Genomic DNA, 144,179 nt, shown 5'->3' with positions numbered 1-144,179 from the left:
TATGTACGTGTTTTAAATGTCAAAAATACAGAGGAGACTTTGCCGGATTTTATAAAAAAAAATAATGATTTATCATTGATTTTAACTAATTAAAATTGAATGTAGTCATATTAACGCCTTGTAATCTTTCTTTAATCCTGAAGCATTACAACCAGTGTAGTCATTTGTGTGACTTTTTAAATATTTGAAATTTCGAATATGACTTTATAACGACATATAACCATCCTAAATATGTACAAATAAATTAGTTAGTATTTTTGAGCATTAGAGAGTAGTTCATATTAAAAGTATGATCACATGCAAAGAAAATATAGATGATTTGTGAATATTTTTTGCGATATTTGTCGATATATCGCGAAATATCTACGATATTTGTAGTTACCAATACCCTTGCTTAATATAAGTCATGGGGACCGGGTTGGGGGAGACTAGTAGAGACATAACTTAAGTTACTCCTGTGTCCTTTTTATTTCCTCTATTAGCGAAAAATAGTAGGTAAAGATAGCTTATCTTCTTTCTTCCTCTTTCTTTCCTATTTTCGGTAAAATCCTCCATTGGAAAACAATGGGAGTTCGAAAAGGAAAGGAAGTCTCTCTGTTTCTTTTGTTTGTTGAGTTTGTTTCTTTTAATGGCTTCTCCTCCGTCTACTTCTACCATTAATGGGCCCCAGGTGCTGGGTGGATAGGGCTCCTGGAGGTCTTTGTTCTCAGGTGATTCTAGCTCAAGTAACACTTCATTGAGAAGATTTGAAACACATCAGGTGGATGGGATAGCAGAAATTCCAGCAAGCATATTAGAGAAAGGAGTCTCTATGTGGAGCGATTATGTGGTTGGTTTCTTTGTAGAGAAACGATTACCATTTCCACTAGTTAAAGCTGCTCTGGCTCGACTTTGGAAGATTAAAGGCAGTTATACTATATCCACTAATAGAGAGCTTTACTACGTCAAGTTTAACCTTGATGAAGATAGAAAACAAGTGTTGGATGCAGATCCAATTTTTATAGCAGGTAGACTCTTTGTGGTTCATCAATGGACTCGAGAAGTCAAAGCTCAGAAGAACAAGATAACTAGTATCCCAATCTAGGTAAAACTTATGGATTTGCCAAAGGAACTGTAGACTGATGAAGGGTTGGGATATATTGCAAGTTTAATTGGCAATCCCTTGCAAACTGATGAGGCAACCATAGAAAGAACCAGGCTGACGTTTGTGAAGATCTGTGTAGTTGTACCAATAGACTACGACTACAAGAGTTTGATTCCAGTTAAAATGGGGGATGATATTATTGATATAACCCTTGAATATCCCTGGGTGCCTATGTCATGCACTAGGTGTAAAATGTTTGGGCATAAGTTTTCAAGTTGCCCCTCTCGTCCTAAACAAGTTTGGAGAGCAAAGACGGTTAACCGTATAGTGAACCCACCTGAGGAAGCTCAAGGGCAAGATGATACTACTGATGGTGGATCAAATTACGCAGAATGTGAGGAAGAAGGGGCAGTGGAGGTGCAAGGAAATGGATTAGAAATGATTAACTTTGTTCCATCTTCTGAAGAACGGACTGGATGTACTACTCAAGTGGCCCTGCAAAGTTTTATGTTTGATGCTCCTAGTAAGGACATTTTGTTGACAGTATAGAGGGGATTAGATATTGAGATTCATCAAGATTCACCAACTTCTTCTGATCAGTTACATTAGACAAACTTGGGAAAGAGTCACAAGGAACAATTTCTGAAGGAACAAAACGCTTTTTAGGTATTGGCAGATAGTGAAGAAGAGATTGAGGATGACATCTCTGAAGGAACTCATGTATAATTTTTCACTGGCCACGAGCCGGTTAAGAAAAAGGTGGTGAAAGCTAAAACAAGGGCACATAAAAAAGCAGAAAACAATGAGATAAATAACGAGGCTGGATGTATAGTTCAGAGTAAGCAAGCTCAGGTCTCTGAGAAGAAGAAGAAAGGTATACCTAAGGGTCAGGCAGTAAGAAACATTAATTTTAATGATTAAGATTGGTACATGGAATATCAGGGGTCTTAATGACTTAAAAAAAGTGAAGGAAATAAATAAATTCATTTTGAAGAATAATCTTTGCTTGTTGGGTCTTCTGGAAACGAAAGTAAAGGAGGTTAAGAGGAAAAGCATTAGTGATATATGTGCTCCGAATTGGAATTTTGAAAGTAAATATAGTAGTAATCTTGGGGCTAGAATATGGATCCTTTGGAACCCAAATTTTGTGGATGTGAGTAAGATTCAGGAAACAGCTCAGCTTATACATTACAGGGTGATGATACTTCTTAACTCAGCAAGTTTTTTATCTACGATTATCTATGCAAGTAATAATAGCCAGGAGAGATTGGGGCTTTGGCAGGATTTGCGGCATCTTCACCGTAGTATTACAGGACCATGGTGTGTGCATGGAGACTTCAATAATGTTCTTTACTCTCATGAAAGGATAGGGGAGCCGGTCCACCCTAGAGAAACAGTTCCTTTTAGTGATTACCTAGCTGATACAGGGTTGTTTGATCTAAAAGCTTCTAGGTGTTATTTTACGTGGACAAATTATGGAGTAAGAGCTAATAGGAAATGGTCAAAGATTGATAGAGTTCTTATAAATATCCTCTGGTCGTCTTTGTTTGTTCATGCTTTAGCTGAATTCCTTCTGCAAGGAATTTCTAATCATTCTCCCATGCTAGTTTGTTTGGTTGATGCTGAAAAAGGAAGAGTTCCCTTTCGCTTTTGTAATTCCTGGGCCCTTCACAATAATTTCAAAGAGGTGGTTCAACAAGTGTGGGCAACAGAGGTGACGGGCAGTTGTCTCTATATTCTGGTCCAAAAGTTGAAGATTCTTAAGGATAAACTGAGAGGTTGGGCAAGGGTACATATGTCTAATATCCATATTAAAACCGAGGCAGCTAGGGAAGATCTTCACAATCTACAAATTGAGCTGCAAAATAACCCTACAGATTCCTAGTTATGTGATAAGGAAAGAGAAGCAAGAAATCTCCTGTGTAAACTGATCGAGATGGAGTTTATGGAACTCAAGGCTAAAGCTGAAAATGATTGGCTTGACTATGGTGACAAAGGAAATGCATTCTTTCATCAAGTAATAAAAGAAAGGAGGAACCGTAATTTTGTGTGGTATGTATCAGATTTGAATGAAGTTAAAGATGAAGGTGTAACACAAGTTTCAAATGCTTTCATTAGTTTCTTTCAAGAGCTTCTGGGAGCTGAGTCTCAGACGACGAGTACTGAGTTGTTGTTCGAGGAGATCTCAGTAAGGGGTGATGTGGACTCTGACTTAGCAGTAAAACTTTCTGAAGAGGTCACAAATGTGGAAATTACACAAGCATTGTTTGCTATGGATGACTTTAAATCCCCAGGCCCTAATGGCAATACAGCTTTCTTCTTCAAAAATTCATGGGACATTGTTGGAAGCGATTTCCTAAGAGCTGTAAAGGATGTTTTCTGTCACAACAAAATTCATAAAGATACAAATGCAACATTTCTATGTCTAGTTCCTAAAAAGCCTGTTGTGTCCCAGGTTGATGAATTTCGTCCGATTGCTTGTTCTAATATTACTTACAAATGTATTGCCCAGATTCTAAGTAACAGGATGAAACCTTACATGGACCAGTTGATCGCACTAAACCAATCAACATTCATTCCTGGAAGATGTATACATGATAATCTTCTACTAGCTCATGAATTGCTCAGAGGGTACAACAGAAAGCATGGGCCACAGAGATGTACTATCAAAGTTGATATCCAAAAAGCTTATAACACTGTCAGCTGGGACTCTCTCCTGCTGGTGCTCAAGAGATTCAGGTTCCCCAACAAGTTTATCAGTTGGCTATCTATGTGCTTCACTTCTCCTTGTTATTCAGTCCTCATTAATGGTAGTCCGTATGGCTTTTTTTAAGGGAAAAGAGGGTTAAGGCAAGGTGATCCTCTGTCTCCATATCTGTTTGTGCTGGTAATGGAACTGTTAGGTGGTTTGCTAATGCAAGGACTCCAAATGAAAAGCATCCGGCCTCATTCCAGATGTAAAAGACTTGCAATTACTCACTTGAGTTTCGCTGATAATGTCTTACTTTTCTGTAAAAGGGAGTCTGGCTCCATTTTGGCTGTTAAGGCGGTCATTGATAATTTCTCTTCTCTCACGAGGCTGAAGATAAATACCCTGAAGACGAAAATCCTCACTGGTAGTATGACTAAAGATGATGAGATTGCTCTTGCAGGCTTATTGGGGGTGCAGCTAGCCTCCCCTCCCATTAAATATTTGGGGCTACCTCTCATTGCAGCTATAATAAGTTCCAAGGACTGCCTACCATTGATTGAAAAAATCACCATGAGAATGTCAAACTAGAAGAACAGGTCATTATCTTATGCGGGTAGGTTACAGCTCATACAGTCTATTCTCTCGTCTTTTCATATTTATTGGGCGAAGACTTTTATCCTTCCAGTAGGAGTATTGGACAAGGTGATAAACGTAAAATGAATAGTTTTACCTACGAATAAAAATTTGAACTCTAAACGCAAGTAAAACTAAAACTGAACTTGTACTATATTTATCAAAGATTATTTTACTCTCGATTCTATCGAAATAGAGATGGAGTAAAAGATTCGTTCCACTCCTAGTTCTTTAGCATTCACATTTTCTAAGATTATCAATCTATCCAAAGTTAATGAGAGTATGGTGGAATTTATACTACGATTCAAATTATACTAACAAGATATGAATTTATACGACTACCGAATACTAAATTGATACTAGATAAAGAATTGGGGGGATTGATTCGCCTAAACTCGACTTAATTTACTAACGAATAATCGTTGTAATCCGAATTGAAATGCTTTCGCATAACATTTGGTTCTTCCTAATCCCTAGTTGTTCATGGTAATCTCTACCAACTAACATCTAGCATGTGAAACAATCAAACCCATTCTCATGGTGAACTAATTGTTTTCTAGAATGGAATGGAAATTACGACTATTCTATGCTAATCGAAATCAAGTTTTCATCAAGGCTTCATCAATCCCCTCTAATTGAGGTTTAGCCCAGAGTCATTAAACTATCATTTCCCAATAAATTTAAACTAGACATCATATAAAGATTCTAACTTTACTAATATAAACTACATTAGTAATGATTTCAATCAAATTTAACAATACTAAAACTAAATAAGAATTTAATTGATAAACTAAATTAAGATGAAAATGAATACTTTATTATGAAACTAATATTCGATTCTAAAATAACAATCTACTTGTTCTAACTAATCTATTACAAAGTAAAAAACTAAATCTAAAACAACAATTGAAAACTAATTAGTGGAATGTAAATCTAGAACTAGAACTATGCTCTAATGGCTACCTTCTACCTAACCTAATTGATGCTTAAGAGTTAAGTCTTGTGTGTGGAAATGGAGGAGACCAGATCCATATTTTCGTGCATGGGCTGAGGAGCCATATTTTGGGCCGGAAAATCGAGCCCAAAGCTCAATTTCTTCTTTCCACAGAGCCCTTTTCAGCTGCCTTTGACTTCAATTAACTTTTCGTCTACTTTTGCTCCTCTGATTGGGTCAAGACTTAGACCATTTGAAATCTCTTTCCGAGCCGGTCGTTTTGACATATGGTAGGCCCAATTCCAAGGCCTGAGTCCAAAGATATGATTTTGGAAGTTCTGTTGACTTTTGTGTGTTGTTTCTGCCCACGTTGACTTTGACTTTTCAGTTTTTGACCGAGCTTTACAAAGGGTTTTTCTCCTTGAATCTTGGCCTTTAATCACAGAACTTCTTAGCAACCAACCCTTGCTCCTTTATCTCACCAAAGTGGCACATTTCTGCACATAATTGACTTCAATGCCTGAAATACATAAAAGCACGTAATCAGCATTAACTATTATTTATTACTCGCATAATTGGTCTAAAGGTATTATTGTTAAGGGGTTAAAACTACAGTTTTGGGCTCTTATCAAACCACCCCCAAACAGTATTTTGCTTGTCCTCAAGCAAATATGAGAAATTAACTTAAGTGACCAAAAATGGAGTTCTAACTAATCTCATTTCGCCGAGTGCAATCGCATTGACTATATGCAACAAGGCCTTAAACCACTAGGAATTCCCTAGTGGACGAGGTATAGCCTCGTGAGAGTTTTCCAGTGAAGGTACTCACAAACTTCATCTATACTACAACGACTAAGAAATAAAACTATTGTTTCCTTATTTATGCTCCCAATTATCTATATATCTCACTAGCAATGAATAAAGAATAATCAAGTCGAAACCTAAGCTAATATACTCATAATAATCAATCATCTATGAATAAACATATATACAATGAGTAATACTATGAAATGCACTAGCAGGTCCGTTTCTGAAAACTTGGAATAACGTCCTTAAGTAGGTCCTTATAGAAATGTCAAGACAAAAACCACTCTGATTTTTCCGCTCAAGTTTCGCTACTTCAGTGTGCAGTGGACACACTTTACCTTACAATCTCAATGACACACAAGGAAGCCGGAGTCAATCGAACACATCTGCCACTTACTATCACACTAACCTATTCCTAATTGAGATAGAGGTCTTTATTAGGTGTTGCGGGGATTAGGATATGGTTTAAGAAGGAAGGAAATGGATATTCAAAAAAGACAAGTCTGAGATAATAGAGTCTTCATATGATGTAACTAGAGAAAACCTTGTTCTTTACTTTTGCTTTTACACATTGTTTCCATCCTTAGCCATATTTTTTTCTTTTTCTTTTTTTTTATCTTTGGCTTTTGACTCCTTTGATTCTATTTTTTTGGAGTTCTAACTCTTTATTTTCTTTTTTTTTATTTTTTTTTTTATTTTTTTTAATTGAATGGAACTTTCTTTTCTTATCTGAAGCGACTAACAAATTCTTGATTTCAATGGTCTTTCTCTTTTCTATTCTTCATCTTTATTCTCAAACTCATTCTACAATGGGTAGGTTGATTTTTTTTTATTTTATTTTTTTGTTTTTGTAACAGGGTAAAGGATTTACGGTTTATGAAAGGCTAAAGAAAGGCTTAGAGGGGCGACTAGCGAAAAATAATTCATAGGTTTGAATTTCTGGCTATATCAATCCAAAGAGGGCCTAAATTCTCGCTTAGGATATGGTATAGTGATCAAGCAAGTGGACGTGTGATTTCTCTATCCGGATTTTACTTCTCCCTTGTGTCATTTCTCTAATGTTTCACTCATAGAAGGCTTTAGGCTATATTCTCACAGGATTTGTAGAATAAATACTCTAGCCTAGATTTCAGAAATTTAATGCCAAACAATCATAGATACTCATGCAATATATTTATAGAAAAATGCAAAGATTATTATCTACATATTAATCTAAGTTTCTAAAAACTATTCTAATGCAAAAGCTACGTGAGATTTCTAGATTATCAAGGGCCTAGAGATGCCTTAATTACACTTGTTTCTATGCCCCCAAAACAAGAAGCATGCTTTGGCCTCAAAGTATTTAAATAAATAGGGTAGAGAAATACCATGGAAACGCGTGAAATTCTGGAACATCTACAAAACAAGGTTAAAACATAATAATATAGAAAATAAAAACTGACGCAACTTTATAGGAGTTCCGCCCGTTATGGGATTAATAAGAATTAGATTTCTTGGGACATAAGCAGACACTAACTAGACTAAAAACTTACTTTAATTCCCATTTAATCCTCATCTTCCTTAATAAAGAAATGTGGTTCATGTAGGAACCGTTATTTTCAGAACGAATATTTTTACAAACCGCGAGAACCTATGCGTAGCGGAATTAATTATGAATAGAAAACATACCTTTGATAACTCTGAGAATCCAATTTAGATAACTCTGATAATCCGGTTTTGGATAGAAAACATACCTTTGAATCCGATTTAGATAACTCTGAGAATCCAAGATTTATGAATCTGAATCAACAATCAACCCCTTGATCTTCTGTTGTATTCCTTTAGAATAGATTGGACGTTGTGTGGGCAACAATCTACCAATCCCCTTCTTTCTCACAAAGCTAGATCCAATTTTGGATCTATCTTTCCTTGCCTCTTTTTCTAATACAGTGAATAGTCAATTTTGGCTAGAGAGATAGTATTCTATTTATAGGCTACAACAGGGACCATGAGGAGATATTAGGGTTGGGCCTCCTAACGGGCTTGGGCTTCCCATTTTCGCCCAAACCACACGGCCCAAGTTCGTCAACAAATGGCTTATTCCACTAAAGGCCATTGTTGCACTACCGCCCTAATCCCAAATTACGTGTTAGCGTTTATGGGCTCCATATTATATGCTAGTTGATCTCCCTGTGTTTAAGATATCGAATGTCCGTTGATTAAGTCAAGTTACTGACAACTACATTAATCAACTTCTTATGTCCTTGAGTAGTACCACTCAACCTCATTGTCATGTCGGAATAAATCCACCTGCAGGGTTTACATGACAATTTTTTTGAGCTCCTTAAGGGGACATCATCAACCCGACTTCATGTGGGTCACGGATTCCTTCTATAATTAACAGCACACCTTACATACAATGTCATTACCCAATCCATCGAGTTTGTTGATTCACAAATAAATCTCACTCATTGATGATTTAAAGCAATGTACAATGCACGTAAGTGCCCGTTATTATATCTGGATTAAGAAAACAAGCATCCATAATAACAGAGGCGTTTGTTCTCTTACATAGTCAGTATAAAGAGAAACAACCTCACTTGGTCCTGTTCAATACACACAAAGTGTACTAGTGTAATCATATAGTCGAGATAGACTAATACCAGATTATACTACAACCGTACTAATGGTTTGTCCAAATCCATCTAGGTTGTGAACGATTACTTATACTTTATAAGGTACTAATGATATGATATTTTGTGTGTTCACACCATATCATCTACAACATAAAGTATTAGACACATGCATATAACTAATAACATATATAATATGCATAACATTTGCCCATATGATTCTCATTCAAAATATAAAGAATTAGAGTGAATACAAAAGTAATGCTTTTAGTATATAACCCTATCAGTTCATTCGCATCCTGCCATGCCATGATGATTTGTCATGCTTCATGTCACTTATCATCTATTATAGCTAACCTGTCAAGCGCCACTTGGTCGGATGGGGTGTAAGGTGCAACCTGATGAGGTTGTATCCTCCACCTTTGCCAAGTCATTGCACGGAACGATCGAAAATACAATTGGTGGGTCTCACAATGTCGACCCCAACCCAATCTGTGAAGGGGGCACAAAAAATAAGAAAGAAACATAGCATAATATCGCAAATTAAATCAGGCATAAGAAGGTACTTATGCCTCTTGCTATGGGCTCGGGCTAAACTAGACATTAGGGTCTGGGGAATATCATAGAGTGTACGTCCCCCATCTAAAGCAAGGAAAATATCACAAGTTTCATCATTCACAGAAGAATAACATCATTCCCCTCTAATGTTTAGCATGATCCAAAACATAACAGTGCCCACGTTCATAGACAGGCTACCAAGGGCGACGTTATAATCCCCTTAGTCCTCTATCGTAAAGATTCATGCCCCATAATGCTCATGCAAATTCTTATAGTTATATATGTACATATTATCTACCAAATAGGCCCATGAGTCTTGTATTTCAGCGGGCATAGCAAGTCAAGAACAAAGGCTAGCAAGAACCTGGAAATTTCCATTGGTTCATCCCCGATGGTGATGGAAAACACTTGTTCTCCATCTGGTCTATCAAAGAACTTACAATTATCATAAAAATAAGATGTAAGTGCGGTAGAATAAAGTTCATCAGGTCTTACCATTAGCGGTTCCCAACCTACGTGTATGATAACCTCGCGAAACCAAGCACTATAAGTGTCACTTTGTAACAAGTCTTCAAAAGATTGTTCCGGTATGATATGAGGTGATGTCATCCCAAAATTACTCTCTAGAATAGTTGGAACGATCCTGGAACAACCCACAAAAAATTGGAATTTTTCGTGCCTACAAATGTCGGAGCGCAGGGGGCGTTCAAGCTATGCCCGGGTAGGGCGCCGGTTGCGCCTTGGTGAATTTCGAGTTCCAGGCACTTAGGCGCAGGGCGCGCTCACTTTTTGCTTGGGATGGGCGCGGGTCGCGCTCAAGAGAAAAACTGGAATTCCAGTGTTTTGGGCGCAGGTCACACTCAAGTTTGGCTTGGTAGGGCACGGGTCGCGCTTAGGGTAAAATTTGACTGACAGTGTCTAGGGCGCAGGTGGTGCTCCACTGGGGTACAGGTGCACTCCGAGGTGCTGAAATGCAAAAGTGAGAAGGAAAAAGAGGGAAAATGTTTGAGTGAAAGGTGAGGGATGAATGTGAGAGATGTGAGTTATGTGTGGAGAATGAATGAAGTTTATATAGGTTTGAGTTTCCAAAATGAATCGGGAAGTTTCCAAAAAGTTTTAAAGCAATTGCCGGAAACAAAACTTTCCAAAACCGGAAATGGAAACAACCCATATTCTTGATTCTATTACAAACCTAATATCTCTTAGACTGAATCTAGAATAGTAACTTCTAAACTCTTATAGATTTCATCCTACTACCACATCTAATTCTAGACATGCCAATATCAGCAATATTCTCAACCATTACTCCAAAACAACTTCTAAAATGGAGGATCATATAACAAATTATGGTATAGTAAATAATACCACCCCCAAACAATTCGAGAAGGTGGGATTAACAATAAAAACAACACACAATTTGAAAAGAACCACATTATATTAAAATTGAAATTCGTACAACATTTAACTACCAAATTCAAATTTAACTACGGAATCCAAAAATTAACATCCGAACAAAATAAAAACAAATACAAAATAACATCAACGCATAATATCCCTAAAGAACGCGTTGTTGGTTGTGGATGGCACATGGGAAGGAGATTGCTCCTGAGCTCCCAATGGGCCAGAGCCATCCGTCCTTCGATGATGACGATCGTGCCTCACAGACGCCTCCTTAGAAGAAGAACCCCCGTGGGGTGGGTAGTGGTCAAGCATATCTGCTCGGAACTTTCGTTGAGATTCCATCTGGGTCTTCATCTCTTCCCAACGCTCATCCTCGCATTGGGCTCAAGTCTCAAAGTTACGATTGATGGTAGCTTGCCGAGTCCGGAGATCTTCACAAATAGTATTGAGGGAATGCATGCCATGGTGAAGCACCGATATGCGTTCTGCATCCGACCTACACCTCTCCAAGGCATTGGCATCAAAACATGTCATGTCCTCCTCATCCTCCGAGTCAGTCTTTTCCCATACCTTGTCTTCAGGCAACCTCCAAATCTTCTGAACACAATCCGTATGTGCTACGACATTCGTATGCATCTTAATCATAGAATGCTCAGTTGTCGGAGTTGCTCTCAAATTCATCATGATCTTTGTTATCAATACAGGGAGAGATGCAATACTCTTCCCAACTCCCCTAATCATATTAATAAAAAACTCCAGAATACAGAATTCGTACTTTTGCTCCTGGAGTATCCAAAGAACGTGAAGACAGTTTAAACAGATGTCACTTACATTCTCTTTTCCCGTGACATTTCTACCAATCCATCGAGCTCTGACCGGTTGGTTCAAGATGGACGATCGGCCGAACACAATGCGAGCTCGCATTGTAGTTCCCTTCCATAACCGTCGCATTCATCAAAGGCTCGATCCCACCAAATTGGGATTCCTGTAATGTTGCGTCGAGATGGTGTTTAGGCGGAATGCCTAAAATCTAAACCAGCAACCTCCTAGATAACTCTCCTCGTCCCAGCCACTTTAACAAAAACTCGATTCCCATCCAACTTTCTCTGTTTATAAAACTGTTCCACCAAATCAGAGTGATAGAAATCCTCTGTCGAGTACCATAACCAACTCCAATCCCTCCTAATCATCTCGTCACCGTAAAATGGCGCGAAGCGGTCTGCCGTAAACGCTTGTTCCGGCAAAATTCTCCGTCTTTGAGCCATTAGAAGTTTTGGACTGATTTGAAGGTTTGTATAAGGTGTAGGAAACAATGTGAAACAACCTCACTGAAAAAACAATGGTGGTGGCACGGCAGTTCAAAATTTTTTGGATATTTCGAATGTTTGGGTGGTTCAAATTGATGGAAAGGTGGGAGAGGTTTGGAGAATATTTGGGGTGGGAATGAACTTGGGCGTGGGTTAAGTTAGGTTTTTCTTTTTTTTTTTTTCTTTGGTTAGGGTTTGAAGGTTTGTTAGTAGCGGTGGTGAAATGGGAAACGCAAACTGTTGGTTTGAAGATGGAGACGCACGTGCATGGCACATGCGCACGAGATTGGGCCCAAGCCCAATTTGATTTTTCGAATTTTTTAGATTTTTCGCGCAACTTCAAACTAAAATTGCCGCTTCGTTACCGGTCCGATTTTTGCAAATGAGATATGGAAATGATTAGGAGAGAATTTCCAATCCAATGATCCATAAAACACTCTATTCCAATCGTGGGTAACATATAAGAATATGGGAAATGCCTCGAAGTGCATGCATGACATAAGTTATGCGAACGAATGAAATCTAAATTCATAGATAATGTCAACCCGAATCGAAATACGATTAAATGGCCTAAGCAACACAAATGGAAAGTTTACCAATCATGGATAGAAAACCCAACACCCCACCCCCAAACATATTTTTGGCAACGAAGTTTGAAATTTTGTTTTAAAACGTTGGTCTTTTAAAGTCATATTCTCGAGACTTCCTAGATTACTATTTTTATGGTTTTGATATTTTTTACTTTTTTCTGAATAAGATTTAATATAAAAAAATGAAAAGTAATAAAGACATAATTCACACCATATAGAAATATGACTCAAAAATCGAGAAAACATGCTAGAGTGGAATATGTGAATTATGTTAAACGTGAACTTAGGATCTGGTACTTATAGCCACACACTCCATAGGGAGGGCCCGGTTACCTTAATGGTGCACTTACCAATATATGGAAATGGAATGTAGCACACCAAAGAATAAAATAAGTCTTTTATAGTCTGATACTCAAGACTTAATCTAACACATATGTATATAATGAACATGTAGTTTACCATATATCAATAACCAAAATAGTTGTGGATCGTTCCATAAATAATGGTCATAGGAAACACACCCAGACAAAATCAAGCACCATGATTGCCCAAAACGTGGGCTAGCGGGATGAGAGTGAATACTGATGAATCTAGAACCTAACCTAGCATGCAAAGCCTTCTTTTTCCTCCAACGAAACGGTGGCCAAATGAATGAGTGTGAAAAATTAGATGGTTGTGGAAGATATGGTGGATATAGATGAATTTTAGAAGTAAGGAATTGAAAAAATGAGAATGTGGGTTTAACATAAAACTCATTTGTGGCCTGGGTTGGTATTATCACACAACTGAAAATGAAAGTGTTAGGTGGCTCTTTAGGTAGTATTTTCTTAACAGGAGAGTTTAGAAAATCATGAAGCACAGGAGAAATAAGAGAATCAAGTGCAAACTCTAGGTTCCTTTGAAAGGGTGGAAGGAGGGGAATGGTGGTGGATGGTGTGCAAGGTAGTTATTGATCGGGTGATTCATCACCACCTCTAAGAAACTCGTCAAATTCCTCATCTAGCTTGGTCACATCCACATAACTATGGTATTCCTCTATATCTTTGAGAAAGTCATGAATCTCATCCTCATCCATAAGATAGGTATCGACTAGTGTAAGGACGAAAACGTCGGAGTCTGAACTTCCAAAGGAAAAAAATTTGGGCATCAAATTATCAGGAAATGTGTTGTCGAAATAATCTCGAGCGAAGCTCTTGATCATGCTAACCTCTCCATCGACAGTCGAATCTGGGTACTGTTGAATCATCTTAAAAACATTTACCTCAACATAAAGATGGCCAAAGGATAAGGACATCGAACCATCGCAGCAGTTTATGAGCGCGTTGGCAGTAGCCAAGAAGGGACGCCCTAAAATGATAGGAATAGAGTCGTTAGCGACTTAAATGTCGAGGATAACGAAGTCGGCTGGGTAGTAAAAATTTTGAACTTTAACTAGCACGTTTTCAACCACACCCTTAGGATACTTAATAGAATGATCCACTAATTGCAACGTCATTTTCGTTGGTTGCATCTCTTGTAAACCGATTTGTTTATATAAATAATGAGAGAGTAAGTTAACACTCGCCCCCAGGTCTAATAAAGCAGTGGTCGTGTGATTATCTCCCAAGGTGCATTATACAGTAGGACGACCAGGGTCCTTGTACTTAATGATTCCATTATTTTTAGATAGAGTTGGAAACTGTTCAGTTAAAAAGGCGTCTTTAGGAATATTTGTCTTACGCCTAGTAGTGCATAACTTTTTAAGAAACTTAGCATGGTGAGGTAACTTTTTTATTGCTTCAAGAAAAGGAAGGTTTATCGTTAGATTTTTGAAAACTTCCCTAATCTCATCGAAATTTGTATCTTTGGTTAACATTGCTAATCTCTGGGGAAACGGTGGTTTCTCTCTATATTTAGCATAAGGGTCAACAGGATGTTTAACCTTGGCTTTTTGTTTCTTAGGTTGTGGTTTAACTAGTACCTCTACAGGGGTATGCTCTTCAATTTCTATTTCAGTATCTAGTTCAATCTCTGGTGTAGGGACTACTTGTGGGGTAACTATAAGCATAGTTACGTTGTTATCAACCACTCTCCCAGAACGGAGAGTGGTGATGGCATTTAGCTCACCTATGTTTTCATTGTCATTACTAGTATTATCGATTACCTCAAAGGCTGTGTTTAGTGTTTTAGGATTAGGTAACGCTTGACCAAAAAACACGCCTTTTGGTTGGGCTTTCTCTTGGGCTAACTGTTGAGTTAAATAATTAATGGATTGTAAAACCTATTGGTTAGATTGAGCTATGGATTGGAAAAGTTGTTGGCTAACTTGTATGAACGCGTCAAGACAATCCGGTTGTGTAGGTGTAGTGGTCACAGGTGGTGTGACTGAACTATATCACATTGATTAATAACAGGTGAGTTGTGATAGTTATTATTATTAACCAGAATGATACCTCTATTAGTATTATAATTATTATTGTTATAATTATTATAATTACCTTGACCTTGTCCTTGTCGTGGTGGAGCTTGGTTATAATTGTTTGATTGCCTAATATTTTGATTATTATACCCTGGAGGTGTAACTTGTTGATTATTTCGCCAATCGAAATTGAGGTTTTGTCTCCAAAAGTGCGTTGGGTTTGCTATTAATGGAATAAACATTGTCTGGCTGTGCGGATGGATGTTCATAGACTAGAGGACATTAAGAGTCAGGATGCCCAAGACTAAAACATAAATTACAGGGAATAGAATTGACATTCATAACAGGGGTAAGCTTTTGTTGAATAGCAATAGCCTCTACCTTTTTAGTGAGAGATTCAATTAAATTTTTAAGCTCAAAATCAGGTTTCATCTCAAATATACCGGCAGCCTTAACTATTGAAGAAGAACTAGCGGAATGGGGGATATCGTCACTACCCCCCCCCCCCCTAGTTATTATTATGCTTTATTTGATCTTCTATAAATTTATAAGCCTCTGAGGCTCCTTTACTGAGGAAACTACCCCCGTTCATTATGTCAAGCACCACTTTGTGGTGGTATAACAGTCCCTTAAAAAAGGCACGAACTACCGTGTCTTTCGCGAGGTTATGGTGTGGACACTCTATAAGAAGATCGGTGAAACGATTCAAAGCCTCTGAAAATGATTCATGAGGATTCTGTCGAAAGAAATAAATCTTGGAAAACATTTCAGCGGTCTTAAGTGGTGGGTAAAAATGTTCTATAAATAGTTGAACAAGTTTTGCCCACGAGTCCACAGAATTAGGCGCTTGGGCAGTTAACCAAGACGCCGCCTTATCGGCTAAAGTGAATGGAAACATCCTTAGTTTAATTTGTTCAGCACCAACCGTAGGATGGTGGAATGTAGTAAGGACTTGGTCAATCCTACGCATGTGTTGATAAGGTTTTCCATGATCTAACCCATGAAAAATAGGTAACAAATTAAATATATTTGGGGGGATTCAAAAATCCCCCACTGGGTCTGATAGAACGATGCAAGATTTTGGGCCATCGTTCAAGGCTTTGTAAAAGTCAGAGAAAGGAGACTCTCTTTCTTTAGCCATTATATTAGGTGTGGTGTGTGGTATGCTAGCTAGAGGTGTAGTGAGTGGTATACTAGAAAGGCGTATTTGTTGACGTTTCCGGTTGATTACGTTAGGCATTTTTCTTCGGCCTGACCTTAATCTCATGCAAGGCTAAGACCAATCTTAACTAAACACGACAACACTCCAAACAATCCTGATATGCTAGTATGAACCTCTAATAGGAGATGCAAGGTGTGGAAGAAAGAAGTACCTGAATGCCTCCTTGCTTCGCTTATGAATAGCGTCTTGTTTACGCGAGCTCAGTGTATATAACAAGTTAGAACACTGAAAACCTTGAAGAAATGTAAGTTTGAAACAAACCTGTGGAAATCAAGCAGTTTCAACAGAGGGCGCGGGTCGCGCTCAGGTCAAACTGGAGTTCCTGGCGTTTGGGCGTGTGGCGCGCTCAGTTTATGCCTTGGCAAGGCGCGGGTCGCGCTCAGGTAAAACTCAAGTTCCAGACGCTTAGGCGCGGGGGGCGCTCAAGTTTTGCCTTGGCAAGGCGCGGGTCACGCTCAGGTAAAACTCAAGTTCCAGCTTTAGCGCTGTTTTCGAAGTTTTGCCTTTAGGGAATGCTGCAAGGCCGTGTATTCCTGCGAGGAAAAATTCAGTTCTGAAACAAAGAACCACAGTTATAATCAAGCAAGTGTGGGTAGCTTATGGGATTTTGGAAAACTAACAATACTAAAGAAAACAATACTAAAGGGAACTAAGATGGCAACGGCGCCATTTGATAAACGCAAAATGAATAGTTTTACCTATGAATAAAAGATTGAACTCTAAATGTAAGTAAAACTAAAATTGAACTTGTACTATATTTATCAAAGATTATTCTACTCTCGATTCTATCGAAATAAAGATGGAGTAAAAGATTCGTTCCACTCCTAGTTCTTTAGCATTCACGTTTTCTAAGATTATCAATCTATCCAAAGTTAATGAGAGTATGGTGGAATTTATACTACGATGCAAATTATACTAACAAGATATGAATTTATACGACTACGGACTACTAAATTGATACTAGATAAAGTATTAGGGGGGACTGATTCCGCCTAAACTCGACTTAATTTACTAACAATGAATCGTCGTAATCTGAATTGAAATGCTTTCACATAACAATTGGTTCTTCCTAATCCCTAGTTGTTCATGGTAATCTCTACCAACTAACATCTAGCATGTGAAACAATCAAACCCATTCTCATGGTGAACTAATTGTTTTCTAGAATGGAATGGAAATTATGACTATTCTACGCTAATCAAAATCAAGTTTTCATCAAGGCTTCTTCAATCCACTCTAATGGAGGTTTAGCCTAGAGTCATTAAACTATCACTTCCCAATGAATTTAAACTAGACATCATATAAAGATTCTAACTTTACTAATATAAACTACAATAGTAATGATTTCAATCAAATTTAACAATACTAAAACTAAATAAGAATTTAATTGATAAACTAAATTAAGATGAAAATGAATACTTTATTATGAAACTAATATTTGATTCTAAAATAACAATCTACTTGTTCTAACTAATCTATTGCAAAGTAAAAAACTAGATCTAAAACAACAATTGAAAACTAATTAATGGAATGTAAATCTAGATCTAGAACTATACTCTAATAGCTACCTTCTACCTAACCTAATTGATGCTTAAGAGTTAAGTCTTGTGTGTGGAAATGGAGAAGACCAGATCCACATTTTTATGCATAGGCTGAGGAGCCATGTTTTGGGCAGGAAAATCGAGCCCAAAGCCCAATTTCATCAGTCCATAGAGCCTTTTTCAGCTAGTTTTGACTTCAACAGAATTTTCATCTTCTTCTGCTCCTCTGATTTGGTCAAGGCTTAGACCATTAGAAAACTCTTTCTGAGCCGATCGTTTTGATATATGGTAGGCCCAATTCCGAGGCCTAAGTCCAAAGATACGGTCTTCGAAAATTTTGCTGACTTTTGTGTGATGTTTCTGCCCGCATTAACTTTGACTTTTCAGTTTTTGACCGGCTTTACAAAGGCTTTTTCTCCTTGAATTTTGGCCTTTAATCATATAACTTTTTAGCAACCAACCCTTGCTCCTTTATCTCGCCAAAATGACATATTTCTGCACATAATTGACTTCAATGCCTGAAATACATAAAAGCATGTAATCAGTATTAACTCTTATTTATTACTCGCATAATTGGTCTAAATGTATTATTATTAAGGGGTTAAAACTACAGTTTTGGGATCTTATCACAAGGTTGCTAAACTCTATAACAGATTTCTCTATGCTGGTGATTCTCTGCAAGTGAAGATGTATAAAGCTAGTCATGAAACTTTGAGGTTGCACAAAGAGGAAGGTGGGCTGAGTATAATTGACCCTAGGGTATGGAACAAAGCAGCTTACTGCGGGTTGGTGTTCAAGGTTGCAACTAAGGATGAAACTCTTTGGACATAATGGACTTGGGAGTACCACACTCGACAGAAACATTTCTGGACTATGAAGATTCCTTCGGATTGTTCGTGGATTTGGAGAAGTATCCTGAAACATAAGAAGATTTCTCAGACGTATATTAGATGCTTGATTGCGAATGGGGAAGGTACAAGTTTATGGCATGATCCTTAGATATCCTCTATTTTACTTCTTCATAATGCACAGGCTAGAAATCTCCTTCGTGTTCTCGATGATGCCAAAGTTAGTGCTTTGATCACTAACGGATCATGGAATGATATGGTTCTTAATTTGCTAGACGGTGAGTTAAAAACTAAAATCCTACATACTTCCATAAATGTCAACTTGGCCCAGGACTTGGTAGTGTGGACTGCTACAAGCTCAGGTAGGTTCTCCACAAAGTCAGCTTATATGTCCATCAAAAAGATGAGAGAAAATGTTGTATGGTACAAATTGGTGTGGGGTAAGTACAATGTTCCAAAACATTCTTTCATCACCTAGCAACTGTTTTCGGGCTGCCTTGCTACCCAAGATCAATTGATTCACAGGAAGGTTATTTCTTATTCAGAGTGTTGTTTGTGTGACGATCATCATCCAGAAAACTCAAAGCATCTCTTCTTCAACTGTGCATTCACAAAAAAGATATGGGCTGTAGTAAAAGACAGATTGGGGCTGGGAGTGGTGCGTGAGTCCTCTGCTGAGTGGCAATTTCTTCTGCACTTAACTAGATCAAACTCGATATCAAGTGAGATAGTCAGAACTATGATTTGTGCAACTGTGTATGGGATTTGGAGCAAGCGGAATAGTAGGAGGTTCATGAACAGAGCTCACAATGCTAAGTCGATAAGCAGGTATGTCATAGAGAAGATGAGAATTTATCTGCAGCGAGTTATCAAGGTCACTGATGATTCCTCTCCTGCGCCTAGTAGAATGATTGCGAGACTCGATATTGAAATCAAGTTTAAGCAGAGAGTGCACGAACTAGTTCAGTGGACTAAGCCACCACTTGGGTTCGTCAAAATAAATGTTGATGGGTCGGTGACTGATGATTGTGTTGGATATGGCTGATGATTGTGTTGGATATGGCGGTATATTGAGGAACCATGAGGGTTTTCCCATTCTCTTATACATGGGTAATGCTAATCTATGATCGGTGATTATCCAAGAATTAAAAGGTATAGAGGCACTGGCAGCCCTCAGTGTGAATTGTAATATGATTTTGGTTGAGTCCAATTCCATGAGAGATGTCCAAGTGATTAACAGAAAGGAGATAAGTCCTTGGTACTGTCTCGATACAGTTGAAGCCATCTGGAGGCTCATGAGCCATTTTGGTTCGATTAGTGTGTCCCATGTTTATAGGGAAAAGAATAGAGCGGCAGATTTGTTGGCTAAGTCTAGTACTACTCTGGATAGAATTATAAATCCAGGAGTTACCTTGGTTAGCGTTCCCCCACTCACGTATGAGCTTAATGTAATAGTGGAGGAAGATGTTATTGGTAAGTTGTACCAAAGAGTTTGATCAATACAGGTTGGAGTCCGCCTAACCCCAAATAATCGTTTCAACAAAAAAAAAAAAAACCCACACACAGTCGGGCAATATTTTGTGATATTTGTCGATATATCTACGATATTTGTAGATGCCCCAATGTAATATATCTCTATATAGGAGAATATATCCCCAATACATATCTATAAATCACGAGTCGATATTTTGCCATATCATGATATTTTATACTATGCTATAGACCATGGACCTTTAACCTGATCATTCGTGAGTTTTGGCATAATCAAACTGTAGTGGGGTAGCATAGTTAGCATTACAGATTTTGGGTTTAATCTCCCTGGTTGATACATAACTAGCATAAAAACCCCCTCTAACCGAACACATGCATAAAACCTCCCTATTATTTAAAACATAACATTAAAGCCAAAACAGACCAAAATACCCCTGTAAAAACCGGGCTGACGTCATCAATCTTTACTTATAATTTCGACTTAAGGACAAACCGGGATGACGTCATCCTATGTAAATTTGTATTTACATATGACAATATAAAATTTACATATGACGGCATCATATGTAAATTTATATTTACATATGAAACTTCATATTTACATAACCTCGTGGTCACCCGCCGATGTCGAAAAAATGTCTATGAAATTTCATATTTGCATATGTAAATTTGTATGCACATATGTAACTTCATATTTCCATAACCCGCGTCACCTGGTTAGAACTCAAATGTCAAAAAAACGTCTATAAAAATTCAGTCACTGTAAATATAATTTTATAAAATGTGTCTATATAACATCAAAATGAGCAATCAAATATACTATGCATTGCTTCTTGAACGAGCCCAGCACCAAAATAGAGATTTGCCATGCACCAATAGTGGGCAAACTTGGGCTTCAAATTATACACAGATGACATTTGGTTGAAGTAACTTCTTCCATCCGACAACAATCCTCCACGAGCACAAGCACATAAAACACCGATGAAAGTAATCTCATCTGGGATAACAAGTTGCTCTGCTGCCTTCGATCTTTTCCTTTCCTTCCTACCACCACCATAATCATCATCACAATGCATTATTCTAGTCATTTCATGAAACAGACTTATGCCATCGTCTGGACAGCCATGAATGTAATACCCCAATATCATTGCATTCCAAGAAATAATATTTCTCACTAACATACTGTCGAAAACTCTTCTCGTAGCATCCACCCTCCTACATTTACTATACATGTCTATCAAAGCTGTTTTAATAACATCCACCCTCCTATGTAAATATATATTTACATATATTTTGTCAAGACATCAGACAATTTCAACTCTCCAATTTTGTCTCTGCATTTGCTTTGGTTTCTCCTTACCCATCACTTTTGAGTAGATTAAAACAATCGTTCTCTCCCATGCAAGATCTCCTATTTCACTAACCTTTTCAGATCAAATAAACACTAACTTATTTCCTACAAACATTTCATCAAACAAATTCCACTCAATCTACTGATCTCTCATCAATCATCGAGTACTAATAACGCCCTGGTTCAAACTCCCTAAAATGTCTCATTGGCTTATAAATATCATTATGAACATGTATGTGGTAAAGAGTATTTTCACATAAGAATCAAATACCAATGACTCTCTTCAATGACGAAAGAAACGAAGTTAAAATCAGTGTTTTCGTTGGCTTCTTCGTTAGAGCGAACTCAACAAAAAAAGAACATACGGTGGTTATTTATTAAGAAGGGCAAAAAAGGAAACAGATAAATGTGGAGATAAAAATTAGACCGAGATTTGCGTCCATTATAGAAAGCAGGGAGGTTAATTGGTTGGATTTGAATAATAGGGAGGTTTTATGAGTATGTCCGTAAGCAGGGAGTTTACATATAACTGAACCAAAATGAGGGGGCTGAGGCCCATTTCTTGGTTAGCATTAACCGAGTTTTTTTCCGATAATTCGCATTAACCTACTGACATCATTACATGACTTAAACTGAGCTATTTCAAAAGGCAAAAGGTCAAACTGCATAAACCCGTAAGCGTGCAAACATAGTTGGGTCCAGAAAAAAAAAGATTCCAGATGTCCATGCAAGTCGGATAAGCTTTATTGCTCAATTAGACGGTGAAAAATGCAGTCCGTACTCTGTAGTGTAGCTAAAGAAAATCTGTAGTCGGATAAGCTTTATCGCTATTCAAATGAGGTGGGCCCATCTATCATTCTAAAATGGCTAAAGGCCGCCTGTTATTCACGTCGTGGCCAACTGCCCATCACATAAGTAAGGATTAAGGACACAGGAATACAGGATACGATGACTATAGGGAAATTAATGAGTTTCTCATCTCTTTTCCCTTTTCTTAGTGTTTAGTGTGATTTCGTGAGTGCATAACTAAACCATTTGTTTTTGGTACGTAAATCACTCAAAACAGATGTTTATTTAATCGATCGTGTTTATTGGGTTCGGGTCGGTAAGTATTCCAGTATGAAAATAGCAAATATTATGCGTAAAAGCTAATTAAACATTGTATTTATTAACCATTTAAAAAAAAAAACTTTTTCAGGGTTTAATATAAGTAGTAGCTAGGGGTGGGCAATGGGCGGGTCGGGCTAGCCCGACCCTAAACATTTAAAATCTTTCAAATATTAGGGCCGGGTCAGCCCGGCCCTAAAGTCAGCATAGAGCCGAGTCGAGCCGGGTCACAAGTCTAAACCTCAAGCCCTTATCCTACCCTAAGCCCTCTTTAAAGGCTTTTAGGGCGGGCTTTAGGGCGGGCCTATATATTTTCTTTTTTTTACTACATGGGTTTTAAAACTCATTTATATTACAAAATGTACAATAATCTACAAACTCAAAGTCCAACCAATCTAGTAATAATCTTGTATAAATCCAAAATTTAAAATGCACATCCACAATCTAATGAACTCAAGTACATCGAGAGTTCGAATTTGTTCTTCCTTGTACTCAAACCTCACTAAAATTACATTTTAAATTGAAATACATAGACAAATAATTATATTATCATTTTAAAGGAAGAAGTAATAGATATAAAGAAGAAACATAATAGTTTTGGTTAATGGTCATGGAAGTTGTTAAACTATTTGTAATATCATAAATTATTTCTATAATAGATTCAAACAAATATAATATTACCTTTCTTCTAATTTAAAAGTGATTCAAGCTTTGTATATGGAAATGAAAATATTGGCTTTTGAACAAGTGATGGAGAAAGGTTTGAGATTACAAATGTCATTTTTCTGACAAAGGTGTTTTTTGGTTTCTATGTTACAAATGTCCGCTCTTGTATTTTGCTTTAATGGTGTGGAAGGAAATCTTTAGTTTTAGACTTGGCTTGGATGTGAATAAAAATATAATTTATAAGAAATAAGTGAGAAAAGAAATTGAGAATAATAAGTTATGGACTTTGACTTAATGATCAAAGGAATAAAGTCTTATTTTTTATTAGGCTAGTGCTCATTGTTCTTCATGGCTGTTAAGTTGACAAGTTTTTATTATATAAGACAAGTTATTGGAAGTACCCTTGGGTGTAAGTGATAAATTACAAAGGACAATGTTATTTTAATTGAAAATATTTAACAAAGAGTTGGACAATTATGGTATGTGTATTTATAGTGAAAGTGTGAAACAGGGCCGGTTAGGGCTTGGTTAGGGTCGGGCTAATGAGGGCTGAATTAGGGTCGGGCCTATGTTTTAGAATCTTAGCCCTAGCCCTGCCCTAGAAGGCATTAGGGCCGGCCCGGCCCAGCCCTAAACTCTGTGAGGGCTTTAGTTGTGAGGGCTTTATAGGGCTTAGGGTCGGGTCGGTCAGGGCCGGGTTAGGGTCGTTAGGGCCAAATTCCCACCCCTAGTAGTAGCTCAAGACAATAGGTGATCAAACGCATCTACTGTTCTACATTAATAGCTTCTTAGCTGCTTGAGTAAAAATAATCTGGATACGTGGCAGACATATCCGAGCCTTTGCAATCTGCTTGTATATATTTAATTTAAAATTTGGATAAGGATTCTTGCCGAGTCTTAGAGAGATGATTTCTTGCCCAATGCTCCTATCATATATTGTCTTTCTTTTTTTCATTTTCTTTCTTTTGTTCCTTTTATAAAGTTAATTAAAAACATGTCACTCATGAGATGATTTATTGGCTACAATTTGTTGATTTCTATGTTAGTAGTGATGCTAAGAGAGTTGTGACATTGATATATTAGAGATACCAAGAAGAAGACCAAAGAAGACTAGAGATTGATTAGGGTTAAAGAGTTCTTAGGTTGAGAGATTGTTCTCTACCCAGAGTTACATACTTATACTAAAACTAAAGCATGATAATAGAAACTATTAGATATGGATGTCCACACTTATAGAAACATGGGACTATCCATATTGGACATGTTCTAATACTGACATATTCTAATACTCCTCCTCAAGCTGTAATTACGCATACTATGCAAATTACAACTTGGATTACAAAAAAAACAAAAGATAAGAATACTGCTCCCCTTTTCGCATAGAATTGTCTTTAGTTGAAGAACTCGAACAACTGTTGAGACGTTCTGGAGCTGAAACTGTCGGTGTAGGCAATGGCCTAACCTGAATACTGAAGGTGTACCACAGTCACAAACTGAAACTATAACACCGGTTTGATGGCACGCTACTTGGCTGCTACTCACTTCATTCGTTGCTATGGCTTTTATAATCTAAATTGCAACTGATAACACTGATTTGATGTGCGTTTCTTGGCTGCTACTATCAATATCACTGAATACTGATGAATGCAATTTAGGCTTGACTGCTACCTGAAACATACTAGCAGTTTAGGCTTGACTGCTACCTGAAACATACGTCAGTTTTGGCGTGACTGCAACCTGAAACATATGTGCAGTTTAGGCTTGACTGCTACCTGAAACATACTGGCAGTTGAGGCTTGACTGCTACCTGAAACATACTTGCAGTTGAGGCTTGACTGCTATCTGAATTCTGAAGACTGAATAGTGGATATGCCTTGTCATGAGTGGATAGCCTTGTCATGAAGAAGGCAAGGCTTTTGGAATATGGAGACATGAGTACTCTTTCTAATACGTCTCCATATTCTCCTTCCCTCATATACTACTAAATGTCTTCATATCTCCCTATTCCCCATCTCAAGTTGGAATATACAAGGCTATTGAAAAATACAAAGGCTTGTCTATTCCGACTTGAACTTGAAACTGAGAAAACTAAATACCAACTTATACAACCAACCAATGCCCACTCCAAAAAAAAACAATACTTCATACTCCAACTATACTTTATACTTCAAAAACAATACTTCATACTTCAAAAATTCTAATAGAACATGCATCAAACAATACTCACTATAGAGGGTGGAGGGTGAGTCACACCTTTTTATGACTGCGAACTTCTAGAACAGTAAAAGATGGAAAGAATAATTTCTCGTGAGATAGAGGTCGGGTGCCCCTATAATACTTCAAACAATCAACTTAATCATGTTCTAGAAACTGAGATAGAATATGACATCAATACCAACTGCGCGGAAGCTAGAAACCCAAACATCCATAACGACATACAAACAATACTACCCTTCCAATCCTGGACGAGAGTGTAAACTACCTTCCAAAGGCTTGATACTTCAAAAATCTCAAAACCTGATGAGTGGAAGCTAGAGCACGGGCACGCCTTTGTCAAGGCATATTGGAGCGTGCCCTGCGCCCAACTGTCTGGAAGTCGAGTCAAGCAAGAGCGCACCCCACGCTTATCTCATACAATTCTGGAGCGTCCCCCACGTCCTCTTCTCTAAATACAATAGGAACAATACTGAAAACAATTTTTGGTGTACGGACTAAGCGTGTGCGCGCTTGTCCAATACTAACTTCAAAGACTATGGGATATAGAGAGGTTGTGCCCCTATTATCAATACTAAGACAGAGAGATTGCGGAAGACGTAGATTACGGAAGTGAAACAATACTAAGAAACCAATACTGAGAAACTTTGGATCTCTCTCCTAACATTCTTCAAACAAACTTTAAACATTAGCGGAATCTTGAAAACTTACTTTCACATGACCGTGAGCGATTACCGTGAATAGTCTTGCGTGAGCGATTAATGAATGAATAGTAACGTGAACAATGCCGATTGAACGAGAAACCCCTTGAGAGAAAAAATTGAAACTTGAATTGAGATATAAGAACTTCTTCTTGTGAGAAATCCTTCTTCTTCTTGAAACTTGACTTGAATACTATACTGAAAATTAAAACAAACTGATTTTGATTTTTTTCTTGGTGAGGGTTTCCTCTCCTAACATACCACTGAACCTCGCTCCAATACCATGTTGATTTCTATGTTAATGGTGGTGCTAAGAGAGTTGTGACATTGATATATTAAAGACACCAAGAAGAAGACCAAAGAAGACTAGAGATTAATTAGGGTTAAAGAGTTCTTAGGTTGAGAGATTGTTCTCTACCCAGAGTTACATACTTATACTAAAAGTAAAGCATTATAATAGAAACTATTAGATATGGATGTCCACACTTATAGAAACATGGGACTATCCATATTGGACATATTCTAATACTGACATATTCTAATACAATTCTATACCTTCCACACAAACCCAAAAAATGATGATCATCAGTTCAGCATGAGTTATCTTTGTTGATTGTAGAATTGAACGTACTTATAGTGAGTAAAATGGCTTCATAACTAGGGTGTTCATGTGTCGGTTCCAGTTCAATTTTTACCGGTTTCGGTTCTATTTATAATGGTTTCAGCTTATCGGGTTCGGTTCTTTCGAGTTTTTTTATTATATTTAGGAAACCGGATCAATACCCATTAATTAAGTCGGTTCGATTTGGGCTTCCAATCTTTATGGGGTTATATATTATTATTAGAATATGTCAGTATTAGAATATGTCCAATATGAAAAGTCCCACGCTTCTATAAGTGTGGACATTCATATCTAGTAGTTTCTATTATCATGTTTTACTTTAGTATAAGTATGTAACTTGATAACCCGTAAAAATACAATTAGATTACTCTAACCTTATTCTTACGGTATCAATAATTTATTTCCTACTCTCACATGTATATTCATGCAATATATAGAGTACGGAATCGTTCCACTCTTAAACCTCAAGACTTAAACAAATTCAATTGAACAAACCCAAAGAACAATGGTGAGAGTGATGTGTTATGTGAAATATCTATTCTATGATTATACTACAGATTCAATTTATACTAACAAGATATAATAATTCAACTACTGAAAATACTAGCTGGACTCTATGATAAGGAATTAGGGGATTGATTCCACCTCGAATCCAACTTAACAACCTAGCGTAGAATGTTGTATCTCAATTCTCACGTTCTACAACGAATTTCGAAGTTCTAATCCCTAGTGTTCGTGGCATTTCTACGAATACTAACTAGCATGTGAGGTCGTCCACCCATTCTCATGGCGAAACCACGACCTTCTAGAGTGGAATAGAATCTACAACCAATTCCATACTAACCACTAAGTTTTCATCAAGGCTTCATCAACCCCTCTAATAGAGGGTTTTAGCCTTGAGTCATCAAACTAACATTTCCCATTGAATCTAAACTAAACATAATATAAAGATTGAAACTTGCTAAATTTAAACCTTAATAGCAATTACTCATGCAAGAATTATTTCAATCTAATAAAGACAACTATTGAATCTAAGAATTAAACTAATTTAAGTAAAGAAATTGAACAAGATTATCAAGAACACTAATTTATTTATCTAATGAAATCAACAACAATAATTTAATACTGAATTTAAGGCAAGAATAAAACTAGTTAATTAATCTAAAACTAGATTTAGAACTAAGGTTTAATGGCTACTTTTCTTATTCTAACCTAATTTATTTTCTAACCTAACTATCTACCATTAACAAAGAGCTAAGCTTTTGTTTTATACATCAGATCTAAAAATCGTTCATGGGCTTGGAGCCGGGGTTTGGGCAGAGAATGGGCCCAAAACCTAATTCTTTCGATCCAAAAGGCCTCTTCAGCTGCAGTTGGCTTCCACAGACTTTTCGTCCACTTCTGCTCCTCTGATTGGGTCAAGGCTTGGACCATTGGAAAGCTCTTTCCGAGCGGTCGTTTTGACATAAGGTAGGCCCAATTCGAGGTCTGAGTCCAAAGATATGGCATTAGGAAGTTAGCTGACTTTTGCTCCTTTAAGCTAAAAGTGGCGCATTTTCGCACATAATGAACTTTGAAGCTGAAATGCATAAAAACACGTAATCGGTATTAACTCTTACTTATTATTCACATAATTGGTCTATGGTATGATGATTAAGGGGTTAAAACTACAGTTTTGGGCTCTTATCATAACTTCTAGGTAGAGAACAATCTAAATACAATGACTCTAACCCTATTAAAAATAAAAATAAAAAAACATGTAGAATTCCATATTAGTGGTGATGCTAGGAGAGTTGTGATATTATTCTAATGAGAGAAAAACCAAGAAGAATAAAAATTTATAAGAGAGTAGGCTAGAATAATAGGGTTAGAGTCATTGTATTTAGATTGTTCTCTACCTAGAGTTACATACTTATACTAAACTAAAACGTGATAATAGAAACTACTAGATATGGATGTCCACACTTATAGAAACATGGGACTTTCCATATTGGACATATTCTAATACTCCCCCTCAAGCTGTAATGTCGCAAACTTGCAAATTGCAGCTTGAATGTCAGAAAAAAAAAGATAAGAATATAGCTCCCCTTTTCGCATAGAATTGTCTTTAGTTGAAGAACTCGAACAATTGTTGAAACGTTCTGGAAGTGAAACTGTCGGTTTAGGCAATGGCAAACAATAACACTGATTTGATGTGAGCTTCTTGGCTGCTACTACCAATATCACTGTTGAAGTCTTACACAATATAAATTGCAAACAATAACACTGGTTTGATGTGAGATTATTGGCTGCTACTAATAATATCACTGTTGAAGTCTTGCATAACATAAATTGCAAACAATAACACTGATTTGATGTGAGCTTCTTGGCTATTACTATCAATATCATTGTTAAACTCTTGCAAAAACTGTTCTGGGTACTCCTGAATACTGAAACATGAGTGTAGTTTAGGCTTAACTGCTACCTGGAAACATGAGTGTTGAATAGTGGGGATGTCATATTGTTGAGATGCAAATAAGTGAGTTCACCAAGACATGATGGAATATGGAGACATGAGTACTCTTCCACATACGTTTCCATATTCTCCTTGCCTTATATACTACTCAATGTCCTCATATCTCCATATTCTCCTCCTCAAGTTGGAATATACAAGACGGAGTTGGAACATACAAAGGCTTGTCTATTCCGACTTGAATTGAGCACCGAGCACCACTGCGGCATAAAAGGAATAAAAAAAATGATAAACGAACTGGATAACTCCAAACATGATGAGGATAACAAAAAAATGCGAACATAATAACCCCAAACATGATGAGGATAACAAACAAACGCGGACAGGATAACCCCAAACATGATGAGGATAACCAAAAAGATGCAGACTGGATCGAATCTGGCCCAATTTGACTGGCTAGGTGTTCTTCGAGTGAGTTAAATCAGCAACACAAACAGGATAACCCACATAGGAAATAGCTCAATGTGGCCCAATTTGACCTTCTTCTCTACCCATTTACTCACAATACAAGATCACAACACCCAACAAACCTATAATCAAACTCCATATAGAAACGAGCTGATAATATGTAACTGTTGGCAAGGACGAACCTCAATTTTTTTTTTATCGGTGGAGAACCTCAAAAACAGTACTGGAAATAGAGAGAATAATTTTTCGTGAGATAGAGGTTGTGTGCCCCTATAATACTTCAAACAAACAACTTGATCATGTTCTAGTAACCGAGATAGAAGACGGTATCAATACCAACTACGCGGAAGCTAGAACCCCAAACATCCATAATGACATACAAACGATACTACCCCTCCAATCCTGGACGAGAGTGTAAACTACCTTCCAAAGGATTGATACTTCCAAAAATCTCGGAACCTAATGTGTGGAGGCTAGAGCGCGAGCGCACCTTCATCAAGGCATATTGGAACACGCGCGCACCCTCTACTCTTCCAACTTCCAGTACTCAGGGCGCGTGTGCCCCTTGGGCCTGGCTATACTTGAGCGCGTGCACTCCCTCTTCTATGAATAAAAAACGACGAACAGTACTGAAACCAACCTTTGGCGTGCGCACCTAGCAGAAGGCTTAGACTAAGCGTATGCGTGCCTCGTCCAATACTAACTTCAGAGACTCTAAGATACAGAGAGGTTGTGCCCCTCTTATCAATACTAAGACAGAGAGATTGTGGAGACGTAGAGTGCGGAAGCGAAACAATACTAAAAAACCAATACAAAGAAACTTTAGATCTCTCTCCTAGCATTCTTTAAACAAATTTTAAACATCAACGGAATCTTAAAAACTTACTTCGAACAATAGAGAATAATAAGACAAAAGATTCCAGAACTCATAATACTTAAACATGACGATGAACAGTACGATGAATAGTACTACCGGTGAACAGTGCGGTGAATAGTATCGCCGGTGAACAGTGAATGATTGAAACTTCAATTGAGATATAAGACCTTCTTCTTGTGAGAAAGCTTGAATCTTAACTTGAATACTAAAAAACTGAAAAAGAATTGATTTTTTTCTTCTTCTTGTATACTAATTTTGGGAGATACCTCTCCTAGCATACCACAAAACTTATATTTGAACCTAATGCTCTGATACTATGAAGAATTCTATATTAGTGGTGATGCTAGGAGAGTTGTGATATTGTTCTAATGAGAGAAAAACCAATAAGAAGAAAAATTTAGAAGAGAGTAGGTTAGAATAATATGGTTAGAGTCATTGTATTTAGATTGTTCTCTACCCAGAGTTACATGCTTATAATAAACTAAAACATGATAATATAAACTACTAGATATGAATGTCCACACTTATAGAAACGTGGAACTTTCCATATTGGACATATTCTAATACTGACATATTCTAATAATAATTATTATTAAAATATCTTTTTTAATTATATAATCGATATAAAAGTTGATGTTTAGTGCGACAATAACACTTGTCATCGATATTTTTGCCAGCATAAAAAGTAATAGTCCTAAATTTTGGCATGTGAAACACCATACACCATCTTGAGTTATTTTTCTGTTGAGAAGCATCATTTGCATATGCTTTGCATTTATTGATAACTGGGTATGGAATGATGGATATGATTACGACATAGATGGTTGCTTCATTTTATAGTAATTATTGTGTTGAAGATATTATAAGAGAATTAGATGTCCTTTCTTGCTAGCTTTTATGCTTGTAGGAAATGGGTAATCTGAATCCTGCATTTGCCCTTAGTACTTAGTAATAGAATGGAGTTACAATTCTGTAATTTAATCTAGAAGAGTCAAAGAGTCTAGAAGGTCAAGGTTGTTTTAAGTTTTGCTAATGCTGGTTTGTTATAAGTTTGTTACAATAACCATTTCTAAATCTGGTGCCTATAATAAGCTTATACATTAGAGTATGTCTTATAAATCTGGTTCCTATAATAGGCTTATACATTAGAGTATGTCTTGTGCTGCTCGTCTTTATTTTCCTACATGGTTAAAAATAGTGAGTTGTTTCCATCTTGGTCAGCCTGGTGAGGTTCACTGTAGTGTTTCTTTATTCTTGGAAATTCTTCTTTGGTTGGGTATCTTGTATGTCTTTCTAGGCTGCTTTGATATTCTGAAGGCAGAGATTTGGCTTGTGGTTTTGTCTATTGTTTAGGTAGCCCTCAGTCGTTCTATGTGTTAGATGTACGACTTTTGAATAGAGGTAGAAACCCTTAGTTAGCTTTGGTTCGGGATTTTTGACAGGGGGCTGGGATGGTTAGAGGTATTTGTATGATGGTGCCAGATCATGGCTCTATCTAGTATACTTAGTTTGCTGGCCTGACATTTTGCGTTCAACGTTATACCGCCTGAGAGTATAGGTCGTCTTCAGAAGTGCGGTCAAGGTGTGGCCTGACACTTTGTTAAACTTACCCGTTTAATGGGTTTAATGCTCCTCCAAGTACACTCAGGTCGATGGCATGATACTTTGCGTTAACATTATATTTCCTGAGAGTATAGGCCGTCTTCAGGAGTATTGTTAGGACGTGGCCTGGTACTTTGTTGAACTTACCCGTTTAATGGATTTAATGCTCTTCCAAGTACACTCAAGTCGATGACCTGGTACTTTGCGTTGCCTGAGAGTATAGGTCGTCTTTAGAAGTGCAGTAAGGGCATGGCTTGTCACTTTGTTGGTCTTCAAGTACACTCAGGTCGATGGCCTAATACTTTGTGTAAGTATTATACTGTGTCTGAGAGTATAGACTTTCTTTTGAAGTGCGGTCAGAACGTGGCCTGACACTTTGTCGGTCTTCAAGTACACTTAGGTCGATGGCCTAGTACTTTGCATCAGTACTATACTAATGTCTGAGAATATAAGCCATCTTCAAAAATATGCTCAGGGCATGGCCTGGCACTTTGTTGGTCCTCAAGTACACTCAAGTCGATGGTCTGGTACTTTGCATCAGCACTATACTGCCTGAGAGTATATGTTGTCTTCAGAAGTGCGGTTAGGGCATGGCCTGACACTTTGCTGGTCTTCAAGTACACTCAGTTTAATGGTCTAGTACTTTGTGTCAGCACTATACTGCATGCGAGTATAGGCCATCTTCAGAAATGCGGTTAGGGAGTGGCCTTGCACTTTGTTGATCTCCAAGTACACTCAAGTCGATGGCCTGGTACTTTGCGTCAGCACTTGATAATCGTAAAAATGATAGTTTTACTCATGAATAAAGCGATAAAACTCTAAATGCAAGTAAAACTAAAAATTGAACTTGTACTAGATTTATCAAAGATTTCTACTCTCGAATCTATTGAAGTAGAGTTGGAATAGAAGATTCGTTCTACTCCTAGTTCTTTAGCATTCAAGTTTCCTATGACTATAAATCCTAACAAAGTCAATGAGAGAATTACGAATTATACTACGAAATGCTATGGAATACTAAGGTTTGAATCTAGAATAAGAATTAGGGGGAATTGAATCCACCCTGAATCCAACTTAAGAAACTAGCATAGATTGTTGTAATCCAATTCTTATGTTCTTACGGTAAGGATTGGTCGTTCTAATCCCTAATTATACATGGCATCTCTACCAATTCATAACTAGCATATGAGGACGTCCACCCATTCTCATGGCAAATCAACGTCCTTCTAGAGTGGAATAGACTCTTACAACGATTAACCTAACAAAATCAAGTTTTCATCAAGGCTTCATCAAACCCCTCTAATGGAGGTTTAGCCTCGATTCATCAAACTATCATTTCCAAATGAAATTGAATAAGACATAATATAAAAATTCTACCTTTATTGAATTTAACTAACCAATAACTGAAACCTAAATTAACAACTAAGAATTGAATAACAACTAATAACTGAATTTAGATCTAAGTAATTCAATAAATAACAAAATCGAATTTAACAAGAACTAACTATTTTATTTATCTAATGAATGATAAACAATGATTTAATACTTAATCTAAAACAAGGAATGAAAACTAATTAATAAGTAATTAAAATTCTCAAAACTAGATCTAGAACTAAGGTTTAATGGCTACTCTAATGGCCCCCTTCTAACCTAAGCTAATTCCTCCTTAAGAGCTAAGTCTTGTGTGTGGAAATGGAGGAGACCAGATCCACATTTTTGTGCATGGGTTGAGGGTTTATGTTTTGGGCCGGAAAATCGAGCCCAAAGCCCAATTTCTTCAGTCCACAGGCCCTTTTTCAGCTAGCTTTGACTTCAATAGGCTTTTAGTCCTTTTTTGCTTCTCTGATTGGGTCAAAGTTTGGACCATTGAAAGCTCTTTCCGAGATGGTCATTTTGACATAAGGTACGCCCAATTCCGAGGCCTGAGTCCAAAGATACAATCTTGAAGTTCTCACGACTTTTTGTGTCTTTGTTTACGCCCGTCTTGGCCTTTAATCCCAGAACTTCTTAGCAACCAACCCTTTGCTCCTTTATATCGCCAAAGTGGCATATTTCTTCACATAATTGAGTTCCATGCCTGAAATACATAAAATCACGTAATTAGCATTAACTCTTATTTATTACTCGCATAATTGGTCTTAAAGTATTATTATTAAGGGGTTAAAACTACAGTTTTGGGCTCTTATCAGTACTATACTGCCAGAGTGTGTAGGCAGTCTTCGGAAATGTGGTCAGAGCGTGGCCTGGCACTTTAATTTGTTGGTCTTCAAGTACACTTAGATCGATGGTCTAGTACTTTGCATCAGCACTATACTGCCTGAGGGTTTAGGCTGTCTTCAAAAGTGTGGTCAGGGTGCAACTTGACACTTTGTTAAGCTTCCAAGTGTACTCAGGTGGATGGCCTGGTACTTTATATACTGAGATTCGGTATATGCATGATAAGATGCGGTGCATGCATGAAATGGTATGCATGGAATGTTATGCGTGCAATGGTATGCATTTGTAGATATGAAAGACATGTTTATTAAAATTTAAAGGTATAAGTAGACAAGGAAAGGTGAAGAAACGACTTATCATGTTGTTCTTTGGCCGGGTTCGGGTGTTGGTGCGTAAGTCGGTGGTCATTGGGCTTCCAGCCTGTATCATAGGTCATCATGTGGTAATGCTACGAATTCCAATTAATTTCCTTCTTCGAGCTAGTGTTGGATGTATTGATGTAGTGCATGACACTGCTTGTTCGTTGGGTGGCTACATACCTAATGAAAACCGTAGTATTGCTGCCCTTTCATTTCTCGGATTTTCTAGACGTCTAGTTTGAACCATCGATAATTGCAAATATGTTCGAGGATGTAAGAAGGACTATGAGTCAGTGGGGTGCAAATGCGTGTTTGTAATCCCGTGTGTGGTTGTGCATTTTCATCATGTGCTGGTGATGCCACTATGTGGCTGGATAGGAGGCCATTGTTAAGGGTGAGGGTTATCGGTGTCGTTGGGGTGGAGGAGATTTCTAACAATGCATGCCTATTTGCTAGTAAGTAGGCTTGGATTAGCACAATTTAGGCTTGGAGCACTTCGTTAGCTGATTTGTAATTTGCCATTGTAGGATTGTCGGTACTTTGGTCGGAAAGTAATAGGTCAGGTGACTTGTATAATCCCTCTCATGACGGCACCAAATGTAAATATCAAATGAGTCTATTTAGGACTCACTCTAATATTATACCAGATGAGACTAGGACTAGGCTAATCTGAGTTGGATGGGGAAGGTTTTGGGTGTTTGTTAATGATTACTCTCCTTGGTGAAAGATGCATACATATCCGGTTAGAAAGAATGATCCAGAATCAAGCCAACAACGTAGTTCTAGGGTTGGCTTTTATAGATTTGGTGTGAGCATATGAATCATGATGGCAAAGAATGGGTCATGGCTGAGAACATGGATGTGTTGTACGAAATGGTATGACTGAACAATTAATGTAGTTGGTGGAGAGGTATGTTGTTATGGTTGACAGAAGAGATGATGATTATAGTTGGTGAGGCAAAGACGTTGTGGTGCAGAAATGGTGGATGATGGTTTGTACTTGATGTATGTTGGAGGGGGGAACGCATGTCCTGGACTTGGTTCATGGCATTCTGTTAAACTGTGTTGAGGTTCATAGCTCGGTTGGTTGAATGGATGTGGTATCGGTGGAACGAAGAAGATCATAGAATGTAATACCTGAGTTGTAGTTCAGTCGGTTTGAGCGAGACGCCTTCTATTAGTAAAGCGATGTTGAGTACGTGTAGAGTGTAATACCTGAATGGTAGCCCGGTTAGTCTTGTCGAGATGTCTTCTATTAGTAGAGTGATGTTGAGTACAGGATGTAATACCTGGATTGTAGTCCAAATGGTCTGGTTGAGATGTGTTCTGCTAGTAGAGGTAGCGATGTTGATCTGAGTACTCTTGTACTTGCGTTTGATGGTTTAACTTGATGTGCTGTTGACTTAATTACCTTCCACATGTTTTCTTGTGACTGGTGCTTGAGGTTGGATGAATATATGTACTTATTATAGATCTCATTAATATACTTTATTCCAAACGAGAAAAACTCTCATTCTCCTTACATAATGCAATTTGGGAGATTATTAAAATCCATCAAATTCTTTAATATACTATATTACAAACAAGAAAAACACATGAACTTAATGATTCAACAAAGAAATTTAAAAATAACTGATGAAGTAACCTAGTGATCTAAACTTAATGATCAATCGTTTGAAGTTTCTTTTTAATTTTGTCAAAATATTGGTATAAAAAAAATTTAGGGCTTTTTTTACTTAACCCCCCAAAGTTTGTACCCCCTTTTGAGAAAACTCTCTATTTTGAAAATCATTAGTGATTGCCCTTCATTTCATCAATTTTCTGTGTAACAGACGTTGGTATTTTGTATATTGGTAAATTTGCCTCTAATTCAAATTTGTAAAACCCCATTTTTAACATTCAAATTTGTAAAAACCCCCATTCAAATTTTCCCCATTTTTCAATCTTTCATTCATTTTTATCACCAATTAAATTCAACAACTTAGTAAGCTTTATACTATCTTGCGTATCATAATCAAACCATTGAAGAATTAAAACATTTTTAATAGCTACATGAACTTCAAGAACCAATTTATGACAAATCGAAATACCCATACGTCTTTGCCCCATTTCCACCAATGAATCCTACAACAAACCCATTTGCAGTTCCCTCCACCACACTAATTATCACCATACACTCGTAACTGTGCCGCCTACTAACCCTATCACTACACTTTCGATGGTGCCACCAGTAGGCAATCAAGTTCCCCCATTCCTTGCAGTTCCTATTGCACTGCTAACAATCAATAATCTAGCCCCGCCAGTCCAGCATCAGTTGTGACAAGATAAAACAGATTTGTAAGCTCACCAATACTTGCAGAAAGTTTGCCCTCAAAACTATTTTATGCCATATTCAAAAACTTTAAGTTTTTCAAATTGGAAGTTGCTTTAGGGATTTTTCCTATGAGCGTGCACCTCTCCACACTAAGTTCCTCCAGTTTTTTTCCATATTCCCAATTGTCTTTGGTATTCCCCCATTTAGCTTGTTGCTTCCAATTATTAGAGATTCTAGCTAGGCCAGTCAATCTTCCAATTTATGATGGTATTGATCCTGTAAGTACATTCTTGGAAAGATATAATCTTACAAGTCCGACCAAACTTCCAATATCTGGGAAGATAGCTCTAGTGAATCTGTTTTGACTAGCATCCAAGTATGACAGCTAGCCCTGTTAGATTCACCAATATGGAAGCTAGATTTCCAGAGAAAAAGTTTACACTGAGGACCAGAGACTCAAAATTCTGTAAGTTCGCAAGCTATACTGGAAGACTTTCTGAGAAATAATTAGTATGTACTGATAATTCTCTAAGGTCTCTGAGCAATCCAATGGCTGATGGTAAGCTGACAGTAAATTAAGTTGTTTTCATTCAACACTAATTGTTTCAGCATTATCTTCTGGTTAGAAAGAAATGGAGGAAGCGTATGAGTTTGTCCTAATTGTTGGATTGTTCTACATTTTTGTAGAATTTGGAGTAATTTTTTAGCTGAGTATGAGTTGAGTTAAAACCAACTCTATTTTATTCAAAACTATTTTATGCCATATTCAAAAACTTTAAGCTTTTCAAATTGGAAATTGGTTTAAGGATTTTTCCTGTGAGCGTGCACCTCTTCGCACTAAGTTCCTCCAACTTTTTTCCATACTCCCAATTGTCTTTGGTATTCCCCCAATGAGCTTGTTGTTTCCAATCATTAGAGATTCTAGTTAGGCCAATCAATCTTCCTATTTTTGATGGTATTGATCCAGTAAGTACATTCCTAGAGAGATATAATCTTACAAGTTCGGCCAAACTTTCAATATCTGGGAAGATAGGTCTAGTGAATCTGTTTTGACTAGCATCCAAGTATGACAGTGATAAGAGCTCAAAATTATAGTTTTAACCCTTTAATAATATTACATATATACCAATTATGTTTATAATAAATTAGAGTTAGTACTGTTTACGTACTTTTGTATATTTTAGGTCTTGGAGTCAATTATGTGAAGAAATATGTCACTTTTGCGAGAGAAATTAGCAAAGGTTGGTTGCTAAGAAGTTCTATGGTTAAAGCTCAACTTTCAAGGAGAAAAAACTTTTTTAAAGCTCAGTCAAAACTGAAAAGTCAAAGTCAACGCAGGCAGAAATAGAGCATAAAAATCAATAGAACATCCGCAGACTGTATCTTTGGACTCAGACCTTAGAATTGAGCCTATTATATGTCAAAATAACCAGCTCGGAAAGAGCTTTCTAATAGTTTAGAACTTAATCCAATTAGAGAAGTGAAAGTGGACAAAAATGTTGTTCCAGTAATTTCCAATAAAGAAACCCTTTTTGGACTTAAGTAATTAGGTTTTGGACTTGATTTAGTGGCCCAAAACATAGCTCCAAAGCCCATGCACGAAATTGTAAACCTAACCCTCTCCTATATAAAGAATACTAAGGAAAAAAAAAAAAACACTCCTATCTCTTAGTCTTACCTCTTCTCTTTAGTTTAACCTAGTTTATGTTTTATTAGCCTAGCCACTATTAATACAATTCAAGTTATTTTCAATTCAAGTATTCTTTTAATCATATTTTATTTTTCTTATTTATTCAATGATAGTCTAATGATCCATAACTAAATCTCTATTAGAGGGGTTTGATTGAAGTTTTGATAAAAACTTGATGTGTTAGAATAAAATAATTGTATTTAAGAGCTTCAAATCTATAGGGTAGTTCATTTACCATGAGAATGAGTTTCAACTTCCTCTAATGCTAATTATTAGTTGGTTAGAGATGCTATAAATAATTAGGGATAAAAAGACCTAACCTTTATGTTGAACCCTTTGTGAAAACATAAAGATTAGGGTTGCAACAAACTCTATACTAGCATGTTAGAGATTAATCAAGGTGGATTTCAAATCTCCCTAATTCCTTCTTCATATTCACATCTTATTATTTAATTCACATGGTTCAATTTAGAATATATTCAATATTGGTTTTCACCATATTAGTTATATTTGGAATAATTGCTCTCGTATTGTTTAATTGTTAATCATTAAGTGAATTAGTTATTTTCTAAGCAACTAGGAGTGGAACGAATTCTTACTTTAGTTTTATTGCATGATAATTGAGAGTAGAAATTTGATATAAAAGAGTATAAATTATCGTTTACTTTCTTCCTAACATAATTAGCGTAAGTAGTAGTTTAGCATAATTTAGATTTTATCAGACAGCTAGCCCTATTAGATTCACCAATATGGAAGCTAGATTTCTAGAGAAAGAGTTTACACTGAGGTCCAGAGACTCAAAATTCTATAAATTCGCAAGGTATGCTGGAAGACTTCCTGAGAAAGAATTAGTGTGTACTGATAATTCTCTAAGGTCTATGAGCAATCCAATGGTTGATGGTAAGCTGACAGTAAATTAAGTTGTTTTCGTTCAACACTAATTGTTTTAGCATCTTCAGGTTAGAAAGAATTGGAGGAAGCGTATAAGTTTGTCCTAATTGTTAGATTGTTCTAATTTTTTGTAGAATTTGGAGTAATTTTTTAGCTGAGTATGAGTTGAGTTAAAACCAACTCTGTTTTATTCAAAACTATTTTATGTCATATATATTCAAAAACTTTAAGCTTTTAAAATTGGAAATTGCTTGAGGGATTTTTCCTGTGAGCATGCACCTCTTCCCACTAAGTTCCTCCAGTTTTTTCCATATTCCCAATTGTCTTTGGTATTCCCCCATTAAGCTTGTTGTTTCCAATTATTAGAGATTCTAGCTAGGCCAGTCAATCTTCCTATTTCTGATGGTATTGATCCTGTAAGTACATTCCTGGAGAGATATAATCTTACAAGTCCGCCCAAACTTCCAATATATGGGAAGATAGGTCTAGTGAATCTGTTTTGACTAGCATCCAAGTATGACAGCTAGCCCTGTTATATATATATTCACCAATATGGAACCTAGATTTCCAGAGAAAAAGTTTACACTGAGGGCTAGTTACTCCAAATTATGTAAATTTGCAAGCTATGTTGGAAGACTTCCTGAGAAAGAATTAGTGTGTAATTGATAATTCTCTAAGGTCTCTGAGCAATCCAATGGTTGATGGTAATTAAGCTGACAGTAAATTAAGTTGTTTTCGTTCAGCATCTTCAGGTTAGAAAGAACTGGAGAAAGTGTATGAGTTTGTCCTAATTATATTGTTAGATTGTTCTAAATTTTTGTAGAATTTGGAGTAATTTTTTAGCTGAGTATGAGTTGAGTTTAAACCAACTCAGGTTAAACCAAGTTGACTCAGTGGAAACCAATTCCGATATTTTTTGTTGTATACTTTACAGTTTACACTGAGGAAATGAAGAAATGGGTTTGTCCTAATTGTTTGGTAGTTGTTTTGTTCTTGAGTTGTTGAATTTGATTGGTGAGAAAAATAAAGGAGAGATTGAAAAATGGGGCAAATTTAAATGATGGGTTTTTATAAATTTGAATTAGGGGCAAATTTGCCAATATACAAAATATTAACGTGTGTTATACAGAAAATTGACGGAGTGGGAGGGGGCAATCACTAATGATTTTGAAAATTGAGGGTTTTCACAAAAAAAAAAGGTACAAATTTTGGGGCTTAAGTAAAAAAACCCCAAAATTTTATGGTATTGAATAAATATTTGTGTATTAGAATAAAAAAATAATTATTAAATATATAAAAGGGAATTATAATTTATAAATGAAGGTAAATGGTTCCACCGGATCAAACCTAGGTTGAACCAGGTCCAACCATTTGAATAGAAAATCGGTTTGATGACTGGTCCGGTTTTCAAAACATTGGTCAAAATTTTGTGTTTGCCAAAATTACGTACACCCGTAATATATAGAACGCATACCGAGCAAGTACAATCTTGGTTGAGGCTGTTTTTTCATTTTACATGTGCCAATACTTTATTTAACATTCTCATCCATTATAAATAGATAGCTAAGGAATAGCTAGAGATTGTAGTAGAAAAATGGTTGCCAATGTTGCAGTACTCCTTGTTATGGTAGCCATCAGCAGTCTCTTCATCTCCAAAGCTGTGGCTGTGGAGGCGAAACCAACAGTTATCATAGTTGGGGCAGGAATGTCCGGTGAGTATAGTATCTAGTAAGTGCTTAGGCTCACCAGAGCTGGTACATTGCAAGTGCACGAGCATCTAGCTATGAACGTAACTCCTTCATGAGCCTTCGTTCTCCTACCTCATTTCTAATGCTTTGTTCTTTCAATTTTTCAGGGATATCGGCAGCCAAGAGGCTTTCGGATGCAGGAATAAAAGACATATTAATACTAGAAGCTACTGATAGAATTGGTGGTCGTATTCATAAAACCAATTTTGCAGGACTATCTGTAGAAATGGGAGCCAACTGGGTTGAAGGAGTTAATGGTAAAGAAGTCAACCCCATCTGGACAATGGTGAACAAGCTCAAGCTCAAGACATACTTCTCTGACTACGAAAATTTAACTGCAAACACTTACAAGCAGGCGTATGTAACGGCAAACCAAACACTTCCACATACTTGCAGCACTATCATAGCTAGCCATATACATTTTTGTGCAAACATGAACAGTATTAATAGGCTTAGCCAGCTTGATTTAATGTACTAAGTTTTATGACAAATTTGTTCTTATTAACACTTTTTGTTACTTTTTTATTTTGAAGTGGTGGACTGCACGAAGAATCCATTGTAAAAGCACTCTTTGATAAATCGGGTGAACTCTCGGACTTCAGTGAAAAGTTATCGACGTCTATGTCATCACGGAAAGAGGAAGATATCTCGATCTTGACATCTCAACGACTTAAAAATAAGTAAATTAAACTCCCTAAACTCTTTCAACATGAATATGTATTATGGCATAAGGTTTTCTCCAAGTAGCCCAGCAGTAGTAGCACGGCGAAGAATGCCGACCGCAACTGTTGGTGAAGACTGTTCGATAGAGAATACACATATATTAATGTTGAGAAGATAAAATCTTGAAAAATGTGATTACAGCAACCCATTAAACATTTTAAAATAGGAGGAAATTTCGATCTTATGCGGCTACCGCGTAGGAGTATAGGACAGATAACTCTCGATCTTATGCTAGTATCACTCCACCACAATAATGGATTCTTTTTATTGCCAAGTCTTTTTACTTAATTGGTAGTGGAAAGTTGAAACTACATGCTAAAGATCGATTTCTTTGCCCTTTGGGTTTTATTGTCTTGGTTGATAATTTGTGAATCGACTAGTTCAATAAAAAAAAGAGTAAAGAAAAGACCGATTACTTCCGAAACATGTTTAACTCTTTCAAATTACTCATGCAGTGTCCCATCAACTCCAATAGAGATGTCTATCGACTACTACAAATATGACTATGAGTTTGCTGAACCACCAAGAGTGACAAGTTTACTAAACACAGAACCTTTGCCTACATTTTCCAACTTTGGTGAGGATCTTTATTTTGTTGCTGACCCCAGAGGGTATGAAAGTGTTGTTCATTTAGTGGCCCAAGAGTTCCTTCAAGTCGACAAATCCGGAGTTATAACAGATCCCCGACTTAAGCTTAACAAGGTGAATAAAAATCAGTACATGGAATTTGATATTTTCTTTTCAAATATATGCTAGAAAATCACTAACATTGCATAATATGCCATATAGGCGGTTATAGAGATACGCCATTCAAGAAGTGGCGTGATCGTTAAGACAGAGGATGGCTCAGTATATAGAGCCGGATATGTAATGGTGTCCGCGAGTGTTGGTGTTCTTCAGACTAATCTCATCAACTTTGAGCCCGACTTACCGGTTAGTCTATCTCTTGGTTTACTAACTAAATTAAGTCAATACCACTCTCTGGATTATAAAATTTTATTTTGTTATTTTTGAATCAGACATGGAAGATTATGGCAATATATCAATTCGACATGGGTATTTACACCAAGATTTTCCTCAAGTTTCCATACAAATTTTGGCCAAGCGGGAATGGCACGGAGTTCTTTTTGTATGCGCACGAAAAGAGGGGTTACTACACAATTTGGCAGGTAAATAGATAGAAAAAAATGTGGATGGATAACAAACTATAACTGAAATCAAACATTAGGGTTTAAACTATTTTTTTGAGCAAATTTGGATATCCATGTGTACCACATTTTGCAACGTTTGGTTCTGTTTCACTTCTATCGATCCATTCATTTCATACGTGTCACGTTTTTCTTCTTTTTCTCTAATTATTTTCCTATATGACTATTTCTTATATGGCAAATGATGGGATATTAGTACATCTGCTGCTGTAAGATTAATTAGGCAACTCCCCATGCACGAATCATGTGCTCTATACTTAAGTTATGAGACTAGTGGAAATTATTAGACAGTTATGACTAAATTAAAAATAGGACGAGAGCATTATCTGGTCATGCTATCTTCTTCCAAATCTCAATAGCATACTGACTGACAAATTTGAGAATATGTAAGATCGTTTGTTTCATCTGGTTATATAAGTATATAACCAACAAAAGCAACACGCCCTTTCTTTGAGACTAGAGTTTTCGAGGTCTCTTCTTGCAGAGGAAGGCTCAAGGCATCAGTATCACATGCCAGAGGAGTAAGTGACCACTTGCCCGACATAAACAAAGTGAAAGTTTCGGAAATGTGATCACCCGAGACAGCTCTGGAGAGGAAGATGGTGCACTGAGCCCAAATCTTGAACTGTTTTATGTGTTTCTTTTTTCTGTTTAACAAAAATTTGAAGCCTTCTTAAAATTTCCTACTGATTACATTTGGTTGACATGGATAGAAACAACCACACCACCATATATGATTGTTAATTCTAATGGTTGACTACGTAATATAATGATTTAAAACAGAAGAGGTGAAGGGGTGTGAATCTCTCTCCTGGTGAAGGAAGAAAGGATGATTCTTATCTCTCAATGGGCCCAATTGACTAGGAGACTCAAGTCCGACTTGATATTACGTTTAACTTTTCGGTCCAATTAGTGGCAGTCCATACCACCATTTGCCACATAAGGATTAGCCACATAGGAAAATAATTAGAGAAAAAGAAGAAAAACGTGATATGTATGAAATAAATGGACGGAAGTGAAACAAAACCAAACGTTGCAAAACGTGGTACACATGGATACCCAAACTTCCTCAAAAAAATATTTAAACCCCAATATTTGATTTCAGATATAGTTCGTTATCCATTTATGTATTTTTGTCAAATACATAAGTATTTTCAACTGAATATTATTATTATTATTTTTTTGTATCACCTTCAATTGGATATGAGTACTTACCCACCTAGAGATAGGGCCACTGTTTTGAACCCTTTTCATAAGGCCCGTGTTTCATTCTTGCAAAAGTTCGCCTAAAGCAAGTGGTGTCTAAATTCTAAATTGCACATAATATATACGCCTTAACACTATTAAAGAATTGAACATTTATGATTTCGATTTTGTAGCAACTGGAGAGGGAGTACCCTGGAGCCAATGCTCTTTTAGTTACAGTAACTGATGATGAATCAAGAAGAATTGAGCAGCAACCAGATTCTGAAACCAAAGCCGAAGTTATGCAAGTATTGAGGGACATGTTCGGTAAAAACATCCCAGAAGTAACTGATATACTGGTTCCAAAATGGTGGTCAAATAGATTCTACAAGGGCACATTCTCAAATTGGCCGATTGGAGTTACTCGATATGAGTACGATCAGATAAGGGTAATATATTACGTCTCAACTTTTTGTTTATTTTTCCCAAAAAATTTAGTATGTGGAAAATTTAAGCACATGTTATTCATTTGATGTAGGCACCTGTTGGAAGGATTTATTTCACCGGTGAGCACACAAGTGAGCACTACAATGGTTATGTTCATGGTGCATACCTTGCAGGTTGGTAATCAAGATCAGCATATATAATAGTGATTTCAAGTTGCTCACTAGAAAACTGTCTAGTAATAATCATTTGTAAAATTCAGGTTTATCATTTTACGTTTTTTTTTCAGGTATTGATAGCGCCGATATGCTGATAAAGTGTGTCAAGGGGAGAATGTGCAAGTATGATGTAATGCCGAAGGGGACCTAGTGTCGATACCAATATTAATTAGGATTATTAAGTATTTAATCTTGCTATGACATTCGGCGTATGGTCTGGTCTGTCGGAGAGTTCTGCATTTTTCTTTGGGCTTTTTTCTTTTTGGTATTTTTTCTTTCTTGTACTGAAGACAGTTTCATCTCAAATAAATAAGCAGTATTAAATTCCGGTGGATAGTAGTAGAGGTTAATAGGACCTTGCTTTCGCTAATATTGCATGTTCTTGATTTGCATTCACATTTATGTTATGGGACTTCTGGAGAGAGATAGATGTCAATCACCGTATATCTTCCCATACGTGGGGACTGGAGGGAAATTGAAGAGCAGTCAGCTCCATTGTATTCCTCTGAGACTCCCAGGATATGGTGATGCGTCAGGCTCAAATAAATTTGAGATCTAGCTTGGGCGTGTAAGCTAAAAATACGCTAAAATTGCTCGCAATGTATCCAACTATTTTAACTTTCTGGGATTTATTGAGCCTATCACCCTTCTAGGTCCGCCCCGACTCCATAAGATGTACAGTCGTGCAGAACACTTTCTACCACAAGCCCACAACTACGGTAACTAATCTGCTTATATATAGTAGCCATTTGGCCCGACCTATGGCCGGACTTGCTACATAAATAGCTAAAGGCTCAAAAGCCTAAAGTTCACTTGAATAAATAATATATTTATATTGATAGAACGGGGTGACTTGCTACATAGATAGTTAAAGACTCAAAAGCCTAAAGTCCACTTGAATAAATAGTATATTTATATTGATAGAACGGAGTGACGTGGCTTCTTGGGAGCATTCTCAACTACTCAGTATTAACCTGGCCCATGGCCGGACTTGCTGTATAGATAGATAATGACTCGTAAGCCTAAAGTCCATTTGAATAAATAATATATGTATATTGATAGCTAATAATTCATATTGCATACTTTTTGTTTGAAGGGTTTATGTTTTTCTAATTTTTTTAAGGGTTTTGACGAAGGGTTTTATTTATATTTTTGGGTTATTATTGTCTTAAATAACAATTCTTATCACTTACCTATATAAACTATATCAAAATATAACACAACAATCAAGGAATATAACACATACTCAAAACATACCATATGTTTAAGCGATAACCGAATTATATTCATTGCGTACAATGGTCTCTTCATCTACGTAACACACAACCTCTATTATCTAGTGAATTCATTGCGTCGAATCACAATGAGATCATTAAATAATGAGAGTTCATACGCCAAGATATTAATAGTTATAGATGGACATGAACTTTCAAATTCTAATACAATGCAGGAAGGAACTCATTCTTGCTACCTTTTGAAAGTAGTCTTACTTTTATAATTGGTTTTAATTTTTTTAGACTAATTAATTCCTATGATTTATAATTGTGTTGAATCACCAAAGAAATATATTCAGATGCACAAATGGAATCTCCGATAAACAAAAAGACATATAATTCATTAACTAAATTGAGTAAATAGGTGAAGGAGGTTGTCGTCTTGGTAATGGTGTCAGCCGCGACTTAAGAGAAAATATTTTAAGATCAGTGACCCCAAACCTGTCTTAACGAAAAAAAATTCGTGTTCCTTAATATTCTTAAGAAGAATATAATTTGTTGAGTTAACGAAAAAAATATACATAATTCATAAACATGTATATAAACGCGTATCTAGATTAAATCGATTGGTTACTCAGCTAGACATAGATTGTAAGTCCTAAAACAATGCATTAAAAACACTTAGGCAACCGACACACATAAGGCTTTCGTGTTATGTATTAGACATTTTTCACCAGCAGTGTTACGCAAGTATGGTATTCTAACTCAAAACTCCTTACTAATTTCAACAAAGTAATGATTAGAAGTTGATATTTATGAAATTATGATGGGTTTGAGACTTGAGAAGCTAGAGTATTTTAATAGAATTACAATTGGTTTGAGACTTGAGAAGTTGAGAGAGGGTACGTGAAACTTTTAAATGAGAAACAAACATCCACGTGGGCTTTACTCTCTCCTAAGAGAATGCCACCTAGGAGAGGACTAGCCACTTCAGATGTACTCTATTTTAATATAGAGAGAGGTGATGGTAGATTAATTTATATCATTTAGAGCAAATGATTTTTTTTTAAAACACGAAAACCGAATTATTTCTAATGATTAAAAGAGTCACACAAAAAAAAATTAACTTGGGTTGACCGTGTTTTTTTTGTGTGTATTTGGAGAGGAGACCCTAATTTCCCATCTAGTGTGGGGAAATCCTAATTGGCTCATCTAGTGGAGGGTAATATTCGTTAACCCTATATACTAACAACATAAGCAAAGCAAATAAGCAAAGCAGAAGATTAACACATCTAAATCTGACATGTTTGTCAATCTTTATGTATATATATCGATAAACCCAATCATACATTACCCAAAACCATGAGTACTTAAAAAATAATAATTACAATGGGGTATCTCCTTACAATGTAATATATTGAAAGATAAAACATAATTACAAAAAGTAAACCTTGACAGAGACAAACGCTAAAGCTTCTAACAAATTAGTGGGTATCTTATATGTGAAGTATGATATTCTTTTATCATTGACATGAGTGCTTGGCATTGGCTATGAAGTAGTCAATCGACCTCTTTAGTTACAGCTCTAACACTTGAGCTTCCAAACAATGGTTTCTTACATGTTGTGCATTCCTGTGATTCTTTCAACATCCTCGTGGAATCTATTACTCACCTAAACAAAACACAAAAGAAACAGAAAATTTAATTATGCAACAATAAGAACCAAAATGTATTTGTATTTCTAACACTTATAAGCATAAGCAATCTGCATTCGGTAACATATTTATATGCTTGCATGCGAAAAAGGATCAAACTCACCCCTGCACCCTTATTAAGGAGAGTGGTCGATTTTCTTGTTTTCCTATAGAGCAATGGCGTAGATAATGGTATTTATAATGATCGATTTCCTGGTTTTTCGTGACAAAAGAAAGAAGAGGAAAGAGAAAAAATTCGATCTGATTACAATAGGAAATTTGCTATTGTTATTATTGTTACAATTAGTAAGTACACAATATATATATAGTGGGTCGACGAGACCGTGTGTTGGCAATTTGGTAAAATTCTCATGAACGGTATTTCACGCCTAAGCATGTTTATGTATGACCTATTTGGCAACTCAATAAAAAAATAAAAATAAAAATACTGACTTTGGATTATGTTGATATCAGAAGGATTGATAGGTGCAGCTAACATTTTGACGCACACTTGGTTTTCTTTAATTTCCACACCTGGAAGATTTACTATTCTATTTCAAATGAACGAACTCTTATTAGTAACATAACACACTTCAAAGAAAGAAAGAAAGAAAGAAGGGATATATTTGAAGCTACCTAGAGACGTGATCAGGTGGTCTGTGTTGCTCGTAAACCATCGCTTACGATGGTGGAGACATCATGTTTGTTGAAAATAAGTTCGAACACTCACCAACATCTTTCTTAGTCCTCCCTGGAGTGGTAGACTCGCTTTCATCATTGTCTCTACTATTTTCTTTGGTCACTCATTTGTTTTTGAGTTACTACCCTTATGTTGCTAGATACTAATGTCATACTAAAACATTACAATACTCAATAGTGGTTCCATAGTCCAATTTGAGAATGCAACGTATAAGTTGCCAAATACTAATGTCATGCTAAAACATTTACCTGAATCAAGTCAATCGCTCCTCAGATAGTGTGCAACACTTCTTAATCAGAAAATGGATTTGTGCTTCAAGTGATGACTGTAGTTTCTTCCTGAGACCACCTTCAAATTTACTTAATGGGCGGGATAACATAACAACAGAGCTCGACCCTTTTATTTGCAAAATGGACCTAGGTAAGTCGATTATATTAGATGATTGGTTCATTGATATAGTTTATGCAGAATCCTCTATGTTGGAGCCAGAGTTTGTAGTCTCCGAAAAGTTGTAAATAAAAACAAAAAGAACAGGTGTGCACTACCCTGGAAACAATGATGAATGGGAACCCGAACCCGACATCAGTGAAATAGCTGAAGAATGGCGACGTGTGACACCATTACCACCAAGTCTACCAGGAGACGGATTCTTAAAGGAGGTTGGTACAACATATGGTTGTGTCAAGGATGAAGAAGACGACGACTTGGAGATCTGTGATGGTTTAATTTGGGCTTGGACAAATGGAACCATAGCATTCTTTGCATCCTGTAGTAATCACTACACCAAAACAGGATATTAGTAACGCTCCAGTTTTTTGCTTAGTAACAGTTTTTAAGTGTAACTAGGTTCCTAACGTTTTATAAGCGTTACAATTATATATAAAGTGTTACTTTAATTTTGCCAAATATGAGAATTAATTTGTTACGTTTTAAAATTGTTTGTTTGGACCAAAAAGCGTAAATAAATCGTAAATATTAAATATAACATTAAAAATAATAGCTAAAAATTAGAATTTAAAATTTCTAAATTAAAATTTTCGGTGAGAGGAAAGAAATTTCGGTGATAGGGAAAGGCCAAAATTCTCGCGCTCTTTTCCCCTATTTAAGATTACTAATGAACAGCCCTATTTTCATCTTTCTCTCGTTCAACAAGTTCATCCTTCAACAAGTTTTGGGAGTCAGCACCGGTCGCCATTGCCGCCGCTATTAGGTAAGGTTACTTTTGGCGCCTTCTTCTTTCTCGATTTTGTATGTTTCATCATCTCATCTCTTTTTCAATTTTTCACTCTACTACTAGGTGATATCACAACTGAAATTAACTTGGGTGTTGGTTGGCTACAGATTATAACCAAAGGTGCGATTTTTATTACTTGTTTTATTCATAAAAAATTTGATTTTTGTGGTTTGATTTTGCTCTTCTATATGTAATTAGTAATTACTTATTTTAGTTATGTTATGATTTATATTTTTCCTGGTTTGTGGATTGTTAGATTAATATTCATGCTAGCAAACACACACACGCAGTCAATATAATGAATACACCATCCGTTTTGATGACAAACCCAAACCCAAACTCAACTTCATACGGTTTAAATATCAGACCCAAGAAAGATACGGTGTGGACAAAAAGGCGGTTAACGGTTTGCGTAGCTTACTTGGTAAAGGACTCCTTTAGTTTAGCGGTCATGGATCGATTCTAGGTGGTGAACTTTTATACCCCTATTATCGAGTTCACGCTCGATCTAGCAAATCGACTTTTCGGATGAGTTCCATAGTTTTGGACAGACAGGTGGGAACCGGGAGGTAAAGCCTCCGTTAAAGCAATCGGGCAAATGCTAGTATACTAGCTTACTAGCTTTAGTAGCTTGTGTACTAGCCCTGTTAAAGGAAGAGGGCGCTGATTTGGGATGCTAACTAAGTAGATCGTAAAGCGAGGTGCGAAAGCAAGCGGGCAACAAGTGGATCGGGCTAACGGTTTATTTGCTCGCGTTAGGCTTTCTGCTCGAAAGAGGTGCATAGGAACGATTAAGCCGAAGATAGAGCAAAGCTCAACCAATGGGCTATTTGCTATAGTTTAAAGCCCGTTCATAGAAGGTCCGGAGACATGAGAAGGTGGTTTACTTACTTGCTGCTTTTAAGAGCAAGGCGGTCTAGCTCTTTGTTCCAAAGCTTTCATGCCACCTAAAGGGAGAACGAGATGCGAAGAACGGGCAAAGGAGCAGATCAGGTTGTTTACTTACTTTTTAGCGTGAGCGTACTTGTGTGTTAAAGGAGTACTTTATTTGGGCTGCTAAGTAGAAGTAGAAGCTATAGGCGAAGGCTTTCGCGCCTTCTTTGTTAAGTAAGGTGGAAGCTAGCTACTTGCTTGTTAAAGGTGCTTGCCCGCTGCTATTTGTGGATCCGGAGTTACGCCCTATAGCCGATTGTTCTACTTTCAATCCTTAGTATTAGTAGCGGGTATTAGGTGAGAGGGCCTATCTCATAGCATGTTATCGCGGCTTTCGGATACCTTTCCATGCTTTTAACAAGCCACCACACGACCTTGCTCTTATAAGCAAGTAGCTTTGATTTGGGAATAATTTGGAAGTAAAGTAGTATGAGTTGAAGTGAAGGGCTAGTAAGTAATAATAAGTAGAGCGAAAACTTGTTGGTGAACAAAAGACGTATGACTTGAGAAAGTAAGATCTCCGATCCGTTGTCGGAAAAGGAGCTCTAATGGTACTTTAGAATAAGAATATAATAGGGACTAATAGCCAAATCCGGGCTTTTGAGTTTGTAGCTAGGCAGCTACTCTCTAGCTTCCAGCTATTCTTCCTTCTCTTATGGGACTTGAAGCCAAGTAAAAGGCAGCTTGTTGTTGAAGTTATAGTCTTTAAGATATGGGACTTAGGCGGGGAACCTCGGTTAAACAAACTAGTAATCTAATCAGTCATATAATCTTAGGTTTCGCTACGACTTATCACCGCCAAGTAAACTACCTTAACCCCCGAAATCTAAGTAAGGAGTTGGCAGCGTTCGAAGCTAGGAGTTAAACCAAGGCCGCTATTCGGACTTAGAGATAGTAGTTCCCAAGTATGATATGAAATAGGAAGGATAAAGGCCTTGTCCTACTCTAATACAAGTAAGTAGCTACTTATTTACCTTAATCCCCCGAAGTAAGGATTTTGAAGCTCGGGGAGCAAGAGTAATCAGTAGTTGCTACGCCGGGGAGCTAGTCCCCAGAATCGCGGGCGATTCGAAGTTCTTTACAAGACAGATGGGAACTGTAGCTAACAAGTGTGCCCCCGAGTGGAATCCTACTTATACTCTTTTCTACTATATTGGCGGGACGGGTGCCAAGTTATTAGTAGCTAGGCAGCTAAAGGCAGTAGTAGTTCAGTCAGTCGGGGCATGAAGCTACGTGTGTTCTATTTGCGGTCGTGAGACAGAGGTCAGAGGCAACTTGTTATATAGGTAGCCGTGCGTGTTAATAGATCTTCTTCTATACTAGTAGTAGTGGGTGAATCGGTTTCTTAGGTAAGGTTTAGTTTCTTTATTAGAAGGATAAGCACGGTTATTCTTTGTTTGTCCCAACATCCGGCCCGAGGTAGGCTACTAACTTGCTCGTTAGAAGTAGTTAACGAACGGAAATAAGGCCATTTGATGTCTATAAGTGAAGATTGGATGGATGCCCGCTCCTTGGGTATGCTTTCAAAAGGGCTGTTTTCATGCGTGCTGGTGTTCGTGGTCCGCGTTGTTTTTCTATTCTCGTGGGGTGTGTGGCGCATCTACAAGTTGAGAGTGTGCTTTCGGGCAAGTGGGCTAACCGGAACTACTAGTAACGGATTTTGCCGCAATAATGAGTAAGGGAATGGAACTCTTGTTTGAGAACTTTAGCTACGGACTTAGGTTAGCTAGCTCAGCTTCTCCTATGGCTATTTGGATTAAGGAAGTAGGGTAATGCGCAGACAAAGAAGGCCTAACTTTACTTATTTACTTTGTTTGGAGTACTACTTTCCATATATTCAGCCCCGAAAAAGCAGTGATTTGAAAAACAAACCCAGTTTCACCCCTCCATAACTTCCCTCACTTATAGATAAGATAATTTTCATTTTCAGCAAAAAATTTAATGGCGTATATTGTGTTTGAGGGAGTAATTTGGTAGTGAATTAAAAATGAACCCAAATGCTTCTCTAATCTAATCTAATTCCATTTCTTTAATTCAAACTCCCTAAACTCAATCAAACCTTACATTGAAATCCAGAAAACCAGTAGGCATGTTTTAGAAATATTTTTTTCAATCAATCTCTCTCTTTTTCTATGGAGTGACAACTGAATAAAAGAAAGAAAAAAGATTGGATTTGTGGAAATATTAATGAGAGTGGAGAATCAACAAACAAAGTGGTGGGTTATATAAGTATTTTCGTTTTATTTTGGTGGAACTCTCATTAACATCTCTGTATTTATTATTTCCATCTTATTCATCTCTCTCAAATTTTTGAAATAATGGCGATAACTTGATTAAAAAGAGGTTGCCTTCGAAATTGAGAAATGTGACCTTTGGATCTTTGGAAATTGAGAAATTTAACTAATGGTTGGATCTTTCAGTGGTCATAGACACACCTTTAATTTCGGGGTTAATTGAGTTTATCATAAGAAGAGATCGAAATGCAAAATTAGAAAGAACTTTCAAAACAAAATAATTTCTTTGAAAAACAGAAAACAAAGATCTGACGGAGAGATAGTAGAACCAGCGAGCTCTCTAATTTTTTGGCATTTTTTCATATTATTTTTGTATTCTTGTTCGTCTAATAGATGTGGTCTCTACGTAGATCGAACTAGCTAATCATGATGCACACCATCCGACTCTAAACTGAGATAACTAGTAGCTGTGTGTCTATGAATTGTGTTTCTACTTTCCTACAAGTTATCGTCTCATGGTTGTAGCATTCATTGGCTCACCCTGGAACAAAATCCTGGCTCCGTCACTGATTGTTAGTAGTATCTAACTCCTTTTTTTTTTTAGTTTGATAGCGTGGATAGGGTTTTCTAGAGTTCATGCTGGAATGGGTTGAATATTTAAACAAAGAATAACCCATGTCTTGTTTCTGGTAACTGTGGGTTTTAAAAGATAAAATCTGAACTAGTACACAAAGTATCTCTTTTTGAAATTCAGATTCATATTTGAAGCAAGTTCAAAATTTTCAAACTTGTATCGAAGTGATTTGACAGTCGCGATCCTATTGGTCGAGCCTTTGGAATAAAATCTACAATGAACTACATGAGTTTGTATATATGTGCAAACCGATAGCATATATTTATATTTTTTAAGACTGAATTTCGGGCAATTATCTTGAGTAGAGTTAATGCATGTTGGGGAATGAGAAGTCTTTTATTTTGTCTTGCATTTTGTGCTTATATGTTATAATGCCTTCAATGTTAAAATGTAGGCACCGTTTAGCTTGTTTACCGAGATAGTTCAATATTTATAGAACGTTATGCATCAAATTTTCATAAACAGATAGTGCTAAAAGCCAGGCTAGTAGGAAATGACATTGACCCTATCACTTGTTCCTTGTGTTTACTTGATGTGCTACTTGCAGAATGTCTCAACCGATTCCAAAAGATTGGATGAATGAAAATGACAGACTTGGGAGTGTGTATAGGCAGGGGGTTTCCGATTTTATTCTATTCGCTAGTGGCAAAGACGAAACGTCGACCACGTGTCCTTGCCCATGTAACAAATGTCGAAATAGGAAAAGGTTTGCATATGATATAGTTAGAAAACATTTGATTCATAACGGTATAGAATCAACATATCGCGGTATGGGTTTTACATGGTGAGAACCCATATAAGGATCGAATGGTAAACCGAGTTGAAGAAGAAAATAGTGAGAAAGGACTAGGGATAGGGAATTTTGTTGATGTTGCTTATGGCATGCATGAAGAATTAGTGGGTGATTTGAGTGGAGGCGATGGAAGTCGTTTGAAGATGTTGAACCACCTATTGTTCTAGAACCTGATTTGGGTAAGAGGTACAATGAATATAAGAAAAAAGCAGAAGAAAAATTATACCCCTCATGTGAGGCTCCTGTCACAACCCTTTCAGCAGCTGTGGACCTCCATAACTTGAAGAAGCAGTATAATTGGTCGGGAAATAGTGTGACCGCGCTTTTGTCTTTGTTGAAAACGTGGTTGCCAGATGGAAACACTTTGCCTTCTAAGTATCCTGCAATGAAGGCAATGTTGAAAGATCTGGGAATGAAAGCTGAGTGCATAGATGCATGTGAAAATAATTGTATGCTATATTATAAGACTGAAGCTGATTTGATAGTGTGTCCTCAATGTGAAACGCCTAGGTACAAAGTAAAGGAGGGGAAATCTGGAAAGAAAGAAACAAAAGAGGCGAGAAAAGTATTGAGACATTTCCCTTTGATTCCTAGACTTAAAAGGTTGTACACTATATCATGGATAGCACGTGAAATGACGTGGCACTAGTAGAGCGACACCTTCTTGGAATTATATGAGGCATCCAATCGACTCGCTTCAGTGGAAGACATGTAAAGATGATTGGCCAGATTTTGCTAAGGAAGGGCGTAATGTTTGGCTTGGAATTGCAACTGATGGATTCAATCCACGTGGTGTTCAATCCACTGGTTATAGTTGTTGGCCTGTTTTCGTGGTGCCTTATAATCTGCCACCGTCTTTGTGCATGAAATCTGAGTTCCATATGATGTCGTTGTTAATACCTGGGCCGAAGGCACCGAGTCAAAACATCGATGTATTCCTTAGACCACTAGTTGATGAGTTACAACAGTTATGGAAAGAAGGGGTGGCGACTTATGACATGCACAAACAGGAGCATTTTACTTTGAGGGCTATGTTGATGTGGGGCATTCATGATTTACAGATATGGCAATTTATCAGTACATTGTAACACATGGTTACAAAGCCTGCCCTATTTGTGGTGATGAAACTCCGTCTATGCATCTTCAAACGCAAGGAAGATCGTTTATACAAATTACGGATGTTTCTTAAATCTGATCACCCATTTAGGCAAGGCAAGTACTTAGGAGTTAAGACAAAAGAGTTAAACCCTCCTCCGCCAAGGTTAAAGGGAGAAGTAATTGAGAAAATGTTAAGTCGCGGTCCATTATGTACACGGGAAAGTATTAAAAGGTACCAAACGGAGTATAGATGATGTGGATGTGGTTGCTATTGGAGATGATGAAGATGATGAAGATTATGAAGTTACTGAAGCATGGTATAAGAGGTCTATTCTCTTTGAACTGGAATATTGGCCGAAGCATAAAATTCGACATGTTATTGACGTGATGCACGATGAGAAGAACGTGGCAGAACACATAATAAATGGGATTCTTGACAAGAAAGACAAAACAAAGGATACAGTTCAGGCACAAGAGGATTTGAAGAAAATGGGGATTCATAGTGGTCAATGGATGCAAACAGACCCAATCACAGGGAGATCTGTTAAACCAAAGGCCCCATTTGTTTTGAATAAAGATGAGAAGCTTGAGTTCTGCACAATCTTGAAGAATTTGAAGCTTCCTACAGGTTTTTCATCGAACTTAAAAAACATTGTCACTTTGAGTCCTCCTGGTTTGCTTATAATGAAATCACATGACTATCACGTGATTATGTGTTACTTGCTTCCAGTTTTGCTTCAGCATGCTTTTCCAAAACACCGCGATTTGCGTAGAGCTATTCATCAGATTAGCTTATTTTTTAATCTTCTATGTTCGAAAGTCTTAATCCGAAAGGAAATCCAAGATGCCAAATACATGGTTGCAGAGGCATTGTGTGTATTGGAAAAGTATTTTCCAACCGCTTTCTTTGATATCAGCATCCACCTCTTGGTGCATTTGGCTGATGAAGGGCTGATTTGTGGACTTGTGTATCCTAGGTGGATGTATCCATTTGAAGCGGTATGTAAAATGCCTTTACTTTTATTTTTATTTAGTGGCAATTATTATTATTTTAAACTACAAAGTACAATTTTGGTTTTGTTTATTTTAATAGGGCAATGAAGGAGTGTAAAAATATTCCGAGCAATAATAAACGTTATGTTGAAGGCTCCATTGCGGAGTCCTATATTGTTTCTGAGTCTGTTAGGTATGCTATGGAGTACATGCCAAATTCTCGGGATGGAAATCACAAAGCTACTCGTGAGGCATTTCTAGATGAAGATGGAGAGTATAGTGATGAGGGGCCTATACTTGAGGGTAAAACTGTGATCCTAGGCAAGGAACAATGGATACAAATCCAGGTGGGTTCTTTTTCGATTTCGACATCGAAAAGCTTGATGAACATTACAGGTTTGATTGTTTTTGATAGATTTGACTCAAACATTTACTAGTCTAAAAAGTCGTAATAAATAGTCGTGTCAAACTGTATAAACAAATTGTAGTGAATATCGTGCCTTGCAAGCAACCGCGACGCTTAAGAAAAGGGGTAGCAAAGACGAAGTGGAGATACAGACCGGAGTTTATTGTGTGGTTATATGACAAGGTATTGTTTTATATATAATTTAGTTTAGTAGGATATTACAATTAGTATTTTAATTTTATCTTTCTAATTGTCATTTTTTTTACTTCACAGTTGTTGGTTGCAAAAGACATGATTGTGACTTATGGCGATTTGTCCAAGGACCATTGTTCAAAGCTAAAACATATAAAAAGTACCGTGTTAATGGTTTTGTGTTCTCTACTAGGTCGCATGACGAAACAGTTTCCACACAAGATAGTGGTGTTTGCATGAAAGCAATCACTACAGTTTACGTCGAGTAGGAAAGACAAAAATCCTATTGATTCATCGACTAAGTGGTATGGGGTTATCGAACAGATAATAGAGTTGGACTATACGACTTTCCAGCATGTTGTCTTTTACTGTAATTGGGTGAGGGTGGAGGACAAGACCAATGGTTGTAAACTTTGTCCAGATTCTAATTTAGTGATGGTTAATCTCAATAGGCTAAAGAGTGTTGATCAATACTTTGATGAGCCGGTGATTCTTGCTTCTGAGGCTAGTCAGGTGTTTTACTCGGAGGATTTGAGAAATCCTAACTGGTGGGTAGTCATAAATTCGCCTAGGCGATTGACAAGTCGAGTTGATGAACTAGATGCACCAACTGACTTCCAATCTATTCTTGAGGACCAACCTAATTTGCAGCCGTTGATGGAAAGTCTAACCTGATTGTAATAGTTGCACTCTCATATTGTGAGATTTTTAGTTGCATGCAAACTTCTCATTTTCTAGTTTTAAATATATAAACTCTTTCTATTTTTAAGTTTGTCTGTGCAGTTGGGTGAAAGGTGTGTTTGAGTTGTTTTTTTCTTTTTTTTTAATCAAGAATAGTCTCTATAAATGTATACTTTTGAACTTTGTCATTTTTTTGTGGTATCCTAATTTTACCTATTTGTTCTAACATTTTTTTGTCATATAGTAGGCTATTTAATAATGGCACTAGGTCAATCTCAATCTATTGCTTCCCAGCCATCGAAGTTCAAGTCCCACTTTCCATTTCATAATTCAACTTCAGGACTCTCACACACATCTCAGCCTTTCGGAAACTCACCAATGATTACCAAGTTACCTATAGAGTTCGATGAGGATGGCGCCGCATTTGTGGGTCCTAACCATGCCAAATGGAATACCCAGGTTGGTATTTATGTTCGATCTCAGATTCCAATTCATTACAAGGATTGGAGGAAAATAGATGGAAGCTTCAAGGATAATGTCTGGAATAAATTAATGGTAAGATTTACATGTACTTTAATTTCGATGATAGCATCCATTATTCTTGAATATTAGTATGTTTTTCAAGTCCTATATCTACATGTTGTCCAGCCCTATGTATGGAAATTTACTTAATATAAAATAAACAAAAGTCACTTTGTTCATGTAGGAAGAATTTGAGCCTAATGTTCCCCCAATAGCACGCCGAGAAGTTGAAAAGGACTTTCCCCAAAAGTTCAGATCAGCAAAGTATGCCCTGCGGAAAGAAATTTTGCGTAAGTGCGGGAGCGTGGAAGAAGCTATTGCAGCATGCCCAGATGGTAAGGACCCAAATCATTGGGCTGTGTTTGTTAGAAATGAGAGTACCGCTGAAGTGAGAGCTAGAAACGCAAAGAATGCAGAGAATGCCAAAAAGAATATATATCGACATACTAATGGGCGGGACACATATGCCCATAAACTGGATAAAATGGTAGGTGTCTATTCTTGCACTAACGATTTCTTATCACGTTATGCTAACAACTATTAAGGATTTTTTTTGTAGGATAAAGAAGATCCTAGCAGAAAACATGGACGGGTAGATAGTTGGAAAAAAGGACATGAGCGTCGTGATGGAACTATATTAGCGAGTGCTCGGACCCATTATGTAAGTTTTAATAACATTGAAGCTTGAACTTACCTGTGTGTTGGTATTGTATATAGACTATGTTGCATATTGTATTACTCATATCGGTGGTTAATATTGTAGGAACAAGTGGAGGCTTCTCATAAAAGAAGAAAAGAAGCAAGCGCGGGTGGTGAGGGCAGTGTAATGGAAGTAGACTTCGATAATGATGAGTTGTCTGAAGTCTTTGGGCCCGACAAAGGGAGTAGAACTCGTGGAATCAGCTCCAACAAGTCTAAGAAGCAATTGCAACGTACAGGTATTGCCAAGGCATTATTGCAGCAAGCAAACTCTTCATCCAATTCTGAGTTGAAGGGGGAAATGAATGAGATGAAGTCTTCCTTAGTTAATGTCATGGGCGTGTTAAAGGTGAGTTTGCAGTTTGCACTTGTGCTTTATTGCATACAATATCATTATGTATAACTAATTGTTACTATAAATTGTGTCAGGATGTACTTAAGGCTGTCAAAAGCAATGGAACACCGACTGCTCAACCACCGTGCAACCAAACAACACCAGAAACTGAAGTCGGTTCCAGTTCTATTCGTCACTCGACTCAACAAAACTTGATGAATATGTTTGCAAATTTGAATCCTCCTTCTGGGACGCTTGGTTCTTCACCAAATGTATCTTTATTAGATAGGGATGGTGTAGTGGTTGCTAAGGGGTATGTCATGACAGAGACAAGCTGGAGATTGCAATGGCGAAAAAGTTTCTCGCAGTGAAAAAAAGGTCTACATAGAGGAAGTCTTGGTTGGTGATGCTCTTGTTTTACGATGGGCCCCAAGATGGAGTTAGATTTTGGATGGCTTTAGTGCAGGAGGTCCTTTAATTTGGCTCGAGTCAAGGATGCAAACTTTCTGAACTTGGAATTTTTCAGTATGGTTTGGTTACTTTATGTTTTGAATGTCGTTTGTTTTTTATTTAATATGGATGTCATAGTGACTTGACAAACTTATGGTCTTTTTTGGTATGGATGAGTATTGACTTTAATATGTTCGTACTATATCTATTTATTAAATTTGATTGCAAAGATATGTATGCTTGTTTGCTTAGCAGGTTGAAGAAAGTACTAACCCATTTTTAACTCCACCTGTGCAAATCAATATAATTGGTTTTAACTTTGCGGTCCCAAGCCCGGATAAAGGAGGAGGGAGGATGGTGGAGCCTTGGACTGTTTTTCGCAAACGCTTATAAAGAGAAGAAGGAAGAAGTGGAGCCAGAGGGCGAGTCGATCCGTAAGCGAGATCAAAGGATCAGATTTTATCGATCGCACCGGGTTTATTTTCCAATTCATGTTTATGCTTATTTTTATCATTTTTTTCTACTCAATTCTCGAGTTTAAGCTTTGTTTGACAGATTTCTTTGAAGGCAGAGATGAAAAAGCGTGTATGTTTATCCACTAGAATTCTTAGCAAGAAACAGATTGATGGTTACATCCCAAGCAGAGTTTGGAAATCTGAGAAGTGTTATGGAGATGTAAGGAACCTCCAGTTTTTCCTATTTTATTACATTAACATACATGTGTGTAATGTTTCGAACCAATCTAACCATGCTATTATATTGTAGAGACTGCCGTAAAAATCAACTCTATGGTCAAATTCCTCGGGAACTTCGGTCACTACTGAGAATTTGTTTTCACCGTGAGTTATACTTTCCGATGTTTAATATTAGAGAATGAATCCCGAATTCAGCCTCGGGGAAGAACCTCAGGTTTTAGACTTTTAGGACATTGGCTCTGGACAAATGTGTGTTCGCAGCACCTTTTGACAGATCCCTAGTCGATGCAATCGCGACCGGGTCATCCTTCTCATGATCTTAGTGGCGAAAGATGCAGACCGCACAATCCACCTCCATTTTCTCAAGGAGCTCTGGACAAACCAGTCGTCCCCACTCCATATCTACTCGAATAGTTGTTGTGGCAGGAAAGGTGCAATATATTTGTTGTGGCAATATCCCACGAGGAATTGTTGTTGTTGTGGCGAGGAATAGTTGTTGTGGCGGGTGCAATATTTCAAATTTTGAAAGCGTGAAATTCTATCTTAAAGTCTTTTGATGAAAAGATTCTTTTCGGGGTAGTAATTATTTGTTTCCTTTTGTCTAACATTTTATTTTTTGGTGGTTTGTTTGTGGAAGCTTTTGGTTGTTAGACCCACAATACTTCAAGTGGATTCTCTAGTTTTCACCAGAATAGCGGCCATACAATTAGAATTCACAAAGACATTTTATTTTATTACTTTTTCATTAGGGACTAGGTTATGTAAATTGGAACTTGAAATCTCTAGTATGCTTGTGCATGTTTGATGGGCATTTTAGCCAATTTTGGTAGAACCAACTTCATAGTTTCTGTAACATTTAAGGATTAAGAACAATTGCAGAATTTTTTGTAAATTTGTTAAAACTAGCGCATTAGTTCCATTGAAATTGATCAAAAGTGGTAGGAATTGTTATATTAGTTCCATAGTGCTATACAACCTTTGAAAGGTTGCACTATAAAAAAACTTGTAATTTTTATACTTGCAGTATCTTGTTGGTAATCATTCTATTTTTCTTATTTTCTAGTTTCCCATTCTTTTATTTTCGTGGGATATCTCATCCTACATTTTTGATATTATAGTTATATATAGATATACACCTATACCGATAAAAAAAAAAAAAGATACTTGATCTGTTATTTTTTGCTATTGGTTTGTTGATTGGTGTGTCTGTGGGTCATCTGTGTGGGTACCGCCTTTTACTTGATTCGTTTACCATATATAGAAGAAGATATGTTTGCATTACTTGGAAAATAATTGCACTGGGCAGTTCTGATTTTTCGTTCTCTTATAGGGTGTGGGAAAAGGACAGTTGTAAGATATGTTGCTCGCCTTGGGTCCGCACGCGTAGTTGAGTATAGCTGTTATGATATAATGGGATCCTCCGAGAAAAAGGTTTTCGGGCGCTAGCACATGCTTTCAAAGCAGGTGAGAGGTATTTGAAGCAAGTGAGCTTTGTTTATGACCGACATGGCTTGTTTCGGTTCCCGATGTTGTAACTAATACATGACATTTTTCAGCTACTCTCCAACAATACTTCTTCTCCGCCATTTTGAGTTTTTGGGGAAAGTTTCTTCTCATGAGGGATCATCGATCAAGTTGGTCTTACCACGAAGTTGCATCGTTGTTATCGAGGGAGTTGACTTCACCGCTTTTGATGATCAAATATCTTGCTCGGAGGACGGTGGTGGCTCTACTTCTCTACTTCCTATAGGCATCTGTTAAAAACTTGTATAACTTTGTTATTGTCGATCCACAAAAATGTCCTATAGTGGTTAAGCATTTACACTTAAGTTACATTGACAAGGATTGTGTCCCTATCCAACACGGATACAAAGTGTCCGACATGGCTAAATACCAAAAATTGAGGTATATGAGTATATCACATAGAATATGTTTGCATGTCGTGGTTCGACACATATCGTGCACACGTATTTCCATTAACGGATTATTTTTAGAATATGGATGTCATAGTAACATAGGTTTATAATATCAAGAGAATTTGGCCGGCAAGAAATGGCCTTCTTGTATCTTTCATAAATACACAAGACTATCTCTTACACTTCTCTTGATGAATATTGTACTTTAACAGATCTATTATGGTTCTTGACAAACTTCATAAAAATAAGATTACCGGGTGATCATGATTATTATTGTCAAGAATCTGATGTTTTAATCTTATCTTGCCAAATCAGCATATGAAGGATGCTTTGAGGATACTTGGACATAGGGTAATCTGTTAGTTGCAGATTTGCCGATTCGGAAGGTCTTCCAGCTCCTATTAGACGCCGCCTACCGGTCATGAGATAAGCATGCTCGTTAGTTAAGTGAACCGGGAGATGATATGCTTTCACGCGATCGCAGACCGCACTGAGTCTCAAGTGATGTGAGTGAATTTTGTTGAGTTTTTTATAGTGGTATGGTATGAAAAGCTGTTAATGCAGTCCTTCTTTGGATATTGATAATAATCTAGCTAGCTAGCTTGGCTTATTTTTAAGCCATTTTGTAGGTGCAGTGGTGGTAGGTGATATTGATCCGATTTAGTTAGGTTTGATGGGAATTATAAGATTTAGGGCGTCTTTGTGCTTTATTAAGTTCACATACATTTTATTTCCTTGTACATTGTGCTCTGAGGAGATTGAATGGTTTTATTCATTTCCATGTTAATAAATGGATTTTATAAAATTGAAATGAAAATAAATTCCTGTGTTACTTGGATCCGTCTATAAACTTTTAAAGCGAGCGACATCATAGGCTGCCTATGGACCCATTATCTGCAATTACATTAATCACTTTCCTTCTAACACTCAAACAAAAATCTAATTCAATTGTTGGCTTACAGATCATGAGAAAGAAAGAGGAGAGTAATTTGCTTTCATCCTTAGAAATGATATAAATATATTCATCATTTGTTTTTGTGCGCTCTTTCCTGTTTGACTGATTTCATCGTATATATATTCTGTAAAACCGAATTGTACATGAACTTTTGACATCCATAGTGTTCGTGTTTTGTCCTTTGCCGCTGATTAGTACAGGTGGAACTCAATATTCTGAAGAGACTTTGCCAATGCTGCTCTTAGTTTAATATCTGAAATGGCCATTCCTTGTGAAGAATGGGCATTGAAGAGTCAAACTATGCTCTTATTCTTTGAGGTAATTTTGCTTATAGTTTATATATTTTAATCATTCTGGGACTCATTTCTATAGTCGCGGATAGTCGAAAGGAAGGGGTAAATCTCGGCAAGAACTCCTACCATCTCTAGTTTCCTTATCTAATACGGGTCCTATTCGTGTACTCTTCATCCGTTTATTGTCTTTATTACTCAATATTCTGGTATTGATGATTCTCGATTTCTTTTAGGTTGAAATTTGGTTTCCATGTTCTTGAGATGGCTTCCGAAGACATTACAGTTCATAATGAAGACCTTGAAGGTTTATTATAGCAACAGTAAATGAGTATAGTTTAACCTTTAAATTATCACCTTTTTAATTGTTCACCTTCTTTTTATATTATATTATTTATTTATTTTACTGTTGAGAATATCCTTATGGACAAGGGTAGAATTCTTGAGTTAAATAACAATCATAACCTTGGCTCCACCAAATATTATTCCTTAATTATCTGCATTAGGGCATTATGAGTGTGAGACCTTGGCAAGCTATTCTCGGTTTCTCACCGCCATAACTATTGAAAGATTCTCATGGAAGTTCAACACTACCGTGGAGGGGAACGTAAAGCTAGGATACTTCTATGCTTAAGTTAAAGTGCGATTACCTAGTCTGTGTCTATATTCAACGCGAAGGCTTCGACCATTGATTGATAACATGCATTCACAGACATACATACCATTGATTTATAACATACATTTAATGTAACTGAAATCTTGACATTTATTAACACCCACGGTACAACAGAATTGAATTTTATGAAGGTACATACATGAGCTAATATTAGTGAATTTTATATGTTCGTGGTCCTGAAGCAAGCATCTAATGACAACAACTGCATTATTCAATAACTGATGATGAAGCCTTGAACTGAACGAGATCTTATTTTCTTCCATGCATGGTTTTAGATTTTGAATGATACTGAACTCCAGCTTTGGTTCATTGTGCTTTTGTTCAAGTAAACTAGTGTTTGTTGTTCTTCATCTTAATTAAGTACACTTCATAATCTGCTATAAGAGTCTTGTAGCTGGAACAGCGTAGATGATGTTAGTTTCGATGTTTTTGTTTGGCAGTATGACACTAATCTAATGTAACTACAGACAGCAAAGATCAACCAAGGAAATATAGCGCTGAAGAGAGTGGTTGAGTCCATAGCAAATGGAGATTCTCATGTTCCATTCAGAGATAGCAAATTAACTATGCTGCTGCAGGTAACTCCCATTTCTCTCTGCAGTGTAGGTATTTGGATACCTTCAAGATGAAATTATATAGGGCTTTCATTTAAGAATTATTCCTCTAATTTCATTTTCCGTCTGTAGGACTCCTTTGAAGACGACAAATCAAAAATATTGATGATATTGTGTGCCAGTCCAGATCCCAAGGAAATGCACAAGACTATTTCCACTCTTGAATATGGGGCAAAAGCGAAGTGCATTGTTCGTGGTGGTCATACACCAAACAAGGATAAAATAGGTTCAGAGGCTGGTTCTTTCGTGATTTTGGGTTCAAGGATTGCTGCCATGGACCAATTTATTATAAAGTTACAGATGGAGAATAGACACAGGGGAAAAGGAACGTAATGAAGCCCACAAGGAGCTTATGAAGAAAGAAGAAGAAGTAGCAGCACTAAGGGATAAGCTTGAGCTGATGGAAAGGAGGAAACCAGTTGAGAGTGAAGAGGAGATCAACACGAAGGTCAAAGAAAGGGAAAAGATTCTGAAACTTGAATTAGAGAAGAAGTTACAAGAGTGTCGAGAAAATGGCAGATGAGTTTGTTGAAATGGGGAAGAGGCTTAATGGAGGAGAAGATCTTTGCAGCAGAAGGAGCTTGAGTTATTGAGGAGGCGGTTAGAGGAACTGGAAACCGAGCTACAGCAGTCAAGGGATAAAACTGGACATGACAAAGCACGAGAAGTAGAGGGTAGTGGATTTGCAAAAAGACTTTGGAACTCTATGCAGATGCAGATCAAGGATTGCACACTTGCCGTCTGCGGAAACTTATAGAGATTAACCTTGACGAGGATACTATCAAGCAAGGATTCAACTTTCTCATGCTCGGAGTAAGTACTTCCGAACAATAATCACTTTTATTTTCTTTCTTTATTTATTTCTACTTGTCAATTTCTAGTATCCACTTATCCTCGTCATCTTGGTGGACACTCGGTTTTTAAATTACAAAGAAATTTGCTTTAGTTTAGTTTTTTATGAACTGGAAAGATAAGATTGTTTAAACATTATTCTTACGACTTAAACAGAATTTGGGTACTCTTGCAGTTCGGGTTTCTAAGTTTGTTTACCGACGCTCACATGTTGAGTTCCTTTTTCTAAAACAATGTACATTTTTGTTTTGACTACAGGATCCCCCTGGTGCTCCAGTTATAAAGGAGAAAGAAGCAACAGTTCAAGCAAGCAAACTCCCCATTTGCAACAATCAAATGAATTATCACTTGGCTTGTTTTAGGCCCACTTAAGATCATCCAACGGCCTAATAATCTCCCATTTAGCTCAATCGGAGAATAAACTTCAAGTTTCTTCTAAATTACCATCAGCTTTCAAGCAACACGTTGATAGCTTCTCACCTAAACTAGGGCAATGTGCTGAGGTAGATCATTAAAATTCCCATGACTTGTGAAACATTGGTTTTGTATACCCAGAGTGCATTTGAGAAATTGCCCCTTTTGTTGCTGCAGGCAATGCGGTCTCCTAATCCCTTGGGGATTATGATTGCCAGAGGTGATCTTGCTGTAGAATGTGGATGGGTAAGGCTAGCAGACATTCAAGAAGAAATTATATCTATATGTGGAGCTGCTCACATTCCAGTCATCTGGGCAACACAGGTTTTGGAGTCACTTGTCAAGTCAGGTCTGCCTACTAGAGCTGAAATTACAGATGTGGCCAATGGAAGGAGGTAATAGATGGAGGTATTTGATAGCTGCTCTTTCCTTCTATTTGAAGGTGTTGGTGCTAAAATTATTTATGTTCTAACTTTTTTGCCTTTGAGATCCCTAATATAATGCATCATAATTATGTGGAACAGAGCCATGAGTTATCACTTGAACGTTCCTCACTTTCAACTATCTCACGCCTCCACTCCAGTGCTCCACGTCTTCTCTCCACTCTCAAGGTACGTTCCTCCACTCCAGTGCTCCGTGTAAGTTGTTCATATAGAATGACTACTTGTTTGACTGGGATGTTTTCAGTAGAATACGACACCGTCACTGTTACAGCTGATTGCATCACTTGAAACCTTCTAGGTGTGCGTACTTGTACCTATGCTTTTAGTAATTGTTTGGTGGGGGAGAAGATATGCATCTGTGATCTTTACATAAGCTTAAAGAATTGTTGCAAATAGTATGAACATACCCGTAGATACACACTAGTAGTGGTCAGTAATCTTCAAAGATATAGCTTTTTGGACTCCATGAGCTTCTTTAGTAATAATCAATAGAACTGTTTCTCTTACTCTTCCCATGGATTTAATAGAGTCCGTAGGGTTGTATATGAGACGAGAGAACACCTCCTTGCGTCAAATATTTTTTGGAAGGCACAAAAACAAAGGTCAAAAGTAGGATCTTTGAAGACTGCTCAAGTGGAACAGTTTATTGGAGTTTGAATTGCTCATATTGTTAGGAGTATGAGACCTGTTGCCACATTTTTGTGAGTTTGGTTGTTGGACCCGGTGAAAATAAATCTTGAACTTTCCGATGTCTTGGAAAGGACAAAACATCCGCTACTTAAGAATTATGCTATCATACTGTTTTCTGAATTCCATAGTTTGAGTATAAGGAGCTACTACTTAAGAATAGGATATAAGTATATATCTATATATACATATTTGTTTTCTTGCTTTCGACTCTTTTTTATTTATTTCTATTGGTGTATAGGATGAAAGGGACTTTTTTCGATGATACCATCCCAAAGTCATCCCCCCGATGCTTACAACTATGAAGGTGCTAGTTTTGTACAAATGATGTGAGAGCTTGAGTTTAAGGACAAGTCCCATTGATTTGGAAAACAGTGTGTATTTCATTCGTGGCAAGTCTTATTTATGAAAGACGTTTTGGTGATGTTATTTTAATAAAAGATTATGTGATTGGATGTACTTGTGAGATTTCTTGTTTATATTATGGACGATTGTAAAATACCCAATAAGTGGGGGCATCTTTATGCAGGTTAAGTAGTCTCCCAAAAAGGGAGGGGGGGGGTGGTTTTGGGGATTTTTGTTTTTTTTACATATGAAATAGTTTTGTAACGGTTCTTCACCGTTACTAAGCTTTGCAATAAGTAACACAAAAGAGCGTTACTAACTTTATAAAAGCATTACTAATGTTAGAAAAGAGTAACACAAAAAAGCGTTACTAACTTTATAAAAGCGTTACTAATGTTAGAAAAGAGTAACACAAAAAAGCGTTATTAACTTTATAAAACCGTTACTAATGTTAGAAAAGAGTAACACAAAAAAGCGTTACTATTTTTATAAAACCGTACTGATGTTAAAAAGAGTAACAAAAAAAAACGTTACTAATGTTATAAAACCGTTACCGATGTTAAAAAGAGTAACACCAAAAAGCGTTACTAATTTTATAAAATCGTTGCTAAAGAGTAATACAGTTGAGCAAAGAAAACCGTTAGTAAATATTTTAGTAACGGTTAGAAACCGTTACAATAAATAATTACGTAACGGTTATAAACCGCTACTTAATATTAATAATCTAATTAGCAACGCCAAAACTGTGGATTTATAAAACCGTTACAAATATTTTCAAGAACGGTTTTCGATCGTTAGGGATGTCCTGTTTTGGTATAGTGAATCGAAACTTTTGTAATACTTGCGTGTCAAAGTGACTCCCCTAAGAAAATATGATTACATGGCAAACCTGCAATGCAACTATGTATTTTTAGATTAAATATAAGCATTGTGTCAGGGGAAAAAAAACACCTACAAGTCTCAAAAGACGTAAATTATCCAAACTAAGAATCTATAAATGTACCTATTTCTTAGTGCACATGATGACCTTAGCTATTAATCCTTCCTTTTAGAATGCCAATACTGACACCATTAATGAATCTCATCTCAGAAAATATTTACTCCAAAATTTTGAAGTAATTAGCAAGGGCTCATTATCTACTTTACAGAATATAAATAATCACGTATGAATCGTCCAGACTCCAAAGTGCCTATAAACCCTCATACTTCAACTATAAACTTTGCATAACTTCGTCTAAGCATCTATCTATCTCATCATACACCACAAAAAACCATATATAAGCAGTAACAAACAACAACCTCTAATTGTGAAGGATTCAATTGTTTTACTCATACTCTCACTCTCTCGATCCTAGGCGTAGTCTCACTCTCTCAATCATCATATTAATTGTACAATATATTTGTCCAAGCCTACTTATTTCAATGTATTGCATCAAAACCAAATTGACAAACATTTCCAATTATATTCCATGTATAAAAAACTAAAGAACATAATTAATTAATTAATTAAATAAATAAATAACTTACAGAGAACATAAGAAGCATGCCTTGTAAATCCCCACACTCATATTCATCCACAACTAAATCCAACTTCTCCTCCTCCTCATCCATACACAAATTCCATGTAGGCACAAATAGTAAATAGACTAATCCTTTTTCTTTTTCATAAAAATAACTAATTTTCCTAAACTTAAACCAATCCTTCACCCCATCTCCTTCCTCACTACTAAACCATTTATCTAATTCCCCTGGCCCAAATACATTATCATCAAGGACTCTGTTCGTTAATTGAGTTACTTCTTCTTCATTTTTTTTCTATAAAGCCTATAACTACTACACCTTCTGAAAAATGAGGTGGTGTAGATGAAGATAACTAAAATTATTTACATTCAAAGGAAATTCAAAGTCGAACAAATGTTCCACATTTTCCACAGGAACATTTTTTTTATATAATCAATAACAAAGTCTGAAACTTACCACACATTTCCAAATAATTGGAAAACTGAGTTATTTCTTCAAGAATTCGAAGACCCACCAACTGTAGAAGAACTACTCGATGACCTCTTCTTCCTTTGCTCTTCATACTCAGGATCATCAGTAGGCAACTCAAACCTACAAATAGGGCAAGTATTCCTCGACCCCCCAACCAAGTATCAATATAATCTCCATGATACCCATGCCCACATGGCATTTTCTTCGCCTTCTCCCCAACTGGCACACCTTCTTTACATATAGCACACATCAACCCCTCTTCCTCAAATGCAATCACCACATTCTTTAACGCCGAAACCGTTGACTTGGACGCAGGTGGAGCTCCTTTTCTAGCTCCATCAAGCTCAGCTAAGTTCTGCACAACTGTTCATATCCAGCTGCATCCACATAATCCTCAAGATTTCCAACATACCCATCCCATTCAGGTATCTCGACACGAAACTGCATCGTATGGTCTTCTAATCCCATCAAGATCTCTGACCAATCGAGTATCCGATTACGCCCACTCGTAGCCCGTGTGGTAAAATCCCTAATCCGTAGTCGAAGAAGATCGCGACGACGTCTCATACGTATATTGTCCTCCTCTTCTTCTTCTTCATTTTCATTTTCATTACCAATCTCAGATGGATCTCCCCCACCTTCGGTATTCCCAAAGTCAATCTCATCACCTTCCTCATCCTTATTATCAATCATCATTATTATTATTAGTACCCCACCCATTTAGTTCGATCCGAAGGAAATCACCCGAATCAGGACTATCGGCAGATGGAACTGTAGGAGGAGGGGGAGGTGGGTTTTCGTCATCACGGGCTGCCTCAGCAATTAAATGAAGGATTTGAAGAAATTGGCACGGAAAGAAGGTTTGGATTTGTTGATGGTGGAGGTGGAGATGGAGGTGGTACTGGAATTAATTCAACAAAATCGTTTTTACATTCGAAGCATATTATATCGGGGAGATCGGTTACGGTTTCGATGGAAAAACGTTTTTCACACTGGTGACACCAGTATTGTAACATATCGGTATTGGATTGGGGAAATGGTGTGGGTTGGGGGGGAGGTGGAGTTTCGGCCATGGTGGCTGGGGCTTTTTATTACTATTATTTTGAGGTGTGGAAGGAAAAAAAGACGAGAAGATAATGAGTGGGGAGAAAATTGTGGGGGGTTTTATATGTGTAGGTTAAAATTGTAAAATTTAGAACTCGAAGAGAAGGCGGAGGAGTGTTTAAGGAGTTCATTGAAGAAGATCGAAGAAGATGATAAAGATTAAAAGAGAGTATGGAAAGAGGGGTTTTTTTTTTTTTATCTATTTTGGGTTACGAACAATTGAAATCGGCAAAAAAAGGGCATAAAATTTCTTTTTTTATGCCGAATTATTGTAAAATCTGATGTGTCAGTCTCAGAGAAAAAAGGGGGACTGACGTGGGTCAGTGGGAGCATTCTCAACTACTCAGTATTAATGGTCTTTGATACTTACTAGGAATGCCCTCTAGTAGTGTATGAAAAAACCATTGTCCCATTACCCGGTAGGGCACCCGGTCTTCACCCGCAGCCCAAACCCACACCGCCTGAAAATAGACCGTCCGCCCACCCGTTTCTATGCTGTCGGGGGCTATAGGTGTAGGCTTTATGCTCAAACCCAACCCGTTGAGCCACTCGACCCACACATTTCAAGACTCTAACTCCAATATTTTTATATTTTGTTTATATTTTGTTTTAACTTTTGTAAAAATTTGAGAGATATGAACACAAACTTATGAGTTCAGCATTAATTTCAAATGTTCAAGTTTGAACATTGGGCAAATATCAAGAGTTCAAATTCAACTTTCGAATTTTGGAGAATATGAATCATTCATCTTTGTATTAATTTTAAATTATTTTAGTTTATATTTTATTGTTTTGTACCATAGACCCTCCTATCTTCATTTTATCTTGCTATGGAAGATAATCAATTTACAAATGATAAATCACGATAAAGAAGTTTCAAATTTTCAAATATATATATGGTTTTGGGTTCAAGTTATAGTTTTTCATTTTTGTTTATTTTTCATTGATTGATTCCATTAATTTTCTCTATGTTGTGAATTGAAAAGATATTACTTGCAAAATTAGGAAGTTTTTATTTTTATTTATTTTTTTTTTTTGTAAAATTGGGTTAAAATGACAATTTCCACCCGACCCGAATGACTTGCTCGAAACCTGCCCTGTAAGTTGACCTAATAGGTCGGGTGGTGGTATTAAGACATGGCACTTCAACACACCCCGCCCCGTCGGGAATCACTAGATTTGTATTCCCTAGACCTGTCCCGATCCACCCTGTATTACATCCCTAATGCCCTCCCACTCTAGTTCCCCACAGTGCAAGAGTTTAACTGTGCAGGTGACCTTTTCCATGATGCAACAGTTGGTAGTCTAGAGTATAGTAGAAGCACCACAACCTCGATCTAGATCCTACCAAGTTTAGTCTTTTTGTATGTATGTTTGCAAAGGGTAAATCCTCCATTCGACTCCATGATAAGATGATGATTGATCAAGTTAATGCTGCACTTCAATAGAGAAATTGGCTGTGTACCTAAATCTGAGAAGATTTGACTCATTCTAAAGATGAATCTATTTTCCAATATGACACAAACCATTCGACTTAAAAGTAATAACCTATTTGAGCAATACCATTATCAAACGTACATATACCGAGTAATTGGAAAGATTTGTGACAAGAAACTACAATATATTGTTGGAAAACTAATACTATGTTACCTGAAGTCTAGCAGCAGTAATTAATAAGAACTAATATAATAAAGCAGTTGCAATGCAGTCAAGGCTTGTGACCACACAATGCCCTGAAGGTGAAATTGCCGCCGGTATGAAAGCTGACGGCCTCTGGCACACACCTCCTAGGATACAACGACTAAGGATCCGCAAGACAGCACTCATGCAGATTCTAAGAACTCCCAGATGCACTCCAGTATAAGCAAAACCATATTTTATGTAAAACAGACAGAAGTAAATGACGGAGTCCAAAGATAAAGATTCTTGTGTAGTTCGACTGATTTTATAGAAAAAGGTAAGACGATAAAATCTCTAGATCCACTTCTCACATAGTGTGGAGATCATGTGTGGGGTCGTGGAGAAGAAAACGTGGTTTGACTATTTCTAATGTGACGTAAGAGAAAAATCCCAAAACCGAAAAAACCGAATTTATACATATATAAAAACTATGTTAGGTTTTTATAACAATCCCCCACATGTATGAAATCAGAAAATAATATAAGCTAGAGTGCATTAGAAGTTATGAATGGGCTGAAGGTGTCATAAGACTTGAACCTTCGCTTAGTGTTAGTCTGTCGGGTTTACTTGTTGACCAGTGAACTCAATCTTGAACTGTCCAACTTTTGTGTAAATCGAGTCAACAGTTAACTCACATAACTTTCAAAAATCATCATATAGTTCCTCGGTTGTGCTCTTAATGACCATGAGCTTCCCAAGTTTCATAAGTGCTACTAGGGCTAGCCTATCCAGTTCCCATAGGAAGCGGCTCCACTTCCTCACTTATATAGGTGCTTCTATCAGGAGTGTACTGTATCACTACACCCCATTGGATCCCAACTATAGAAAACATTAAGAGTTAAAATTCATCCTTAAGAAGATACAGAAGGTACTACTACATTATAGGGATGGGTACAGAGTTTTCACTCTAGGTTGTAGTACCCCCGCAAATCACTCGAATAACTTATTTTCCTATTGAACCTTGTTTATGGGATCTCCATTCACTAAGGTTGGGTGACAGTTATCGGTGATTTTAACAAATAGGCTTCAGTCTTTGATAGACTTTAACCCCATCCCCCTCGATGTACTAAAGACAAGCTTTCTAGCTAGGCCTTTAGTTAGTGGATCAGCTATGTTATCTTTTGATCTCACAAAGTCAATAGCTATGATCCCATCTCGTAACATCTGTCGCACAGTATTATGTCTACGATGTATATGTCAAGACTTTCCATTATAGGAATTATTTTGGGCCCTCATAATAGCTGCTTGGCTATCACAGTGAATAGAAACAGGTGGAACAAGCTTAGGTCAAATAGGGATATCCAACAACAAGTTCCTGAGCCACTTTGCCTCCTCACAAGCTTTATCTAAAGTTATAAACTCAGATTCCATAGTGGAACAAGCAATGCAGGTTTGCTTGGTAGATTTCCAAAACACTGCACCTCCTGCTAAGGTAAATACATACCCACTTGTGGACTTTGATTCCGTAGAATCAGCAATCCAGTTAGCATCGCTATACCCCTCTAGTACAACTGGATATCTGCCATAATAAACACCAAAATCTAAAGTACATTTCAGATACCTCAAAACTCTAATAAGAGCTTCCCAATGCTCAGAGCTGGGATTAATAGTGTATCTGCTTAGTCTGCCTACCCCGAAAGCAATATCTAGTCTAGTACAGTTCATAAGATACATAAGACTGCCTATTACTCTAGAATATTCTAAAGGAGATACACCAGGTCCAGTATTCTTTCTCAAGTGTTTACTAGAGTCATGTGGTGTTTTAGCAGGTATACAGTCAACTTGATTAAACTTTCTAAGCACATTCTTCATATAATGAGATTGGGTCAAAGTAATACCATCTGACCTATTAATGATTTTTATACCAAGAATAACATCAACAACACCCAAATATTTCATGTCAAAGTGCTTTTCTAAGAAAAGCTTAGTCTTATTGACTACTTCTAAGTTGGTACCGATGATTAACATATCATCCACATATAGCCAAATAATAACACCAATTTGTTTCTCAAACTTGCAATATATGCATTTATCGCCCCATTAATAATATAACCATTAGAAGTCATCACATAATCAAATTTCTCATGCCACTTTTTTGGGAGCTTGTTTTAGACCATAAAGAGATTTCTTTTAGTCTACAAACTTTTTGGTCTAGGCCTTTGATCACAAAGTTTTTAGGCTGATCCATATAAATCTCCTCTTCTAAGTCACCATTTAAGAATGTTGTTTTAACATCCATTTGGTGAATTACAAGATTATGTAAAGAAGCAAAGGCAATTAACATTCTAATAGAAGTTATTCTCGTCACATGAGAGTAGGTGTCAAAAACATCAGCTCCTACTATTTGTTTATAGCCTTTAGCTACAAGCCTTGCTTTAAACTTATCTATGGATCCATCAACCTTTAGTTTCTTTCTGAACAACCATTTATTACCAATCGTTTTACAACCAGGAGGTAGGGTTACTAACTCCCAAGTGTGACTAGTCATAATAGAATCATACTCACTATGAATGGCCTCTCTCCAAATATAGCATCAGGTGATGACATAGCCTCTAAACTTGATCGAGGGTCATCTTTACTAAATAAGTAAGGAAATCAGGTTCAAAGGAAGTTCGGTTCTAGGTCTTTTTACTCCTCCGAGTTCAGATTCATCTCTGACGGAGAATCCTCTCTAACTCTAGGAACAAGTCTAGTAGAGCATGAAGCTCTTTCATACCTCTCCAGAAAAGGGAACTTGTCTTCGAAAAAGACTGCATCCCTAGATTCAATAATGGTTTTATCATCAATAAACTGATATTTAGATTTAAAACTAAAACACAGTAAAGCACTTTTGTCTTTGAGCATAACCAATAAAAACACAGTCAACTATTTTAGGGCCAAGTTTGGTCCTTTTGGGTGCTGGAATAGACACCTTAGACAAGCACCCCCACACTTTCAAGGATTTATAAGAAGGTGTCTTCTTTTTCCACATCTTATATGGAGTTTTGTCTATGTTTTTAAAAGGTATCTTATTAAGGATATAAGATGCTAAGAGTAACGCCTCTCGCCACAGGTTCTTAGGTGCTCCTGAGACATTGATCATTGAATTGGCCATATCTTTGAGAGTCCAATTTTTCCTTTCTGCTATCCCATTAGACTGGGGAGCATAAGGGGCAGTAGTCTCATGTATAATACCATTATCTTCACAAAATTTAGTAAAAGGTCTAGAAAATTCACCTCCCCTGTCGGATCTGAGTATCTTAATTTTCCTTTCTAGCTGGTTCTCAACCTCAGTTTTGAAAGATATAAATTTAGATAAACTATCATCCTTACTTTTCACAAGATAGACATAGCAGAAACGTGAAGCATCATCAATAAAAGAAACAAAATATTTATTGCCACCACGTGTAACATTGCCATGAAGGTCACACAAATCAGTATGAATCAATGCTAACACTTCAGAAGTTCTATCTACCTTTTTAAAAGGTTTTCTAGCATATTTTGATTCTACACATACTTCACATTTCTTGTTATCTAAAGTAATAGACTTAGGTATACTACCAATATGCATTAACTTTTTAATAGATGCATTATTAACATGCCCAAGTCTATCATGCCACAAATCAAAAGAGTCAACGATATAAGAAGAAATAGAAGCTTTATTAATCTCAAATTCAATTACATTCAGCTTAAACAGACCATCATCAAGATAACCCTTTCCCACAAAAGATCCCCCCTTAGTCAAGATAAATTTGTCCGACTCAAATACAAGTTTAAAACCCTTCCTACTCAACATGGAACTAGACACTAAGTTTTTCCTGATATCAGGAACATGCAGCACATCTTTAAATGTAAGAATATTCCCAGAAGTGAACTTCAGAACAACAATCCCTTTCCCAGCAACTCTGGAAGCAGAGGAATTCCCCATGAACAGACTTTTATCGTCTCCACCAACAATATAGGTGGAGAAATCACTTTTAGTGCCACAAATATGTTTGGTAGCTCCAGTGTCTACCCACCAGTCTATCATATTGCTAACTAGGTTCACCTCAGTAACAACAGCAGAGAAGTTGCCATCTTGAACCACATTGGCCTGTGCCTTATCCTTATTTTTATTTCCATCATTTGGAAGTTTCTTGTGCTTACAATCACCCATAGTATGACCCTGAGTACCACACACATAACAGCAAATATTAGGATTATATGGCTTTTTCTTGAATTAAGGCTTGGACTACTTGTTCTTGTTCCAAAAGGGTTTCTTCTTATTGTTCTGGGTATACGGGGCTTTATTCTTAGAAGACCTAGCACTACCAGGCTTTCCAGTAACAAGGTTAGCCTTAGACTTCAGTTCAGAAGTCTCTTCTTTTGTTTAAGAAATACGGTTATCTTCCTCAATGCGAAGATTCACAATGAAGTCTTCCATGGTCATCTCTTTTTTCTTGTGTTTCAGGCTGTTCTTATATTCCTTCCATGAAGAAGGTACTTTTTCAATAATAGCTGCAACCTGAAACCCCTTACATATATTGTAACCCTCTTGCATAATTTCATGAATGATAATCTGCAATTCCTCAACTTGAGAAACCACAGGTTTGTTATCTTCCATCTTAAACTCCAGGAACTTAGCTACTAAAACTTTCTTAGAGCAAGCATCCTGGAGTTGCATATTTCTTATCTAAATCATCCCATAATAATTTAGCGTAAGCACATACAACATAAACATCATACAACTCCGGAGTTAAACAATCAAGCATATAGTTACGGCATAAGTAGTCTTTCTTATCCCATTTTTCAAGTCTATCAGAGCGTACAGGCTCATGTTCATTTTCAGCAGGAATCGGTCTACTTTCAGTAGTCCATTTAACAAGTTTCAAGGTCGTCAGATAAAACTTCATTTTCATCTCGCCGGTAACTTTAAAATTCTTTCCATCGAAAGTTTTAGGCTTGACAGACAACTTACCATGCTTTTCCATTGATTAGTAACGAAGTAAAATATTACAACAAACAGATTTCACCTTCAGATTGTTGGAAAACTAATACTATGTTACCTGAAGTCTAGCAGCAGTAATCAATAAGAACCAATATAATAAAGCAGTTGCAATGCAGTCGAGGCTTGCGACCACACAATGCCCTGAAGGTGAAATTGCCGCTGGTATGAATGCTGACGGCCTCTGGCACACACCTCCTAGGATACAATGACTAAGGATCCGCAAGACAGCACTCATGCAGATTCTAAGAATTCTCAGATGCACTCCAGTATAAGCAAAACCATAGTTTATGTAAAATAGACAGAAGTAAATGACGGAGTTCAAAAGATAAAGATTCTTGTGTAGTTCGACTGATTTTATAGAAGAAGGTAAGACGATAAAATCTCTAGATCCACTTCTCACGTAGTGTGGAGATCGTGTGTGGAGTCGTGGAGAAGAAAACGTGGTTTGACTATTTCTAATGTGACGTAAGAGAAAAAGCCCAAAAACCAAATTTATACATATATAAAAACTATGTTAGGTTTTTATAACATATATATGGTACCAAATCAATAGGACATATATCCACCAAAAAAAATGTCGATGGCCACAAAAGTAACTCTAAGGAAGGTATTGTTTCATAGTTTAATTTACTAGTGATATTCAGAATCTTTATATCACCTCTTCTTTATATATATATATATATATATATATATATATATATATATATATATATATATATAATAGCAGTCCCTTTTAGAGCCTCTGAGGGTGTCCACATCGACAGGGGGATTACGAAAAATCAGGAGAGAAAAACTGTGAGTCTGCGATACTTGTCTCCAACAAAAACGTCGAAACTTAGGGATACAGTTCAAGAACGCAAGACTAAGAGTGAAACAGAGAAACCCACATACTAAAAACTCTCTACCTCTCCCAACTATCCTCCCCACCCCCCAAATCTCATCCTCTTCTTTAGATAGATTGATCTAACAACACTAAATCCCATTATAGAAAACATCGAAACCATTTTCACAAGTTTTTTAATTCGTTTTAAACCATGTTGACAAGTTTTTGAAGAGTTTTTGAATAGACCCCTCTTTAGCCTTTTTGATCTTTTCCTAATGAAGATAGCACTCTTACAAAAAGATATAAAACCAAACTAGCGATTGAAGAACTCCAAGACAAAGCATTAGAAAAACTTATATTTGCACGTAAAACAAAGGAAATCAACTTGGGGAAGCTGAATGATAAAACCCTCAAGGACTAGGATGTAATCGCAAGATAAATAATAAAATGATAGTTTTACCTACTTTTAACTAGTTATGCTATGAATAAGTAAAACTAAATGAAATTTACACTATATATCAAAATTCGACTCGTTATCGTTCAATATGTAGAGTAGAGAATTCGTTCCACTCCTATCTCGTTTAGATTTAACGTTTCCTAGTTTATGTAGTTCTAACAAAATTGATGAGAGTAATGAAATGAAATTATGCTAAGACGGTGATTTAACCAATTTAGATGTTATGATTTAAAATATGGCAATTCAAAACTACGATGTGAATATGGGAAGGAATTAGGGGGATTTGATTCCACCTTGAATTCAACTTAATAAACTAGCATAGATTTGTTATAATCCGAATCGTAATGTTTTCACATAACGATTGGGTCTTTCTAATCTCTAATTATTCATGGAAATCTCTACCAACTAATAATTAGTATGTAAGGCAATTTAAACACATTCTCATGGCAAATTAATTACCTTCTAGAGTGGAATAAATTATTACAACCACTTCTATACTAACACAATCAAGTTTTCATCAAAACTTTCTCAAACCCCTCTAATGGAGGTTTTAGCTTTGATTCATTAAACTATCATTAATAAATGAATAAGAAGAAGGCATCATTGAAGAAATGTAAAATTACTTTATTAATCTAATGAAAAAGAGTCTAATGATTCAAACGTATTAAAAATTAAGTCTTCGACTAATTAATTAAGACTAATCTATATTATCTATCTAATCTAGGATTTTTTAAGAGTTTGGCCTTAGTCCTCTTTATATAGAAGAGGCTAGGTCTACAAATTCGTGCATGGCTTTGGAGCCATGTTTTGGGGCCATAAAATCGAAGCCCAAAACTTGATTACTTCTGGGTCCGAAAGGGTTTCTGAAAATTATTGCTTGACCTTTTCATCTACCGCGCTCCTCGATTGAGTCAAGGCTTGGACCATTAGAAATCTCTTCCCGAGCAGGTCGTTTTTGACATATGGTAGGTTCAATTCTGAGGTCTGAGTCCAAAGATACGACCTTACTTTGAAAGTTTTACTGACTTTTATGCACTATTTTCCCACAAATTGACTTTGACTTTTCAGCTTTGACCGGGCTTTAAAAAAGGTTTTTCTCCTTGAATCTTAGCCTTCAATCATAGAACTTCTTAGCAACCAACCTTTGCTCCTTTATCTCGCAAAAGGGATACATTTCTGCATATAATTGACTCCAATGCCTAAAATATATAAAAACACGTAAACAACACTAACTCTTTATTTATTAATCACATAATCGGTCTAAAAGCAATATTGTTAAAGGGTTAAAACTACAATTTTGGGTTCTTATCAAACCACCCCCAAATAGCATTTTGTTTGTCATCAAGCAAATATAAGAAATTAAAATAAGTGACCAAAAATGGAGTTCTAACTAATCTCGTTTCGCCAAGTGCAATTGCATTGAGCATATGTAACAAGGCCTTAAACCACTAGAAATTCCCTAGTGGATGAGTTATAGCCTCGTGAGAGTTTTCCAGTGAAGGTACTCACAAACTTCATTTATACTACAACGACTAAGAAATATAACTCTTGTTTCCTTTTTTTTTCTCAAATATCTATACATCTCACTATCAATGAATCTGAGAATAATCAAGTCGAAACCTAAGCTAATATGTGCATAATAATCAATCATCTACGGATAAACATATATATAATAAACTATGATATGTAATGCACTAACAGTCCATTTATGAAATTTTGGAATAACATCTTTAAGTAGGTCCTCACATAAATGTCAAGACAAAACCACTCGATTTTTTCACTCAAGTTTAAGCTCACTCCCTAGTAATGCGCAGTGGGCACACTTTACCTTACAATCTCAATGACACAAAGGAAGCCAAACTTCGATCAAACACATCTGCCACTTACTATCACACTAACATATTCCTAATTGAGTTAGCGGTCTTTATTATGTGTCATGGGGATTAGGTGATTATTTAAGAATGAAGGAAATGGATATTCAAAAGAACCGATCAGATTATAGAGTCTTCATATTATGTAACTAGAGAAAACCTTGTTCTTTACTTTGTTTCTACACTTTGTTTCCATCCTTATCCATTTTTTTTTTTTTTTTAGCTTTTTTTTTGACTCCTTTGATCCTGTTTTTGGAGTTCTAACTTTTTATTTTATTTTATATATATATTTTTCTTTTCTTTGGATGAAAACTTTCTTTTTCTTATTTGAAGCAACTAACAAATTCTTGGTTTCATAGGTCTTTCTCTTTCCTATTCTTCATCTCTATTCTCGGACTTATTCAAAGATGGGTAGGTTTTTTTTTTTTGTATAAAAGGGTAAAGGATTTGCGGTTTATGAAAGACTAAAAGAAAGGCTCGAGGGCTTAACTAGCGGAAAATTATTTCATACTGGGGTTGAATTTCGGCTATATCGATCCCAAAAGGCCTAAATTCTCGCTTAGGATATGGTATAGGGATCAAGCAAGTGGACGTGTGATTTCTCTATTCGGAATTTACTTCTCCCTTGTGTCATTTCTCAAATATTTCACTCATATAAGGCTTTAGGCTATATTCTCACAAGATTTGTAGAATAAGTATACTAGCCTAGATTTCATAAACTTCATCTGCCTTAATACAAACATAGATGCTCATGCAATATATTTATAGAAAAATGCAAAGATTATTACGTACATATTAACTTAAGTTTCTAAAGACTATTCTAATGCAAAAGCTAACATGAAACTTCTAGATTATTAAGAGCATAGAGAAAGAAACAACACCAATATTCCTAAGTGCATATATAGCATAAACTTTTTATTTATATTTGAATTTTTTTTTTTTTACTAGAAAAAAAGTGCATATTGTACATATATATATCATAACAGGTGCCTTAAATTACGCGTGTTTCTATGCCACCCCCAAACAAAAACATGCTTTGTCTTCAAAGTATAGAAATAAGAAGGGTAGGAAAATACCATGGAAATGCGTGAAATTTTGGAACATCGCAAAAAATATACTAATATAGATAAATAAAACAGATGCAACTCTATATGAGTTCCACCGTTATGGGGGTTACAAAGAAGTAAATTGTTTGGGACATAAACAGACACAAACAAAAATAAAACTTACCTCATATCCAGCATTTAGGCGTTGTCAACCTCTTCTATAAAGAAATAAGGTTCCTTCGCATTCTGCCACGCTATGATGATTTTCCAAGCCTTACGCCATTTATCATTTACGATCGTTAACATGTTAAGCGCCACTTGGTCGGATGGGGTGTAAGGGGCAACCCAATTAGGTTGTAGCCTCCAACCCATCCAAGTCATTGCACAAAAAGAACGAATAATTCAGTTGGTGGGTCACACAATGCCGGCCCCAACCCAATCTATGAAACGAGCACAAAAAGCGGGAAAGAAACATAGCATGATTCGACAAACTAAGACAGGCATAAGAAGATACTGATGCCTCATACTCTGGGCTCGTGCTAAACTAGACATTAATGTCTTGGGAAGGTCGATAGCAGGGCGCCCCTCATCTAGAGCAAGGAAAACGCCGCAAGTGGCATCATTCATAAAAAAAAAAATGCCACTCCCCATAATATGTTTAGCATGATAAAGAACATCACCCGTGCCGCGTTAAAGGACAAGCTACCAAGAGCTATGTTATATTCCTTTGGTCCTCTATGATAGGGTTATATATTAAAAGCATTACCGTTGTATTAACTCTAATTCTTTATATTTTGAATGAGAATCATATGGGAAAATATTTTGCATATTATATATGTTATTAGTTATATGCATGTGTCTAATACTTTTATGTTTGTAGATGATATGGTGTGGACACACCTGTAAGATCATATCATCATACCTTATAAAGTATAAGTTTCGTTCACAACCTAGATATATTTGGACAAACCATTGGTACGATTGTAGTATAATTTGGCATTAGTCTATCTTGACTATAGGATTACACTAGTACACTTTGTGTGTATTGAACAGGACCAAGTGAGGTTGTTTCTCTTTATACTGACTATATAAAAGAACAAATGCCTCTATTATTATGGATGCTTGTCCTCTTAATCCGGATATAATAACGGGCACTTACGTGCATTGTACATTGCTTTAAATCATCAATGAGTGAGATTCATTTGTGAATCAACAAACTCGATGGATTGGGTAATGACATTGTATGTAAGGTGTGCTGTTGATTATAGAAGGAATTCGTGACCCGCAAGAAGTCGGGTTGATGATGTCCCCTTGAAGAGCTCAAAAAGATTGTCATGCAAACCCTGCAGGTGGATTTATTCCGACATGACAATGAGGTTGAGTGGTACTACTCAAGGACATAAGAAGTTGATTAATATAGTTATCAGTAACTTGACTTAATTAACGGACATTCGATATCTTAAACACGGGGAGATCAACGAGCATATAATATGGAGCCCATAAAAGCTGACAAGTAATTTGGGATTAGGGTGGTAGTGCAACAATGGCCTTTAGTGGAATAAGCCATTTGTTTTGTCCGGACTTGGGCGTGTGTTCTCGGGCTTAACATGGGAAGCCTAAGCCCGTCGGAGGCCCAACCCTAATTTCTCCTCATGGTCCCTGTTGTAGCCTATAAATAGAATCCTTCTCTCTCGGCGAAATTCACTATTCACTGGATTGAAAAGAGAGGCAAGGAAAGATAGATCCAAAATTGGATCTAGCTTTGTGAGAAAGAAGGGGGTTGGTAGATCGTTGCCCATACAACGTCCAATCTATTGAAAAGAATACAACAGAAGATCAAGGGGTTGATTGTTGATTCAGATTCATAGTTATTGGATTCTCAGAGTTATCATAGCCGATTCAAAGGTATGTTTTCTATCCAAAATCGTGAGAACCTATTAATTCCGCTGCGCATGGTTTTCACGGTTTGTAGAAATATTCATTCTAATATAACGGTTCCTATACTCTACACAAAAATTCCGCCCCATAAGTCTCATGCAAAAACTCATAGTTGTAGGCATAGAAGTTATCAACTAAATAGCCCCATGAGTCCATGATTTCGGCAGGTATAGGAAGGTCAACAGTAAAGGCTAATAAGAACTTGGTTATGTCTATTGTTTCATCGTCAATGGTGATGGAGTACATATCCGATAAAAGAATTTACAATGTTCATAAAAATACGAAGTAAGTGCAGGAGAGTAAAGTTCATCAGAACCTACCATTAGAGAGCGCCATCCGCTTTGTATGATCACTTCGTGAAACCAAGATCCGTACGTGTCGCTCGAGAACAAATCTTCGAAAGACTACTCCGATATGAGTGTAGGAGACTTCATATCAAACAACACACTCTAGAGCTGCTAGAAACAACCTCGGAAGAATCAACAAATAAAAATCAGAAGTGGAAGTGCTGCAAAGGCCAAGGCGTGGGGCACGCTCTTGCCTTACTTGACTTCCAGGCACTTTAGCGCGGGGCGCATTTGGAATTTTCCTATGAAGGGCGTGGGGCGTGCTCTTGTCTTACTCGACTTCCAGGCACTTTAGCACGTGGCGCTTTGAATTTGCATACATATGAAGGGCCCGCCTTCCACGGTGTACTTTGAGGGCTCGACTTGAAAAGTGAAAAAGAAAAGTGAGAGATAACAATGAGAGGTGCAAGGTGAGAGGTGTGGTGTGGTGTGGTGTAGAGTGAACCAAGGATTTATAGAAGTTTAGTTTCTTAATTTAGTTCCACAAGTTTCGAGATTGTTAAGGCAACTTGATGGAAACGTAATATTTCTAAAACCAAAATAGAAACAGACCCAGATTCATTATTCCAAAACAAACCTAATAGCTTAATGGTTTGAATTTAAAATAGCAACCTTCAATTCCATTCCTTAAAATTTTCACCACTAAAACACTAGCTAAACCTAGCTACACCAAATTAGTAACATTCTCACTTAATCATACTCTCACAAATTTGCAACAAATTCTTCCAAAATGGTGGATAGAGTAAACAAAAACACGATGAACCATTAATGCCACCCCCAAAACAAATGGGGGAAGGTGGGATTAATGAAAAACAATAAATGCTTGGACAAAATTTAATTAAACTTGAAATTATACTAACAACGAAATATTCGACAACAATTACATAATTCAAAATGAACTACTTAACTAAACAACTAAAACAAAATTCTACTAAAAACAGGGAAAAATTCCTAAACACAAAACAACTTCAACTATGAGCCATGAGATGAGGATGGTTCCGAGTCATCGACCAAAGCGTCGACGACCGACTCATGCCTCTGATTCTTGAGGAGAGTAGAACTCTAATAGGGTGGCGCCATGACACTTCCATTTGGAACTTCCATTGACTCTCTAGATATGCATTCGTAGATTCCTCACGCTCCTTATCAATTTGGACTAGGTCTCCATGGTAGCACGGAGCTCTCGGTTAATAGCAATCGAGCTCCTCAAAATTCTGATGAATGTTAACACACACTTAGTACGTAGATCCACACTAATGGTATTAAGAGAACGCAAGCCGGGGATGAATCAATGCCATGTGTTCTCCATCAGAAGTAGCCTTTTCCAAGGCATCGGCCTCAAAACATGCCATATCTTTCTCATCATCATCCGAATCAACAACCCTATCCTCAGGCAACCGCTACATCTTCTGAATACATTTCGAATAAATCTTTGCATTTGAATGCAACTTCAACATAATCCGTTCAATTTTCTGAATAGCACCGAAATGCAAACATGATCTTAGTAATTATCTGGGGTAGGGTGCAAAATGGCTTCAAACACCTCTAATCATATTTAACACAAAGTTGAGGATGCAAAATTCATACCTCTTCTCCTGTAATACCCACATAACGTGCAGACAGTTCAAACTGATATCATTGACTTTCGAGGTGGCAATGATGTTCTTACCAAACCCATCGAAAGTTACAGCCGGTGGTTGGTTGAGAGACGATCACAAACATAATACGATCTCGTGATTAAACTCTCTCCTTCCAAAATAGTCTCTCATCAATGCCTCTATTCCACCCCTTTGCAATTTTCTCAGCATGATTATGAGGTTGGCGTCTTGTATCAATGTCCATAATCCTACAGGTGACAAGCCTCTTTTGTGTATGTAGATGGTGTATGGTCGTTGAACAAAATAGAAGCGTATCAAAACCTAATTATCCCCAATAAGTAAAAGGATGAGTAGTGGTATCGTTCCACTTTTAAGTGTATGTTATGTGAAGGACGGGGTGGAAAGGGGTTTAAGGGGATTAAAAACTATGATTGTAGAGATTTTAGATTCTAATCTTAACCTAAACTAAATTAAACTAAAATAAACTATTGAGAATTTATAAGAGGGAATTCAAGAGATTAGAATCCACCAATACTTTTAATCATGACGCTACTCCTTCATAGTTGTTTCTTACAAGTAGAACTACAATTGGGCAATCGTTTGAGTGCCGATGCCCTCTTAGACGAAACATAGTTAATAATTAAACTAAAAGGTTGTTCCTATGTTTATGCTATTAATATCTTCTTTCCTTTTATGTAAGTTCGGGCTGACCATTCGATGTATTATCATGAGCAACATCAAGCGAGTACTTCCTAATAGGGCGGCCATTCAATGAATCACCATTTAAAGGCAAACACAAAGAAGATACCAAAGTGTACCCACTCCCTCGAGCTACCCCTTCTAAGGAAACACAAAAATACTTCCCTAACAAAAAAAATTATACTACTAGAAATAAAGTAAATAACACTATTAGTATGATATTAATATTACCAAAAACATAAACCCTATATTCATACTTCCATCCCCTGGTGCCCAGGCAATGGAACTAATAACTAAAACATAAGAACTAACCGATTGAAGAACACCATGAACGGAAGAATCATTAAACCTTAAGCACTAGCTTCATCTCCTCCTCAAGGAGAAGATTAGCCTTCCATAGAAGGAAGAACACGACCGCGGCGAGAAAGAAGAAGAGTGAAGAAACATAAGACTAGAAAAGACTAATTTATTAAGCACTTCGACTAGTTAAAGCTGATTTTTATTATTAATCTCTACGCAAGATTCCGGAGACAAGAGTATAAATGAATTGTAAAATTACATGGGCGCTTAGGTCTCTATTTAGAGGTTACAATGAGCTCTAGAAGCATTCAGGCCGTCATTTGTTTCCTAATACAAATAGACTTCTTTGAAAGTCCAACTTCTTCTCCAAAAACCGAGAAGAAATTCACATGTTAAAACGATTCATAAGCCGGGCGCTTTATTCATGCATCTCAAACGCGATCGTCGTCTGCAGCCTTTCGATCCATGTGTCCCAGGACGCCGTAAAGGCGATTTTGTCTCTTCTGGCTCTATCCTTCTATCCTCTTTTTGCGGGCTTTGGTCCAAGAAGCGAATCTCCTTTGGCCTTCCAAATAGTCTTTAAAATAGGTCAAGTCGCGATCTTTAATAACTTGTTTTCAAGTCACTATATCACATGTTGTCGGCCACATGTATGGAAATTTACTTAATATAAAATAAAACAAAAAGTCACTTTGTTCATGTAGAAGAATTTGAGCCTACGTTCCCTAAGCAATAGCGAGACGCCGAAGTTGAAAAAGGACTTTCCCAAAAAGTTCGGGGACAGAAAGTATGCCCCGCTGGAAGAAATTTTCGCGTAAGTCGCGGGGGCGCGGAAGAAGCTTATTGCAAAGATGCCCAGATGGTAAGGACCCAAATCATTGGGCTGTGTTTGTTAGAAATGAGAGTAGCCACCGGCTTAGAGCTAGAAACGCAAAGAATGCAGAGAATGCCAAAAGAATATATATCGATTATACTAAATGGGCGGACACATATGCCCATAAACCGATAAAATGGTAGGTGTCTATTCTTTTGCACTAACGATTTCTTATCACGCTATGCTAACAACTATTAAGGATTTTTTGTAGGATAAAGAAGATCCTAGCAGAAAACATGGACGGTAGATAGTCGAAAAAAGCGACATGAGCGCCGTGGATGGAACTATATTAGCCGAGTGCTTTCGGACCCATTATGTAAGTTTTAATAACATTGAAGCTTGAACTTTACCTCGTATGTTGGTATTGTATATAGACTATGTTGCATATTGTATTACTCATATCGGTGGTTAATATTGTAGGAACAAGTGGAGGCTTCATAAAAAGAAGAAAAGAAGCAAGCTGGTGTGGTGAGTGGCGTTGTAATGGAAGTAGACTTCGATAATGATGAGTTGTTCAAGTCTTTGGGTCTGACAAAGGGAGGAGACTCGTGGAATCAGCTCAACAAGTCTAAGAAGCAATTGCAGCTGTGTGGTATTGCCAAGGCATTATTGCGTAGAAGCAAACTCTTCATCCACCTGAAGTTGAAGGGAAATGAATGAGATGAAGTCTTCCTTAGTTAATGTCATGGGCGTGTTAAAGGTGAGTTTGCAGTTTGCACTTGTGCTTTATTGCATACAATATCATTATGTATAACTAATTATTACTATAAATTGTGGTCGATGTACTTAAGGCTGTCAAAAGCAATGGAACACCGACGCCAACCACCGTAAGTAAACCAAACAACACCGTAAACTGAAGTCGGTTCCAGTTCTATTCGTCACTTTCGACTCAACAAAACTTGATGAATATGTTTGCAAATTTGAATCCTCCTTTCTGGGCGGGTTCTTCACCAAATGTATCTTTATTAGATAGGGATGGTGTAGTGGTTGCTAAGGGGTATGTCATAGACAGAGAAATTAATTTGAGATTGCGAATGGCGAAAAAGTTCTCGCAGGAAAAAAAGGTCTACATAGAGGAAGTCTTGGTTGGTGATGCTCTTTGTTTACGATGGGCCCCAAGATGGAGTTAGATTTTTGGATGGCTTTAAGCACAGGAGGTCCTTTAATTTGCTCGAAGCCCGAGGATTTAAACTTTCCGAACTTGAATTTTTCAAGATGGTTTGCTTATTTATGTTTTGAATGTCGCTTTGTTTTTATTTAATATGGATGTCATAGTGACTTGACAAACTTATGGTCTTTTTGGTATGGATGAGTATTGACTTTTATATGTTCAGACTATATCTATTTATTAAATTTGATTGCAGTAGATATGTATGCTTGTTTGTTAAGCGGGTTGAAGAAAGTACTAACCCATTTTTTACTCCTACTGGCAAATCAATATAATTGGTTTGCACCGCCGTCCCAAGCCCTGATAAAGGAGGAGGAGATGGTGGAGCCTTTGGGTCACCTCGCAAACGCTATAAAGAGTAAAGAAGAAGTGGGAGCCGTAGGCGAGGCTGATCCGCAACGAGATCAAAGGATGATTTTATGATCGTGCACCGGTTTATTTTCCAATTCATGTTTATGCTTATTTTTATCATTTTTCTACTCAATTCTCGGAGTTTAAGCTTTGTTTGGATGATTTCTTTGAAGGCAGATGAAAAAGACGGTATGTTTATCCACTAGAATTCTTAGCAAAAACAGATTGATCGGTTACATTCCCAGAGTTTTGGAATCGGTAGTTGTTATGGAGATGTAAGGAACCTCCAGCTTTTTATTTTATTACATTAACATACATGTGTAATGTTTCAACCAATCTAACCATGCTATTATATTGTAGAGACCCTCGTTAAAAATCAACTCTATGGTCAAATTCCTCAGAACTCTACGTACCACAATTTGTTTTCACCGGGAAGTTATACGATGTTTAATATTAGAGAATGAATCCTTAATTCAGCCTCCTGGGAAGAACCTCAGGTTTTAGACTTTTTGGACATTGGCTCTGGACAAAATGTGTGTTCAAGGCACCTTTTGACAGATCCCTAGTCGATGCAAATCGCGACTGGTCATCCTTTCATGATCTTAGTGGCAAAGATGCGCCGCGACAATCCACCTCCATTTTCCCAAGGAGCTCGACAAACCAGGTGCGTCCCCACCCATATCTACCAATAGTTGTTGTGGCAGGTAATATTTGTTGTGGCAATATCCCACGGTGAATTGTTGTTGTTGTGGGCGTGAATAGTTGTCGTGGCAGCGCAATATTTCAAATTTTGAAAAGCTTGAAAATCTATCTTAAAGTCTTTTGATGAAAGATTCTTTCGGGTAGTAATTATTTGTTTCCTTTTGTCTAACATTTTATTTTTTGGTGGTTTGTTTGTGGAAGCTTTTGGTTGTTAGACTCACAATACTTCAAGTGATTCTCTAGTTTTCACCGTAATAGCCATACAATTAGAATTACAAAGACATTTTATTTTATTACTTTTCATTAGGGACTAGGTTATGTAAATTGAACTTGAAATCTCTAGTATGTTGTGCATGTTTGATGGGCATTTTAGCCAATTTTGGTAGAACCAACTTCATAGTTTCAACATTTAAGGATTAAGAACAATTGCAGAATTTTTTGTAAATTTGTTAAACTAGCATTAGTTCCATTGAAATTGATCAAAAGTGGTAGGAATTGTTATATTAGTTCCATAGTGCTATACTGACCTTTGAAAGGTTGCACTATAAAAAACTTGTAATTTTTATACTTGGCAAGATCTTGTTGGTAATCATTCTATTTTTCTTATTTTCTAGTTTCCCATTCTTTTATTTAAATTGGGATATCTCATCCTACATTTTTGATATTATAGTTATATATAGATATACACCCTATAAATCGATAAAAAAAAAAAAAGATACTTGATGCATTATTTTTTTGCTATTGGTTTTGTTGATTGGTGTTAATGCGTAGGTCATCCCCGTGGTGGGTACCGCTTTTTACTTGATTCGCTTTACCATATATAGAAGAAGATATGTTTGCATTACTTGGAAAATAATTGCACCGGGCGCTTCCGATTTTTCGCTCTCTTATAGGGTGTGGGGGAAAGGACCGGTTGTAAGATATGTTGCTTTCATTGGTCCGTACACCGTAGTTGAGTATAGTGTTATGATATAATGGGATCCTCCGAGAAAAAAGGTTTCGTGGGGCGCCAGCACATGCTCAAAAGCAGGTGAGAGGTATTTGAAGCAAGTGAGCTTTGTTTATGACCGACATGGCTTGTTTCTCGTTCCCGATGTTGAATCTAATACATGACATTTTTCACCTACTCTCCAACAATACTTCTTCTCCGCCATTTTGAGGTTTTCGTGAAAGTTTCTTCTCATGAGGGATCATCCGATCAAGTTGGTCTTACCACGTTGCATCTGTTATCGTGGAGTTGACTACCTTGCTTTTGATGATCAAGCATCTTGCTCGAGGAGGACGGTGGTGGCTCTACTTCTCTACTTCCTATAGGCATCTCATTAAAACTTGTATAACTTTGTTATTGTCCCGCCCACAAAATGTCCTATAGTGGTTAAGCATTTACACTTAAGTTACATTGACAAGGATTGTGTCCCTATCCAACCACGATACAAAAGTGTCCGACATGGCGAAAAATACCAAAATTGAGGTATATGAGTATATCACATAGAATATGTTTGCATGTCGTGTTCGACACATATCGTGCACACGTAGTCGACCGCGGATTATTTTAGAATATGGATGTCATAGTAACATAGGTTTATAATATCAAGAGAATTACGCCCGGCAAGAAATGGCCTTCTTGTATCTTTCATAAATACACGTGCGACTATCTTTTACACTTCTCTTGATGAATATTGTACTTTAACAGATCTATTATGGTTCTTGACAAACTTCATAAAAATAAGATTAAAGGTGATCATGATTATTATTGTCAAGAATCTGATGTTTTAATCTTATCTTGCCAAATCAGCATATGAAGGATGCTTTGAGGATACTTGGACATAGGGTAATCTGTTAGTTGCAGCTTCTTGACAGTTCGAAGGTCTTCCAAATCTATTAGACGCCTTCCTAGTCATGAGATAAGCATGTCGTTATGGTAGCAACCGTAGAGAGCTGATATGCTTTCACGCTATCGCAGACTGCACCGAGTCTCGAAGTGATGTGAGTGAATTTTGTTGAGTTTTTTATAGTGGTATGGTATGAAAAGCCCGTTAATGCAGTCCTTCTTTGGATATTGATAATAATCTAGCTAGCTAGCTTGGCTTATTTTTAAGCCATTTTGTAGGTGCAGTGGTAGGTGATATTGATCCGATTTAGTTAGGTTTGATGGGAATTATAAGATTTAGGGGACGTCTTTGGCTTTATTAAGTTCACATACATTTTATTTCCTTGTACATTGTTGCTCGAGGAGATTGAATGGTTTTATTCATTTCCATGTTAATAAATGGATTTTATAAAATTGAAATGAAAATAAATTCTGTGTTACTTGGATCCGATCTATAAACTTTTTAAAGCGAGCGACATCATAGGGTCCTTTATGGACCCATTATCTGCAATTACATTAATCACTTTCCTTCTAACACTCAAACAAAAATCTAATTCAATTGTTGGCTTACAGATCATGAGAAAGAAAGAGGAGAGTAATTTGCTTTCATCCTTAGAAATGATATAAATATATTCATCATTTGTTTTTGTGCGCTCTTTCCTGTTTGACTGATTTCATCGTATATATATTCTGTAAAACCGAATTGTACATGAACTTTTGACATCCATAGTGTTCGTGTTTTGTCCTTTGCCGCTGATTAGTACAGGTGGAACTCAATATTCTGAAGAGACTTTGCCAATGCTGCTCTTAGTTTAATATCTGAAATGGCCATTCCTTGTGAAGAATGGGCATTGAAGAGTCAAACTGCGGCTCTTATTGCTGAGGTAATTTTGCTTATAGTTTATATATTTTAATCATTACAGGACTCATTTCTATAGTCACAGATAGTCAGAAAGGAAGGGGTAAATCTCTGGCAAGAACTCCTACCATCTCTAGTTTCCTTATCTAATACGGGTCCTATTCAGGTACTCTTCATCTGTTTATTGTCTTTATTACTCAATATTCTGGTATTGATGATTCTGATTTCTTTTAGGCTGAGCTGGTTTCCATGTTACTGAGATGGCTTCCTGAAGACATTACAGTTCATAATGAAGACCTTGAAGGTTTATTATAGCAGCGTAAATGAGTATAGTTTAACCTTTAAATTATCACCTTTTTTAATTGTTCACCTTCTTTTTATATTATATTATTTATTTATTTATTTAGCTTTGAGAATATCCTTATGGACAAGGGTAGAATTCTTGAGTTAAATAACAATCATAACCTTGGCTCCACCAAATATTATTCCTTAATTATCTGCATTAGGGCATTATGAGTGTGAGACCTTGGCAAGCTATTCTCCAGTTTCTCCGCCATAACTATTGAAAGATTCTCATGGAAGTTCAACACTACCGCGGAGGGGAACGAAAGCTAGGATACTTCTATGCTTAAGTTAAAGTGCGTACCTAGTCGTGTCTATATTCAATCACGGCTTCGACCATTGATTGATAACATGCATTCACAGACATACATACCATTGATTTATAACATACATTTAATGTAACTGAAATCTTGACATTTATTAACACCCAAGGTACAAATGTAATTGAATTTTATGAAGGTACATACATGAGCTAATATTAGTGAATTTTATATGTTCAGGGTCCCCGAAGCATCTAATGACAACAACTGCATTATTCAATAACCGATGATGAAGCCTTGAACCTGAACGAGATCTTATTTTCTTCCATGCATGGTTTTAGATTTTGAATGATAATTAACTCCAGCTTTGGTTCATTGTGCTTTTGTTCAAGTAAACTAGTGTTTGTTGTTCTTCATCTTAATTAAGTACACTTCATAATCTGCTATAAGAGTCTTGTAGCTGGAAAATAGATGATGTTAGTTTCGATGTTTTTGTTTGGCGGTATGACACTAATCTAATGTAACTACGACAGCAAAGATCAACCAAGGAAATATAAATGAAGAGAGTGGTTGAGTCCATAGCAAATGGAGATTCTCATGTTCCATTCAGAGATAGCAAATTAACTATGCTTTGCTTTGCAGTAACTCCCATTTCTCTCTGCAGGTGTAGGTATTTGGATACCTTCAAGATGAAATTATATAGGGCTTTCATTTAAGAATTATTCCTCTAATTTCATTTTCCGTCTGTAGGACTCCTTTGAAGACGACAAATCAAAAATATTGATGATATTGTGTGCCAGTCAGATCCCAAGGAAATGCACAAGACTATTTCCACTCTTGAATATGGGGCAAAAGCGGGTGCATTGTTAATGGTGGTCATACACCAAACAAGGATAAAATAGGTTCGGAGGCTGGTTCTTCTGTGATTTTGGGTTCAAGGATTGCTGCCATGGACCAATTTATTATAAAGTTACAGATGGAGAATAGACACGGGGAAAAGGAACGTAATGAAGCCCACAAGGAGCTTATGAAGAAAGAAGAAGAAGTAGCAAAGACTAAGGGATAAGCTTGAGCTGATGGAAAGGAGGAAACCAACAGAGAGTGAAGAGGAGATCAACCTGAAGGTCAAAGAAAGGGAAAAGATTCTGAAACTTGAATTAGAGAAGAAGTTACAAGAGTGTCGAAAAATGGCGGATGAGTTTGTTGAAATGGGAGAGAGCGAATGGAGGAGAAGATCTTGCGCCAGTTGAGAAGGAGCTTGAGTTATTGAGGAGGCGGTTAGAGGAACTGAAACCGAGCTACAGCGATCAAGGGATAAAACCGGACATGACAAAGTACGAGAAGTAGAGGGTAGTGGATTTGCAAAAGACTGCTGAACTCTATCTTGATGCGAGATCAAGGGATTGCACACTTGCCGATCTGCGGAAACTTATAGAGATTAACCTTGACGAGGATACTATCAAGCAAGGATTCAACTTTCTCATGCTTTCTGAGTAAGTACTTCCGAACAATAATCACTTTTATTTTCTTTTCTTTATTTATTTCTACTTGTCAATTTCTAGTATCCACTTATCCTCGTCATCATGGTGGACACTTTCGGTTTTAAATTACAAAGAAATTTGCTTTAGTTTAGTTTTTATGAACTGGAAAGATAAGATTGTTTAAACATTATTCTTACGACTTAAACAGAATTTGGGTACTCTTGCAGTTCTGGTTTCTAAGTTTGTTTACCGACGTTCACATGTTGAGTTCCTTTTTCTAAAACAATGTACATTTTTGTTTTGACTACGATCCCCCAGTGCTCCAGTTATAAAGGAGAAAGAAGCAACAGTTCAAGCAAGCAAACTCCCCATTTGCAACAATCAAATGAATTATCACTTGGCTTGTTTGCGTCCACTTAAGATCATCCAACGGCCTAATAATCTCCCATTTAGCTCACTGGAGAATAAACTTCAAGTTTCTTCTAAATTACCATCAGCTTTCAAGCAACACGTTGATAGCTTCTCACCTAAACTAGGGCAATGTTTAAGGCCGTCACGTTGTATTAGTACTGTGCTGAGGTAGATCATTAAAATTCCCATGACTTGTGAAACATTGGTTTTGTATACCCAGAGTGCATTTGAGAAATTGCCCCTTTTGTTGCTGCAGGCAATGCGGTCTCCTAATCCCTTTGGGGATTATGATTGCCGAGGTGATCTTCTTTGTAGAATGTGGATGGGTAAGGCTAGCGGACATTCAAGAAGAAATTATATCTATATGTGGAGCTGCTCACATTCCATCATCCGGCAACACAGTTTTGGAGTCACTTGTCAAGTCGTCCGCCTACTAGAGCTGAAATTACGATGTGGCCAATGGAAGGAGGTAATAGATGGAGGTATTTGATAGCTGCTCTTTCCCTTCTATTTGAAGGTGTTGGTGCTAAAATTATTTATGTTCTAACTTTTTTGCCTTTGAGATCCCTAATATAATGCATCATAATTATGTGGAACAGAGCCATGAGTTATCACTTGAACGTTCCTCACTTTCAACTATCTCACGCCTCCACTCCAGTGCTCCACGTCTTCTCTCCACTCTCAAGGTACGTTCCTCCACTCCAGTGCTCCGTGTAAGTTGTTCATATAGAATGACTACTTGTTTGACTGGGATGTTTTCAGTAGAATACGACACCGTCACTATTACAGCTGATTGCATCACTTGAAACCTTCTAGGTGTGCATTTACTTGTACCTATGCTTTTAGTAATTGTTTGGTGGGGAGAAGATATGCATCCGCGGATCTTTACATAAGCTTAAAGAATTGTTGCAAATAGTATGAACATACCCGTAGATACACACTAGTAGTGGTCAGTAATCTTCAAAGATATAGCTTTTTGGACTCCATGAGCTTCTTTAGTAATAATCAATAGAACTGTTCTCTTACTCTTCCCATGGATTTAATAGAGTCCGTAGGGTTGTATATGAGGCGAGAGAACACCTCCTTGCGTCAAATATTTTTCTCTCGAAGGCACAAAACAAATGTCAAAAGTAGGATCTTTGAAGACTGCTCAAGTGGAACAGTTTATTGGAGTTTGAATTGCTCATATTGTTAGGAGTATGAGACCCTGTTGCCACATTTTTTGTGAGTTTGGTTGTTGGACCAGTGAAAATAAATACTGAACTTTCCGATGTCTTGGAAAGGACAAAACATGCTGCTACTTAAGAATTATGCTATCATACTCTGTTTTCTGAATTCCATAGTTTGAGTATAAGGAGCTACTACTTAAGAATAGGATATAAGTATATATCTATATATACATATTTGTTTTCTCTTTACTTTCGACTCTTTTTTATTTATTTCTATTGGTGTATAGGATGAAAGGGACTTTTCTGATGATACCATCCCAAAGTCATCCCCTGATGCTTACAACTACTGAAGGTGCTAGTTTTGTACAAATGATGTGAGAGCTTGAGTTTAAGGACAAGTCCTATTGATTTGGAAAACAAAGTGTGTATTTCATTAATGGCAAGTCTTATTTATGAAAGACGTTTTGGTGATGTTATTTTAATAAAAGATTATGTGATTGGATGTACTTGTGAGATTTCTTGTTTATATTATGGACGATTGTAAAATACCCAATAAGTGGGGGGCATCTTTATGCAGGTTAAGTAGTCTCCCAAAAGGAGGGGGGGGGGGTTTTTGGGGATTTTGTTTTTTTACATATGAAATAGTTTTGTAACGGTTCTTCACCGTTACTAAGCTTTGCAATAAAGTAACAAAAGAGCGTTACTAACTTTATAAAAGCATTACTAATGTTAGAAAAGAGTAACACAAAAAGCGTTACTAACTTTATAAAAACGTTACTAATGTTAGAAAAGAGTAACACAAAAAAGCGTTATTAACTTTATAAAACCGTTACTAATGTTAGAAAAGAGTAACACAAAAAAGCGTTACTATTTTTATAAAACCGTTACTGATGTTAAAAAAGAGTAACACAAAAAAAACGTTACTAATGTTATAAAACCGTTACTGATGTTAAAAAAGAGTAACACCAAAAAGCGTTACTAATTTTATAAAATCGTTGCTAAAGAGTAATACAGTTGAGCAAAGAAAACCGTTAGTAAATATTTTAGTAACGGTTAGAAACCGTTACAATAAATAATTACGTAACGGTTATAAACCGTTACGAATATTAATAACGAATTAGCAACGCCCAAACTGTGACGCATAAAAACCGTTACAAATATTTTCAGTAACGGTTTCTGACTGTTAGGGATGTCCTGTTTTGGTATAGTGAATCGAAACTTTTGTAATACTTGCGTGTCAAAGTGACTCCCCCTCCCCCCCCCTAAGAAATATGATTACATGGCAAACCTGCAATGCAACTATGTATTTTTAGATTAAATATAAGCATTGTGTCAGGGGAAAAAAAACACCTACAAGTCTCAAAAGACGTAAATTATCCAAACTAAGAATCTATAAATGTACCTATTTCTTAGTGCACATGATGACCTTAGCTATTAATCCTTCCTTTTAGAATGCCAATACTGACACCATTAATGAATCTCATCTCAGAAAATATTTACTCCAAAATTTTGAAGTAATTAGCAAGGGCTCATTATCTACTTTTTGACGAATATAAATAATCACGTATGAATCGTCCAGACTCCAAAGTGCCTATAAACCCTCATACTTCAACTATAAACTTTGCATAACTTCGTCTAAGCATCTATCTATCTCATCATACACCACAAAAAACCATATATAAGCAGTAACAAACAACAACCTCTAATTGTGAAGGATTCAATTGTTTTACTCATACTCTCACTCTCTCGATCCTAGGCGTGAGTCTCACTCTCTCAATCATCATATTAATTGTACAATATATTTGTCCAAGCCTACTTATTTCAATGTATTGCATCAAAACCAAATTGACAAACATTTCCAATTATATTCCATGTATAAAAAACTAAAGAACATAATTAATTAATTAATTAAATAAATAAATAACTTACAGAGAACATAAGAAGCATGCCTTGTAAATCCCCACACTCATATTCATCCACAACTAAATCCAACTTCTCCTCCTCCTCATCCATACACAAATTCCATGTAGGCACAAATAGTAAATAGACTAATCCTTTTTCTTTTTCATAAAAATAACTAATTTTCCTAAACTTAAACCAATCCTTCACCCCATCTCCTTCCTCACTACTAAACCATTTATCTAATTCCCCCGCCCAAATACATTATCATCAAGGGACTCGCTCGTTAATTGAGTTACTTCTTCTTCATTTTTTCTATAAAGCCTATAACTACTACACCTTCTGAAAAATGAGGTGGTGTAGATGAAGATAACTAAAATTATTTACATTCAAAGGAAATTCAAAGTCTAACAAATGTTCCACATTTTCCACAGAACATTTTTTTTATATAATCAATAACAAAGTCCGAAACTTACCACACATTTCCAAATAATTGGAAAACGAAGTTATTTCTTCAAGAATTCAAGACCCACCAACCGTAGAAGAACTACTCGATGACCTCTTCTTCCTTTGCTCTTCATACTCAGGGATCATCAAGAGGGCAACTCAAACCTACAAATAGGGCAAGTATTCCTCTCGACCCCAACCAAGTATCAATATAATCTCCATGATACCCATGCCCACATGGCATTTTCTTCGCCCCTCCCCTAACCGCACACCTTCTTTACATATAGCACACATCAACCCCTCTTCCTCAAATGCAATCACCACATTCTTTAACGCCGAAACCGCTTGACTTGGACGGGTGGAGCTCCTTTTCTAGCTCCATCAAGCTCAGCTAAGTTCTCAAGACAACCTGCTCATATCCAACAGATCCACATAATCCTCAAGATATCCAACATACCCATCCCATTCAGGTATCTCGACACTAAAACTGCATCGTATGGTCTTCTAATCCCATCAAGATCTCCTCACCAATCGAGTATCCGACACCCATTGTGAGCCCGTGTGGTAAAATCCCTAATCCGTGAGTCGAAGAAGATCGCTGACGCCTCATACATGTATATTGTCCTCCTCTTCTTCTTCTTCATTTTCATTTTCATTACCAATCTCAGATGGATCTCCCCCACCTTCGGTATTCCCAAAGTCAATCTCATCACCTTCCTCATCCTTATTATCAATCATCATTATTATTATTAGTACCCCACCCATTTAGTTCGATCCGAAGGAAATCACCCGAATCAGGACTATCGGCAGATGGAACTGTAGGAGGAGGGGGAGGTGGGTTTTCGTCATCACGGGCTGCCTCAGCAATTAAATGAAGGATTTGAAGAAATTGGCTACGGAAAGAAGGTACTGGATTTGTTGATGGTGGAGGTGGAGATGGAGGTGGTACTGGAATTAATTCAACAAAATCGTTTTTACATTCGAAGCATATTATATCGGGGAGATCGGTTACGGTTTCGATGGAAAACGCGTTTTCACCGGTGACACCAGTATTGTAACATATCGGTATTGGATTGGGGAAATGGTGTGGGTTGGGGGGGAGGTGGAGTTTCGGCCATGGTGGCTGGGGCTTTTTATTACTATTATTTTGAGGTGTGGAAGGAAAAAGACGAAGATAATGAGTGGGGAGAAAATTGTGGGGGTTTTATATGTGTAGGTTAAAATTGTAAAATTTAGAACTTCGAAGAGAAGGCGGAGGAGTGTTTAAGGAGTTCATTGAAGAAGATCGAAGAAGATGATAAAGATTAAAAAGAGAGTATGGAAAGAGGGTTTTGTTTTTTTATCTATTTTGGGTTACGAACAATTGAAATCGGCAAAAAAAGGGCATAAAATTTCTTTTTTTATGCCGAATTATTGTAAAATCTGATGTGTCAGTCTCAGAGAAAAAAGGGGGACTGACGTGGGTCAGTGGGAGCATTCTCAACTACTCAGTATTAATGGTCTTTGATACTTACTAGGAATGCCCTCTAGTAGTGTATGAAAAAACCATTGTCCCATTACCCGGTAGGGCACCCGGTCTTCACCCGCAGCCCAAACCCACACCGACCTGAAAATAGACCCGTCCCGCCTCGCCACCGTTTCTATGCTGTCGGGGGCTATAGGTGTAGGCTTTATGCTCAAACCCAACCCGTTGAGCCACTCGACCCACACATTTCAAGACTCTAACTCCAATATTTTTATATTTTGTTTATATTTTGTTTTAACTTTTGTAAAAATTTGAGAGATATGAACACAAACTTATGAGTTCAGCATTAATTTCAAATGTTCAAGTTTGAACATTGGGCAAATATCAAGAGTTCAAATTCAACTTTCGAATTTTGGAGAATATGAATCATTCATCTTTGTATTAATTTTAAATTATTTTAGTTTATATTTTATTGTTTTGTACCATAGACCCTCCTATCTTCATTTTATCTTGCTATGGAAGATAATCAATTTACAAATGATAAATCACGATAAAGAAGTTTCAAATTTTCAAATATATATATGGTTTTGGGTTCAAGTTATAGTTTTTCATTTTTGTTTATTTTTCATTGATTGATTCCATTAATTTTCTCTATGTTGTGAATTGAAAAGATATTACTTGCAAAATTAGGAAGTTTTTATTTTTTTTTTTTTTTTTTTTTTTGTAAAATTGGGTTAAAATGACAATTTCCACCCGACCGAATGACTTGCTTTCGAAACCCATACGAAGTTGACCTAATAGGTCGGTGGTGGTATTAAGACATGGCACTTCAACACACCCGCCCGCCGGGAATCACTAGATTTGTATTCCCTAGACCTGTCCCGATCCACCTCAGATTACATCCCTAATGCCCTCCCACTCTAGTTCCCCACAAAGGCAAGAGTTTAACTGCAAGGTGACCTTTTCCATGATGCAACAAATTTGGTAGTCTAGAGTATAGTAGAAGCACCACAACCTCGATCTAGATCCTACCAAGTTTAGTCTTTTTGTATGTATGTTTGCAAAGGGTAAATCCTCCATTCGACTCCATGATAAGATGATGATTGATCAAGTTAATGCTGCACTTCAATAGAGAAATTGGTCGTGTACCTAAATCTGAGAAGATTTGACTCATTCTAAAGATGAATCTATTTTTCCAATATGACACAAACCATTCGACTTAAAAAGTAATAACCTATTTGAGCAATACCATTATCAAACGTATATATACCGAAAGTAATTGGAAAGATTTGTGACAAGAAACTACAATATATTGTTGGAAAACTAATACTATGTTACCTCGAAGTCTAGCGTGATAATTAATAAGAACTAATATAATAAAGCGGTTGCAATGCAGTCAAGGCTTGTGACCACACAATGCCCCGAAGGTGAAATTGCGCCGGTATGAAAGGACGGCCTCCTCGCACACACCTCCTAGGATACAACGACTAAGGATCCGCAAGACAAAGACTCATGCAGATTCTAAGAACTCCCGGATGCACTCCAAGATAAGCAAAACCATATTTTATGTAAAAACGCAGACCAGTAAATGACGAGTCCAAAGATAAAGATTCTTGTGTAGTTCGAATTGATTTTATAGAAAAAGGTAAGACGATAAAATCTCTAGATCCACTTCTCACATAGTGTGGAGATCATGTGTGGGTCGTGGAAGAAAAAACGTGGTTTGACTATTTCTAATGTGACGAAGAGAAAAATCCCAAAACCGAAAACCGAATTTATACATATATAAAAACTATGTTAGGTTTTATAACAATCCCCCACATGTATGAAATCAGAAAATAATATAAGCTAGAGTGCATTAGAAGTTATGAATGGGTCAAGGTGTCATAAGACTTGAACCTTCGCTTTAGTGTTAGTCCGTCATCGGGGTTTACTTGTTGACCAGTGAACTCAATCTTGAACTGTCCAACTTTTGTGTAAATCGAGTCAACAGTTAACTCACATAACTTTCAAAAATCATCATATAGTTCCTCGGTTGTGCTCTTAATGGCCATGAGCTTCCCAAGTTTCATAAGTGCTACTAGGGCTAGCCTATCCAGTTCCCATAGGAAGCGGCTCCACTTCCTCACTTATATAGGTGCTTCTATCAGGAGTGTACTGTATCACTACACCCCATTGGATCCCAACTATAGAAAACATTAAGAGTTAAAACTCATCCTTAAGAAGATACATAAGGTACTACTACATTATAGGGATGGGTACAGAGTTTTCACTCTAGGTTGTAGTACCCCCGCAAATCACTCGAATAACTTATTTTCCTATTGAACCTTGTTTATGGGATCTCCATTCACTAAGGTTGGGTGACAGTTATCGGTGATTTTAACAAATAGGCTTCAGTCTTTGATAGACTTTAACCCCATCCCCCTCGATGTACTAAAGACAAGCTTTCTAGCTAGGCCTTTAGTTAGTGGATCAGCTATGTTATCTTTTGATCTCACAAAGTCAATAGCTATGATCCCATCTCGTAACATCTGTCGCACAGTATTATGTCTACGATGTATATGTCAAGACTTTCCATTATAGGAATTATTTTGGGCCCTCATAATAGCTGCTTGGCTATCACAGTGAATAGAAACAGGTGGAACAAGCTTAGGTCAAATAGGGATATCCAACAACAAGTTCCTGAGCCACTTTGCCTCCTCACAAGCTTTATCTAAAGTTATAAACTCAGATTCCATAGTGGAACAAGCAATGCAGGTTTGCTTGGTAGATTTCCAAAACACTGCACCTCCTGCTAAGGTAAATACATACCCACTTGTGGACTTTGATTCCGTAGAATCAGCAATCCAGTTAGCATCGCTATACCCCTCTAGTACAAACCGATATCTGCCATAATAAACACCAAAATCTAAAGTACATTTCAGATACCTCAAAACTCTAATAAGAGCTTCCCAATGCTCAGAGCTGGGATTAATAGTGTATCTGCTTAGTCTGCCTACCCCGAAAGCAATATCTAGTCTAGTACAGTTCATAAGATACATAAGATCTGCCTATTACTCTAGAATATTCTAAAGGAGATACACCAGGTCCAGTATTCTTTCTCAAGTGTTTACTAGAGTCATGTGGTGTTTTAGCAGGTATACAGTCAACTTGATTAAACTTTCTAAGCACATTCTTCATATAATGAGATTGGGTCAAAGTAATACCATCTGACCTATTAATGATTTTTATACCAAGAATAACATCAACAACACCCAAATATTTCATGTCAAAGTGCTTTTCTAAGAAAAGCTTAGTCTTATTGACTACTTCTAAGTTGGTACCGATGATTAACATATCATCCACATATAGCCAAATAATAACACCAATTTGTTTCTCAAACTTGCAATATATGCATTTATCTGCCCCATTAATAATATAACCATTAGAAGTCATCACATAATCAAATTTCTCATGCCACTTTTTGGGAGCTTGTTTTAGACCATAAAGAGATTTCTTTAGTCTACAAACTTTTTGGTCTAGGCCTTTGATCACAAAGTTTTTAGGCTGATCCATATAAATCTCCTCTTCTAAGTCACCATTTAAGAATGTTGTTTTAACATCCATTTGGTGAATTACAAGATTATGTAAAGAAGCAAAGGCAATTAACATTCTAATAGAAGTTATTCTCGTCACATGAGAGTAGGTGTCAAAAACATCAGCTCCTACTATTTGTTTATAGCCTTTAGCTACAAGCCTTGCTTTAAACTTATCTATGGATCCATCAACCTTTAGTTTCTTTCTGAACAACCATTTATTACCAATCGTTTTACAACCAGGAGGTAGGGTTACTAACTCCCAAGTGTGACTAGTCATAATAGAATCATACTCACTATGAATGGCCTCTCTCCAAATATAGCATCAGGTGATGACATAGCCTCAGAAACAGTCTGAGGGTCATCCTTTACTAAATAAGTAAGGAAATCAGGTTCAAAGGAAGTTCCAGTTCTAGGTCTTTTACTCCTTCTGAGTTCAGATTCATCTCCTGACGGAGAATCCTCTCTAACTCTAGGAACAAGTCTAGTAGAGCATGAAGCTCTTTCATACCTCTCCAGAAAAGGGAACTTGTCTTCGAAAAAGACTGCATCCCTAGATTCAATAATGGTTTTATCATCAATAAACTGATATTTAGATTTAAAAACTAAAAACCTGTAAGCACTACTGTGCTGAGCATAACCAATAAAAACACAGTCAACTATTTTAGGGCCAAGTTTGGTCCTTTTGGGTGCTGGAATAGACACCTTAGACAAGCACCCCCACACTTTCAAGGATTTATAAGAAGGTGTCTTCTTTTTCCACATCTTATATGGAGTTTTGTCTATGTTTTTAAAAGGTATCTTATTAAGGATATAAGATGCTAAGAGTAACGCCTCTCGCCACAGGTTCTTAGGTGCTCCTGAGACATTGATCATTGAATTGGCCATATCTTTGAGAGTCCAATTTTTCCTTTCTGCTATCCCATTAGACTGGGGAGCATAAGGGGCAGTAGTCTCATGTATAATACCATTATCTTCACAAAATTTAGTAAAAGGTCTAGAAAATTCACCTCCCCTGTCGGATCTGAGTATCTTAATTTTCCTTTCTAGCTGGTTCTCAACCTCAGTTTTGAAAGATATAAATTTAGATAAACTATCATCCTTACTTTTCACAAGATAGACATAGCAGAAACGTGAAGCATCATCAATAAAAGAAACAAAATATTTATTGCCACCACGTAACATTGCCATGAAGGTCACACAAATCAAGATGAATCAATGCTAACACTTCAGAAGTTCTATCTACCTTTTTAAAAGGTTTTCTAGCATATTTTGATTCTACACATACTTCACATTTCTTGTTATCTAAAGTAATAGACTTAGGTATACTACCAATATGCATTAACTTTTTAATAGATGCATTATTAACATGCCCAAGTCTATCATGCCACAAATCAAAAGAGTCAACGATATAAGAAGAAATAGAAGCTTTATTAATCTCAAATTCAATTACATTCAGCTTAAACAGACCATCATCAAGATAACCCTTTCCCACAAAAGATCCCCCCTTAGTCAAGATAAATTTGTCCGACTCAAATACAAGTTTAAAACCCTTCCTACTCAACATGGAACTAGACACTAAGTTTTTCCTGATATCAGGAACATGCAGCACATCTTTAAATGTAAGAATATTCCCAGAAGTGAACTTCAGAACAACAATCCCTTTCCCAGCAACTCTGGAAGCAGAGGAATTCCCCATGAACAGACTTTTATCGTCTCCACCAACAATATAGGTGGAGAAATCACTTTTAGTGCCACAAATATGTTTGGTAGCTCCAGTGTCTACCCACCAGTCTATCATATTGCTAACTAGGTTCACCTCAGTAACAACAGCAGAGAAGTTGCCATCTTGAACCACATTGGCCTGTGCCTTATCCTTATTTTTATTTCCATCATTTGGAAGTTTCTTGTGCTTACAATCACCCATAGTATGACCCCGAAACCACCACACATAACAGCAAATATTAGGATTATATGGCTTTTTCTTGAATTAAGGCTTGGACTACTTGTTCTTGTTCCAAAAGGGTTTCTTCTTATTGTTCTGGGTATACGGGGCTTTATTCTTAGAAGACCTAGCACTACCAGGCTTTCCAGTAACAAGGTTAGCCTTAGACTTCAGTTCAGAAGTCTCTTCTTTTGTTTAAGAAATACGGTTATCTTCCTCAATGCGAAGATTCACAATGAAGTCTTCCATGGTCATCTCTTTTTTCTTGTGTTTCAGGCTGTTCTTATATTCCTTCCATGAAGAAGGTACTTTTTCAATAATAGCTGCAACCTGAAACCCCTTACATATATTGTAACCCTCTTGCATAATTTCATGAATGATAATCTGCAATTCCTCAACTTGAGAAACCACAGGTTTGTTATCTTCCATCTTAAACTCCAGGAACTTAGCTACTAAAACTTTCTTAGAGCAAGCATCCTCAGTTGCATATTTCTTATCTAAATCATCCCATAATAATTTAGCAGAAGCACATACAACATAAACATCATACAACTCCGGAGTTAAACAATCAAGCATATAGTTACGGCATAAGTAGTCTTTCTTATCCCATTTTTCAAGTCTATCAGAGCGTACAGGCTCATGTTCATTTTCAGCAGGAATCGGTCTACTTTCAGTAGTCCATTTAACAAGTTTCAAGGTCGTCAGATAAAACTTCATTTTCATCTGCCAGCGCTTAAAATTCTTTCCATCGAAAGTTTTAGGCTTGACAGACAACTTACCATGCTTTTCCATTGATTAGTAACGAAGTAAAATATTACAACAAACAGATTTCACCTTCAGATTGTTGGAAAACTAATACTATGTTACCTGAAGTCTAGCAGCAGTAATCAATAAGAACCAATATAATAAAGCAGTTGCAATGCAGTCGAGGCTTGCGACCACACAATGCCCTGAAGGTGAAATTGCCGCTGGTATGAATGCTGACGGCCTCCGCACACACCTCCTAGGATACAATGACTAAGGATCCGCAAGACAAAGACTCATGCAGATTCTAAGAATTCTCAGATGCACTCCAGTATAAGCAAAACCATAGTTTATGTAAAATAGACAGAAGTAAATGACGGAGTTCAAAAGATAAAGATTCTTGTGTAGTTCGACTGATTTTATAGAAGAAGGTAAGACGATAAAATCTCTAGATCCACTTCTCACGTAGTGTGGAGATCGTGTGTGGAGTCGTGGAGAAGAAAACGTGGTTTGACTATTTCTAATGTGACGTAAGAGAAAAAGCCCAAAAACCAAATTTATACATATATAAAAACTATGTTAGGTTTTTATAACATATATATGGTACCAAATCAATAGGACATATATCCACCAAAAAAAATGTCGATGGCCACAAAAGTAACTCTAAGGAAGGTATTGTTTCATAGTTTAATTTACTAGTGATATTCAGAATCTTTATATCACCTCTTTATATATGTATTATATATATATATATATATATATATATATATATATATATATATATATAATAGCAGTCCTTTTAGAGCCTCTCTGAGGGTGTCCACATCGGCAGTGGGGATTACTTAAAAATCAGGAGAGAAAAAAAGTGAGTCTCAAGGATACTTGTCTCCAACAAAAAAACGCTTAAACTTAGGGATACAGCAAGAACGCAAGACTAAGAGTGAAACAGAGAAACCCACATACTAAAAACTCTCTACCTCTCCCAACTATCCTCCCCACCCCCCAAATCTCATCCTCTTCTTTAGATAGATTGATCTAACAACACTAAATCCCATTATAGAAAACATCGAAACCATTTTCACAAGTTTTTTAATTCGTTTTAAACCATGTTGACAAGTTTTTGAAGAGTTTTTGAATAGACCCCTCTTTAGCCTTTTTGATCTTTTCCTAATGAAGATAGCACTCTTACAAAAAGATATAAAACCAAACTAGCGATTGAAGAACTCCAAGACAAACTGTTAGAAAAACTTATATTTGCACCAGAAACAAAGGAAATCAACTTGGGGAAGCTGAATGATAAAACCCTCAAGGACTAGGATGTAATCGCAAGATAAATAATAAAATGATAGTTTTACCTACTTTTAACTAGTTATGCTATGAATAAGTAAAACTAAATGAAATTTACACTATATATCAAAATTCGACTCGTTATCGTTCAATATGTAGAGTAGAGAATTCGTTCCACTCCTATCTCGTTTAGATTTAACGTTTCCTAGTTTATGTAGTTCTAACAAAATTGATGAGAAGTAATAAATGAAATGAAATTATGCTAAGACGGTGATTTAACCAATTTAGATGTTATGATTTAAAATATGGCAATTCAAAACTACGATGTGAATATGGGAAGGAATTAGGGGGATTTGATTCCACCTTGAATTCAACTTAATAAACTAGCATAGATTTGTTATAATCCGAATCGTAATGTTTTCACATAACGATTGGGTCTTTCTAATCTCTAATTATTCATGGCAATCTCTACCAACTAATAATTAGTATGTAAGGCAATTTAAACACATTCTCATGGCAAATTAATTACCTTCTAGAGTGGAATAAATTATTACAACCACTTCTATACTAACACAATCAAGTTTTCATCAAAACTTTCTCAAACCCCTCTAATGGAGGTTTTAGCTTTGATTCATTAAACTATCATTAATAAATGAATAAGAAGAAGGCATCATTGAAGAAATGTAAAATTACTTTATTAATCTAATGAAAAAGAGTCTAATGATTCAAAACTGTATTAAAAATTAAGTACTGACTAATTAATTAAGACTAATCTATATTATCTATCTAATCTAGGATTTTTTTAAGAGTTTGGCCTTAGTCCTCTTTATATAGAAGAGGCTAGGTCTACAAATTCGTGCATGGCTTTGGAGCCATGTTTTGGGCCATAAAATCGAGCCCAAAACTTGATTACTTCGGTCCAGAAAGGGTTTCTCTGCTGAAAATTATTGCAACAGCCTTTTCATCTACTTCTGCTCCTCTGATTGAGTCAAGGCTTGGACCATTAGAAATCTCTTCCCGAGCAGGTCGTTTTTGACATATGGTAGGTTCAATTCTGAGGTCTGAGTCCAAAGATACGACCTTACTTTGAAAGTTTTACTGACTTTTATGCACTATTTCTGCCAGCGTTGACTTTGACTTTTCAGCTTTGACCGGGCTTTAAAAAAGTTTTTTCTCCTTGAATCTTAGCCTTCAATCATAGAACTTCTTAGCAACCAACCTTTGCTCCTTTATCTCGCAAAAGGGATACATTTCTGCATATAATTGACTCCAATGCCTAAAATATATAAAAACACGTAAACAACACTAACTCTTATTTATTAATCACATAATCGGTCTAAAAGCAATATTGTTAAAGGGTTAAAACTACAATTTTGGGCTCTTATCAAACCACCCCCAAATAGCATTTTGTTTGTCATCAAGCAAATATAAGAAATTAAAATAAGTGACCAAAAATGGAGTTCTAACTAATCTCGTTTCGCCGAGTGCAATTGCATTGAGCATATGTAACAAGGCCTTAAACCACTAGAAATTCCCTAGTGGATGAGTTATAGCCTCGTGAGAGTTTTCCAGTGAAGGTACTCACAAACTTCATTTATACTACAACGACTAAGAAATATAACTACTGTTTCCTTTTTTTTTTCTCAAATATCTATACATCTCACTATCAATGAATACAGAATAATCAAGTCGAAACCTAAGCTAATATGTGCATAATAATCAATCATCTACGGATAAACATATATATAATAAACTATGATATGTAATGCACTAACAGGTCCATTTATGAAATTTTGGAATAACATCTTTAAGTAGGTCCTCACATAAATGTCAAGACAAAAACCACTCTGATTTTTTCACTCAAGTTTCGCTCACTCTAATGTGCAGTGGGCACACTTTACCTTACAATCTCAATGACACACAAGGAAGCCAAACTCGATCAAACACATCTGCCACTTACTATCACACTAACATATTCCTAATTGAGTTAGCGGTCTTTATTATGTGTTGCGGGGATTAGGTGATTATTTAAGAATGAAGGAAATGGATATTCAAAAAGAACCAGTCTGAGATTATAGAGTCTTCATATTATGTAACTAGAGAAAACCTTGTTCTTTACTTTGCTTCTACACTTTGTTTCCATCCTTATCCATTTTTTTTCTTTTTCTTTTAGCTTTTGACTCCTTTGATCCTGTTTTTGGAGTTCTAACTTTTTATTTTATTTATATATATATTTTTTCTTTTCTTTGGATGAAAACTTTCTTTTCTTATTTGAAGCAACTAACAAATTCTTGGTTTCATAGGTCTTTCTCTTTCCTATTCTTCATCTCTATTCTCAGACTTATTCAAAGATGGGTAGGTTGTTTTTTTTTTTTTTTTTTTTTTTTTTTTAAAGGGTAAAGGATTTGCGGTTTATGAAAGACTAAAGAAAGGCTCAGAGGGGCGACTAGCGGAAAATTATTTCATACAGGGTTGAATTTCTGGCTATATCGATCCAAAAAGGCCTAAATTCTCGCTTAGGATATGGTATAGGGATCAAGCAAGTGGACGTGTGATTTCTCTATTCGGAATTTACTTCTCCCTTGTGTCATTTCTCAAATATTTCACTCATATAAGGCTTTAGGCTATATTCTCACAAGATTTGTAGAATAAGTATACTAGCCTAGATTTCATAAACTTACTGCCAATACAAACATAGATGCTCATGCAATATATTTATAGAAAAATGCAAAGATTATTACGTACATATTAACTTAAGTTTCTAAAGACTATTCTAATGCAAAAGCTAACATGAAACTTCTAGATTATTAAGAGCATAGAGAAAGAAACAACACCAATATTCCTAAGTGCATATATAGCATAAACTTTTTATTTATATTTGAATTTTTTTTATTTTTTTACTAGAAAAAAAGTGCATATTGTACATATATATATCATAACAGGTGCCTTAAATTACGCGTGTTTCTATGCCACCCCCAAACAAAAACATGCTTTGTCTTCAAAGTATAGAAATAAGAAGGGTAGGAAAATACCATGGAAATGCGTGAAATTTTGGAACATCTGCAAAATATACTAATATAGATAAATAAAACAGATGCAACTCTATATGAGTTCCACCCGTTATGGGGTTACAAAGAAGTAAATTGTTTGGGACATAAACAGACACAAACAAAAATAAAACTTACCTCATATCCAGCATTTAGGCGTTGTCAACCTCTTCTATAAAGAAATAAGGTTCCTTCGCATTCTGCCACGCTATGATGATTTTCCAAGCCTTACGCCATTTATCATTTACGATCGTTAACATGTTAAGCGCCACTTGGTCGGATGGGGTGTAAGGGGCAACCCAATTAGGTTGTAGCCTCCAACCCATCCAAGTCATTGCACAAAAAGAACGAATAATTCAGTTGGTGGGTCACACAATGCCGGCCCCAACCCAATCTATGAAACGAGCACAAAAAGCGGGAAAGAAACATAGCATGATTCGACAAACTAAGACAGGCATAAGAAGATACTGATGCCTCATACTCTGGGCTCGTGCTAAACTAGACATTAATGTCTTGGGAAGGTCGTATAGCAGACGTCCCTCATCTAGAGCAAGGAAAACGTCGCAAGTGGCATCATTCGCAAAAAAAAAAATGCCACTCCCATAATATGTTTAGCATGATAAAGAACATCACCGTGCCCACGTTAAAGGACAAGCTACCAAGAGCTATGTTATATTCCTTTGGTCCTCTATGATAGGGTTATATATTAAAAGCATTACCGTTGTATTAACTCTAATTCTTTATATTTTGAATGAGAATCATATGGGCAAATATTTTGCATATTATATATGTTATTAGTTATATGCATGTGTCTAATACTTTATGTTGTAGATGATATGGTGTGGACACACAGAAGATCATATCATCAGTACCTTATAAAGTATAAGTTTCGTTCACAACCTAGATATATTTGGACAAACCATTGGTACGATTGTAGTATAATTTGGCATTAGTCTATCTTGACTATAGGATTACACTAGTACACTTTGTGTGTATTGAACAGGACCAAGTGAGGTTGTTTCTCTTTATACTGACTATATAAAAGAACAAATGCCTCTATTATTATGGATGCTTGTCCTCTTAATCCGGATATAATAACGGGCACTTACGTGCATTGTACATTGCTTTAAATCATCAATGAGTGAGATTCATTTGTGAATCAACAAACTCGATGGATTGGGTAATGACATTGTATGTAAGGTGTCTTTATTGATTATAGAAGGAATTCGCGTGACCAAAGAAGTCGGGTTGATGATGTCCCCTTGAAGAGCTCAAAAAGATTGTCATGCAAACCCTGCAGGTGGATTTATTCCGACATGACAATGAGGTTGAGTGGTACTACTCAAGGACATAAGAAGTTGATTAATATAGTTATCAGTAACTTGACTTAATTAACGGACATTCGATATCTTAAACACGGGGAGATCAACGAGCATATAATATGGAGCCCATAAAAGCTGACAAGTAATTTGGGATTAGGGTGGTAGTGCAACAATGGCCTTTAGTGGAATAAGCCATTTGTTGACGGACTTGGGCCGTGTGTTCTGGGCGAACATGGGAAGCCCAAGCCCGTCAGGAGGCCCAACCCTAATTTCTCCTCATGGTCCCTGTTGTAGCCTATAAATAGAATCCCTTCTCTCCTGGCCGAAATTCACTATTCACTGGATTGAAAAGAGAGGCAAGGAAAGATAGATCCAAAATTGGATCTAGCTTTGTGAGAAAGAAGGGGGTTGGTAGATCGTTGCCCATACAACGTCCAATCTATTGAAAAGAATACAACAGAAGATCAAGGGGTTGATTGTTGATTCAGATTCATAGTTATTGGATTCTCAGAGTTATCATAGCCGATTCAAAGGTATGTTTTCTATCCAAAATCGTGAGAACCTATTAATTCCATTTATGGTTTTTCACGGTTTGTAGAAATATTCATTCTAATATAACGGTTCCTATACTCTACACAAAAAATTCCGGCCCCATAAGTCTCATGCAAAAACTCATAGTTGTAGGCATAGAAGTTATCAACTAAATAGCCCCATGAGTCCATGATTTCGGCAGGTATAGGAAGGTCAACAGTAAAGGCTAATAAGAACTTGGTTATGTCTATTGTTTCATCGTCAATGGTGATGGAGTACATATCCGATAAAAGAATTTACAATGTTCATAAAAATACGAAGTAAGTGCAGGAGAGTAAAGTTCATCAGAACCTACCATTAGAGACTGCCATCCTGCTTGTATGATCACTTCGTGAAACCAAGATCCGTACGTGTCGCTCGAGAACAAATCTTCGAAAGACTACTCCGATATGAGTGTAGGAGACTTCATATCAAACAACACACTCTAGAGCTGCTAGAAACAACCTCGGAAGAATCAACAAATAAAAATCAGAAGTGGAAGTGCTGCAAAGGCCAAGGCGTGGGGCACGCTCTTGCCTTACTTGACTTCCAGGCACTTTAGCGCGGGGCGCATTTGGAATTTTCCTATGAAGGGCGTGGGGCGTGCTCTTGTCTTACTCGACTTCCAGGCACTTTAGCACGTGGCGCGCTTTGAATTTGCATATGAAGGGCGCGGGCCACGCTCCGTGTACTTTGAGGGCTCTGACTTGAAAAGTGAAAAAGAAAAGTGAGAGATAACAATGAGAGGTGCAAGGTGAGAGGTGTGGTGTGGTGTGGTGTAGAGTGAACCAAGGATTTATAGAAGTTTAGTTTCTTAATTTAGTTCCACAAGTTTCCGAGATTGTTAAGGCAACTTGATGGAAACAGAATATTTCTAAAACCAAAATAGAAACAGACCAGATTCATTATTCCAAAAACAAACCTAATAGCTTAATGGTTTGAATTTAAAATAGCAACCTTCCAATTCCATTCCTTAAAATTTTCACCACTAAAACACTAGCTAAACCTAGCTACACCAAATTAGTAACATTCTCACTTAATCATACTCTCACAAATTTGCAACAAATTCTTCCAAAATGGTGGATAGAGTAAACAAAAACAATGATGAACCATTAATGCCACCCCCAAACAAATCAGGAAGGTGGGATTAATGAAAAACAATAGAATGCTTGGACAAAAATTTAATTAAACTTGAAATTATACTAACAACGAAATATTCGACAACAATTACATAATTCAAAATGAACTACTTAACTAAACAACTAAAAACAAAATTCTACTAAAAACAGGGAAAAATTCCTAAACACAAAACAACTCAACTATGAGCCATGAGATGAGGATGGTTCCGAGTCATCAGTCCTGCGTCGACGACGCTCATGCCTCTCAGATTCTTCAGAAGTAGAACTCTAATAGGGTGGCAAGCGTCATGACACTTCCATTTGGAACTTCCATTGACTCTCTAGATATGCATTCGTAGATTCCTCACGCTCCTTATCACGCTGGACTAGGGTCTCCATGGTAGCCTGGAGCTCTCGGTTAATAGCACTGAGCTCCTCAAAATTCTGATGAATGTTAACCTGCCTAGTACGTAGATCCACACTAATGGTATTAAGAGAACGCAAGCCAGGATGAATCAATGCCATGTGTTCTCCATCAGAAGTAGCCTTTTCCAAGGCATCGGCCTCAAAACATGCCATATCTTTCTCATCATCATCCGAATCAACAACCCTATCCTCAGGCAACCGCTACATCTTCTGAATACATTTCGAATAAATCTTTGCATTTGAATGCAACTTCAACATAATCCGTTCAATTTTCGGAATAGCACCGAAATGCAGCATGATCTTAGTAATTAATACAGGGTAGGGTGCAAAATGGCTTCCAACACCTCTAATCATATTTAACACAAAGTTGAGGATGCAAAATTCATACCTCTTCTCCTGTAATACCCACATAACGTGCAGACAGTTCAAACTGATATCATTGACTTTCGAGGTGGCAATGATGTTCTTACCAGCCCACTGAGTTACAGCCAGCTGGTTGGTTCAGAGACGACTGTCAAACATAATACGATCTCGCATTAAACTCTCCTTCCAAAACTAGTCTCTCTCATCAATGCCTCTATTCCACCCCACTGCAATTTCTGTACTGTGATTATGAGGTTGCGTCTTGTATCAATGTCCATAATCCTACCTGGCTGACAAGCCTCTTTTTGTGTATGTAGATGGTGTATGGTCGTTGAACAAAATAGAAGCGTATCAAAACCTAATTATCCCTCAATAAGTAAAGGATGAGTAGGGTATCGTTCCACTTTTAAGTGTATGTTATGTGAAGGACAGGACTGGAAAGGGGGTTTAAGGGATTAAAAACTATGATTGTAGAGATTTTAGATTCTAATGCTAACCTAAACTAAATTAAACTAAAATAAACTATTGAGAATTTATAAGAGAGGGAATTCAAGAGATTAGAATCCACCAATACTTTTAATCCATGACCTTCTCCTTCATGGTTGTTCTTACAAGTAGACTACAATTAGGCAATCAAGCGAGTGCCGATGCCCTCTTGGACGAAACATCGTTAATAATTAACTCTACTTAAGGTTGTTCCTATGTTTATGCTATTAATATCTTCTTTCCTTTTATGTAAGCTCGGGCAGCCATTCGATGTATTATCATGAGCAACATCAAGGAGTACTTCCTAATAGGGCGGCCATTCAATGAATCACCATTTAAGGCAAACACAAAGAATACTTCCCCTAGGCAGCCACTCCCTGAGCTACCCCTTCTAAGGAAACACAAAAAATACTTCCCTAACTCTAAAGAATTATACTACTAGAAGAAAAGTAAATAACACTAGTATGATATTAATATTGCAAAACATAAACCCTATTCTATACTTCCATCCCCTGGTGTGGGCAATGGAACTAATAACTAAAAACATAAAGAACTAACCTGATTGAAGAACACCATGAACCAGAAGAATCATTAAACCTTAAGCACTAGCTTCATCTCCTCCCTTGAAGGAGAAGATTAGCCTTCCATAGAGAAGGAAGAACACGACACGAAGAACGAGAAGAAGAAGAGTCGAAGAACATAAGACTAGAAAGACTAATTTATTAAGACTCAGCTAGTTAAAACTGATTTTTTATTATTAATCTCTCTCTGCCTCAAGTTCTGGAGACAAGAGTATAAGTGAATTGGCAAATTACATGAGGCGCTTAGGTCCTCTATTTATAGAGGTTACAATGAGCTCTAGAAGCATTCCAAACCGTCATTTGTTTCCTAATACAAATAGACTTCTTTCAAAGTCCAACTTCTTCTCCAAAACTGAGAAGAAATTGGCTACAGTGTTGATTCATGCGTCTGGACGCACTATTCATGCATCTCAAACGCGATCAATGCGTCTGAACGCTCGATCCATGTGTCCCAGACGCGTAAGCTGATTTTGTCTCTTCTGCTCTATCCTTCTATCCTCTTTTGCGGGCTTTGGTCCAAGAAACGAATCCTTTGGCCTTGGGCTTCCAAATAGTCTTTAAAATAGGTCTAAGTCGCATCTTTAATAACTCCAATTCCTTGGCCTTCTCCATGATTGTCCACGAGCTTCTCATGTGATCCTTAATGCTTCGAATTTCTCCGTTTTACCCCTTTTTCTCTAATATTCTACAAAACTCTCTCTTTGACCTGTAGAATCATAAAACATAACTTACAAATACTATTAGTCCACTAAGATGGCTAAACAAGAGGCATAATCGAGGGTTAAATAGCTAAATAGCACTTTTTGAGCACTTATCAACGGCCAACATGCCCGTACAAACTTCTCTCCTCGTCCCATTCACCTTAATAAAAATCCTCTTAGCCTCAATTTCCCTCTTCTTGTAAAAATTCAAAACCAAATCCGGATGGTAAAAATCATTCTCCTTATACCAAAACTTTTGCCATCTCATACGCCTCATCTCATCACCATAAAAGGGGGAAAATTGGTCGAAGGTGAAAATTTGTTCGGGAAGAATTTTGCGATTTTTAGCGGGCATTGAGGTTTTTGAATTCAAAAATGGGGTTAGAGTAAGGCGGGGGAGAGGTAATTAAACAAGGAATTGAATTTTGGTTTGAGTGGAGTGGGCGCGCGATTTTTTTTAATTTTTTTTTGTTTTCGCTCGAACTGATGGAGGTGTGAGGTGAAGAAGATGATCGCAAAGCGCTTTGGGCTATTTTGGAGACTCACGTGCGAGGTATGTGACTGCGAGGTTTTGGGCCCAAGCCCAAACAAATTTGAAAAATGTTCATTCTGTCTTTATACGCGCAAACTTAAAATTGAAATTCTCGATTCGTTAACAGTCCGATTTTTGTGAATGAGCTATTAAAACGATTAGGACAGATAGTACAATCCAATGATCCATAAAAAACTCAATTCTAACCGTGGTTGATAAATAAGAAAATGGAAAACACTTCAAAGTGCGTGCATAACATAAGTTATGTGATCAAATGAAATCTAAATTTATAGATATTGTCAACCCGAATCAAAATATGACTAAATGGCATAAACAATAAGAATAGGAAGTTGAGAGATTAAGAAAAGGAAAAACCAAACACCCCAACCCCAAACAAATTTTAGACAACATAGTTTAAAAAATTTGTTTAAAAATGTGGGTCTTTTAAAGTCAGATTCCCGAGACTTGCTAGATTAATGTTTTTATGGTTTTCTTTATTTTTTTCCTTTTTATGAATACGGATTAATATAAGAGAAAATAGTAAAGCAATAAGGACATAATTCACACCATAGAGAAACATGGCTCAAAAACTAAGAAAACATGCAAGAGTGGAAAACGTGAATTATGTGAAACGTTGACTTAGGATCCGGTACTTATAGCCACACACTCTAATAGGAGGGCCTGGTTACCTTAATGGTGTACTTACCAAAATATAAGATGGGAATGGAGTACATCGAAGATTAAATGAGTCTTTTATAGTCAGATACTCAAGACTTTATCTAAAACATATGTATATAATAAACATGCAGTTTACCATATATCAACAACCGAAATAGTTGTGGATCATTCAAAAAATAATGATCACAGGAAACACACCCAAACACAATCAAGCACCATGATTGCCCAAAACGTGGCCTAGCGAGATGAGAGTGAATATTGATGGATCTAGAACCTAACCTAGCATGCAAAGTCTTCTTTTTCCACCAACGAAAGGGTGGCCAAGTGATTGATCGTGAAAAAATGGATGGTTATAGAAGATATGGTGGATATGGATGAATTTTAGAAGTAAGGAATAGAAAAAATGAGAATGTGGGTTTAGCATAAAACTCATTTGTGGCATGGGTTGGTATTATCACACATCTGAAAATGAAGATATTGGGTGGCACTTTAGGTAGTAGTTTCTTACTAGGAGAGTTTAGAAAATCATGAAGCATAGGAAAAACAAGAAGGTCAAGTGCAAACTCAAGGTTCCTTTGGAAAGGTGGAGGGCAGGGAACATTGATGAAAGGTTAATGAGTGATAGGATAATGTGAGGCGGGTGAATGGTTCTCAGCTAGAGCTCTCAGGTCTATATCATCAGAAGTTTTTAGATATGCAAGACATTCTTCAATAAGTGGGTTAGAAGAATCATTGGGATAGTGGGTGAAAAATTCTTCTTCTGTCATGGTGTCAATGTTGGAACTTTCGAAGGAAAAAAATTGGTGCATCTGATTATCAGGAAACGTGTTGTCGAAATAATCTTGAGCTAAGCTCTCGATCATGCTAACCTCTCCATCGACAATCGTATCTAGAAACTGTTGCATCGTTTTAAAAATATTTACCTCAACAGAAAGATGGCCAAAAGACAAGGACATCGAACCATCGTGGTAGTTTATGAGCGCGTTGGCAGTAGCCAAGAAGGGACACCCTAAATTGATAAAAATAGAGTCGTTAGCGACTTCTGTGTTGAGGATCACGAAGTTGGCTGGGTAATAAAAAAAATTAACCTTAACATACACATTTTCAACCACACCCTTAGGATACTTAATAGAATGATCAACTAATTGCAACGTCATTTTAGTTAGTTGCATCTCTTGTAGACCTATTTATTTATAGAGATAATATGGGAGTAAGTTAGCACTTGCCCCCATGTTTAATAGAGCAGTTGTCGTGTGAGTATCCCCTAAGGTGCATTGTACAGTAGGACGACCAGGGTCCTTATACTTAACGATTTCATTATGTTCGGATAAAGTTGGAAATTGTTCAGTTACAAAGGCATCTTTAGGAATATTTGTTTTACGCTTAGTAATGCACAACTTTTTAGAAACTTAGCATGTTCTTGTAACTTTTTAATAGCTTCGAGAAAAGGTAGGTTTATCGTTAGATTTTTAAAAACTTTCCTAATCTCATCAAAATTTGTATCCTTGTTTAACATGGCTAATCTCTGGGGAAACGGTAGTTTCTCTCTATATTTAGCATATGGATCAACAGGATGTTTAACCTTGGTCTTTTGTTTCTTAGGTTGTGGTTTAACTGGTACCTCTACAGGAGTAGGATCTTCAGTTTCTATTTCGGTATCTAGTAAGTTTTCATTTGTTATGACCACTGGTGGTGTAACAACGGGCATAATTACAGTGTTATCAACCACTTTGCCAGAACGGAGAGTGGTGATGGCATTTAACTCACCTACGTTTCCATTTTCATTACTAGTATTGTCGGTTCCTTCAAAGGTTGTGTTTGGCGTTTTAGGATTAGGTATAGCTTGACCTGGAAACACACCTTTTTGTTGTACTTTCTCTTGGGTTCACTACTGTAAGGAATGTTGGATGGACTGTAAAATATGTTGTTAGGTTTGCATGAAGGAGTCGAAACGATCCGGTTGTGGATGTGTAGTTGTTACAGGTGGTGTGAAAGGAACTATCTCACGTTGATTATTAACAGGTGGGTTGTGATAGTTATTATTAACCAGAACGATACCTCTATTAGCATTATAATTATTATTGTTATAATTATTATAATTACTTTGTTCTTGTCCTTGTCGTGGTGGAGCTTGGTTGTAGTTGTTCGCTGGCCTAACATTTTGATTATTTAACCCTGGAGGTGTAACTTGTTGATTATTTGGCCAACCAAAGTTGGGGTTTTGTCGCCAAGGTGTGTTAGGTTCGCTATTAATGGAACAAACATTGTCCGGTTGTGCAGATGGATGTTCATATACTAAAGGACAATAAGAGTCGGGATGCGCAGGACTCAAACATAAGTTACATGTAATAGAGTTGACATTTATGACAGAGGTAGGCTTTTGTTGAATAGAAATAGCTTCTAGCTTTTTAGTGAGGGATTCAATTAGAGTTTTAAACTCAGGATCAGATTTAACCTTAAACATACTGGCGGCCTTAACTGTTGAAGAAGAACTAGCAGAGCGGGTGATATCGTCACTACCCCCCAGTTATTATTACGCTTTGTTTGATCTTCTAAAAATCTATAAGCCTCTGAGGCTCATTTACTGAGGAAACTACCACAATTCATTATATCAAAAACCTTTTTATGATGGTGTAAAAGCCCCTTGAAAATGGCACGAACTAACGTGTCTTTCGCAAGGCTATGATGTGGACACTCTATAAGAAGATCAGTGAAACAATTCCAAGCCTCTGAAAAGGATTCATGAGGATTCTGGTGGAAAAAAATGAATCTTGTAAAGCATTTCATCTGTCTTCAGTGGTGGGTAAAACTGTTCCATAAACAATTGAATAAGTTTGGCCCATGAGTCCACAGAATTAGGCGCTTGGGCAGTTAACCAAGATGCTGCCTTATAGGCTAGGGTGAAAGGAAACACCCTCAGTTTAATTTGTTTCGTGCCTACCGTAAGATGATAGAATGTGGTAAGAACTTGTTCAATCCTACGCATATGCTGATAAGGCTCCTCATGGTCTAACCCATGAAAAACTGGTAACAAATTAAATATATTCGGGGGGATTTGGAAATCCCCCACTGGGTCTGCAAGAACGATGCAAGACTTAGGGCTATTGTTCAGGGCTTTATAAAAGTTAGAGAGAGGAGTCTCTCTTTCTTCAGCCATTAATTCAAGTGTAGTGTGTGTTATACTAGATAGGTGTGTGCGTTGATGTTCATAATAGATCGCGTTAGACATTTTTCCCTTACCTGACCTTAATCTCATGCAAGGCTAAGTCCAAAGTTAAAGAAACACGACAACAGTCAAAACAACCCTGATATGCTAGAATAAAACCTCTAATAGGAGAAGCGAGGAGTGGAAGAAGGAGTACCTAGATGTCTCCTTGCTACACATTTGAATAGCATCTTGTATACACGATTTCAGTGTATTCAAGAAGATAGCAGCACTGAATAACTTGAACAATTGAAAGTTTGAACTAACCTATGAAATGGGGTTATTCAGAAGATGGAGTGGGACGCGCTTGGAATTAGCCTAAACAGGGCGCGGTGCTCTTACCTTGGATGATGTCCAGGCACTTTGGCGCGGGGTGCGCTTCAATTTGGTCTGAAATAGGCGCAGGGGGCGCTCTTACCTTGGACGATGTCCAGGCACTTTGGCACGGGGCGCACTTAATGTATTCCTGCGAAAAAAATTAGTTTCTAAACAAGACAAATACAGTTAGAACCAAACAAGGGTGGGTGGGTTTAATGCGATTTTGGTAGGATTAACACTACTAAAGGAATTGAATCTAAACAAAACTAAGATGGCAACAACACCATTTGATAAATAATAAAATGATAGTTTTACCTACTCTTAACTAGTTATGCTATGAATAAGTAAAACTAAATGAAATTTACGCTATATATCAAAGTTCTACTCTCATTATCCTTTAATATGTAGAGTAGAGATTTCGTTCTACTCCTTGCTCGTTTAGATGTAACGTTTCCTAGTTTATGTAGTTCTAAGAAAATCGATGAGAGTAATGAAATGAAATTATGTTAAGATGGTGATTTAACCAATTTAGATGTTATGATTTAAAATACGGCAATTCAAAACTACGATGTGAATATGAGAAGGAATTAGGGGGATTTGATTCCACCTTGAATTCAACTTAATAAACTAGCATAGATTTGTTGTAATCCGAATCGTAATGTTTTCACATAACGATTGTGTCTTTCTAATCTCTAATTATTTATGGCAATCTCTACCAACTAATAATTAGCATGCGAGCCAATTTAAACTCATTCTCATGGCGAATTAATTACCTTCTAGAGTGGAATAGATTATTACAACCACTTCTATACTAACACAATCAAGTTTTTATCAAAGCTTCCTCAAACCCCTCTAATTGAGGTTTTAGCTTTGATTCATCAAACTATCATTAATAAATGAATAAGAAGAAGACATCATTGAAGAAATGTAAAATTACTTTATTAATCTAATGAAAACGAGTCTAATGATTCAAAACTATATTAAAAACTAAGTACTGACTAATTAATTAAGACTAATCTATATTATCTATCTAATCTAGGATTTTTTTAAGAGTTTGGCCTTAGTCCTCTTTATATGGAAGAGGCTAGGTCTACAAATTCGTGCATAGGCTTTGGATCCATATTTTGGGCCATAAAATCGAGCCCAAAACTTGATTACTTCGGTCCAAAAAGGGTTTTTCTGTTGGAAATTACTGCAATAGCCTTTTCGTCTACTTCTACTCCTTTGATTGGGTCAAGGCTTAGACCATTAGTAAGCTCTTTCCGAGCCGGTCGTTTTGACATATGGTAGTCCCAATTCCGAGGTCTGAGTCCAAAGATACGGCTTTTGGAAGTTCTACTCACTTTTATGTGTTATTTCTGCCCGCGTTGACTTTGACTTTTCAGCTTTGATCGGGCTTTAAAAATGTTTTTTCTCTTTGAATCTTGGCCTTTAATTATAGAACTTCTTTGCAACAAATATTTGCTTCTTTATCTCGTAAAAGGGACACATTTCTATACATAATTGACTCCAATGCCTGAAATACATAAAATCATGTAAACATCACTAACTCTTATTTATTAATCACATAATCGGTCTAAAAACAATATATTTAAAGGGTTAAAACTATAATTTTGGGCTCTTATCACTGCAGTAGCCAAGTTTTACGGTAAGAGATGGATTCACCCAAGTTTTATAGTAACAAGTCTTCAGCAACAATGGACTATTATAGGTAACTTTCAGATAAATCCCTTATCTAAAGGAACTTTTATAGTTTTGAAGGAACTCTTGACTATAAAAGAGCTCTTAAGTGATTTACCCTGAGTAAAGTGATTCGAAGTCAACAAAATTGTTGCTCATATATTGCAGTAGAGAAACTAAATGTTACGAAGTACATTAACAACTGTGAACATGTACGTGTAGGAATATAATAATTTGGTATTTTGTAGTTTTCTATTTAGGTGCAGCTAAAATGCTTATGACTAAAAGAGCATAAATTAACTTATTGATCCATTGATCTTTCTATTTATCCCTTTTTTCAGGAAGTGTCATAGTGAATGGTTAGTGATTTAGTTTTGCATTTGTTTTAAAGGATTTTGAAGAATACTGAGACTTGATCGAATGTGGAACAAGGCCATATTTGAATAAGGTCATATAGTTTTCTATTTCATTTTTCATGCCAGCATATAAACCACATACTTCCTCATGATCCATAAGCACTCCCTTTTTTTTAAAATGTGTTTTGTCGTAGTTGAAGGATCAGGCTAAGGGTGTTCTAGGATTGGCAATAAGTGTAATATGAAGATGTTGGTATGATATCATCATGGTTTCATCTATTCATTAAACACAATGCTAATATTAATCAAGTGTCTCTTATATCCTATTCAACATTTAAAACTGATAAGTATCTTTTTGTTTTTCAGTGTAATTTTCTATGCGGCTTTTCCAATTGTGGTCAGGGCATTTGTGTTGGTTGGAAGATATTTTTTTGTACGAGCCTTTGATTATTGCTATGGTGGTTGTCATGTTAGGAAAGAGAAGTTGGACAATTTACTTCAAGAATGTGTGGACAATTTGGCATTAACTAGCGAAGATTCGTCGTAATCCAAATTGCAATGCTTTCGCATAGCAATTGGTTCTTTCTAATCCCTAGTTGTTCATGGTAATCTCTACCAACTAACATCTAGCATGTGAAACAATCAAACCTATTCTCATGGTGAACTAATTGTTTTCTAGATTGGAATGGAAAATTACGACTATTCTACGCTAATCGAAATCAAGTTTTCATCAAGGCTTCTTCAACCCCCTCTAACGGAGGTTTAGCCTAGAGTCATTAAACTATCATTTCCAATTGAATTTAAACAAGACATCATATAAAGATTATAACTTTGCTTATTTGAATTCAAATGTAAATCTAATCATGCAAGAATTAATTTAAACTAGTAATGACAAATAACTAAATCTATGAATTGAAGCTAAACAATTAATGGAAAATGAACTAGATTATGAAGAACTAACTAACTTTATTAATCTAATGAAGAAATAACAATGATTCAATAACTGAATTTAAAACAAGATGAAAATGAAAACTAATTAATTAATGTAGTCTAAATCTAGATCTAATATTTTTCTTTAATGGCTACTTTTTACAGTAAACTAAGTATATCTTCAGAGTTAAGTCTTGTGTGTTGAAATGGAGGAGACCAGATCCACATTTTCGTGCATGGGCTGAGGAGGCATGTTTTGGGTTGGAAAATCGAGCCCAAAACCCAATATCTTCAGTCTACAGAGCCCTTTTCAGCTGGATTTAACTTCCTTAGAATTTTAGTCCACTTTTGCTCCTCTGATTGGGTCAAGGGTTGGACCATTGGAAAGCTCTTTTCGAGTCGGTCGTTTTGACATAAGGTAGGCCCAATTCCGAGGTCTGAGTCAAATGATACGGTCTTCAAAAGTTCTACTGACTTTTGTGTGCTATTTCTGCCTGCGTTGACTTTGACTTTTCAGCTTTGACCGGGCTTTACAAAGGCTTTTTCTCCTTGAATCTTGGCCTTTAATCACAGAACTTTTTAGGAACCAACCCTTACTCCTTTATCTCGCCAAAGTGACACATTTCTGCACATAATTGACTTCAATGCCTGAAATACATAAAATCACGTAATCAACATTAACTCTTATTTATTACTCGCATAATTGGTCTAAAAGTATTATTGTTAATGGGTTAAAACTACAGTTTTGGGCTCTTATCAAACCACCCCCAAACACCATTTTTCTTGTCCTCAAGCAAATATGAGAAATTAGAATAAGTGACCAAAAATGGAGTTCTAACTACTCTCGTTTCGCCAAGTGCGATTACATTGACCATATATAACAAGACCTTAAACCACTAGGAATTCCCTAGTGGACGAGTTATAACCTCGTTAGAGTTTTCCAGTGAACGTATTGTCAAACTTCATCTATACTATAACGACTAAGAAATAAAACAATTGTTTCCTTATTTATGCTCCCAATTATCTATACATCTCACTTGCAATGAATACAAAATAATCAAGTCAAAACCTAAACTAATATATGCATAATAATCAATCATCTACAAATAAACATATATATAATGAGTAATACTATGAAATGCACTAACAGGTCTGTTTCTGAAAACTCGGAATAACGTCCTTAAGTAGGTCCTCACATAAATGTCAAGACAAAAACCACTCTGATTTTTCCGCTTAAGTTTCGCAAGTCCAGTGTGCAGTGGGCACACTTTACCTTACAATCTTAGTGACACACAAGGAAGTTGGAGTCAATCAAACACATCTGCCACTTACCATCACACTAACCTATTCCTAATTGAGTTAGAGGCCTTTATTAGGTGTTGCGAAGATTAGGAGATGGTTTAAGAAGGAAGGAAATGGATATTCAAAATGGACAAGTCTGAGATAATAGAGCCTTCATGTTATGTAACTAGAGAAACCCTTGTTCTTTACTTTTGCTTCTACACTTTGTTTCCATCCTTAGCCATATTTGTTTTTTCTTTGGCTTTTGACTCTTGTGATTCTATTTTTGGAGTTCTAACTCTTTATTTTATTTTATTTATTTATTTATTTATTTGGATAGAAACTTTCTTTTCTTATCTGAAGCAACTAACAAGTTCTTGATTTCAAAGGTCTTTCTCTTTTCTATTCTTCATCTCTATTCTCAGACTCATTCAAAGAATGGGTAGGCTGATTTTTATTTTTATTTTTTTTTGTAACAGGTTAAAGGATTTGTGGTTTATGAAAGGCTAAAGAAAGGCTTAGAGTGGCGACTAGCGGAAAATAATTTCATAGGTTTGAATTTTTGGCTATATCGATCCAAAGAGGGCCTAAATTCTCGCTTAGGATATGATATAGTGATCAAGAAAGTGGACGTGTGATTTTTCTATCCGGATTTTACTTATCCCTTGTGTCATTTCTCAAATGTTTCACTCATATAAGGCTTTAGGCTATATTCTCTAGCCTAGATTTCAAAAACTTACTGTCAACAATCATAGATACTCATGTAACATATTACCTACATATTAACCTAAGTTTCTAAAAACTATTCTAATGCAAAAGCTACGTGAGACTTCTAGATTATTGAGAGCATAGAGAAAGAAAACAATACCAATATTCCTAAGTGTATAGCATAAACTTTTTATTTTATTTTTTTCAATTTTTTTTGTAAATTTTTAACTAGAAAACAAGTGCATATTATACATATCTATATCCTAACAGATGCCTTAATTACACGTGTTTCTATGCCCCCCCAAACAAGAAACATGCTTTGTCCTCAAAGTATTTAAATAAATAGGCTAGAGAAATACCATGGAAACGCGTGAAATTCTAGAACATCTGCAAAATAGGGTTAAAACATACTAATATAGAAAAAGAAGAACAGACGCAACTCTATATGAGTTCCACCCATTATAGGTTTAACAAGAATCAAATTGTTTGGGATATAAGCAGACACTAACTGAAACTAGAAACTTACCTTAACTCCCACATCTAAGCATTATCCTCCTCATCTTCCTCTCCAAAGAGGTGAGGTTCCTTCGCATCCTGCCACGCCATGATAACTTGCCAAGCCCGCCGCCGTGTGTCATCAACTTGTGCTAACCTGTCAAGTGTTACTATGTCTGATGGGGTGTAAGGGGCAACCAAATGAGGTCGCACCTGCCATCTCGGCCAAGTCATAACTCGTAATGAATGAACCACCCAATTGGTGGGTCTCATGACTTCAACCCTTTTCCAATCTGTGAATTGGGTACAAAATACAGGTAAACAAGCATGCATGATGCGGCAAACCAAAACAGGCATAAGAAGATACTTATGTCTCATGCCTTGGGCTCATTTAAGACTAGACACTAATACTCAGGGAATGTCATAGCGGCGACGTCCCTTAGCTAATGCAAGGAAAACGTCACCAGCGGTGCTACTTGTAGAAGTAAACTGCCACTCTCCTAAAATATTCATCATAATGAATAACATGGTTGTGCCTACATTCAGGGATAGGCTAACAATGGCTATTCTATATCTCCCGTGGTCCATTACACGAAACACCCCTCCCCCATAATGCTCATGAAAGTATGTATAGTCATAGAGGTATGCATTATCGGTCATATATCCCCACGTGTGCATAGGGTCAGGCAAGGGCAATTCGGAAACTAACACTACCAAATACTTATTGAATTCTAGTGGCGTGTCATCAGCCACAATGGAGAATTCTTGTTCTCCATCCTGGTTACAATAGAAACTAACATTATTGTAAAAATATTTAGTAAGCTGTGGTGAATACGAGTCGTCATCACTTACCAGTAGATGTCGCCATCCTAACTGCAAGATCTTGTTGCATAACCAATGTCCATAAGACTCACTTCCCAACAAGTCTTCGAAAGATTTTTTCCGTATGACTTTAGGAGATGTCATCACAAAACTATTCTCTAGAACAACTGCAAACAATCTTGGAATAACCCACGAAAAATCGGAATATTTTCTTGTTTACGAGAGTCGGTATGCTGGGCCAATCGAATCGAAGCGCCAGCTCGAGAAAATTTTGACTTATAGTGTTTTGGGCGCAGGTCGCTCTCAAGTATGGTCTTGGGAGGGCGTGGTCACGCTCAAGAGAAAACTAGACTTACAGTGATCCTGAACTCATAAGATCCCTAAACAACGCGCTGCTGACCGGTAGTGGATGGCACATGAGAAGGAGATGACTCATGGGGTCTCGATGGGCCAGAGCCATCCGTCCTGCGGCGACGACGCTCGTGCCTCACAGATGCCTCCTCCTCAGAAGAACCCCCTTGGGGTGGGTAGTGTTCTCTCGGCCTTCATTTCCTCCCAATGCTCATCCTTGCGCTAGGCACGAGTCTCATATATACGATGGATGGCAGCTTGCCAAGTTTGGAGATCTCCACAAATAGTGTTGAGAGAATGCATTCCTCGAGGAAGCACCGACATGCGTTCTGCATCAGACTTACACCTCTCCAAGGCATCGGCATCAAAACATGTTGTGTCCTCCTCATCCTCCTCATCCTCCGTATCATCCTCTTCAACTACCCTCTCTTCAGGCAACCTCCACGTCTTCTGGATACACTCTGTATAGATAGTAGGATTTTGGTGCCTCTTCAAGCAAATCCGATCAGACTTCGGAGTCGCTTTCAACCTCATCATGATCTTTGTTATCAGAATAGGGAAAGGTGCAATACTCTTCCCAACTCCTCTAATCATCGTAATCAGAAACTCGAGGATACAGAAGTCATACTCTATCGTCTGGAGTATCCATAGAAGGTGAAGACAATTCAGGCTGATGTCACTGACTTTCTCCTTGCCAATGACATTCCTCCCAATCCATTGAGCTACAGCCAGCTGGTTGGTTCGCAGGGACGACTGGCGAACACAATGCGAGCTCGCATTGTATTTACCTTCCAAAATCGTCTCGTTCATCAAAGGCTCGATCCCACTAGCTTGGGATTCCTGTAATTTGGCTACGAGAGTGCGTCCTTCCTCCATCCCAAAGATACGTGCCAACAAATTTCTATCCACTTCTCGCCTGACTTAATTCACCTTCACAAAAATCTTATTCCCAACCAACTCTCTCGCTCTATAAAATTGTTGGACCAAATCCTCGTGATAAAAATCATTAGTCACATACCACAAGTTATTCCAATCCATCCTAATCATCTTGTCACTATAAAACGGCGCAAAGTGGTCGACATTAAAAGCTTGTTCCGGCAAAATTCATCATCTTTGAGCCATTGGAGTTTTGATATGATTTGTGGGTTTGAATAAGGTAGGGAGACGAGTTTGAGACAACCTCACTAAAAAAACAATGGTGGTGGCAGTTAGAATTCTTGGTTTTTTTGATGTTTTCGGTGGTGGGAAAGGTTTGTAATGGTGTGGGAGATGGTTTGGAGAAGATTTGAAGTTGATTTGAACTTTGGGCGTGGGTGTATTTAGGTTTTTTTTTTTTTTTAGTTAGGGTTTAAAGCTTTGTTAATGGTGGAAGTGAAGAAAATTGCGATTCTGCTTTTGATTTGGAGGAAGGAGACGTATGTGCGTGCGAGATTGGACCCAATCCCAATTCGATTTTTCAAAATTTGTCGATTTTTTGCATGACTTCAAACTAAAATTGCCACTTCGTTACCGGTCCGATTTATGCGAATGAGATATAGAAACGATCAGGACAGAATTTCCAATCCAATGATCCATAAAACACTTTATTCCAACCGTGGGTGACATATAAGAAGATAGAAAATGCCACGAAGTGCATGCGTGATGTAAGTTGTGCAAACTAATGAAATCTAAATTCATAGATAATGTCAACCCGCATCGAAATACAATTAAATGGCCTAAGCAGCACAAATTGAAAGTTTAACAATCAAGGAAGAAAAACGAACACCCCATAACCAAACAAATTTGAGACAACGAAAGTTAGAAAATTTGTTTTAAACGTGGGTCTTTTAAAGTCAGATTCCTGAGACTTCCTAAATTATTATTATTTTTTTTTTTTTATGGTTTTGATATTTTTTTACTTTTTATGAATAAGTTTTAATATAAGAAAAACGAAAAACAATAAAGACATAATTCACACCATAGAGGAACATGACTAAAAACCCGAGAAAACATGCAAGAGTGGAAAATGTGAATTATGTTAACCGTGGACTTAGGATCCGGTACTTACAGCCACACACTCCATAGGGAGGGCCTGGTTACCTTAATGGTGCACTTACCAATATATGGAAATGAAAGGAAGTACACCAACCAACAAAGGTCAGTCCTCATAGACAGGGTCCTATAACAGGACTTCTTCCACATCAGGGGACAATAGCTCGTGAAAATGTTTCAACCGTTGGCCATTGACTTGAAAAGTACTGTTGTCCTTGAGATTTACCAAGGTGATTGCACCGTAAGGGGTGACTTCAGTAACCAGAAAAGGACCAGACCAACGGGTTTTTAATTTCCCTGGAAAAATGTGTAGTCGGGAGTTGTAAAGCAAGACCTTTTGACCTGCCACAAACTCTTTGCGCAAGATTTGCTTATCATGAACATATTTCATGTTAGCTTTATAATCCTTCGCGAAATCATAAGAATCACTATGAATTTCTTCAAGCTCATTTAATTACAACTTATGCTTGACACCTGCCTCATCAAAATTGAAGTTAAGGCTTTTTATAGCCCACATAGCACGGTGCTCCAATTCAACGGGCAAATGACAAGGTTTCCCAAATACAAGTCTAAAGGGAGACATACCTATAAGAGTTTTGAAAGCAGTCCTATACGCCCATAAGGCATCAGATAGATGCTTGACCGATCTTTCCTCGTCGATTTACAGTTGTTTCTAAGATCTTTTTGATTTCCCTATTAGAAACTTCTACTTGTCCGCTAGTTTGTGGATGATACGAAGTTGCTACCTTATGCGTAACTCCATACTTTTTCACTAGAGATGCAACAACTTTGTTGCAGAAATGTGTTCCACCATCACTAATGATGGCTTTAGGAATGCCAAATCGACAAAAAATGTATTCCTTAACAAAAAATACAACTATCTTATGGTCATTGCTACGGCAATCCATGGCTTCTATCCATTTAGACACGTAGTCCACAACAACTAGAATATAAATGGAATCGTGGGAAATAGGAAAGGGACCCATGAAATCAATGCCCCATACGTCAAAAACATCTACCACCATGATTGGATTTAATGGCATCATATTACGCTTCGTGATTTGCCCAAGTTGTTGGCAACAGACACACGTCTTGCAATGCACTTGGCCATCTTTAAAAAGAGTAGGCCAATAAAACCCACATTGAAAAATTTTAGAAGCTGTTTTCATACTACTAAAATGGCCACCACACTCTTTGTCATGGCAAAATGAGAGAACCTCATTATATTCCCACTGGAGAATACAATGACGAATAATCTGATCCGCATAATACTTGAAAAGGTAGGGCTCATCCCAGTAGTATAGCTTAACTCTGGCCAAGAACTTCTTATGTTCATTTCTTGACCAATCAGTAGGAATAGTATCAGATGCTAAATAATTCACAATGTCAGCATACCATGGTGTAGAAAAAATAGCATATAGATGCTCATTAGGAAAAGAGTCCGGTATGGACTCAGAATCACTATCATCGTCATTTGTAAGTCTAGATAAGTGGTTGGCAACTACGTTTTTGACGCCTCTTTTGTCATTTATTTCTAATGTGAACTCTTGCAGGAGAAGAATTCATTGGATTAATCTCTGCTTAGCATCCTTCTTTGCGAGAAGGTACCTAAAGGCTGCATGGTCCGTGTAAACTAGAGTCTTAGAACCAACCAAATAAGGACGAAACTTATCTAAAGCATAAACGACAGCTAAGAATTCTTTTTCAGTAGTTGTATAATTCCTTTGAGCATCGTTTAAAGTTTTACTAGCATAATAAATAACAGTGGATTTATTATCTAGTTTCTGACCTAACACCGCACCAACGGCATAATCAGTAGCATCACACATGAGTTCGAAAGGTTTAGACCAATCGGGAGGCGGTATAATGGGTGCAAAGGTTAAGGTGGCTTTTAAAGTTTCAAAAGCCTATTTACAGTTAAAATTAAAATCAAAGATGACATACTTTAAAAGTAGATTAGTTAAAGGCCTAGCTATTTTTGAAAAATCTTTGATAAAGCGCCTATAAAAACCTCCATGGCCTAGAAAGGCTCTAATATACGAACAGTCCGTGGTATAGGTAGAATCTCTATCTTATCTAGTTTGGCCTTATCTACATCAATGCCATCACTAGATACAATGTGACCTAGTACTATGCCCTTTTTCACCAAGAAATGACATTTTTTCCAATTTAAAACCGGACTCTTCTCTTCACACTGTGTCAAAACCTTAGACAGGTTAGACAGGCAGTCAGTGAAAAAGTCTCCATAGATAGAAAAATCATCCATGAATACTTCCATGAAGCATTCTACCATGTCTCTAAATATATGAAGCATACACCGCTGGAAGGTACTAGAAGTATTACAAAGGCCAAAAGGCATTCATTTATAGGCGTATGTTCTAAAAGGACATGTGAAGGTAGTCTTTTCTTGGTCATCAATATCAATAATAATTTGGAAATAGCCAGAGTAGCCATCCAAAAAATAGTAAAAAGCATGACCAGCTAGACGTTCTAGCATCTGATCTATAAAGGGTAAAGGAAAATGATCCTTTCGTGTCATGGCCTTTAAACGTCTGTAATCGATATAGATTCGCCATTTCATAGGATCATGTGTTGCAACATATTCACCCTTGGCATTACGTACCATGGTAATCCCTGATTTCTTAGGAACTACATGAATGGGACTTACCTATTTGCTATCAGAGATTGGGTATATGATACCCGCATTGAGTAACCGTAAGACTTCTTCCCTTACCACCTCTTTCATGGCATGGTTCAAATAACGCTGAGGTTCACGAGAAGTCTTTGTGTTATCCTATAAATGTATACGATGAGTGCAAATATTAGGGTCTATTCCCTTAATGTCGGCTAGGGACCAACCAATCGCAAAACGATGTTCCCTAATCACCCTGATCAAATGTGTCTCTTCCTCCTTTGATAACAAAGAAGATATAATTACCGGATGACTGCCATCCGGATCAAGTTGAATATATTTTAACTCAGAAGGAAGAGGTTTAAGTACCGGGGTGGAAGGAATGTCGAGAAATGCTTCTTGAGGGTCCTCATCTTGAGTAATGAATACTTGCTTAGGCAACAAGTCTTCAAACTCAGTAGATGGAGAAACAGAAGGGTCTACGATAGGTGTAGACTCAAAGATGGTGTTGACTTCGTCTAAGTAGGAGTCATCGACAAAATCTGAACTTCCAAAAGAAAGGAATTTATGCATATGGTTTTCTAGAAATGTGTTATTAAAATAATCTTGAGCTAAGCTCTTGATCATGCTAACCTCCCTATCTATAGACAAATCTGGTAACTATTTCATTATTTTAAAAACATTTACCTCAACAGAAAGATGGCCAAAAGACAAGGACATCGAACCATCGCGGCAATTTATAAGCGTGTTGGCAGTCGCCAAGAAGGAATGCCCTAAGATGATCGGAACAGAGTCATTAACGACTTCTGTATCGAGGATAACAAAATCAGCAGGATAGTAGAAATCCTGAACCTTAACAACCACGTTTTCAACCACACCTTTAGGATACTTAATAGACCGATCTGCTAATTGTAACGTCATTTGAGTAGGTTGCATCTCTTGTAGACCTATTTGTTTGTATAGATAATACGGGAGTAAGTTAACACTCGCCCCCAGGTCTAGTAAAGCAGTGGTCGTGTGGGAATCTCCTAAGGTGCATTCTACAGTAAAACGACCAGGGTCCTTGTACTTAATGATTCCATTATGTTCTGATAAAGTTGGAAACTGTTTAGTTAGAAAGGCGTCTTTAGAAATATTTGTCTTATGCCTAGTCGTGCAAAACTCTTTAAGAAACTTAGCATGGTGAGGTAATTTTTTAATTGCTTCGAGAAATGGTAGGTTTATCATTAGATTTTTGAAAATTTCCCTAATCTCATCATAGTTTGTATCCTTGTTCAACATAGATAATCTCTGGGGAAATGGTGGTTTCTCTCTATATTTAGCGTATGGATCAACAAGATGTCTAACCTTGTCTTTCTATTTCTTAGGTTGTGGTTTATCTGGTACCTCTACAGGGGTAGGCTCTTCAGTTTCTATTTCGGTATCTAGTTCAATCTCTGGTGTAGGGACTACTTGTAGGGTAACTATAAGCATAGTTACGTTGTTATCAACCATTCTCCCAGAACAGAGAGTGGTGATGGCATTTAGCTCACCTACATTTGCATTTTCCATACTAGTATTATCGTTCAACTCAAAGGCTTTGTTTGTTGTTTTAGGATTAGGTATTGCTTGACCTGGAAACACACCTTTTGGTTGTACTTTCTCTTGTGCTAACTACTATAAGGAAAGTTGGATGGCTTGTAAAATCTGTTGTTTGGCTTGCATAAAGGCATCAAAACTATCCGGTTGTGGAGGAGTGTTTGCTATAGGTTGTCTGACAAGAGCCATGTCATGTTGATTAATAATGGGTAGATTTTGATAGTTATTATTTACCGGAATGATACCTCTATTAACATTATAATTATTATTGTTATAATTATTTTAATTACCCTGACCTTGTCCTTGCCTCGGTGGAGCTTGGTTATAATTGTTTGCTTGCCTAATATTTTGATTATTAAACCCTGGAGGTGTACTGGTTGATTATTTCCCCAATTGGAGGAATAGGATAACTATTAATTGAGCAAATGTTATCTTGTTGTGATGTTTGTTGTTCATAAGCTAGAGGACAATAGGAGTCGGGATGCTCAGGACTCAAACCGAAATTACATGGATTTGAGTTGACATTCATGATGGGATAGACTTTTGTTGAACATAAATAGCCTCTACCTTTTTAGTGAGAGATTCGATTAAAGTTTTTAGCTTAGGATCAGGTTTCATCTCAAACATACCGGCGTCCTTAACTGTTATAGAAGAACTAGCAGAACAGGAGATATCGTCACTACCCCCCAGTTATTATTACGTTTTGTTTGATCTTCTAAAAATTTATAAGCCTTTGAGGCTCCTTTAATTAGGAAACTACCCCCATTCATTATGTCAAGCACCTCTTTGTGGTGGTGTAACAGTCCCTTGAAAAAGGCACAAACTAACGGTTCTTTCGTGATGTTATGGTGTGGACACTCTATAAGAAGATCGGCGAAACGATTCCAAGCCTCTGAAAATGATTCATGAGGATTCTGTCGAAAGAAATAAATCTTGGAAAGCATTTTATCGGTTTTCAGTGGTGGGTAAAAATGTTCCATAAATAGTTGAACAAGTTTGGCCCACGTGTCCACAGAATTAGGCGCTTGGGCAGTTAACCTAGACACCGCCTTGTCGGCTAGGGTGAAAGGAAACACCCTTAGTTTAATTTGTTCAGCACCAACCGTAGGATGGTGGAATGTAGTAAGGACTTGGTCAATCCTACGCATGTGCTGATAAGGTTTTTCATGGTCTAACCCATGAAAAATAGGTAACAAATTAAATATATTTGGAGGGATTCGGAAATCCCCCACTGGGTTTGATAGAATGATGCAAGATTTTGGGCTATCGTTGAAGGCTTTGTAAAGGTCAGAGAGAGGAGACTCTCTTTCTTCAGCCATTATTTCAGGTGTTGTGTGTGGTATATTAGCTATAGCTGTAGTGAGTGGTATACTAGAAAGACTTGTTTGTTGACATTGTCGGTTGATTACGTTAGGCGTTTTTCTTCTGCCTGACCTTAATCTCATGCAAGACTAAGACCAATCTTAACTAAACACGACAACACTCAAACAATCCTGATATGCTAGTATGAACCTCTAATAGGAAATGCGAGGTGTGGAAGAAAGAAGTACTTGAAAGCCTCCTTGCTTCGCTTATGAATAATGTCTTGTTTACGCAAGCTCAGTGTATATAACAAGTTAGAAACACTGAATAACTTGAAGAAATCGAAGTTTGAGCTAACCTGCGGAAATCGGGCGATTCAGAGTAGGGCGCGGGTTGCACTTTGGTTCAGCCTTGAGAGGGCGCGGGTCGCGCTCCGGTCCAGATCGATGTCCAGTGATTTGGGCTCGGGTGGCGCTCCACTGAGGCGCAGGCGCGCTCCGTACTTCACTGATGTCTAGTGATTTAGGCGCGGGTGGCGCTCCAAGTTAGGCTACCAAGGGCGCGGGCGCGCTCCGTGTAATCCTGCAAGGAAAATTTCAGTTATGAAATGTACAACCACAGTTAGAATTAAATAAGGGTGGGTGGGTTTAATGGGACTTGGGAAAAACTAATTATACTAACGAAAACAATTCTAAAGGGAACTAAGATGGCAGCGACGCTATTTGATATTTGTAAAATGAATAGTTTTACCTACGAATAAGATTATGATCAAACTCAAACGCAAGTAAAACTAAAACTGAACTCGTGTGTGTTTATCAAAGATATTCTACTCTCGGATCTATCGAAATAGAGTTGGAATAGAAGATTCGTTCCACTCCTAGTTCTTTAGAATTCGTGTTTCCTAAGATTATCAATCTATCCAAAGTCAATGAGAGTTTTACGAATTTATACTACGATGCAAATTATACTAACAAGATAAGAATTTATACGACTATGGAATACTAAATTGAATACTAGATAAAGAAATTAGGGGGGAATGATTCCACTTTAACTCAACTTAATTAACTAGCGAAGATTCATCGTAATTCGAATTGCAATGCTTTCGCATAGCAATTGGTTCTTCCTAATCCCTAGTTGTTCATGGTAATCTCTACCAACTAACATCTAGCATGTGAAACAATCAAACCCATTCTCATGGTGAACTAATTGTTTTCTAGATTGGAATGGAAAATTACGACTATTCTACGCTAATCGAAATCAAGTTTTCATCAAGGCTTCTTCAACCCTTTCTAATGGAGGTTTAGCCTAGAGTCATTAAACTATCATTTCCAATTGAATTTAAACAAGACATCATATAAAAATTATAACTTTACTTATTTGAATTCAAATGTAAATCTAATCATGCAAGAATTAATTTAAACTAGTAATGACAAATAACTAAATCTATGAATTGAAACTAAATAATTAATGGAAAATGAACTAGATTATGAAGAACTAACTAACTTTATTAATCTAATGAAGAAATAACAATGATTCAATAACTGAATTTAAAACAAGATGAAAATGAAAACTAATTAATTAATGGAGTCTAAATCTAGATCTGTGACTATTCTCTAATGGCTACTTTTTACCCTAAACTAAGTATATCTTCAGAGTTAAGTCTTGTGTATTGAAATGGAGGAGACCAGATCCACATTTTTGTGCATGGGCTGAGGAGCCATATTTTGGGCCGGAAAATCGAGCCCAAAACCCAATCTCTTCAGTCCATAGAGCCCTTTTCAGTTGGATTTAAGTTCCTCAGACTTTTCATCTATTTTTGCTCCTCTGATTGGGTCAAAGCTTGGACAAATGGAAAGCTCTTTCCGAGCCGGTCGTTTTGACATAAGGTAGGCCCGATTCTGAGGTCTGAGTCAAAAGATACGGTCTTCGAAAGTTCTGCTAACTTTTGTGTGTTGTTTCTGCCCGCGTTGACTTTGACTTTTCAGCTTTGACCGGGCTTTACAAAGGCTTTTTCTCCTTGAATCTTGGCCTTTAATCACAAAACTTCTTAGCAACTAACCCTTGCTCCTTTATCTCGCCAAAGTGACACATTTCTGCACATAATTGACTTCAATGCCTGAAATACATAAAAGCACATAATCAACATTAATTCTTATTTATTACTCGCATAATTGGTCTAAAAGTATTATTGTTAAATGGTTAAAACTACAGTTTTGGGCTCTTATCACTAAGCGAGAATTTAGGCCTTCTTTGGATTGATATAGCCAGAAATTCAAACCTTATGAAATTATTTTCCGCTAGTTGCCCCTTTGAGCCTTTCTTTAGCCTTTCATAAACCACAAATCCTTTACCCTTTTACAAAACAAAATAAAAATAAAAATCAGCCTACCCATTCTTTGAATGAGTCTGAGAATAGAGATGAAGAATAGAAAAGAGAAAGACCTTTGAAATCAAGAATTTGTTAGTTGCTTCAAATAAGAAAAGAAAGCTTCCATCCAAAGAAAACCAAAAAAAGTTAAAACTCCAAAAATAGAATCAAGGGAGTCAAAAGCCAAAGAAAAAGAAAAAATGGCTAAGGATAGAAAGAAAGTGTAGAAGCAAAGTAAGAACAAAGTTTTCTCTAGTTACATAATATGAAGACCCTATTATCTCAGACTGGTTCTTTTTGAATATTTATTTTTTATCATTCTTAAACCATCACCTAATCCGTATAACACCTAATAAAGACCTCTAGCTCAATTAGGAATAGATTAGTGTGATAGTAAGTGGCAGATGTGTTTGATCGACTTCGGCTTCCTTGTGTGTCATTGAGATTGTAAGGTAAAGTGTGCCCACTACACACTGGAGTAGCGAAATTTGAGCAGAAAAATCAGAGTGTTTTTATATTGACATTTATGTGAGGACTTACTTAAGGAAGCTATTCCACAGTTTCAGAAACGGACTTGTTAGTGCATTTCATAGCATTACTCATTGTATATATGTTTATTCGTAGATGATTGATTATTATGCATATATTAACTTAGGTTTCGACTTAATTATTCTGTATTCATTGCTAGTAAGATGTATAGATATTTGAGAATAAATAAGGAAACAATAGTTTTATTTCTTAGTCGTTATAGTATAGATGAAGTTTGTGAGTATCTTCACTGGAAAACTCTCATGAGGCTATAACTCGTCCACTAGGGAATTCCTAGTGGTTTAAGGCCTTGTTGCATATGGTCAATGCAATCGCACTCGGCGAAACGAGATTAGTTAGAACTCCATTTTTGGTAATTTATTCTAATTTCTCATATTTGCTTGAGGACAAGCAAAATGCTATTTCGGTATGGTTTGATAAGAGCCCAAAACTATAGTTTTAACCTCTTGACAATATTGCTTTTTGACCAATTATGTGATTAATAAGTAAGAGTTAGTATTGTTATCGTGTTCTTATGTATTTCAGGCATTAGAGTCGAATATGTGAACAAATGCGTTCCTTTTGCGAGTTAATGGAGAAAATATTGGTTGCTAAGAAATTCTATGATTAAAGGCCAAGATTCAAAGAGAAAAAGCCTTTTTAAAGCCCGGTCAAAGCTAAAAAGTCAAAGTTAACGTGGGTAGAAATAGCGCATAAAAGTCAACAGAACTTCTGAAGGTCATATCTTTGGACTCAGACCTTGGAATTGGGCCTACCATATGTCAAAACGACTGGATCGGAAAGAGATTTCTAATGATCTAAGCCTTGACCCAATCAGAGTAGCAGAAGTGAAAGAAAATGTTGTTGGAGTAATTTCCAACTGAAAACCCCTTTGTGTACTGAAGTAATGAGGTTTTGGGCTCGATTTTCTGGCCCAAAACATGGCTCCTCAATCCATGCACAAAATTGTGGATCTAGCCTCTTCTATATAAAGAGACTAAGGCTTAGCTTATAAGTTATCTAGTTAATTATCAATAAATTAGTTTTTTTTGAACTAACTAGGGGTTAAGGATACCCCGACCTTTTATTTAATGGCAACCTCGCAAGTACATTTTCCTTCTTTTTATCCCCTTGATCAGTTTCATCAAGTTTTTTATCCATAGGAGGAATAAAGTACATAGTTTCATTTACACAATTTCTACTTACTTTTGCTAGATAGTCGGCAACTTGATTTCCTCCCTAAATACATGCTTAAAATTGACATGTACAAACTTTGAGACCACTTTTTTAGGCTGCAAGCAAAACAAGTTTCTCTTGCAGGTACCAAGGAGGCTCTTCTTTGAAGCTCAAAATCTGAATGGTTCTCATAGAATCCGATTGCACTTGTAGCCGCTGAATATTTAAGTCCAAGTTTCCTTCCAACCCTTTCAAAGACTCCAAGAAGCTCCGATAAAGCCGCATCGTCTTGCCGAACTGCCACCAAAAGCCATCAGCACATCACCATTACAATCTCTCAACACGCCCCCATAGCTAGCACTTCCTGCCTGTACCGATCCATCTGCATTCAGTGTTGGTATCTCATCCTCTGCTCTGTTCCATTTTACCCATGTCTCCTCCTCTCGCGTGTAGTTTACTCCAATTCCTAGCGATCTCAAAATCCTCTTTGTTGCCTCATCTTCCTTTACTGTTTTCATCGACTTACCAAATAGATTTTCATGTTATTCAATACCTTCAAACTCACATCATCAGCCGATCTAAACCTCTGTTTCTTTAGTCTCCAGTTCCTCTCTGTCCAGATTGCCTGAACTGCCGCGCAAATCATAGCCCGTATGATCTCATTTGCCACTATGGAGGTACGACAAATCCGCATTAAGTAGTACCATTCATTGTGAGAAGATTTAACCATTTTCGGCAGCCCCATAGCTCTTTTGAAGTTTCTCCATACCAGCTGTGAATACTCGCAATCAAAGAAGAGATGGCCCGAGCTTTCCTCATGTAATCATCCACAGAGACAAAGACTTTGACGCGTTCAATCACCTTCTTTTTCATCGATCGATTCTCACGTAGGTAATGCCCCCGAGAACAGAAGCCAGATAGTAAATGAGTGTTTTGGTACTGAAAACTTCCCCCATACAATCTTGTACCATTTTACCTTGTTTCGGACATTTTTGAGTGCTGCATATGCTGAGGAAATCGTTAATAAATTAGTTTTAGAATAGTAAATTTAGTTTTGAGAATCAATTACTTAGTTTATATTTCAAGTTTTAGTTTCTAATTCAATATTTAGTTAGTTTTAGTTTTGTCTTAATTTCATAATTAGTTTAGTCATAAACTCAAGTTCTAAATTAGTTGTAATTCAATATTAATTCATTTCGAATCATTAAACTACTGTTCAATTAGATTTATAAAGTTTAATTACTTATTTAATAATGACTTGTTCTTGTTTCAGAAATGATAGTATAATGATTCAAGGCTAAAACCTCCATTAGAGGGGTTGGAGGAAGCCTTGATGATGACTTGATTTTTGATTAGCATGGATATAGTCGTAATGTTCTATTCTACTCTAGAAAGTAATTAGTTCACCATGAGAATGGGTTTGATTACTTTACATGGTAGTTATTAGTTGGTAGAGATTACCATGAATAATTAGGGATTAGAAATACCCAACCTTTACATGAAAATGTAAATATTAGGATTACAACGTATTCTATGCTAGTTTATTAAGTCGAATCAAGGTGGAATCAAATTCCCCTAATTCATTCTCATATTGTCAATTTATTATTGAATTGCCATAGTTGATTTACAACATCTTGATTAGTTAATTCACCATCGTAGTTAAATTTCAAATCCATTACTCTCACGATTTTGTTAGAATTAATGAACTAGGAAATCTTTATAGCTAAACGAGCTAGGAGTGGAATGAATTCTCTACTCCAATTATATTGAACGATAACGAGAGTAGAATCTTTGATACATTATCGTTAAAGTCTCTTAGTTTTACTTACATTTGAGTTTAATTACTTATTTGTAGGTAAAACTATCATTTTTACATTTATCAATAGCCACGTAATTCTTGGGATCTAATTCTTCTTTTAATGTTCTTTCATATTTCCGTTTAGCTGGATACTGAGACTCTGCTCTTACAAATGACTCAATTATCCTCTCCTTGTCTGATCGAACGTAATCTCAACTATCACCTCGATCTCGACTGTCTGATTCTTTTTGAGTCGATTCTATTACTTGTAACACAGGTTGTACCATGGTAGCTAAGATTCCTTCTTCAACACGGATGCCTTTTTCAGCTTTATCGTACAACTCTTGCAAACTTTTTACCTCCTTTCACAACAAGAACTTGTGCATGTCTGATGATGGAATCAAATTCATTTGAAATGCCATGACAGCTGTCATCTCAAATTCATCCAGATTTTCCACATATTGTGTCTCAGTTTTGAACCGAGCTAAGAAATCCGTCAACGATTCCTTCTTTCCTTGTCTCAAATGGAACAAGATCGATACTTGCTTCGGCTTGATCCTCTAATGACCATGATTCATTAAGAATTTTACTCCATCTATCGAAAACAATAAATTGTCCCTTTCATGTAAAGAACAAAACCATTTCAATGTTTTTCCTTTGAGGCTAGATGAGAAAGATTTACACAACACCGAATCTAGATATTCCGTGCCTTGGTAAATTGAGTGCTGATGTCGATATCCAAATAAATGATCCATTAGATCCTATGTTCCATCGTACAGATTTCCTTTTTATGTCTTATATTTTGAAGGAAGAGGCATCCTTTCTATCTCTCTTTACAGAACGAATTTCTACCGATATCGTCAGCCATATTTCGTGCTGATGCCATGCCTTATCATGTATCTTATCTCCAAACTATTTCAGCATCATTTCTTCAATCATTTCTTTCGTTATTAGCTTTGATGCTTGCTTTACTTCGTCTTTGTGAACCACATTATGTGATGCTATAGATTGTGTTTCTTCAAGGTGGCTCTTTCTAGCCACGAGGGTTGTAGGGGATTTTCTGAGTCTCCCCTGATCCTCCTTTGTACCTTACGATACATAATCTTCTTCTTGATAGAGAAGGGATGAGATGATTTAGTGTTCAGGGTTGAATTGCCTGGCGGCTGCCTACGTATCTCCTTCTTTATTTATAAGAAGCAAACCCTATTTTGGTTAGTTCATAAGAGCGAATTCCTATGGTTTATATAGGAAGAGCATTTAGAGTCTTAGGGTTAGGGTTAACCTCACAGCTTGTGAGTTCCCTTCCATTTTTGGACTCTGCCTTCCTATTAGAAATCCTCTCCTTATGGAAGTCTAGATCTAGACCATATCTTATTAGAGGTAGGTTTTCTTGTTGGTCATAATATCCAATCGCATATGGGAAGATTAGATCTAAAGGTAACTTTTAAAGATATGTCATTCTGATTCATTCCTTATCATCAAAGATCACCCTCTTCAGTTTCCTTCTGTTCAGGAACTTCCTTTATCAGTTCCTAACAGCTTGGAGAACTAGCATATTCAGAGGCGAGTCGTCATGTGACTAGCGCATGCTTACGACACACTCGTGATAAACACGAGATAACTTATTTCAAAAACTAATGCAATGGTTCTCGTCTTATTCCAGGTATCCATAGTCTTAGGTCATTTCCCATACACGTGTCATCTAATCAATGATAGGAAATCCCCCTTACATATACCCCCTCTCATGCCATCTAGCACGTGGGCGCTTGAAGCGACACTGCTTTTGGCGCGAAAATCATTTTCATAAACAGTTGTTGGAACTGGTTACAAACTCACCTAATTAAGGCTATGAAAAGACGGCTTGAGCAGACACTCTGTTTCCCGAAAATGGTAATGATGGCAGTTCCATTTTGAAAAGGAGCAACGCTTGGGTTAATCGTAACCATCCATCACATTTGTATATAAAGGGACTTAGAGAGAGAATCTTCCTTATCTCTTTTGCTAGTTTTGTCTATATGCAAGCCTTCTGCTCTCCTGCTAGGGTTTAACTAAAAAATTCAAACTTTCTACCCTTTTTGACTATGACGAACCCAAATTGGTCACTTATCAACTTCGGGGATCTCTCTTCCCTAGAATTGATTAGAGAGAGATTTCACATCACTACCAATATTAGGCTTGAGTGGGGGAGATTATTAGACGAGTTGGCCTACAAAGAGGTTGCACTCATTATGATTGGTCAACTCAGGGCCAGTCTCACTCTTCCTTTCCCACCCACTATTTAGGGAGTGTCTTATCCACTTCCATCTTGCCCTTGGTCAAGTGGCACCCTTGTTCTATAGAATTGTCATGTACTCTGCCTTACTGGCAAAGAGGCATGGATTCATCTTGAACAGTTGGGTGCTTGGGTATTTTTATGAGGTCCATCGCATTTGGGACAAGTCTTATTACTATCTCATGATTAGAGACAAGAATGCTACGATCATCTTCTTTGAAGGAAAGCACAGTGATGAGGGTTGGGCTGATCACCACATCCAGGGGTTGGGCGATGATTGGGACCTTCATCCCCAAGATGCTCATGGCAAACCAGTGGGGATTCTTGTTCCTCGAAAACATACTCATGCACCGACCAGTAAGCATAAGTGCTTTCATAAATTTATAAATCCTCCATAAGTGCTTTCAATTGATTTCTCTTTTTATCATCGCTTAGATGATTCTTCCCCATGGAACCAACTTACTGTAACTGATGCTGCTACTGTAGATTTCATCAACAAGATCTCCAAAGATCAGAGGATACCCTGGGTGGTAGTTCCTAATCCCACCCGCCTCCTTGAGGATTTCAACATGTCTGCTGAAAAATTGCTGGCACTTGCCCCCAGTTTTTGCTCCATTTGGGGTTAACACTGTGAATACTAAGCGCACCGTTCTCCCTCCTCATGTATATCAAGGTGCTAGTCTTCTTCCCCCTCCAGGTCAGGACGAATCTTCTCTTAACACTAGAAGAAAGGGGAACCGTAAATAGAAGAGTTCTATTGTGACTTCGATTGATGCTGCCACATCGGGTATAGTTCAGGAACCTGATGTTAGTGAAGATTGTATAATCACTTGTGGGAGGGGCCTTGAACTGCCACATGAACTTCTGGGAGCTAGCAATTTTAAGAGGGGAGTACGTGCATCTAACCTCTCGAAGTTAAAGAGAACTGATTCTGCTATTGCTCTAGGTGTTGCACCCTCAAGTAAGAGAACCAAATTTCGACTTCT

General features: G+C 36.9%; 3 protein-coding genes, 1 long non-coding RNA gene and 3 pseudogenes across 5 annotated transcripts; 5 read left to right on the top strand and 2 right to left on the bottom strand.

Annotated features, from left to right (window-relative positions):
- The first annotated feature begins 1,997 nt into the window (after positions 1-1,997).
- LOC147497507 (uncharacterized) lies at positions 1,998-2,969 on the top strand. The gene has a single exon (XM_086562914.1). It carries the CDS (start codon positions 1,998-2,000, stop codon positions 2,967-2,969), a length of 972 nt encoding a protein of 323 aa, XP_086419040.1.
- Positions 2,970-41,203: 38,234 nt separating this feature from the next.
- Positions 41,204-45,566, top strand: LOC147497506 (polyamine oxidase 1-like). The gene is made up of 9 exons (XM_086563708.1): positions 41,204-41,356; positions 41,500-41,749; positions 41,926-42,072; positions 42,571-42,817; positions 42,905-43,048; positions 43,135-43,284; positions 44,703-44,957; positions 45,047-45,128; positions 45,242-45,566. Exons 1-9 carry the CDS (start codon positions 41,239-41,241, stop codon positions 45,319-45,321), a joined length of 1,473 nt encoding a protein of 490 aa, XP_086419834.1. The 5' UTR covers positions 41,204-41,238; the 3' UTR covers positions 45,322-45,566.
- A 6,468-nt stretch (positions 45,567-52,034) lies between these two features.
- On the top strand, positions 52,035-55,694 carry LOC147497505 (uncharacterized; annotated as a pseudogene).
- Positions 55,695-58,234: 2,540 nt separating this feature from the next.
- LOC147497504 (uncharacterized) lies at positions 58,235-59,902 on the top strand. Its single transcript, XM_086562913.1, has 5 exons — positions 58,235-58,531; positions 58,683-58,985; positions 59,058-59,159; positions 59,262-59,546; positions 59,627-59,902. Exons 1-5 carry the CDS (start codon positions 58,235-58,237, stop codon positions 59,900-59,902), a joined length of 1,263 nt encoding a protein of 420 aa, XP_086419039.1.
- Positions 59,903-68,727: 8,825 nt separating this feature from the next.
- LOC147497503 (E3 ubiquitin-protein ligase CIP8-like) lies at positions 68,728-71,155 on the bottom strand (annotated as a pseudogene). The gene is made up of 2 exons (XR_015197125.1): positions 69,846-71,155; positions 68,728-68,768 (listed from the first exon to the last, which is right to left on the bottom strand). The product of XR_015197125.1 is annotated as an E3 ubiquitin-protein ligase CIP8-like (transcript).
- A 2,776-nt stretch (positions 71,156-73,931) lies between these two features.
- LOC147497502 (secreted RxLR effector protein 161 pseudogene) lies at positions 73,932-74,543 on the bottom strand (annotated as a pseudogene).
- Positions 74,544-92,329: 17,786 nt separating this feature from the next.
- On the top strand, positions 92,330-92,915 carry LOC147497501 (uncharacterized). Its single transcript, XR_015197124.1, has 3 exons — positions 92,330-92,538; positions 92,599-92,679; positions 92,748-92,915. It is a non-coding gene; the product is annotated as an uncharacterized LOC147497501 (long non-coding RNA).
- The last annotated feature ends 51,264 nt before the right edge of the window (positions 92,916-144,179 follow it).

This window comes from Coptis chinensis, chromosome 5, assembly GCF_015680905.1.
Source record: "Coptis chinensis isolate HL-2020 chromosome 5, ASM1568090v1, whole genome shotgun sequence".
NCBI classification, from domain to species: domain Eukaryota; kingdom Viridiplantae; phylum Streptophyta; class Magnoliopsida; order Ranunculales; family Ranunculaceae; genus Coptis; species Coptis chinensis.
This window is presented reverse-complemented; position numbering and strand designations above follow the sequence as displayed.

Bases quoted from the DNA above. Each gene is read 5' to 3' on its own strand.
- LOC147497507 (XM_086562914.1), top strand. From the start codon at position 1,998: ATGATTAAGATTGGTACATGGAATATCAGGGGTCTTAATGACTTAAAA.
- LOC147497506 (XM_086563708.1), top strand. From the start codon at position 41,239: ATGGTTGCCAATGTTGCAGTACTCCTTGTTATGGTAGCCATCAGCAGT. The intron at 41,357-41,499 runs GTGAGTATAGTA...TCAATTTTTCAG, and splicing joins AGTTGGGGCAGGAATGTCCG to GGATATCGGCAGCCAAGAGG. The intron at 41,750-41,925 runs GTATGTAACGGC...TTTATTTTGAAG, and splicing joins GCAAACACTTACAAGCAGGC to TGGTGGACTGCACGAAGAAT.
- LOC147497504 (XM_086562913.1), top strand. From the start codon at position 58,235: ATGGCACTAGGTCAATCTCAATCTATTGCTTCCCAGCCATCGAAGTTC. The intron at 58,986-59,057 runs GTAGGTGTCTAT...TTTTTTTTGTAG, and splicing joins CCCATAAACTGGATAAAATG to GATAAAGAAGATCCTAGCAG. The intron at 59,160-59,261 runs GTAAGTTTTAAT...TTAATATTGTAG, and splicing joins CGAGTGCTCGGACCCATTAT to GAACAAGTGGAGGCTTCTCA.